The sequence below is a fragment of the Cryptomeria japonica genome, chromosome 11 (genome assembly GCF_030272615.1).
Source record: "Cryptomeria japonica chromosome 11, Sugi_1.0, whole genome shotgun sequence".
In the NCBI taxonomy this organism is placed as follows: Eukaryota; Viridiplantae; Streptophyta; class Pinopsida; order Cupressales; family Cupressaceae; genus Cryptomeria; species Cryptomeria japonica.
The window spans coordinates 542,165,048-542,309,226 of NC_081415.1; the positions used below are offsets into that span (position 1 = coordinate 542,165,048).

Consider the following 144,179-nt stretch of genomic DNA (forward strand, 5'->3'; position numbering starts at 1 on the left):
CAAAACAAATCCTATTAAAATAAAAATTAGATCAAAGAAAGATTTTTGTCACAAAGGAGCAGGACAATGGTCTGGTGTGGATCCAAGGATGGTAAATACTTAACAAAATTAGGTTATTAGATCCTAGAAGGAAAGGTGGAGGATCGCATAAGAATATATGATTTGCTTTGGCACAAACACTGTCTCCCCAAAGCAGGAGTGTTTGCATGGTTGGCTATCAAAGGGAGGATCCTAACAGGTGAAAGAAGGAAGCAATTGGGGTTTGTAGGGCCCACAAAATGTGTAATGTGTGGGGAAGCAAAAAAGCATCTTGACCATCTTTTATTACATTGTAAAGTAGCACAGAGATGTTGGTTAAGCGTAAAGGGAATGTTAAATTGGCTGGCCCTTTACAACAATCCCTTAAAGATATTTTTGAAAGTTGGCCAAGGCAAAATAGGAGGTCGACTCTTTCAAGCATATGGAACATTAGACCATCCCTAGTGATATGGGAGATTTGGAAGGAAAGAAACCAGAGGATTTTTCAAGATAAGAAAGAAGATGGGAGGATGCTTGTGACAATAATAAATTAGGAAATAGAAGAGGTTGTAGGGGCAACCACATCACATATGGAATCCATGAATGCCCCATTCACTCTGGAGGACAAGAGGATTCAAAAATTATGGCCAAATATCAAAATTAGACATGGGGCTTGGAATACTCAAAATCAGAATAATAAGGGGGACCCATCCATAGAGTGGTCTCCACCCCAGAGGGAATGGATCAAAGAAAACTTCAATGGAGCTTCTCAATATACTATGGGGTTGTCTGGTGTGGGTGTGGTGCTAAGAGACCACTGTGGCGCTATGGTGAAATTAGGGGCTCGGTGTATTAGGAAGGGGACTAATAATGAAGCAGAAGTGTATGAAGCTTTGCTTGCAATCTGATGTGCTTGGAACCATGGAGTTAGAAAACTACATTTGGAGGGAGATTCGTTGATCATAATCCAAGCTATCAAAAATGGCGAAATTAAAGCTTGGCATCTGCAGAACTACTTATCCTTGATATTAGAGGAATTGAATTCATTTGAAGATGTCGTGGTTAGTCATGTTAGGAGGGAGGATAATAAGGTGACAGATAAATTATCTAAGTGGGCATTATCTTTTAATCAAGTGGAAGAAATAAGATTTAAAGATTTTGATGGTGAGTTAACCTTGGATGAAATGTGAAAAATAATGATGACATAATATACATGTCTGTAACCCAAGAGGTCGAATTCTCATCATGTGGAAAGGCGGTGTGAAGGATGGGGAGTGGCAGCGGATATAATTAATGGAAAAGACGACATAATTAATGAAGGACTAGCAATGAGAAGTCGTGTTAGAGATGACATCCTCTTGAAGTGATTAATCATGTGAACACAATGAAAATGTGGTTGTGGGTCAGTACTTTAAGGATTTGGAAAGGGCGAGTATTTTTACGATTGGACCTTTTAGCTTGGAATGACAACTTTTTAGTTCTCCCATCTCTAATTGATGGTAGATGTACGAGATTTCTCAGGCCACCTCATGCCAAATCCTTGTTTTGGTAAGGAAAGGACATTCGAGTGTGTGAAGGATGTTGGTAACACGGACTTTAAATCTTCAAGGACGCTTTCACATGAGTTGGAAGATTATGAGGGCTGGCGGATAGGTTTCATACTCTTTGTTTTGGCTGGCATTAAAAACGACAATATTCTCTTGGCTTCAGATGAATTTGCTTTGGAAAGTCATTTTAGTTGTTATTTCTAGCTTGAGTGAAGGTGCACTAGTGGTGTTGTTCTAGTTCTAAATTCATGGAAGTGAATTTCACAATTAACACGAAGAAACAACAGGAGGGGTTTAAGGGGCCCGTTGGCAAGGAAAGAATACAAGGCTTGCTACGCTTCAAGGAGGATGAGGCGACCAATGCTGCCTTAGGGGTTTTGGGGCCTCTATTTCTGGATAACAAATTGTGTTGGAGAATCAATTTAGATGTAATATCCATGATTATCGCATGGGGTCTGGAGTTTGGGGAGGACATAGAGGTTGTGAAGTGGGCGGTCACCTCAATATTTGAAGAAGAGTTTCTAGATGGCTTGGATTCCATTTTGGAGTGGGGTTGTTCCAAGAGTAGGAATAGACTACTCAAAAGGTTTTGAGGATGCTCTGGATGCTAATGAATTTGACATTGTTTCCTTTGTTAGGTGGGTAGGAAAGGTGGATAAAGAGGCTTATGAGTTGGAAAGAGTGCAGGCTTGGAAGAGACTCGAGGACGTAATCCAGCGTCATAGGAGAGAAGACAATGATTTGACATGAGCCTAGACGAGGGAGATTTACAGAAGAAGTCAAACCAATAATAGGGATAGGCAATGGACTGGTGTAAGGAAGGCAGGTGGAGCTTGCTCTGGGAAGGAAGGCATGCAACACTTCCAGGTAGAAAAGTTGGTGAAGCCGAGCAATGGTTATCCTTTGTAATAAACATTGTTTCTTTTTAAGTCATAGTGTATATTATTGGCGTAGTTCCTTTTAGTAATGTAAAGGTTGTTAGTTATGTTAGTGTGAGGGTCTTAGTGCAGATGGCTAGTTTTTTGTGGCTATCCCTGCCTTAGGGGTTTTTTGTTTTGATGGTTGACAGTGTTATAGGTCTGTTTAGGTTTTGATGGCTAATTTTGAAGGTGAATGTTATTTTTCTTCTAAAGTTGGGTTGTTTTGAAGGCTTGGAAGCCCAGACATCGACTTTATGTAAACTCTTTTCTTATTATGTTGCAATAAAATACAAATTATTACCGACCAAATATATATATATATATATATATATATATATATATATATATATATATATATATATATATCAAATTTATAAAATTTTATAAATAATTTAAAGAGAAAATATTGAATAATTTAATTTTTGATAAAAAATAATTAAATACATTTATTTTGTTTCTTATTTTATAATATATTTTACTATAAAGTAATTTTTTATGCGTAATAATATATTAAAATCAAAATAAAAAAATATTTTACCTTTTTAAAAGGTTTCATTTTAATTTTAAATTTACAAATCTTGGTTTTACTTGTAACTTTTAATATATAAATTAAAATTTTAGCTTTAACAATTTTAATATAATTTATTTTTATATACAATATTTTATTTGAAGTGCAATTTTAATTTGTTTCAGAATTTAATTATATATTTATGTTTTATTTCATTAAAAACATATATTTTTTAATATTAAGTTACATTTCAATTAATGTTAATATTGTTTGTAATACATAAAAAGATAGAGTTAGAAACAAAGAAAAGAGAGGAGAGAAGGGAGACATAGACAAATAAGATATAGAGAAGCAAAAAGAGAGAAAATCAAAAAAGGAATAGGGGGAGAGAGAGGGGGGAGGGGAACAAATGAGACAAAGTAGGAGAAAGAGAGTAGAAATATGTAAAGAAATAGAGAGAAAAAAAAGATTGGGATAAAGAAAGAGAAATAGAGAGGGAGACAAAGAAATGCAGAAAGAAATTTAGATATAATTCATAAATGAAACCTACAAATCACATTAAATGACTCTTAAAATATAAGTTATAGTTCTTAAAGGTCATTGTTTATTCATATAGAAATTTATTTCCTAAACATGCTTCCTCCACATGTTACTTTATCTTCATTCGTTAAAATAAAAGCTCTCCCTTTTTTTATCCATATCTAGCCCTCTCTCTCCTTGTCTTCTAGTGGAGCCTAATTGTATACCTGATTTAAAGGTTTTTTTTTTTATGTTTGGAAGGATGCATATTTGATTTCATATTGTCACTTCTCCAATGATACTTTTGTTGCACAAACTACATCATTTGCTAAATGACCTATCACTTTATCTCACATACCAAAAAAAAAGTTTTAGACCAATAGAACAAAAGAAACCTTATTGACCTTTTAAACCTTTTCGGCGTACCCATTGCACACATCAAGGTGCAATTTCTAGTATAACTTTATGTTAAGGTATATATTAAAAAAAAGCCCCTTAGTTATTATTAGTTCCTATGAACACTTTAGTGGAGGGGGCTAGCACCAAATGGTAATTAAATTGATTTTTAATACCAATCACAACTCAATTTTATTTCAAGATTTTTTTCCATTTGTTATGTGCATCAATTAAAGTTGCATATTTTTTTGCCAAAAATATTAGTAAGATTTTTTTGGTGCTCTATGATTGGGATACCAAATGGTTCGCAAATGTTCACTATTATGAATGCAAGAGAACGTGGGACTTCAAAGGGCAGGGTTGGTCAAAGATTGCACGAAGCCTTATGCACAATTGTTATAGAGGCCTTGTTTTGCCAACAAAAAGAATCATGGCATTTATGCTCTATGGGAGATGAGCCCTCAAATAACTTCCTACCATGACTCTAAACAAATACAATACATGATCTTTCAACGTTTCATTTTTTTTACTATTGTCTATATGTTTTAAACAAAACATAACGTTGCCTTTGCATGTTAAACAAAGCCCTTTAATGGACTTTCAATTGAGAATCTTGGGGTTGTTCTACACCATGTGTTGCACCTTTTTTTTATCTTTTTAATTTCTTCAATTCTAAACCTGTGTAATCCAAATATGCACCTATCTTTGTTTTGAAGCATATTTGGGGTAAGTCATTACAAGAAGATGACGACATCCAAAATAATTGCAAGGTGTGAAAACTCCTTCCAACTTATTACTAAGTTTGAACTCTCAAAAAATAATTTATTCATTTTTATTTATTATTAAATCATTTTTGTTGTTCCAAAAAAGCAATGCCTCTTAACCTTACATTGATTTTGTTGAAGTTAAGATTGAGCTCTGATATCATATTGAATTTTGCAATACAAGCCTACAAGATCAAACAACAAACTAGAACACCTTCCACGAGTGAGAATACCAAGAAAGATATGACATAATCCTCAAAATAAAAGATTACAATGCATAATGATGTGTTTATATAGAGAGCACAAGGATGTCACTATCTATTATTAGAAGAACTAAAAGAGCTAGCATGAAGAGCTAGAAAAAGCAAACTACAAGCTAGAAAAGCTAACTAGAAGCAACTCTAAGTGAACTTAAGACAAACAACATAACACCTAGTTAAAATGCTCTAACACCCCCCCAAAGTGAAACTTAGGGAAGAGTAAAATTCTCTAAATGCGTGAATGCAAGAATGGGTCATGACAACAAAAAGCTTGATGAGGTACCCATGAACAAAAAAAGAGGTCTCTCAAAACTGAAGTAAAGGAGAAAAACCTAGTGGGAGAAAATTCCTCTCGAAAAGAGAGAACATGAATGAAGGACTAAAAGCCTCCAAATTAATGTGTGAAAAAAGAGTAGGAATGTGAAGAACATCCTCGAAGCATAAAGAAGATGCAAACAACTATCAAACAAAGATAATACTATAGTACTTAAATGAAGAACCTCCTCCTAAACCAAGATGTTGATCGAGATCAATTAGACAAGAATCTCCCAATGATACTACTAAAAAAATGAACAAATGGAAAACAAAGGCAAACAGTTGGTAGTCGAAGATATAGATGGCACATGAATCTGCATGAGACACCCCAATGAAACTACTCAACCATGCAAGAGCAATTTGCTAGTAAAAAACACAAGTACCAATAGTTTGAAGAACGTTGATTAATTGAGGATAAGTTGCATCCACAATGTTAGAATCGAAGAGTGTCTATACCGTAATAGCTTCATCTCATCGAAATACAACTATTGCATATAGTTAGTACATAGGATCAAGTATTCAATACATAGCTCACTTCAAAATGAAACCAAGGAAGAATTAGCACCAACAATAGAACAGCGTCCCCCCCCCAAAAAAAAAAAATGTTGACAAGCGAGAGGAATAACGTGTCCACTAAAACTGTGTGTCACCATGAAGTGCATGAAGGAGAATAAACATTTGGATATGCACAAGAAAGTATATGCATGCAATGCACACATGCATGGGACAAGAATCTAGGATTCAATTTTATCATTAATGGATACTCATCGAACGAAGGTGTGATGGCAAAACAAAGGCACTACACAACCCCCCATGACACTTTATAAGATAGTGCATGTATAAAATAAGACACAACAAAATGTGCAAAATCCCCAAAAACCATACTTAAGAATGGTACTTTATCTCAATGCATTGACAAACAAAGTGATGAATCAATGATGAACAGTTAGTACCAAACTGATACTAAGAGGGGGGGGTGAATCAGTACAGACAAAAACACTTTTCCTTAAACCGGTTTGACTGAAAACATTGCACTTGACTGGCAAGCAATAACACCAATCTAAACCAGATTACTGCCGGTTAAACATAGTAAGAATGTGAAAGACATAAACTGGTAACTCTTAACTTTCCACACAATCTAACATCTTATTTCCACTTCACCCATATGCATACACTAGTAATACATCAACAGAAATGTAAAGACTTACTGGTTCAACATGCTTTACTGCTTGACAAAAAATAACAAAGCATCACACATAACACACATATTTTTCCACGTGGAAACCCAATTGGGAAAAACCACGGTGTGGATGAATACCCACAAGCTGTTCTTTGAACCCTTTTGAAGTCCACTCTGTTAGGAGCCTAGTTCAGTTAAAGACTTTACAATAGGTTCTGTTAGGAACTAATCCTGCTAGGGATCACCCGGTTAAGGGATGGCTAAAATACCCGGTTAAGGGTTAAACCCTGTTAAAGGTTACCTTGTTAGAGGATTTTAAGAACTCAAAGATTTTGAGTCACCCTGTTAAAGGATTTACAACAAGCCGGTTAAAGCTACCCTGTTAAGGGATTTTCCAACTGTTGAAGTGGTTAGAGGTCAACAGGTATTACAATGATCTGGTAACAACACTTCAATGCTAATGCAGATCCGCTTTAGTTCCTTCCTTATGCAATCACACTCTGAAGGTATCTATTCTCTTCTCTGGTTTGGCAAGAATCATGTATCTCTGCACTTAGATACACACACAACATTTGCCAACAACCTCAAGATGAAAAACAACATCGACCTTATAGGAAACAAATAGGTCGGTAGCATAAACCCTAAACCCTAAACATTTAGGTTAAGCAATTCAGTCGATTCAATCCTAACCGTTGAACATATTGCATTGATTACAACAGTCTTGAATAGATCTCAAGACATTCTCCAACGTTCGTTATTCACCGCTTCTTGGAGGTTGATAACCCATCACGCGTTCTCCACCGTTTACAGAGACTTCGTACATTCCCGAGGTAGATAGGATCAATCTCCTTCATGCAAGATCCTTCATGCGCACAAGGCTGACGTGGCAACACAATCTATTCTTCATTACAATGCTAACTCATCACACGATGTCGTCGGTTGAATCACACTGGCTTGGAACACTTCAACTGCAAAACCCTGAAGCTAAGACTACCAACCCGTAGTCATACCATATGAAACCTTGATACACAACATTCCATATACTGGTTCACATTCCAACATACCGGTTCACTTGGATAGACATACCACTTCACTTTTTCACATATACCGGTTCACAATATCATAGCGGTTCTCTTGCAAGTTGCTTACTTCAATATACTGGTTCACTCTTCAGCATATTGACATCAATGACAACATACAATATCATCATGTCATCATACTCTGCACATATTCCAACACAAAGAAGTGCATGAAAAGGATGCTCAAAATGCCCAAATATGGAAAAGTGTTTGAAACATGTGTAGAACAACCCAAGGGAAGCCATTTAATGCAAACAAAAAGTTTTTAGAAGCCAAAATAACCAAGTAATCAGTCACGAAGTGAAAACAAAAAAGACTAAATGAAATGTTTCTGAAGAAAAATATAGTAAAATAGACCTAACACTTGGATAGAGGACTCTTAGAACTTTCTAATCCTATTTGGTTTTTGAAAAATAGTTTGAATGTGCAAGATATGGCCTCATAAGCACTAAATTGAAGGCTAATTTTGGAGGCCCAGTATAAAAACAGTGCAAATTTTGATAAACCCACCTACAAATTTAGATCAGCGTCAAAACCATCTTTCCAACGATCTATGGTTTGCATGATTTTGACTCTGTATGACCAAGTTATTGCCAAAAAACCAATTCCTCATCAATATGGGATTGAAGACTTGAAAGGGTTTCCAAAAATATAAAATTCCCAACAATAGAAAATTTCCAAAAATAGAAACAATCTATAAACAAAAACTTTCTGAAAATAGGGATTTTCTAAAAAATAGAAAGTTTTAAAAATAAAATCTTTCCAAAAATAGAAACATTCTAAAAATAGAAAGCTTTCAAAAAACAAACACTTTTTAAAATTAGAAACCATAGATTGAAAGGTGACTCTTAGAAATGAACTTGAGAAATGCAAAGATGATCTCGAGCTAAGATTGAAATGTAAGAGCAGTACAAATGCCTTAAATGACATGCTTGACAGGTAAACGAAGAATAAAGATAATCAAGGTCTAGGATATGAACAAGGAGAGACCTCTAAAAAAAAAAAATCTATGAAGAAGAAGATTGATTTGAAATCTATTGCTAATAGTAAAAAGACAGTCCCCGATGCTTCAAAAGAAGAGAATGCTGCCCCAAAAGAGAAGACCAAGCACAAAGATGATGGTTTCACATGAGTCAAAGATACGAGAAGGAGACATAGAAGACCTCCTATTGCTAGAAGATCAACATGAAATGACCCTCAATGCAACAACTGATATGTTTCTCACTTTCCAAGCTACTGTTATATGTATAATGCTTATGGTCACAAATTTTCAAATTGTAAACGCATCTACAATAGACGAGTCGCATACTTCATAATAAAAAATCCTTTTGCCCCTTTGAGAAATATGGAAATAGTTTGTTATAATTGCAACAAGCTAGGATATAGGAGTGCTGAGTGCAAAAGTAGAACAAATCAGTTAAGTAAATGGTTCCTCACTCCATAATTTAATGAGAGCACAATATGCTACAAGTGGAAATTTTTTGGCCACAATGCTAAACATTTTAGAACTAATGTTACCAAACAAGAAAATAAAGTAGATGTTGCTTCTTTGAATAAATTTGAGTCAAATGTTGCAACTGAGAAGAAGAAACTGATCAAACAAATTTAGAAAGAAAAAGAATGAAGAGAAGGAAGAGTCAAACCTGCTAGTACAAACAACACTTCATGACAAAAGGAAAAATCTTTAGGTAATTCATAGTGACTGTTCCAATCATATGACTGGAGACAAAGATAAGTTTACTAAACTTGAAGATTGGAATGGAGGTTTAGTTAGGTTTGGTGACAACTCCTCCATCGAGATAAAAGGTGAAGGAACCTTAAGCATAGATGGAAAATTTCTGGCACATGATTTATACTATGTGGAAGGGCTAAAACACAATTTTCTTAGTGTTAGTTAGATGTGTGAAAATGGGTACAAATTCACATTTGATTCTAAAGGTTGTGAAACTAGGAGAGAAAAAAAAGGAAGGCTTGTGGCTGAAGGTAAAAGAATTGATTGAAATGTGTATGATCTAAAAGAGTGTCATGTGTCACAATGCATGATGGGATAGTTTGATGAGAGCCGGTTATGGCACAAAAGATTAGACCATATAAATTTTGACAATCTTGTCAAAATGAGCTCAAAGGGATGTGTGAAACACATACCCAAGATTACTAAACTAGCAAACACTATTTGTGATGAATGTAAAAAAGGCAAGCAAACTAGGGTAAGCTTCGAGACAAAAGAATACTCAACCACAAGACCGTTGGAACTAGTGTATTCAAACCTACGTGGTCTTACTAGAACAAGAGAATTAAATAGTGAAAAGTATTTCATGTTGTTTATAGATGATTCCTTGAGGATGACTTGGGTAACTTTCCTATGAGACAAGTCACAAGCATTTGAAAGGATTATTTTTTTAAGAAAAATGGTTGAAAAAGAAAGTGGATACAAAGTAAAATGCTTAAGATTAGATTGTGGAGGTGAATTAATTTCAAATGAATTTGAGGAATATTGTGAACAACATGGAATCAAAAGATAATATTCTACTGCTAGAACACCTCAACATAACGATGTTGTGGAGAGAAAGAACAAAACAACCAAAGAAATGGCAAGAACACTACTAAATAGATCAAATTTGCCAATGTCTACTGGAAAGAGGTTGTCCATACAGTAGTCTATACTCTTAACAAGGCTTAGCTAAGAGTGAACTGCAAAAGGACACCATATGAGTTATGGTATGTAAGAAATCCTCTATCAAATACTTTAAAGTTTTTGGAAGTAAATATTTTAATAGAAGAAATGAGGATGAACTAAGAAGTTTTGATGCAAGGTGTGATGAAGGCATATTCTTGGGTTACTCAACTCACAACAAGGAATACAAATGCTTTAACAAATGCATCCAAAAGGTTGTTGAAAGTGTAAATGTAAGAGTTGATGAAGACTTGGAAAAAGAAAAGTAGAATGTTGAAAATTAGTTTGAGGAACCTTGTTATGAAGATGAAGAATAATCTGAAAATGAAGAAGTCACTAACAAGCCCCCAAACAGATATGTGCAGAAGAATCACACTGAAGATTAGATCATAGGCAACGAGAATGAAGGTGTACAAACAAGGAGAAGACATGCAAGAAACAATGAACAAGTCAATTTCTGTCTCTTGATTGAAATGGAACCAAAGAATTACAATGGAGTGAAAATGGCAAGGTAATAAGAAACAAGGCTAGGCTTGTATGCAAAGGATACTCATAGGTAGAGAGCATAAACTTTGAAGAAACATTTGCGCCTTTTTCCAGACTTGAGGCTATTGGGATGTTTTTTAGCTTTTTTTGCTTATAAGGGTTATAAAGTTTTTTCAAATGGATATAAAATTTGTGTTCCTAAAAGACAACATTGAAGAAGAAGTTTATATTAAGCAACCTAAAGGATTTTAGACATTTAAGAAAAGAGATTTTGTGTGCAAATTTAGGAAAGCACTTTGTGTTTTAAAACAAGCACCTAGAGCATGGTACTCCAGACTAGACAAGTATTTACATTACCAAGGCTTAAAGAAGGGATGCGCTGACAACAACTTATACATCAAAGTTGAAGGTAATCTCACAATTATGCTTTTTGTTTATGTAGATGACATTATCTTTGTTGGGAACAAAGATAGCTTGTGTAAAGACTTTGTTGATCAAATGCAATCATAATTTGAAATGTCCATGTTAGGAGAGTTGTCCTGCTTTCTTGGTTTGTAAATATCCTAGTTGAACAAAGGCACATTCATTTCACAAACCAATTATGCAAAGGACATGTTAAAGAAGTTTTAGATGGATGATTGTAAGCCTACTAGTGCTCCCATGGTGACCAGATGCGAGTTGAGAAAAATTGATGAGTCACCTAATGTTGATTGATGCAAGTATTTTGTATCTAACTGCCTCTATGCCGGACATCGTGCAATCTGTGTGCATGGTAGCCAATTTTCAATGAGATCCAAAGTAAGCTAACGTAAACACAAATAGAAGAATATTCAAATACTTGTAGGGCACTTTGGACCATGGTTTATGGTACCCAAAGAACAATGAATTTACATTGCAAGCCTACATAGATGCAGATTGGATAGGTTATATTGATGATAGTAAGAGAACCATTGGTGGAGCTTTCTTTCTTGGTGGTAGACTAGTTTCATGGCATAACAATAAGCAGGAATCTATATCTTTATCTACTATTGAGGTTGAGTACAAAGCAATTGTTTCGTGATGCACACATGTTCTATGGATGAAACAAACACTCAAGGATATTCAAGTAGAATACTTAGACCTCATTTCCATTATGTGTGGCAATTCTGGTACAATTAATATCTCAAAGAGCCTTGCAATGCACTCAAGAACAAAATATATAGCTACCAAGTATCATTTCTCGAGAGAAAAAAAGTAGTTGAAAAGGAAGTTAAGGTGGAATATGTGAGCGTAGGTGAACAAGTAGCATCTACATTTTCACAAAGCCACTGCCCAAGGACACTTTTGAATACTTGAGACTGAGGTTGGGTGTTGTCCCTCCCTCTTTAAACACTTAAATACAAAAAGAGGTCTACAATTTAGGGGGAGTTCATTGCTTTAATCTTGCATCCCTGAACTAGATTGCACTCGAAGGGAGATGTAGCATAAAGATCATGGTTCTAAGGGGGAGATTGTTGCTTAGTACGGTTAGCAGAGAGAGTGTAAAGGCAAAATGTGGGTAAGGAACAAGGGGAGATGATTTAGATAGTGTTTTGTAGCTTGCAATGGTTGTATATCATTTAGTTTAAGCTTAGGTGCAAATTTGCCTACCATAGGATTCTAGGTTCCACAGGGGAGAAAGGAAGTTTGAATTTGTAGGAACATCATTTTCCATTGTTGCTAAAGGGGGAGAAGATGAGCATAGCTGGCATCAATGCCTGAGGGGGAGATTGTTGGCATTAGATTGTCATTGATGTCAACGTTGAGCAAATCGAGTGTCACAGAGATGAGAAGGCATTGAGCAGACAGGTCCAAATAGTTCAAAAAAAGAAGAATCGTAGAAAGAGGATGTAAGCAATTGGGTTGGTAGAACAACCAGATTGAGTGCTTAAATGGACAAACCTATGTGTGTAATGACTTTAACTATATATCCTACATTGACAGTATGGTGGCAGTATCGAGTTTTTATATTGGTAAGTGATTATAGTTTATGTGAGCAATATCTCACATGCTTTTGCCATTTGACTTGGATCACGTGTTGTGGTGACATTACATGTTTGGTGCAAGATTGCGACGGTTAAGTCAAACCCCCAAGGAAGGTTGTGAAGTTGTGATGGAACCGTGGGAGTTAACATGAAATGTTTAGACACAAGTTCACAATAGTTAAGATGGACTGTTAGAGATGACTGAGATGTTGTGATGAAACTGTGAATGGTCATAAGAGATGCTATGTCACAACCTTGTGACTTGGAGGAACATTGAAAGATTAACTTGTGATGATGTGACCGACCGCCAGTCACTTATATCGCACCATCACATGGAGAGGTGATTTCATCGGGTCAGGATCGCGATGTTGCAACCAACTGCCACATGTTGTGTTAAGGCCCATGAAGCTAGAATAAATGAGTAAAGCGCAACCTTGCAGGGTTTAGTGAGGTAAGCAAGCCATGATGTTGCAACCCAACACCACGTGTCTAGGAAAAAGCACTTGAGGTTTCCACGATAGTTAGATAGGACTATTGACCATGATGGACCTGCAGACATGTCATGCACGAAGTAAGGTTATTTGTCGATGAGAATTCTTTTTGCCTGTTTGACCAGCTAAAGAAAAGAGAGGTAATACCAACAAAGAGAAACTGCAATAATGGCCATTGGGAACTCGATTAAATATGATCGCTAAAGATTTAAATTTGAAGAAGGAAACTAAAGAAGGTAAATGCATTTAACATTGACGACTATAGAACAAATGGAAGATCATTTGTGTAGCTCAAGAAGTTTTGAAATCTTCAATCAGTGAGTAATCAAAGACAATGCACATGTGAAGTTGCTAGAGATAGTAATCTGTAAATAGAGAATGATATTTAAAGATGGAAAGGGTGCATTTAAAGTTGGCAACAAACAGTCTGTAAGGTAGATGGAAGATATAATCTTTTTGTGCTTAATAAAAGTAAATTAAGATGTATGATAGGAGATTTCTTGAGAATAAAGGAGAAAACCAACAATTTGCAAGGTAGGTGTAAAAGAGATCAAATCTTTTGTATATCTCGAGAAGAGCAACTAATCTAGATATGGCAAGAGATTCAAGTGCCAAAGGAAGAGGCTATCTAAACATGATTTGGCAATTTATTATGGTGTAGTTCTATTGAGAAAAGAGTAGAGGACAAAGAATTAAGATTGCACGGAACGTTGGAAGCATTTCTGAAAGAAAATGTAGAACAATGAGTGAATGTGTGCATAACAAAAAAATAGTATAGAAAGCCTAAACAAAAAGAAGGAGAGAAGATGCTGAGAATAATATCAGATTACAAAGAGGAAGAGTTGTAGACATAAAGAGTAACCGAGACAAAAATGCAAAAGAATACAGAGAGTTACAAAATATCATTTGTAACTAGGTACTTCAATTGTAATTGAAATTCATTGTATTTCATCTGAGTTGGTGCTCAAATCAAAGGTTGGTGCTCATTTGGGTTGGTGCCCATAAATCTTAAGGGTTGGTGCTCCTTTGGATTTGTGCCCATAAAATTTGTAACCAAAGTATTTCCATTGTGAGGTTGTATAAGAGCAGTTTACTTTAGAAACATTTCTCACCAAGGTTTTTCCCCACTGCAGGTTTTCCTTGTATATTTGGTGTTATATGTTTGTATGTTTTCCTTGTTCTTGTGTTTTGATCTCTTTGTGTTTTAGTTATCAATGTTTGATTGATTAGAAAGTAAAATTTTAATTTCCACTGAGTCACCCCTCCTCTCAGTGGTCTATTTGTGTTCCTTCAAATTACTACCTAAACCGCCACCAAGTAAACAACAAACAAACATGAAACATCAGTTTAGGCAATTTATTTTATGGTATAGAGACCAAAAAAGCATTATTAGTATTTTCTTTTTTAGTAGTACTGAAAAATTAGCTTAGGCAATAGTAGCGAAATCATGTTTGAGGATGTATGGATTCCAAACTAGGGCAAATAATTATGTATGCGGAGACATAGTCCATATGGACTATGTTCAAAAATCACTTGTGTATGTACTCATTCACGTGTGGATAATTAATATTTTATATAAGAATACTATCATAACTAGGGCAAGAAAGTTTTGCATGTGGATAATTATGATTTCACAAAAGAATGTCCTCAACAAAACAAAATTGTTTGACCTAAACATGATATCAGTTAACATAAAATATAAATGACTATCAAAATTCGCAAAGAACTCGAAAAAGGTATAGATAAATATCGTTAATGATTATTTGAGGATTAATCATTTATGAAAGGACATGTTTTTGAAGTACATCTAAATTTTCATCGCTTAGATTTGAAGGCATATGCTATATTGCGCTTCAATCTTTTGGATTGTTTTCTCTGATTGTTGACACTTGACCACAATCCTAAAACATTACTAGCACAATATTGAAAGTATTTTTTCCATATATATGGAGGTAAGTCTTGATGCTTGAAAAATGAAACTAAACTTTGAAATATTTTGTTGTTGATTCATTTCTCTTCGTTTCTCTCTTGGTTAATAAGCATTTCCAATGACATAATACCAAAAGAATAAAAGATCTAGATGGTAAAGACGAGAATATATTAACAAGCATTATATTGTGTCAGATTAATAAGCATTTACATTAGCATTGCACCAAAAATACTAAGACCCATATTGTACAGATTATAACATAAACCAAATTAACCAAATAAACCATAAAACAGATGTGCAACAAATAATCAAAATAAATTTAAAAAAAATTAGAACCACAGTCCTGAGAAAATGGCAAAAAATTAAAGGTTCTATTAGCAGTTATAAACACAAAACTCATGACCCAAAACTGTTGAACATTGAATAAATGAACTAAACCTCCCAATTTCAACTGTTGTCCACCTAAAACTGGAGATCACATCATCTCCCATCAATGCGCTTCCAAGAATTAGATCTAGACAAGAAACCTTATAAAAGCATAATAAAACACACACATAAAAATTCCCCAACTCAATTATTCAGGATGTTGGGTCTCACTATAGGGACTCAACAAAATATAAATTTGAATAATAGATACATGGTATTGTCAGAATACGACTATGCAATAGTTTTTAATTCCAACATTTCTAGTCTTTTGAAGCTACTTTGAAGCCCCTCCTCAGACAACTATCAGATCAAAAGTATCATTATATTTAACATTATATAATTTATATTCATTGTCAAGATCACATGCAATAGTTAACATAAAATTAATAGTACTTACAAAGATCTCAATCAACGAAAATGATCTTGTACTAGAGTTATTTATTTAGGAGCTCTAATATGCATTTGTATAGACCATTGCTTGTTTCACTGAAGATCCCTAACAACTCTTCAAAACAAAAAGAAAAGAAAATCTTGCTATGGTTAAAAATTACTCTAATATTTTTTGAAAAAAAAAGGAATTTTTTGAAAATAAAAATATCATTCTTACAAAGTTGAAGACAATAAAAGTAAAACCAAAAAATAAAACTAGGGTTTTCTACCATATAACCATAACACAAATTCTAACACAATTAAAATATAAGAAAATATATATAGGATTTGCCGCTACTCACCTTCCTACTACAAAGGAAACATAAGTTCTAGTGATCTGCTCACATCGCTTGCCTGAGAGAAGATGTATCGGGCACAATAATATAGCAAGAGAATTTGTAGCAAGTGTCACAACTATGCACCAAAGTGACTTAAATAGTTGCAAGCACGACTACAATAATGCACTAAAAGCAGTTTACATAATTGAATGGAAAATTTGAGGTAGAGAATTAGACAAATCTTCTAATTGGACAACAAAGTTCTTATTTGTTTGTCCTTTAGAAATGGATGATTTATTCACATTATTTGTATAGTAGTAAAAAAAAAGAAGATTACAAACATCTTTCTTTATATTAAATTTGTTTACTCAAATTTAATTGAATTAGATAAGAAGAGTTATCCTCCCATGTGCATAGTATTAATTTCTCATGCCACCTTTGAAAAGTAGAGATATTATAATACATCTCATCTTTTTCGTTTGGATTTTCCCTTTGGACTAGTATTTCAAATAAAATATTATACTTTATTCAATGCACATCTGAAAATGTTTGATATCAATGCCATCAAATCAACGACTTTAATTTGTTAATAAATGTAATAAACCATTTATGTTGCATCAATGTAAATCTTCCATGCTACTTATCACTAGAATAATGTAGAGATATTATAAGATTTTATGTACTTGGCTTTTCCACTGAACGAGTTCTATTTGAGAATAGTAAAACAATTGTCCAAATACTAACATAATCATTGACATTGATATGATAGGTAATCCTGATAAAATTAGGTTATTGGAAGAATGCATAACATCTATATAAGTCATTTTTATAGGATGAGTAAATATTATCAGATTATTAAAATTTAATATGAAATTAAATTATTCAAATACTATATATTATGAATTTATTAAAATTTAATATGAAATTAAATGATTCAAATACTATATTAAATATTAATGTTAATTTATATATGTAAAAATGACTTTCAACAAAAAAAATATTTCACAATAAAGTAATTTTTTTTCATGAAATAACAAAATATCATATTATTAAAATTCTTCATTGTAAAGGTACATTGTTGAAATAAAATTTAAACTTATTAAAAGAGCTATTAAAATTAGAGTTAAGGAAACAATTATTTACTAAAAAGAAGTAGATTGTTTATTATGGAGTGCATCCAAATCTGGGAAATATAAGGTTAATTTGGGTTATGAAATTCTTAGAAGCAGAGCACAGAATGTGGAATGGCCTTCGACCTTATGTTGGCACAAAATGGTACTGCCCAAGGCAGGGGCATTCCTTTGGACAACATTGCATGGTCGAATTCTAACAGGTGAAAGGCTGAAACTTATTAGAATTGCAAGGCCAAATGTATGTTTACTATGCAAGGAAAATGAAGAGACTGTGGAGCATCTCTTGTTCTGGTGTTCATACACAAAAAAAGTTTGGGATTGGTTATTGAATAATTTGCAGTATGAATCGGTAAGAAGCCAATCACTAAAAGGTTTCTTATTGGCTTGGCCTGCCTGTTATAAGAAATCAAAATGGAGCATCTTGTGGGTGGTTAGTTCGGCCATGCTTGTATGGCATATTTGGAAGGAGAGAAATCGAAGAGTCTTCAATGAGGAAGCCTTATCTTTAGATCTACTAATTCCTAAAATCAAAACTACCATCGGAGAAGTCATTAACGTCAAAGTAGTGGGAAGGAAGTATTGTGCTTATTCTTCCTGGGACAAAGAAATGGAAAGGCTATGGAATTTGACGAAGATAAGTAGTTATAAGTTTGCCGATAAGAAGCAGAACAGAGCAAGTACAGTTTGGATTCCTCCTATAGCGGGAAGCTTGAAGGTTAATTTTGACGGGGCCAGCTGCGACAATCTTGGCAAATCGGGTTATGGCACCATTATTAGGGATGAATTTGGCAATTTTGTCGGAGCAAACTTCGGTCCCTTAGGAATCACTTCAAACAATATGGCATAAATTACAGGGCTATTAGTTGGATTGGAATGGAGCGTTGCCCGAGGATTTCGCTCCTTAGAAATAGAAGGTGATTCCCAAATTGTTTTGAATGGGATAATCAATCAGAAGTTTGAGAATTGGAAATTGGAGGTGAGCCGTCCCAAGATCCAGAGATTATGTGATAGCCTAGACAAATATTCTCTTAAACACATATATCGAGAGGGTAACTCGGCAGTGGGTTGGCTGGCAAACTGTGGTATTGATTGTAAAGTACCTACACAGATGTCTCATATGGAGGAATTGCCGTACGGTCTAATTTTAGTCCTTGCTAAAGACAAAGCCGGGATTCCTAGAACCAGAATCAGATAATAGAGATCTTGTCTAGAAATACTGTGTGCATAGAGGTTAGGCGATAAAGTTTCATAGACATGATTGCACATAGTCTTTGAGGCTTGCCATGTTCTAGATTTGTCAGTGATCGATAAATATTCTCGAGAATCTATAGATTGTTGAAGATTTCTTTGCTAGGGGATTGGTTAACTTGACCATTATCCTTCGGTTGCAAGGGTAAAACTTTAGCAAAGTACAAAATGGAGGCGGTGGCAGGACAGTGAAAGGGATAGATAGGATGGTTTTGACGGTGATGACTGAGTATATGGAAGTCCCCTCACAGACAGAGTGCCGTCAATTGGATTGCATCAAGCCTCATTGGAAGGGGAGCATTGACTGAGACCAGTATATAGTGAATGATCCAGGATCTCATATGCAGTTCACAGTTCTCTGAAACATGGCAGATTACTTAGGCATCATATGCAAATGCAACAAGATCGTTGGGTTGGAGGAATTGCTCGAAGAACAGGTGGAGAGGTTGTTCAAAAAGGCCAATGAGCAGGAGAAAGAAACAGTGGTAGACATTCTGGGTCCCGATTATTGGACTGGGGGACATGTTCACGATAGTCGTTTAATGGAGGATCTATTTCAGCCAATTATTCAGGTGCTGGGTCACCCCATTTCAGCCAATGACATCTTGCGTAGGACAGTGGATGAAGATATTTATCTAGAAGTCATGAGAGCATTGGATGGTATTGTTTCTAGCCCAGTAGATGGATGCATGTTGGGGTATTTTGGTTTGCAGGTAGAAGGGAAGAAGAAGAAGATGCAGAAGGCCTGGTCCATGTTCAAGGTAGGCATTGTCAAGGAGAATAACATGGAAAGGTTTGAAGCTTTCCTGCAGGAAAATGCTAACTTATTTCCTGATGGAGTAGGGGATAGGTTAGTGGCTATGGGCAATGGGATCAAGTATTTCTGTAATTGATCCATGGGGGAGGTATATAAAGAATTTCATCTTCCTAGCTCTTTGTAAGGTTCTTTTTGAAGGCAATATAATGGGTACTGCCCCCTTGGCAGAACTTGCTTAAAAATAAAATAAAATTAGAGTTAAAAAAATTTAATATTATTAAAATATGAATACAGATTTTCAAATTAGAGTTAAAGGAAGATTAATATTATTTTATTAAATATAAAATATGAATATTTTTTTTTGGAATTCAAACTAAAGTTACATTATGGTTATAAAGTTAAATTGATCAAATAAAATTTAAATTTATTAAAGAAGTTATGAAAATTGAATTTAAGTAAAATTATATAATTGTTGTTTTATTTAAACTTTATTACTTAGTAGAACTATTTAATTGTTCTTTTATTTAAACTTTATTACTTATTGACCTCTTAGAGCATGTAGACATATTATAACATTTTGACTTTTTTCCATTGGATTGCTATTTCAAATAGAATAGTTTATAGTATGAAAATTATTTCCTACTTTTTACTGTTGCATAACAATAGCGTGAAAAATAGGACAAGAGAATTTTAGGCTAACATCATTGAAATATGACTATGCATCACTATAGGCCAATAGAAATGCAAATAAATAGCTTTTATAAAAATTTAAAAATAAAAAATGAAAACTTTAGAAAGAAAACTCAATAAAATTAAATTCTGCATGTATATTGATCAATATTGTTAGTTCCAGGTAGGATATTTATGCATTCACCTGGGCCATTTTTTTAGTTGACCAATCAGATTTAAGAATTTTAAACAAGTCTATAGTTCATATTTATTTTATATTTTATGTAAAATTTTTGGTTGGGCCCGCATGAATGGCATGATTATTGTTATATTACTTGGAAGGCCGCGACTATCCTGGCTCCAAAACGGACCTTTCGTACAACATGATAGCAATGTGTTAGTCAATCGCAGCCATTTATTGCAAAATCGACGCGCGACTAACACGCGTGTTAGTCAATCCGTACTGCCAGAATAAACGCGTCCTTTGGAAAGGGCAAATTAACAGAACAAAAATAATTAATTACTTTGCTACTTTGCAGCTTCCCACATAATTATGCATCTAAGAACACTTATAAAATATTGAAAATGTACAAATTCTTAATCATTATACTACTGCCTCGGTGGAGCTTTCTTTTCCGTATTCAATATATCATTACGGTTTCAAACAATTTTATTTCCCCTCTATTTGCTAGGCGGTAATGGTAGTGAACACCATCCTTAGTAATTAATTAAATACATTAAACAATAATTAAAATGTTTTTATCTTTTTTTATATATATTTTAAAAAATTGCCAGTTTTTTCAGTATTTTATTTTAAGATTTTAATAATTGTTGATTATAAATTATTAACATTTAATATTGTAAAGTCCAAGGGGTTGAGCTTAACTTGTTAAAACACTAGGTTCTCACTGTGGAGACCCAAGTTCAATTCCCAATAGGGACATCTAAAATGGAATTCTAAGCTGTGACTCTTGGCCTTCCATAAAAATGGGGAAGGTCTAGGGTCAATCTAATCAAACATAATAATAATAATAATAATAATAATAATAATAATAATAATAATAATAATAATAATAATAATAATTCAAAATATTGCAGCCTATTACCTACCAAAAAAATAAAAATTAATATTGTAAAGATTAATTATTGTTTTTTTAATTTAATGTTTTTAAATAAGTATTTATAAATTATAAAGTGTATTTAATAAAATTATTTTAATTTTCTAAGAATTAATTTTAATTGTTTTAAAGACTTCAAAGCAATGAATAATTATTAAAAAATAATTGTAATTAATAATAAATTATTAATTAAAATCAAATACAAATAATAGATTTTATTATTTAAATTTGATTATTAATTATTTTAAAAAAATAAGCAGAGTTTGTAATTTTGATATTTTTTGTTTTGATGGTATGATTTATGATTTCATAAAAAAATTATCATTTTGGTAAATACTATAAAGTTGTAAAATAAATCTAAAATTATCAATTACTAATAAACATGGTGGTCATTGAAATTAATGTATCACACATGTTTTCAAATTGACTACAACATAACAAACACAAACAAATTAAGAGATTGTTATAATGTAACTTTTCTAACTAGAATGCATTCCATTAAATCATAGCTTCTTGAGGAATTGTGTCAAATAATTCAATGTTTTCTTTATCTCCCACATTTTGCATAGATTTCAAAAGGGGTATATGCAAACATAACATTTGAGAAAATCATCTTCATATTATATTATGCTTTGATGGGCGTACACACCTTGTTCCAAATCTCCAACAATAGAAAATAAGGACATTGATGAAGGTTGTGGATTTTTTTCTTTACATCTATCAAATATGTTTGCTTGAAAGTTTCTAAAAACTTTTTTAGGAAATCCACCATGTATATCTTACACTTATTATAGCCTATGATTTCACATTCATTTGGCTTTGCATCTACCAATAGTATTTGCTTCAATTGTCCTATAATATTTTTAATATATATCCATTTTGTGGATATCTTACAGTCCTTGTAGTCCACATGAGGTGAAATCCTGTGTTAGAGATACTATTACAATATATTTCATATCATTGTTCTCTTTTGCTAGCATAAATTGTGGGCATGACACATTTATTCACATATTTCTTATGTAATAATTTATCTTTTTTTAGTCTCTTGAATCTATTTTATCTATTTATCTCCCTCTTCCTCTCCCCTCCCTCTTTCTCTCTACTTTCATCTACTCCAACTTAGAAGTAATAAAATTTTGGGTGACGGCAAGAACTAATTTCACGGAAGGCGATCCTTATATGAAGTGAACGGGCTGACTTTTGTAATGGATGGTCAATATTGCCTGAGTACCTGTGCAAGACCATTGCAGCTATTTGGACCAGGCCTGGAATTTGACAGGCAAAATGGCCGTTTTTTCACTTTTGAACCGTATTTGACAGCTTAAAAAATTAGTGGAACGTATGTATTGACATGCTATTTTTTTTCTAAAACCGTATAGATGACACTTCAAATTATAAATAAACCATAAAAAAATATAATAGATAATATATATATTAGTTTAGAATGTTTATTATAAAAATACAAATTTATTTAGAATATTTTGAAATGGAAGGATTTAGAATATGGAAGGATGTAGTTGTTTCTAATTTTATAATATTTTAATATGATTTTTTAGAATAGTTCTATTTTTTCATATGAATTTAGAAACTTGTCATAATTGAAATGATAGAATATAATTGATTAAATATTTTAATATGAATTTTTACAATATATTCTATTTTTTTATATATGAATTTAGAAATTTAGTCAATTTAATTTTTAAATATATTTAATAAGATTTTTATAGAAACTTGTCATAATATATATAAATTTAAAATTTATATGTTTATTATTACTAAATTAGTAAGTATTAGTTGATTATCATTTAATGTTAATATATAATATAATATATATATTAGCGTATTAATTTAGAAACTTATTTAGTAAATTCAAGAATTTTGCATATATTACTAATTTATCATTATTTTCTCATTATTAAGATAATGATTTTCATTTCTTCCCAACAAAGATGTGCATTGACTTTCATTGCTTCAATCTTCTACTTTTATATTTTTTGACAGTTAATATTTTTCTTAAAACGTCAAATGAAAGGCATTGAAATGACTAAACCGTCATCAAAAATTCATATGACAGGTAGAGGTGACCGTCAAATTCCAGGCCTGGTTTGGACCATCGGATGACTTTATCGCTCCACGTATTGCGATTTGATGGGTAATACGGCCGACTGGCGTATTCCTTTCCTGCACCCGACGGTACACTGCAAACAATGGTGATTTTCCATAACCTGATGTTGACTACAGTAACCCCTGTTTCTTTGCAGGATTTCTTGAACATGTATTTTCAAAAGCAGTACAAACCCATCCGTTTGGCGTACAATCTGGTGCTTGCAATGCTATGGCGTCATCCAGAGAACGTAGAGCTGGATTCTGTCAAAGTTGTTCACTATTGTGTAGTTGTAAGCCTTTGTTCATGCCATAGGGGTTTTTTAAAATTTTCCTCTGTATAATTAATTTAAATTGAAAATTGGTGGATGTGTACAGGGTTCAAAACCGTGGAGGTTCACTGGTGAGGAGGAAAACGTGGAGAGGGAAGATATAAAGAGAAGGCAACCAACGCATTGCCTGCTCCACCCACAGCTTGACCAGAGTCTAGACAAGTAGATTTATAGAATATATATAATATAAGGTATTTTATTGTATGCTCAAAATTGTGCATAGCTCTGGTAAGGCCGTGGAGCTTTTGTTGCCCTGATGAAATTCTTTTTTTTTTAATTTTCAACCAAAACAAATTTGATTTGTGTATAGATTGATTTGTAAAAGGGGGTATTATTGCTTCTTAATTTTGTATTGGATCTGATGGCATACCATTATAATAATAATTTTTTATTATATTTGTTTAATTAATATTTTGTTTAAATTATTATGAATTATTGAATGGAGAAATATCTTTAAAAATATTTATAATTAATTTTTAAATTTTTTTAATTATATAATTTTACTTATAATTTTAAAAATAATCTTTTATTTTACTTATTTAAGATTGATTTATCATTTTTAAAAATAAATTTATATGATAAAAACTAAATACAAATTATGATGTATTAAAATACTTTAACTTAGTGAACATATCTCACTAAGTAATAGTTCATATGAATCCATCTCTCATAATCCATAAAATTTCATAAATTAATACTCTTAAAAATGTCTTTTACTTATCCAATTACAATTTAACAAAAATCTAACAAAAATATCTAAAATCATTTTAATAGTAAACTAAAAAATAAAATTGAATCACTCTGTAAATAATTCAATGATTAAGATTAATAATCTAGATATTATTAATCACAACCAAATGAACTCTGATATCACTCTATAAATAATTCAATGCTTTGGATTTATGTCTCCTTTACCCCAAGATTTTTTATGTTGTTTAGAATTGCTTATTCATTGTCTAATTCTATTTAGAACAAATGCAGTTTCTGGATTCAACCATGTTCAATATTTTGCATCAATGTTTTGGATCACACTTTGTGATCCTCTAGCTCTCTTCATCTTGATGATGGATCATAGAGTGTGATTCGAAACATTGATACAAAAATATTGCACACGGTTAAATCCAATAAACTGCACATTCATGCTATAAAATGGATTGTAATAATCTCTTTAACATTAATTCTATTTAACTTTCTTGCTTTGTTAAAAAAACCAATAAATAATATCAAACTAAATTTGCCATCACGAAAACAAAGCAGTTTATGCAGACACCAAAAGAGACGCTAACATGACAATTTTCTTCATTTCCTGATTAATTTAAAAATTACAATACAATTTTGTTTTGATTTTAAAATTAATCATTAAATAAGAAAAACTATCTTGTCAGGGTCCTTTTTGATGCCCACATGGACAATTCCCACGAAAAATGACCAATCACCTATACATTAAAAGTGGAAGTGGAAACAACATATAGGTACTTTCTAGTGAACCTAGATTTTATAATGCCGAAGTTGTCTCCTATATCAAATGGGCTGCCTCATTTTTCAACATCTAGGGTTGGTATCATCTCTAAGCCCGTGCAAGATGATTGAAAGTATTAGAGCCCTCCATTTTACCATCAACATATTTGGATTGCTAGCTGCCTGTTAAAATTTGTGTAAACCTTATTGGCTGGTTGCTTCAGTAAATAGTATCCCATGCCATACTTGTCAGTGGTTATTATGATGAGTTGACTGACTTTAAAATGCTCTGCACATTCATATGCTTCTAAGGCACCATTATTGATGATGCTATAAGCGACTCTATTTTCAGTGCAGTAAATTTGTTTAGTGCATCAACGATTCAGAGCTATTCTAAGTTTCCTAGAATAAATCTACGACATTAAGCACACCAACTTTCTTAACCTCAGTCAACTCCTTTTTTAAGGCAATTAGATGACCTAATTGCACAAAGGAGAAATTTATTTTAGCCTACAACATGCAACTTCTCAAAATTGTAAGGTGCAGATTCACTCTAGAGAGCTTGGAATGCATGTACACTGTACGATACAATATTTAGACATGATTAAAAAATGAAATTAGAGCAATTAGAACTCTCAGATTTTTTGCACAAAAGGTCCACATGGCAAAGCTACGCGTCATTACTTGTGTACTTGTTTATTTTTTTATTGGCGCAGACTATGCAATAACAAAATCTTTTATGACGCATAAATCTAAAAGTTCTCGGAATAGAAAGGTGATCTGTTGGTTGCCATGAAAGATCAACTGTGAATATGTACCAAAGTCTTACAAATTATATCATTCTTGTCGAATTTCATTTGTGTTGAAAAAAATATAGTTGTGAAGTAATAAAATTTTAGAGTTTTTAGTAATATACTTTTGGTGATTTTATAGATGGATTAAAATGTTATAATAAAATAGAATTAATGTAAATAATAATAAAATTGAGTAGATAAATATTAGAAAATTAAATGAGAAAATATTTGGATATACATTTATAGAAGTTAAATTTATTTTTAAAATAGTATAATGATTATATTTATTATTATATCTACTATATTATATTTTCTATTACAAATTATACCATATAAATATAATACAATCTATAATTAATATATAACACCAATTAAACTATATATAAACAATGGTACTTATTCTTATATAATATTACATATATAAGTTATACCATTATTATATTTTATAATTTATAATAATACTATTAATTACAATACAAATTAATTTATATATAATATAATCATACTTATATTACATATATAAATATTAAAATACAAATATAAAATTATTATAATTGATATTTAATGAATTTTTATATAGTACAATTAAATTGCATTTAATATAGTTATATTTAAAATTATGTATAATATTTGATATAATATGAATTGTATCATTATTATATATTGTATTTAATATGATGTAACTTATTAAATGTATTTTTAAATTAATATTATATAGTATATCACATTGCATATTATTAAATCTCTCTCTCTCTCTCCCCCTTCATCTCCTCTCACTCTTCTCTCTCTCCCCCTTCATCTCCTTTCACTCTTGCCCCCTTCATCTCTATCTTCTCATCTCACCCTCTCCCTTTATCTATATCTCATTATTTTTCTTTCTCTTCTATTCACTCCATCTCTCCCTCCACCTCTCCTACCATCTCAAAGCTACATATATATGCCTCTTTGTATATATCACTTTTTATATCTTCATTCAACCCTCTCATTCATTTCCTATTTCAATCTCTATTTTCTCAAATAAATTATACTATGCCAATTTATAGTATTCATCTATTTTCCCTCCTCTTTTTTTTTTCAACATTGTTATATTCAATTTACCCATTGCACATCAAGGTGCAATGGCTAGTAAATAAAAACTTAAAAAGATATTAGCCTTACATGCATACCAACACATTTTCAATATGAAAAAACATCCATGAACAAATTTCACCATTACAATTCTATGCAAGGGAAAGTAAATTGAAACCTATATCTTGCGGAAGCTTTCTTTGAAGGAAGGTTTCTAACCGTGAGGAGTTTCTTGACTTCATAGAAGGAAAATGGAGGACATAGAAGATGTAGTACCTGGAGGTGCTCCGCCAGGCCTTCGTTTGCCCACCATGACCACAGCTGTTGGATTAAAGCCTAGAAGAAAACCCAAGCCTAAACAAACTGCCGCTAATAATGACTACTCCAGCGTACCTGGTACACAGGTATCTTATATTTCTTCTCTGCTCCTTTTGCATGTTACACTTGGCTAATTTATCAAATCTATTTCGATGTTAACGTTTGAACTTATTTTATTTATGAATGCAGACCATATACATCAAAACGTTTGGCTGCTCTCATAACCAGGCAAGCAAATTCTTACTTCTCAATGCACAGGTCTAGGTTTAGGGTTTTATTTTCCACAATAGAGAATTATAGAAGATTGTGTTTTATGCGTCGGTTCTGGATCTGTTTGGGACTTTTTCAGTTGAGTAAATCTTCAGCTTAGTTGCTACCGAGGATTATCTCTTATATTCAAGCGGAACAAAAACGAATACAAATCCTATATTTATTGGATAATCTTACCTGCTACTGCTGTTGGCATTTGCCGTACCCAGCAACTGGATATAACATTTTACCAAGTTCATATTATCATGTCTCCTGGGATTTTACGAAGTTCATACCATCAAATACCTCCAAATCTGCCACATTTCACCTTATTTCTGCAGCAAACAATTTTATTATTATTTCTTCAAGCAATTTCACCGATTTTTAGTAAAATTGTTCTCCTGGCAACAATTACTTTTGAATTTTTCTGATCTGATTGCATCAAACCCTTGATGCTTATTGTTGGAAATTAACCTGTAATGAACTGGTTTTCCATCCAACTCACAAATTTCCAGGGAGTTTTCATTCCCAGAAGTCTGAAAGGCCGCTGAAATTCATCCTCAAAGCTCAATTCTACAATTGCTGATGAAAAAATGAATCAATGAATAATGAATGCACAAATTAGTCCCCCTCATGTTACTTAATTGCTTCCCAACGCTAATCGAACTTTTAGGGCTTTCTTCTTTATTTTAATGAAATTATTTTGCAACTTATATCTCCCTTAAGTGGTTTGATCAACTTGAGGGTCTAATTCATCATTAATAAAAACCCACCTTTTAAAACAACCTTATAACACCTAGGGAGGTGTGCCATCGGGTCTCTCATTAATATTTTATTTTTAACTTTATAACATATGATTACAAAGTTAGTTTATTATGGCTTTAATTATTTTATAAATAGCCACCATAATATAAAATTACCCGTGTTTAGCCACATGGATAGCTTTCTATTTTTAGTAAAAAGGTGACTTAGCCATAAATAACATTATTTGCTCAAGGATGAAGATAACTAACTACCAAACTATAGCGTGTAAGACTTTCCCTGCCTGGAGTAACATCTCCTATCCATTGGATTTGCCTACGGAGATGGATAATAGGCGAATCTCAACACCTGAGTGATCAACTGGGAAAGAGGGTAATTACATTCTAGAACTTAACCAAAGATGTAGCATGAACGCAAGCTTGGTTCCATGCCTCTCGCTAGAGGTGCCGAATCTCCCTAGAGTAAGGACATTGAAAGAAGAGATGAGAGGCACATTCTTCACTCTAATTATAAAGAGCATAAGCAAAGGACAAACTCTCTTAAATTCTCCTAGGTAAGGCATGTATTTTGGATCACCAACCATAAAAAGAAATTACACTTGGGCCAAGAAAATTTATTCCACACCTACTTCAACCAAGGAACACCCACCCTTCCAAACAATTGTCTATCCATTTCAAAGTAACCCGAGGCAACAAAGGATTTGCTCTTTGGGTCAGGGCCCCAAGCTAGAGTATCTCTCCCTTGAATAGAGTTACACATTCTACCTACTAGAATATTAGCTATGTCTTGACGAGCTTCCTTAGTATCACCCTATGGTCACTCTTGAGGATCCTTTCAGCGAATCCCCTCCACCTAACCCAAATACTAAATAGTTTTGTAGTCTTCTACTTTACTCCAACCGGCTTCTAGCAAACTGTTACAGAGAGGTTGTAAGTGAGGATGGATTGATATGATAGGGGGATAACCATCCCAAGAGTAATACCAAAAAAGAGCAGTAGTGCCCTTATTACAAATCCAAAAAAGACCTCCTTTGATAAGCTTAGCCCCTCTTTTGAGGGTGTTCCAAAGCACAAAATCCTTCCCCAAAAGGCTATACCGGGGCACATCAAAGTTGTTAACACCTTGGAGGTACTTGACTGTAAGAATTCTTGCCTAGTCCTGATCCTGACATGTACACCATTGCCAATATAATTTGGCAGCTAAAACTTGACCATTCAAACTTGCCGATTGGTGCCCATTAATATTAATACATATTATATTTTAGTTTATATATTTCAATCATATTTTGTTTTTTGATCGGTAATAGTTATATTTTATTAATTTAAACTAAAAAGTACATCTGCATCAAACTTTCCAAAAAGAAACCACTCCCCCAAACCACCCCCAAACACCATCCACTCTTGCTGTCTAAAACCATGGTTTCCCAAAATGCATACTGCTCAAAACCCTACCCTGCCCCCACATCATTAGAAACAAAAATTCAAAATACATCATGCCAATCAAAGCTGGCCGAAGAGTTTATCGTTTAACAGAAAACAGAAATTTAAGTCTATCAACTAAAAAACTTTCTAAACAAAAAGATGCGTCCAGAGGTACCTTGATCCAGAGAAATCCTCATCTTCTTGCCAAGGTATGTGAATCTCCAGTTGTTCTTTCTGCACCTTCAGCCGCTAACCCTCGCGAAATTGGTCCTTCTGTCTCGCCACTACTCCCACCCACCGCACCACCCACTGCACCCTGCCTTGCCATTTCCGCCGATAGTTTTCTCGTAATCGGCCTCCTGCATCTCATCTCCCCACCCTCCTGCCGAATTACATCTTCGATGTCCATTATCTGGACGAAGATCATCAACACTTCCCATCCTCGCTTCGCGTCATCCCTAAAACGAACTCGAGCTTCCTCATTGCGGCGAAGGAATTGAATTCGAGAGTGCCTCGCCCGCAACTCCACATTATCCTCTGTGATGCCTTTAGAGAGATTGAAACCCCAACCTGGCACAGCCCATTCCAGCGAGGACTCCATGTTTAACAAATGCTTCTGTGGAATGATCTTCTTCAAAACTTTTCTCACATCCACACAGGTTTAGCCCAACTCCAGTCCCCAAGCCATGATAAGAGAGTAAATATCTGCTCTGCATTTGATCTGTGGCCAATAACCGCCACCTCTTCAGCCAAGACCACCTGAATTGCCTTAAAAAACAATGGGCCTTTTGCAAGAAACATCTTCACAAGCTTCTTCAAGGGGACGAGTCCCCGAAAAATTGGCATTAGCTTGGAGAACTATAGAGTAAAATTTGCTTCCATTTTGGTACTCGTTGGAGAATTTGCAGAGAAATTCCGATGAAATCTGTCTAAAATTATCTTCACCAACTTACATACTATTCTCATTAAATGCGCGAGAATACCTAAATTAGAATTCAAGGCAGCACACTTCACCACCGCCGCTATTTCAGAAAGCACTCCACAATAAATGCTCATTTACATTTCAATCATATCAATACATATTATATTTTAGTTTATATATTTCAATCATATTAATATATTTTTTATTATTTATGAAAAAAATCATATATATACATGTATTTGTATGGACGAAACAAAAATGAACTCAACCCCAATTTTTTTTTGTCCAAACCCACGGACTGAACCCTCGAACCCAAACTTGAGCCTAAGTTAGTAAGCTTGTTAATATACCAGCGTAAATAAATAATACACCAACATTGGGGGAGCATTTAGATTAGTTGTAATAACCCCCTCAAGAATTTTTAACAAAAATTTGCAATTTTCACATTCTGTGCTATGCAGGCATTTTATCTAACACTTTTCATATGATCAAATATGGAATGTTTCTGAGGGCAAACACTAAGAGTTGCTGTTACTAACATTTAAGATCATAATCCCAGCACAAAATCAGTCCATTGTTCATAGAACTCATATGGACATTTTGTCAAACAGTTTGCAGCTAAGTAGTTGAATCGCAGAACTTTTCGGGTAATTCTGGGTATGAAACTGTACCAGAATTGGATTCTGAAACAAATCTCCTGTGGTTGAGTCCAGTGTTCTTTATTTTTAGATGCCGAAATGTTTCCAAAATTTTTAGTGTTTCTTGTTTGACCTTTTTGATATTCTTAGGACCTACAGTGTTGATTAGTGAACTCAGAACTTACCTAATATGAGATTCTAGTTTGATCTTTTCGATATTAAAAACTGAATTTAAATTAGTATGTTATGTCTCAAAATTTGAAATTTCTAATGGTTTTGTTTAATATATATATATATATATATAATTTTTGTATGAATATACCAAAAATGTACCCAGCCCCCTAAAATTTTTTCTATCATATTGGCATTTTGTACCCATGTACCTGTTCCTGTTCCTGTTCCGGTACCTGATTCAGCAACTTAGGTTTGCAGCTAATGTCAATTCAGCATATTATCACAAATAGTCATTATAAAATTAAATTTCTCAATATTAGATGCTGGAATCCACCTTTCTTCACAATTTTTTTGATTTCATGTGCATATCAATTTTCAATTGACAAATATTATAATATATAATTTTCTGTTGTGAACAGCTACACCCAGAAGTTTATTACAGAACTGATACTATTAACAAAATAAAAAATAATATTTAATTCAAAGTGCTGATCTCTGCTGTAGAGTCCAATCAGCATTCCCTTAATCTGACTCAGTAACCTCATAATATTTTCCTCTTCCAATATTTGTACGGCTTTCCCAAGCATTGCACGGCAAACCCAAAAAGTGGTGCGATAGGGTTAAAGGAAGAGTGGTAGCCTTGTTAAGAGCTGCGACTCCTCGCTGATTGTGTTGACCTTTGTACACTCTTCTATAGGCTGCGCTAAAAGATATAGAGGCTTATATGCATAGCCTTCACCATTTTAAAAGTGTATGGCTCCTTTCGGGGCTTGGAATAGGTACGGCTGGGTTAGCCTAGCATAGAAGTTAAAATATTTGATTTTATTTTCTTAATCATTTTTCCCACATTGCACAATTTTTTTTGATTCTTCTCCATTCACACTCTGCACATTAAAATTATTATATTGCTGGCAAATCTTCAATATTTTGTACCTGTGTGGGGGAAAGAAGTGACACTAAGCAAACATGCCCTAATCTCACTTTCATTCACACACTTGTGGAATACGAAAGAGCCTAGAGGTATCACACAATTGGCTACTTCTTTTTGTGGAAGAGAGAGCCACGGGCTACTTGTTAGGATTTCTATTCCTTTGTTGCAAATGATAGATAAAGTGATGCAAGTTCAACTACTAGCCCTAGAGTGCAAGTATGAACTAGTAACAAGATTGCAAGATTGAGATTAAGTGATGAAAAGCTGTAAACACAAGGATAAAAGGAGAATGCAGATGTGTACCTGGGGTTAAAATCTGAGTGGAAATGTTCGGGACGGGGGCACATGTGCCACTGACCTGATTCTGCACCTGAAACTGCTCCTTTTGGCAACCTGAAAGCTGTCGAAAAGTGCTGAAAACTGTTGTCTGACAGAGGGACTAGGGCGCCCAGCGCCCTTGTCCTGTCAGGACCAGGGCGCCCCACGCCCCTGTCCTAGGTTTCTGCTCTGCAATTTGTTGTGTTGTCCCGTCTCAGTCTGCTTCCGTCGGATCTGCAATTTGCGACGTCGTCCGAATCCCGAAGTCTGCACTTATATCTGAAAGGGTATGGTGGGCGGCTATATAGGGTTTTGCCTTAGTCAAACCCCCGCTTTGGTGATTTCCACCTCCACAAATAGCCAAGTTGTATTGTAAAAGTAGTGTGTGTGTAGACCTTGTGTGTGTGCAAGATCCTAAAATGCAAGTAAGCAAACTAGAGCAACCTAGAAAGTAAACCCTAATTGCTTGTAAATGATAATGTAAATGCTCCAAAATCAAGATGCAAAGTGATCTAAAGCATGAATATAATGAGGCTTATGCAAAGACATGAAAACAACATGAAATCATACCCAACTCCAAAGGGGGGTACAAGCCAATCTTTAGTCGGTAATCCCCTATTGCTCTTCAATGTCTTCAAAGCCCTAAATGGATGAATGAAATTGATGAATGCTTGATGGATGGATGTTGAATGTTGTTGAAGTCCTCAAAGATCTACGCTTTCGCTGCATAGAAGGCCCTTGAAACCAAAATTCCGATCCTTTCAAATGAAGAAAGAGAGCTCTTATATATGAAACCCTAGGTCTTAATTTCAACTTTTGGCCGACCTAGAGATTGAATCTCTTGCCAATTTCTTGGGGTTAAGCTTTATTTTATGATTGGATCGCGCTCCTAAAATTTCGGGAAAAATGTCCGGGACCGTGTGCACTCCGGGTGCCATGGTCCCGACAACTTTTCACCAAATTTTCAGGGCCGTCAGATATGATGATTTTAGAGAGAATCTTGAAGTTACAGGTGATTTCGAGATGTTTTGACCCCCGAAATCAAGCCCCCAAGTTCAAAATAGGATCTAATTAGGGTTTTAGATTAAATGATGTATTGGAAGAATAAAATGAAAGGGGCACACTTTAATGAAAGTGCCCAACTTTATGATGTAGATGATGATGAAATAGAACCTTAGACCTAATTAAATTAATTAATTAAGTGCTAAAGGGGAAATGCAATGCAAAATGCAAAATGCGCCAAGGCGGGTGCTAAACTAGGTGTGAAATTGTACCACTTTACCAAGTGCGTACAATTTACGACGCTACAGTACCTGCAAATATTCAAGATCTGGAAAGATGATTTCTTTCTAACATTTTTTTGCACAATCTCCTTCAAATCTGCACTCCTATGAACTTTGGATGAATATGCCAAGGATTCACTGGGTGGATTTTAGTCCACTAAACCAATATTCGTTTTAGGGTTTTTGTCCTAACTTGAATAGCTGAACCATAGCTTAGATTCTGTTGACGTGTATTTTGTAGACAACCAAACACAGAATAAAATACCTAAAGGTATCTTATCCTCTCTTGAGTAAAGCCTCTGAATGCTGAAGATATCACGAAAAGGATCAATCAGGGTGACTTCAAGGTTCTTTGCTGTAGGATCTCTACGTGTGGATAAGCTCTCTGTGGTATGATGTGATTTTGCTGGAATCACAAGGGGACTTACACTTGATGACTGAACGTCTGATTTGCTTTGAATATTGCTGGAACACAGGTTTTTACTAGCTTTGATTTGAAAAAAGGAAAAAAGATGAGGGTGAGGAAAGAATCTAATCCTAATACTAAGGAATGTAGGAGCAATGAATGATCTTTGATGAAATTCTAACTAAGTCTTGTTTTGACATCACAGGACCATCTCCACAAGGTTAGTGCGATCTTCGAAGGAAAGCTTTATGATGTTCAAATCATCACTGCAGGCATAGACACCATCAGGCTGATGCATATCAATGAAGAAGCGACAATTGAACTTAAGCTTAAGCTGAATGATTCCAGTTGACTACTCAAGGCAAGTCTGCAATCAACAAACTGCTAGTAGTATGGATATACGAATTTCACCATCAATCAAGCACATTTCTTCCACTCATCTAATAACATGAAATCAAATATGAGAAGTATAAAGACCATGCAAATTGTCGAATCGACCCATAAATTTCACCATTTCTTCAATGAAGTTTTACAAGTCTTAGAACAACATCTTGGCAACAATCTTTGCCTTCTCTCTCTACCCTACTCTAATTGCTATTCTATCAACTGACTAATCACCTTCTAACTATTCTCTATTTACTAACTCCTTTCTAACTATATTAGCCTTTACAAATGAAGAGCCGAGGCTTATATAGTGCCCATAATACAATTCAACGGCTAAGATCAATTTGAGATCAATGGCCAAGATTCAATAATGAAAACCCTAATTAGGGTTTGTTACAACCATTACATAACATTTAATGGTTGACCAATGAAATAATTGTATTAATCGGACACATGTCTTCTCTGGAAAAATCGACCAATAGATAGCTGGGGTAGGTACATCGAAGTTTGTGCCCCCTCCCATGAGTTAGGTACATTGAATTTGGACATGCTGTGGTGGACCACACTGATTGGAGAAGTGATGACTAGGATGCCAACTCGTCTGACACTTGGTTGATGCCAATTTGATGTTGCTGGTAAGCTAGCTTTAATTAACTCTTCTGAAACTATTTGCTTCTTCAACGAACCCTTGCTCTGACCTTATTTTGTCTTTGATGTGCAGGATGATTATGTACCTCGCCTTGGAATGCTAGATTGGAAGAAGTTATTCCTGATGATGCTTGACCGAAGAAGGCCATCCTTGTTGATGCTAGACTGGAGGAGGTCTCCCTTGTCCTTGCTTGATCTTCTTTGGTGAGAGCCGGGCAACTAGTAGATGCTTCTGCCTTTGGAGTCGCCATCTTGACACCTACACAACATTTCACAATTAGTATTATATCTTGAAGCGTAGAAATATAGAGTAGAAAGGAAGCTTTAAGGTTTTAATTAGGAAACTTCATGATAAATCTTGAGTTATCATTTCCTAATTAACTATGCCCAAACTTAGAATTTTCAAAATAAAAGTTCAAAATTCAAATCTTGAACAATGGTGTCAAGATGATTTCACCATACCTCCTCTTGAGTATTAAACTCTAAGAAATGATGCAAAAATAGATGAATTTCGCTAGGCAAAATGTAGATCAAAGTTCTCCCTTGGATAAAATGCGCCTCCTTTAGCCTTCAAAAGAATCAACTCCACTTCCTTCTAGTCTTCAACACTTGAAATAAATTCGCTCCAAGGAAACCAGATTTCGCACCTCCAATTAGCTCTCCAAATTCGATCTTAAGGCAATGATTGAATGATTTGAATTGTGGAAAAACACCTCCAATATATAGAGCGCTCACCCCTTTGCTCCCTCTAGGCCGACTTGGCAAAAAAGAGGTTAAAAATAAATAAATTTCCAAAAAAGGGGGGCCGACTTGGCAAAATAAGTGAAAATAAGGCTTTGTGCGCTCCATATTTAATTTTAATTTAATAAAAATTAATTTTAAATGCCTTCACAATAAAAGTTCGATTTTTTTTAGGCTTAAAATCAATTTATTAAATGCCAAAATTTAATGTCAATTTAATCTTAATCTTCCACATGCCTTCAAATTAGCAATTTTAAGGATTTTAAGGAATATCAACGCTCAATAATGTAAAAATGAAGGATATCACCAATTTCGCCCTGGACCTTCAGTGAAGGTCAGGAGCGATTTTTCAATCTTGCTCTTAATCCTTCATCTTTTGGATTCCAAATTGTTTCCAAGACATAAAATATCATCTCTTCTTCTTATCCACACAAGATTTGGTCTCAATTCCTCAAACAAAGGAGAGGATCCTAAAAAATCGCTATGGGCCCTCTCTGAGGGTCAGGAGCGACTTTTTCATTTTAAGCTTGATTATCCACCATTTTTCATTGAAACTTCATTCATCACTTGGCAATGATCTTCCTTCATCCATCTCATCCAAACTCGCTTTGTTGTTGCAAGGTAAAATGAGGATTTTCAACAATATCGCTATGGGCCCTCCTCTCTAAGGGTCCGGAGTGATTTTTCGTTGTGGGCCTTCACTGAGGGTCCTGAGCGACTTTTCATTTTTTGACCAAAATCATCAAGTTTCAAAGGCAAAATAATATTCATCACGCTCTTGGAGGTCTTTTCTCCTTGTCCAAACCTTGCCTTAGCACCATTTTGAAGAAAATATGCATTTTTTGAAAATCTCGCTATGGGCCTTCAGTGAGGGTCCGTAGCGATTTTTTGGTTCTAGGCAAATTCCTTCATCTTTTAATCTTCAAATCACCTCCAGGACATAACACATCACGTCCTCCTCCTGTCCAAGGAAGTTTTTGTCTCAATTCTTCAAACAAAGGAGAGAAAACTGGAAAATCACTATGGGCCCTCTCTGAGGGTCCGTAGCGATTTTCGTAATTGCCTTCAAAATTTTGATTCTCAACAATTTCTTTTCACTTCAAGGCTTTTCAAACATCGTTTCTAACCCATGCCTAACCTTAACTTTCCTCAAACTTGGATGAAAATTTCCCATTTTAGGTTTCTCGCTGCGGGCCCTCCCTGAGGGTCCGTAGCGATTTTTGCAATTTAGGCTGATTTCTTCTTGTGTTGATCCTCCAAATTATATTCAACGGATAGAACATGCTTTCCTTCATCCCTTCCAATCATAAAATCACTTTGATCTTGCAAGAATAATGCATATTTGAAAATTCTGTTGACGTGTATTTTGTACACAACCAAACACAAAATAAAATACCTAAAGGTATCTTATCCTCTCTTGAGTAAAGCCTCTGAATGCTGAAGATATCGCGAAAAGGATCAATCAGGGTGACTTCAAGGTTCTTTGCTATGAATAAAAATTCATGTCCAAGAAAGGTCCCAAAATGTGCACACAAAGAAAATCGTTGTGGGCCCTCTCTGAGGGTCAGGAGCGACTTTTCCTTTCCTGGGCAAAACTCCTTCAATTTATCATCTTTGATCAAGTCTAGATACCTCATTATGTTCATTCTATCCTTCATCATGCTCTTGACCTCTCAAATTGACCAAATAAGGCTAGCAATGACCCTTATAAGATTTCTCGCTGTGGGCCCTCTCTGAGGGTCAGGAGCGATTTTTCTGTTTTCAACAAGGTCCTTCATCATTTCTAGCCAAAACTTCTTCAGGTGGGTGGAGAAAGTCATTCATTTCCCTTTCATGCTCAAAACTTAGTCCTTTTCCATTGCAAAATGAAGGAAATCAAAATCTCGCAAGTATAAGTGACATTTCCTTCTATCTTTCTTCTTTCTTATACTTTAAGTTATATTCCATATATACTTTCAGGATGTTTGAGAGTGGTTTCAGACCTCCAAGAGTTATATTGCAAAATCTAGTTTTTGGAGGTTTTTCAGTTTCCAGACTTAGTCAAATTTCAGGATCAGGACTTTCAAACTTAGCCAAATTTCAGGATCAGGACTTTCAGACTTAGCCAAATTTTAGGACCAGGACATTCAGACTTCAGCACTTACCAACTTGACCTCACTCAAGTAGAACCTGCTATCCAGGTGATCCCCTTGGCGACACTCAAAATGCAAAGGCTAACCGACAAAACCCCAAAAAACCTAAAAACAAACCCTAGAAAGCAAAAAAGCAGGGGTCTCCATTTGCAATGGGGCGATGTGTGAAATGGTCACAACATCTAGCGCCACCTTGAATAAATGTTCCTGAAACATTTCAGAGATAAAGACTCAATTGACACCTAGAACCTCTGGAAAATTCAACCTAGCTCATCAAGAGATTAGAAAATGTACTCAAAGTGGAAGGAAAATCTTTGACCAGATCTAGACACTTAGTCTTTGATTACCCAGGTGTGTGCAAGTGTATTCATTCCTCTCAACAAGACAATTATAACCTTCAGGTTCCCCTGTGATCGGCTACGTAGTTTATTTGAACTTCAAAAGCATCCTGGATAGAGCCTCCTTGCCAGTCAGACGTCCATAGTCCCGACGAGGTTATCACCGCAAGCTCACGAACATTGCTCCATTGCCAGCCAGGCGTCTATAGCCTCGATGGAGTTATCCGTATATTCCCGTTAGCCAATTTTGATATTTCATTGCATTTCATTTTTTTTTTCCTTCATTTTTCTCTTTCATTTTCTCATTTTTTCTTTTTGATACTGCTTTTTCACTCCGTCATTTCCTTTGGCTCGTAAGCAGTGAAGCTTACTAGGGTTTGAGGATTGCGGTGGCGCTGAAGTCAAATTTTAGATTTTTCACCAATCACAGCTTTTCCTGAAAACCATAATGACTCGGAGTCTATTAATGTGTAAAGATATAGTAATCAACAGATGTCGGCATCAAGATACAAAAAATGATTCCCTTCCAAGTCAAATACAGGTCCTGATCAGATGATAAAGCTGGAGAGGAACAACCTCGGATTCCGAGCACTTCATGAATAGATATCTAAGAAATGAGTCTAACATAAGATCCAGGATGTAGCCAGTGTGTGAACAACAACACAGATGCCTTTCTCACAAGATGGAGGCTCCTACTCAAGACACCTAAACTAAAGCAAACCGACCGACAGACCGACCCAAAGCAAACTAAACTAAAGCACACACCAAAAATAAACTAGAAAGCAAACAACTAAACTACCTGAGCCACACTAGATCATGAGTCAAATGACTCAAGGCAAATTAAGAACAAGGCTCAAAAGATCGCTAACCTAAAGACACGAAAAGAAAACCTACTCTAAACCTATATACAAGACTCCTAGACTCGACACGACTCAAGGAAGCGAAATATGTACATGACCTTACATGGTTTCTCAGGTTGTGCAACAGGAGCATGGCAAACGTGATGGTTCTCAATCAGGCAAATTCATCTTTAAACACAGAAAAGCAAACTCTCACCATGCATCTCTCATACTCAATCAAGTTTTCACTCAAAATGATCAATTGAGGTAATTCGTTAGGACCATGATCAATCCAGATGCAAGTTGTTTTCCCAAAATCCCCATAATCAAAATCATAATAACTTTCAAGGCTAGGATTAAGGAAAGAGGCAACCTCGCACATTTCAGGCTCAGACGGAACTGTATTATCGGAAGCGAGGTCACCAACTGCTTCAGGAGGTCGCCATTGATGATGAACTATTCCACGAGCATCCACAACATGTTGATCTTGATTAGGAAGTTCCTCTTGAAACAAGCTCAACGCCCCTTTGAATAACTCAAGATTCTCTGTTTTCACTAAGATATCTTGCATAAACCAGGCATCTTCATGAAACTTTGTGAGCATATCCTCAAAAACCAAGCACTCCCTGATGGATTGAGCCTCAAACATTTCCTCTAGTCGATCAAATATAATCTTTGGTGATGTCTCATCTTCAAGCATGGTCTCAGGAGGTCGCAGTTGATGATGGATCATATCACTCACAATAACTTGCTTATCTTGAAAAATTTTTGGCAGTGATTCCATTTGTACTTCTTCTACAAGATCTTTCCATGCTTCCTCAAATAGCATAATGGTGATGAAATCTTCAAGCGACCCCTTGAATTGTTCTTCATGTCTGAGTTTACTTACGATAATTTGTAGCTTTGGATTGTCTGTTTTAAGAATGCCATTTGAGACTTCTTGCAACTCAATCTCAAGGATTTCCTTTTGTAGCATAAGTGAGAATTCCTCAAGGAATAAGTCATCTTCTCCTTTAATTGCTTGCTCAACTCTTGGATCTTCCTTTATCACTGCTTGAGTATTCTCAACTGATTCTTCAACTTTTGTTTCATGGTATTCCTTTTCAGGTGCAACGCATGGCGAGCTATCTATACGTTGTTCCTCAGGTGCATCTGTATTGTCAAGGTACAACTAATCCTTCTCACAATCAGATGCTGGAACAATGTCCTTTTCATAGGTTCTCCTGAATTCGGCTGCGAGATGTGCACCCAAGATTTGTTCATAATACACTCTTCCTCGGACAAAGTTGGCATTCCAAACTGGTTCCTGACTTGATTGATAGCCATTTCACATACTGAGCAAGTAAATTCTGAGTGAGGTGAGTTGTGAATTCTACACCACAATGGTAGCAATATGTTTTCAAAACGCATTTCGCCATTCAAAATGAGTTGACTCTCGATCATCCACATGAAGCTTAGAAGAGGATCCTTGCTCTCTGGGACACTGAAGCTGCCTTCTTCTGCCTCTGGCCTGGGGACATCCCAAAAAAAGATTTTTCCCTGCGCTGCCGATTCTATCCTTGATAAGTACTTCAAGCAATGCATTTCATCATGCTCCTTTGTCTCGTGAACTCGACACTGCCCTGGTCTTGCAAACTTGGACAATCTACATGGATAAAGTTGTGTATCTAATCTCCACCAAAGTTCAGGAAAATCAACTTGTTGCTCCTCGTGAAACTGTTGCCGCTCCATTGAGAAATCTTTTCCTTTTTTGATTTTTTGATTTTTTGATTTTTTTTGATTTTCTATTTTTCATTTTTTTTTGATTTTTTGTTTTTTTCTCTTTTTTTGGATTTTCTGGAATAAGAGAGATCTTGAGTATCTCAGATTCAACTTGAACGTTCAACTAGTTCTAGCTTGATTCCTTCTTTTGTAAGTCCAACTGACGATCCAACGGTCACCTTCCTTCTTTGTATCACTTCCGTCGGGTGTTTGAGAAAAGGCTTTCCACTGATCTTCCTTGGATTTCAAGAGTTCGTATTCGCTCCTTTCTTCTGCTTCAATTCTGTCGAGCGTGGAGGAGGGTAAAAAAAAGTCCTCGAGATTACTTCTGCAAACATAAATTGATAAAATTTCGAAGTCCAACTGTTCAGGCCCTCCTTCTAGCGCCAATTCTGTTGTGCGCGGGAGGAGGGACAAAAGTCCTGGGTAACTCCTTGCGAATTGATATGATCAGTTGTTTAAACACATGTCGCGGTCATGCCCTCCTTCTAGCGCCAATTCTATTGACGTGTATTTTGTACACAACCAAACACAGAATAAAATACCTAAAGGTATCTTATCCTCTCTTGAGTAAAGCCTCTGAATGCTGAAGATATCGCGAAAAGGATCAATCAGGGTGACTTCAAGGTTCTTTGCTATGAATAAAAATTCATGTCGAAGAAAGGTCCCAAAATGTGCACACAAAGAAAATCGCTGTGGGCCCTCTTTGAGGGTCAGGAGCGACTTTTCCTTTCCTGGGCAAAACTCCTTCAATTTATCATCTTTGATCAAGTCTAGATACCTCATTATGTTCATTCTATCCTTCATCATGCTCTTGACCTCTCAAATCGACCAAATAAGGCTAGCAATGACCCTTATAAGATTTCTCGCTGTGGGCCCTCTCTGAGGGTTAGGAGTGATTTTTCTGTTTTCAACAAGGGCCTTCATCATTTCTAGCCAAAACTTCTTCAGGTGGGTGGAGAAAGTCATTCATTTCCCTTTCATGCTCAAAACTTAGTCCTTTTCCATTGTAAAATGAAGGAAATCAAAATCTCGCTGTGGGCCCTCTCTGAGGGTTAGGAGGGATTTTTCATTTTTTGAACTCTTTGTCAGGATAATTTTATGGAATATAACATTTAAGTATAAGAAAGAAGAAAGTTATATTCCATATATACTTTCAGGATGTTTGAGAGTGGTTTCAGACCTTCAGGAGTTATATTGCAAAATCTAGTTTTTGGAGGTTTTTCAGTTTCCAGACTTAGTCAAATTTCAGGATCAGGACTTTCAGACTTAGCCAAATTTCAGGATCAGGACTTTCAGACTTAGCCAAATTTCAGGACTGGGACATTCAGACTTCAGCACTTACCAACTTGACCTCACTCAAGTAGAACCTGCTATCCAGGTGATCCCCTTGGCGACACTCAAAATGCAAAGGCTAACCGACAAAACCCCAAAAAACCTAAAAACAAACCCTAGAAAGCAAAAAAGCAGGGGTCCGCATTTGCAATGGGGCGATGTGTGAAATGGTCACAACAATTCCCAAAGAGGATTTCATCAAAATGAATAACCAAGAATGAATTAAATGAGTTTCCACAACCTTCTTTTAAAATTCTCTATACCATAGCTTAGACTCCCAAAGAGAATTTCATCAAAATGAATAACCAAGAATGAATTAAATGAGTTTCCACAATCTTCTTTTAAAATTCTCTGTAGAACTATCTGGAATTTAAATTATAAAATCAATTTTTAAATATTAATCCTTTTAACTCTTTATAAGTGACTTCATAATATTTTACTTTTTGGCTCTAGGTAAAGTCACTTTATAAAAATAAAATATTCAACTTAAAAAAACAATTAATTAAATATAAGTTGCCCGAAAACATTAATTCAGACAACTTTATTTAATTAATTAAATTATTTCTTCTCTGAAAATCTGGACCGAAAATAGGGACTTTACATCAGTCCGCATTTGGGTTTTTATATTCCCTCAAAATATAAAAGAAACAATTTCACCACTCAAATTATTACAACAATCTTATCTGATCCATAAGTTGATGTTTCACATTACATAAACTGTAATATAATAAATTTTGTTGGTCTTCCCTGGGAGGATACGTATGTAATTGAACAGAATAAATGGGCATCCTAACTTTTATAGAAATATCTACTCATTTCAACATTCTCTGGATTGGGATTCAAAAGGAATGTAACTAGAAAGATTTTAAAATGACAAAGACATTTTAAGAAGTAGTGGTTAAAGATATTCTTGAATGGGAATTATTCAATGCTAAAATCAATGGTCTACTTACAGGTAGCAAAACGCAACCTGCTAAAGTATAAGTTAGTTGTAGTATTAACTGAAAGTGAAAATGCATGCTTTTGAACTTTTTACTTTATGTGGATTGTAGTATTAACTGAAAATGCATGCTTTTGAACTTTTTACTTTATGTGGAATCTGCTTATCATGTTTTTAATATTAGCTGACTTGTATATAAACTTCTTATGTGTTCCTTTCATTCCACTCTGGTTTTGTTCTAGATTTGTTTATGGTTGACATATGGCCCATACAATTTTCACAGGTGGAAATTCTACATGCATGCATTTAAGAAGTTGTAGAAATGCTTTTTCATTGTATGCAAGATTGGAAAGTCAATAGCTTGTTTTATATTTGAACAGAGTGACAGTGAATATATGGCTGGCCAACTCTCAGCATACGGTTATACAGTAAGCGATGATCCTGAGGATTCAGATCTATGGCTGATTAATACGTATGTATAGGTTCATATCTTTTAAGTTTTATGTTATTCACAATTAGATTCTTATACAACTGGATTTTACATTATACTGCTCTTTAGTTGGTTTTGCCAGTTAATACATATTTATGAAGGCCAAATTTTAAGCAATTAGTGAATTGGAATATTTCATGCTTACCTGAAAATACCAATATTGAGGACAAACATGGGAAATAGCTCAGGATCTGATATTGAGAGTATAATTTAACCCATAGCAGTCCAAATTTTTTATTAGAGAAGTATTTGGAAATGAAAGGCACTATTTATTATGAATATTTTCTGCAGAAATGACAGTTACAAGCAAATGCAGGGAAAATTACCAAGAAATAACCCCAAGAAGATTATGACTTTGTTGAAACCAAAAATTGGTGCACGCTAAACCTCTCCAAATTGTGGTAGAAGTTTGTGCAAATACCTAACTTGGGGTTGATCCCCCTTTCTCCTTGCTTATATAATTTTTTGGCTCCAGAATTGGAGTAAACTTAATTATTACAAAAGCCACTTTAATATTACTTAGTCTTTTTATTTACTAATGACTTCTAGACTTTCTAGAAACTCAAATATTGAATTCCTAAGACCACATTGGTACTTTTATTGAAATACCTTTTTATTACAATTTGTTATTAAATTTCAGTTTGTCAATAGAAAAACTAATCCGAAGACTAAAATACACAAAATACAAACACCATGATTCTGCTCATCTAGGAATTGCTTGTCACCAAGCAATGCAATGTTCGATGCTTTAGAAAATCCTCTTGTTCTCATGTGGCATCCTCTTTTGGCAAATCCTTCAATTTCATTAAGCACTTTTTGAGAGTTATGTGCATAAGCTCTCTCTCTGCTCTTCAGAATCTCCTTAGGGTTGAGCTCTAAATGTTTATCATTATCCATTGGTGGTAAGTTGGTCAAGGGTGCAATTTGTTTCCCTATTATCTACTTCAACCATGATACATATAATACACTATGCAATGAGCAATCCTTGGGCAGTGCTTAATCATACACCTTCTCTCCAATCCTCCTTAATCACTGTATGGACCATAAACTTTTGGCTTAAGTTTCTGCTTGCCCGTCATCTTCAATGTAGACTGTTTGTAACTCTGAAGGTTCAAGAAAATCATATCTCTCACCTTAAAAGGACCTCTCAACCATGTCCCCTTTTTCAATCTGGAGCTGGTAGTAACTTTCAATTTTTAGTTAGAAATGCATGTTGCATTTCGGGAATAAGGGGGCTGAGTCATATGTCCTCTATTTGAGCAGCGGCTGAGTATTTGTGTCGTCCTGGTAAGCACTGGCTGAGTATTTGTGTCTTCCTGTTAAGCAGTGGATGAATCTTCAAGTGCCTATCAATTAACATCACTGGTTAAGGGGTGGAGTGACTGATTAATTGCCCCCAATTTAGGATTGATTGCAATGATTGCGGATTGACAGTTTTGAGGGAGTGTAGCTCAGTTAGCTGGGAAATTAATTGTCAGTTAGTTGCTTCTGTTTGTGGACTGACTTCCCATGATTTAGGATTATTTGGAGCTAAGATTGAGCGTTTGTGACGTTGCTACAGCAGCTGATGCATTGGAGATGAAACCCTTCAGGAGTGAACCTATCATTTTGGGGATGGTTATGCTCAGGAGTAGAACAAAATTAGTATAGAGTTTGTAATCTGGAAGTACCTAGTAAGTTGTATTTAGCTGGTAGACTTCCCTTTCGATCTTTGTTGTTATTAGGAAATTATTAAAATTTATAACAAAGTGTAATTGTTGGAGTATTTTGTTTCTATAATCTGTTTCTTTGGTAGGGGTTACTACAATGGTATTAGACTTTAGAGTTGTGATCCTGCTAGCCTGTGAACTATGGAGAGAATTTGAATAGTCTTTGACAAAATGAGAGGGGACAGATCTTTTTTATACACTGATGGGAATTCAGAGGAGCCAAGATTGAATGATTGAGCTACTGGAACAAAAGTTGCAGCAATCCAAATCTGTCGGAGGAGTTAGACACACCCTTTTATGAAGTATCGAGGGAAATCATAAGACATGAAGGCTGTAGTAGGTTTTGAAAATTGCTTGGAGTTACTTGGGATGAGGTTTCATAGTGGAAGAGGCCAAAATGATAACATAAGAGAGTTAATGTAGAAGAAAATCACATTGCATGTTGAATGTAAAGATTCAATACTTGGAAGAGATACTCCAATGGTTGCTAACAATGCTCCAGAAACATTTGTTGAGATATCAAGCTTTGAAAAGACAGGACCAGTGCCATGTGAGAATGGTTTACAAGGGGTGATCCCACAACAGTATGCTCAACTTTATAGCCTAAGTGAGATGCTCAAAATTAGCGTTTTTTAACATTTTTCAATTAGTGTTAATTATAGAGAACAAACGGTCAAGAATTTAAGGATGATACTGTGCTGTTCCTGATAGGGTGGGTTGGTTAGCTATTCAAACGACGGTGTTTGTAAACACCTCTATCATTCGCCAATTGTTTTGAATAAAAAATAATAAACTGTTAAATAAAATAATAAATAATAAGTGAATTATTAAATAAATGAGTATTATCACATAATTTTCTTATCGATTGTGCATGGGCCAACGCCTTTTACCCTCGGGCTGACCTGAGGATTCGTGGTGTACTTTATATGGCTCAATCTCTCAAAGGAAACCCTGGAAGAATTTTGACTACAAAAGTTTTCAATGAATGTTGCTGTCTTCTGAGACAAAAACCTTAGGAGGCATCATCTGGGTAGGATGTTACCCATGCCCAGATATTTTCTCATCTCACTACATTGAATCTTTCCACTAGCTGAGCCGAGTAATATTGCAAGCTGGACTTCGTTTGAGGTTGGAGGAGATTACAAGGAACTGAGTGGTTTATGGTCACTGTGGACAAGGACTGGGAGCATGCATCTGGAGTGAGACTCACAATATCACCTCCTCTTTCTGTGGTATACAAGCACCTCCTTTGTTTTGTGTCTAATGACACCAGAAAAGCAAGAAAGGCATTATGAGCTAAGGTGGAGTTGAACCAAGCAAGCACGCTAGAACTGGATGAATTCAATCTCTGAGATTAATCGATGCTGGACAGATAAAGGAAGACACGTGGATAGCATAGTCGGGTTTGGAACATTGGTGTGTATACAGGCATCATTGAAGATTTGTGTTCTTTATTGCACAAAGTAACAAAAATCAGAATAGCATGATATCTAATGTGCTGGTTCCCTTATGACCAGTTTATGTGATTCTATGCAAGGGACCGAGTTTCTTTTCCTATGTTGAATAGATGCATGAATCATTACATGGTTATTTAGAATGGTTTAGATTATCTGATGTCCATTGTTATTGATCTGTGTTGGATATTTTATTTTGTGCATACAGTTGTTGGAAATTTGGTGTGGGTCATTTCAGATCAAACTAACATGTTGTGGCTTTTTCTATGTTGTAAAAAACTAATGAGTTGTGGCATTTTCTATGTAGATCCTTTATCTTCATATCAGTTTTTAGTGAGTGATATTATTTCGTATTGCATAACTTTCATTGCGAATAAAATTGTCATATTTTTTTGAATTAGGCCATTAACTTCAATATCTAGTACACAAATATTTTTGGGTAATTTTTATTAAGTATTTTATTTTTTAATTAAATTTCAAATTTGTACTAACTAAAATTTCAGACCTATATGATTTTAGTCATGGACTTAAATTCCCTATAAATTTAAAAAATAAAAATATAAAAAACAAACATAATACGTTTTATACTTTTTGGAAGCTAATGGTAATGACATATTATAATTTTAATAAGCTAATAATAAGGGCTGTGTACTTACAAAATGCCATTTGTAAATGACTTCATTTGATCCCAAAAAAGTTGAAGAAAAAATGTCTTTTTGATAGCATTTTGATAGGTGCAGAGAAGACCCTATTAAGAGGTTGATTTAAGCCTTGGGGAGTTTGATCTAATGAATTTTGATCTAACTTCTTTCAATCAAACTCCCTTAGATGGAATCCTTTAGGTATAAATCATTAATTTAAAAAAAAATTCTTTTAGGCAAAATCAGGATGTCCCAAAAACGGAACACGCTATGGTGGGGTGGGATCAATCAAGCTAGCTATGTTGGTGGGTACAAATCTATGAAGGATGTTTTAGTTGATTCTTGTTCCATAAATAATCATCTTGAGAATCCATGAAACTACATAGTTGAACCCTGATAGCAATATCATAGTTTGACTTGTTGTGGAAAATACCTCCTACTTATCAATTGATGAGCTAAAGGGGGCTCTATAATGAATAGTTCATAAGGCACAACGCTTGCTGAAGGTTTTGCAAATGGGGTTGCAAGCTAAGTGGGTTTAACCTTGGAGGGAACTTTGTGGTTAAGCGCTCTTGAGTTGGAGTAGTACTGGGATGGGTGACCTCCCAGGAAGTTTCAATCAAAGTTCCCAGACTCTGACTCGGCAAGGCCAACTCGACTCGTGACTCGGCTATGACTCGACAACGACTCGGCAATGACTCGGCAAAATAAAAAAACCCTTGAAATTAAGAGATTTTTAACAATTTTAAACTTGTTTCATGCACCCATTATTGAATAAAGCCCAATTATAATGTGTGCTAGCTTGTTATGCCATGAAAGGCATGCTGGTAGAGTATCTACTTGTTTGGGGCTTCTGTTTAGTATTTTCTCTGGCCAAATTGAAATTTTGGGAGCACCAACATGAGACATCATGAACATCTTCACTTGGAAACTGTAAGGAGTGCTAGTTTATGGTAGCATTAAATAGCATGCTTGTTGAACTTAGGTTTTACCTTGGGACTATAGTTGACCTTGGTCTTTCTTGGACCTCTTAGTTTTTAGGCTATATATATGTTGGATGGAAGGGGGAATTGTGAGGCCATAAGGGTTTGAAATTATGCTCCTCAGAGACATGTCCCTTGCCAAAAATAACCTTGTGCCCCATGGGGGGATTTTTTGGGATGTGGGGATAGGTAGGAAATGTCTCCAACTCACCCTCTTTTTTCAAAATTTTAAGAAACATCCCTGTTGTGAGGTACTCACACATCGTCCCATTGCAAATGAAGACCCCCACTTTTTGCTTTCTAGGGTTAGCTCTTTCAGTTTTGTTGTTGGTCATTTTAGTGTCTTAGCCTTTGCATTGAAGGGATTGAGTTTCTCAAAGGTCATCAATTCAAGTGGATCTCCTCAAGGTGGAGTGAAGGAGTTTAGGTCAGTTGAGTGATTAGGGGTTATTTAGATCATTCCTAGGGTTTTTGTGTACTATCTGGTCACGCTTCAAGTTGCTAAATCAAACCTTGGTTGAATGCATAGTGTCCTCCTAGGTCTCGTCCCTTACATCAAGGTCAGAGTGGACTCGCCTTAAAAGTTTGGAATGTCATCCTGATCCTGAAATTGCCTGAAATTTGACTAAGTTTGGAAATTTGAAGGATCCTCCAAAAACTAGATTTTGCATTATAACTCATGGAGGTTTGAAACCATTCTCAAACATCCTGACAATATATATGGAATATAACTTAAAGTATAAGAAAGAGAAAAGACATAAGGAAATGTCACTTATACTTAAATGTTATATTCCATAAATGAATCCTGAGGGAGAGAAAAACTTGTCAAACAAGTCAAAACATTGACCTATCGTGGCCGAGTCTTGGAGCTTGGACTCGGCGAGTTTTGCCATAACTCGCTTGACTCGCGAGTCAGGCGAGTTATGGTCAAAACTCGCCGAGTCCGAGTCCCAAGTTAGCAAAACTCGCCGAGCTTGGCTCGACTCGCCAACTCGGCGAACTCGCCTGACTCGTGGCGAGTTTGGGAACTTTCAATGCTTCACCCCTATGAGCATCACCTAGATGCAATGGGTGCTAAGTGGACCATTCATTCTCATGAGAGATGGGTTCTTGTGAACCACTACTCATGAAACATGGGTCAATGAGTTTGACTCAAAAACTACATCGTTGAACCCTGATAGCAATATCATAGTTTGACTTGCTGTGGAAAATACCTCCTACTTATCAATCTAGATATTGCTATAATTCTTTCTTAAATCGAAGGTAAAACACTTTGATTGCCTGTTGCATAACCCTTCAAATTAAAGGATGATTTTTTTGGAATAGTTGAACACCATGTCATTACAAGGTAGAAACACTCTACAAAAAATAGATACAATAGAACCCCAACACGCTCTCCTGAAAAAAGGCAAGTGCTAGTTGACAAAGATTTAGAGCTCAGAATAGCTAGGTACTCGATCTCAAGCAAGCCACAAAAAATCAGACTTCTCATTTGTAGTTTATGGGTCAACAACTGCAACAATGAAAAGGTCTTCAACAACTAGGTATGATTCAACAACATGAACGTAGACCACATAGAGGTTTGCCGATGATCAGTTTTATCTTACGATCTTGGTTTGAGCATTTTCTTCATCTGTATCCTAAGGATTTTGATAAAATTAAACTAGCAATGTAGACAGGATTGACCAGAAGTCAGGTTTTCTAATTGGTCTGTAAATGCATGTTTATGTCTTTGGAAGTCCATGGTAGTAGAAACAATTGTAGCAACTCATAAGGAAGAGTTTGTTGGCAGTGGGGAATTTGCTTCTCTAAATGGATGGGCAACTACACATGATTAAGATTTGAAAACTAATACTTCAACTCCACTAGATGAATTGTGCTTGAGTATCTTGGTAAAGATGTTCAATTCATCAAGTCATTGGAAGAAACCCTTGATGCATCAAAGAACAAAATATGTTGAGCTAAAGATGAGGAATCAGTAGTAGGCATAATATAGAGTGTTGTAGGATGCTGCTTGGGATTCAATTGACATCTTAGATCATCCAACTTTGTTTGCTTCAGGGCAAACAAATTTTGGAAGGAGGATTTTTTCTGTATTTCTTTTCAATCCACAACTATTTAGCGAATGGATTGTCAGCATAGAATTAGCTTGTAGGTACTTTCAGTTTTTAATTAGAAAAGCATGTTGTATTTTAGGAATAAGGCAGCTGATTCTTGTGTCCTCCAGTTGAGCAACAACTGAGTATTTGTGTCTTCCAATTAATCAATGGTTGAATATTCAGTGCCTATCAATTAACACCACTAATTAAGGGGTGGATTAACCAGTTAATTGCCACCAATTCAGGAGTGATTGCCTATGATTATGGATTGGTAGTTTTGAGGGAGTGTTTTTCAGTTAGCTGCCTACATTCGAGGAAGTTAATTGTCAATTAGTTGTCACTGTTTGTGGTAGACCTCCCATGATTTATGATCAATGGGAGTTGTGTCTACAAATCAAAGCAAAATGAAGAAGAGAAGGCACTTTTGGAAAATTTACAAATGTTGAACTCTCATTTTGGTATTTGTGGCATTGCTATAGGAGTTGTGCACATTAGAGATACTACCCTTCAGGTGTGAGCCTATCATCTTGTGGACGGAAACTGTTAGGAGTAGAACATATCATTTACCATGGAGTTTGTAAGTTTGAAGTACTAAGTAAGTTGTATTAGATTGGTAACTTCCCTTTGAATGTATGTTGTTAGTAGAAATCTATAAAAATAAATAAGTATAATTGCTGTTGGATGTATTTCGTGTCTTTTATTTGTGCATTTAGTGGGGTCACTACATGTCAGTTCGTATTTATTTTCTACCTCACTTGTCCTTCTTTGATATGATCTCTAATTACCTTTTTTAATATTGGGTTGCGAAGTACTAAGTAGGTTTTATCAGATTGGTAGACTTCCCTTTGAATGTATGTTGCTAGTAGAAAACTATAAAAAAAAAATGTATGTTGTATGTAACTTCTATCTCACTTGCCCTTCCTTGATATGATCTCTAATGACCTTTATTATTTTGTGTTGCTGCTTGAATGACCCTCCATTGCAGGTGCTCTCAGCTCTAGGTAACATAAGATCAAATGCTAAAGAAGTGTCATATTCATACAGCACATAGAAAGTTGTCATCTGTATAGTTGTGTGGAAGGTAGTATTATAGCAATACTCCGCAAAAACAACCATTTGACCCATGGTTGGTATTGATTGGTGGCATGCATCTCAAATATCCCTCGACCAACTTATTTGCTATCTTGGTCTACCCATATGTCTAAGGGTGATAGCTTGTAATTGACATCAATTCTATAACCACTAGCTATCTGATACACTAACTGTGAATAAGGGGAACCGTGAAGTCTAAAGACCTCTTGAAAATACACATTTACCACCTATTAACTATACACTTGGCACTTGACAGCCATTCAAAACATGTGTGCTTACTTTGTTAGTCAATCTTACCACTACCAAAATACCTTCCTTTCCTCTAGCAGAAGGCAACCCAGTAATGAAATCCATGGATATTGATGACTGCTTCCTTTAGGAGTAGGGGGAGGTGGTAACAAACCTGTTTAGATATGGTTGTTTAAACAAAAAAACCTACACCATGTAAGTCAACCCACTCATCCATCTCCATGATTCCATCCTACAAATGTGATGTAAAAGGATATTTGCTGCACTCAGCTGTAGTCTTCGCATCAAATCTATTACCATCCCATAAATAACATGACAAATATGCACCCACGATATTGCGTTGGCTGCTGAAATCACTCCTACACCATATGTACTCAATCTTGAAATTGTAAGAATGAATCTCTCTCACCCACTTGTTGGTCAAATCCTTCTATGTTTTGAAGTAATTGAAACCATAGAAGCAATAGTCTGGAATAAATCGCGATCAGTCTTGATTAATTGCGAATTGCTGCTGGTCCTGATTTTGACCAATTTTTCCACAATTTCCTTGGGTTTAAATTGTGTTTTAATCGGAGGAAAATCACATAAATAATCGGATCCCTAAAAAGGGCTAGAAAACTATAAAATGACTGCAAAACGGTAAGAAAACGCTGCGAACATTCTATAAAGCATGCTGCACAATGTATTTACAGTATCCCTGGTCACCAAAGAGGAGAAATCGGCAGAAATCACAAGGGTTTTTTGAGGAAGCAATGCAATGCACAGTCGGAATTTGGAGGAAGAACGTGTGGCATTCTAGGAATCTAAAAAACATTTCATATTCGATATTCCATCGAAATTCTTAGTTTGTTTCAGAATTTTTATTTTGTTACAGAGATCCTTGTTGTGTTTCAGAAATTTATGGAAAATTTATCGAAATCCGTTCTTATGTTTTTAACAGAAATTTATCATTTGCATTTTTTTCTGAATGTATGAAATTTTTTATTTTTCTAAATGTTTGCAAAATTTTTATTCAATCATATAAAATTTATTTGACTGTAATTTTTAAATAATTTAGGAAATTTTAAATATGCATTTAATTTTTTAATCTAGATTATTAAAATATATTACTGCTTGTAATATACTACATTAATATATCTTAAAATATTTAAATAAATTTGCAAAAATATAAAATATAATTTATTTTATATTTTTGAAAATTTAATTATATTTTATATTTTTGAAAATTTATTTAATATTTTAAGATATATTAGAATAAATTTAATATTTTAAGATAAATTACTGTAATATACTGTAAATTTATTTTATCTTTTTGCAAATTTATTTAATATTTTAAGATATATTACTGTAATATATTGTTTATTATTGTAATATTTTTTTTGATCGGTAATGGGCCGAAGGCGAGAAGATGTACATACCCTACCCCCTATGGGATTTGAACTTGTGACCTCTCTCTCAAGAGCACAAGTTCTCCACCACTAGGCCAACTCAGGCTGTACGTTTATTATTGTAATATTTAATAATTAATATTACAGTAATTTTTTTAATATAAATGATTTAAATTAGATATTACATTAATATATCTTAAAATAAATAAATATATTTGCTTACAATATCTCTATGCTATGAAATGCCTTTAAATATATTAAAAAGTAGTTTTTGATTGTTTTTTTTGCTATATTTATGTTTTTTTTAAATCTGATTTTTCCCTGATTTTTTCCAATTTTTTCAAAAATCTTTTACTTTTGTTTTGCCGATTAATTCCCCAAATGATTAATGCTCTATGATTGAAACTATTGTAGTCAATTTCAACAACATACTTTCCCCACACTAAATACTTCCTGAATCAAGATGAAGCATGCATCACTGCCAACATCTTTGTATCATATATAAGTGAGAATGAGGTGGCACAAAGATATGGTTTTTATACAAGTTGCGAAACCAACCCACCTTGGACTATGTACCATGAATCCTACCCATACATCTCCAAGCTATCATCCAACAATTGCAATGCAAAAGGATATTCGGTGCATTCGACCGATAGTCTTTGCTTGCGATTTGTAACCTTCCTATATATAGGATGACATATAGATATGTGTGTTAATGTGTTAATTGTTGAATTACTCTTATCCCATATGCACTCAATCTCAAATTTGTAGAAATCTTGTTAACCCACTTATATTTTTTGTTGCTCAAATCCTTGTGTGTTGTAAAGTACTTAAAACTATTCTGATCATTTTGAAGTGCAAAGTTCCCATACACTAAATATTGCTTGAGATGAGATATGGTGTGCATCGCTGCCTATATATTTGGAGTGTAAATAGCAAATAATATCTGAACCTTATTCAAGTTTTGAGTCTCATAGGCAATAGGTCTACCCCTGTTGGATCAATATTGCTCAACTCCGCCCTCCTGAAGCATAATATTCCACTACAAAGGGAATGGAAAAATTTAGGTTAGAAAAAACTGGCCAATCACATATCACTTTCTTAAGCTTGTGAAAAGCCATTTGAGCTTCTCACCCCATTTGATAGCCCCTTTCTTGGTAAGCTTGCTTAGAGATATTGCTAACATCGAGAAACCTCGTACAAACTGTCTATTGTAATTGTATAGTCTCAAGAACCCTCAATTGTGTAAGTGTCTCTCATATTGAATTCCTGTACTACTTTGATCCTTTCCTAATCCACCTTCACAACCTCTAAACTGATTGTGTCCCAAATATAGTAGCTTGGTCACACCAAAATCACATTCAACCCCGTCACGTAGAGCTGGTGCTCTTATGAAATGCCCAATGTTATCTCAAGATGGTGAAGATGGTTGTCCCTTGATTGATTGTATATAAAAATTTAAAAATGTCATAAATCTTTTTATTGCTTTTTGTAAATTCTGGTGGGGAAGGGCATTTGCCTAGAGTTCCCCTGTCCTAAAGACAAGCTCGCCCTAAAAACAATAAGAATTTGGGGGAATGTGTTCTTGTGGAACATTGACAAAAATTGTAGATTTATATTATTTGAATCTAATCATGAATTTTATCAATTGACTGATTTATTCAATCTGACCATCTGGTGGCTTAGGCTTATGTACTCCACGTTGCGGTTGACGAATTAATGGATGTTGCTTAACATGTGGTGACGGTGGTCTACCTCTTCCAATCAGTATGGTATTTTACACAGGTTGTGGTAGTATTGCTGAAACCCTAGCAACCTCATGTGTGTCGTCAGATGACTGCTCTCTAATGCCCTATCATATTTGAGCTCCATCTAATGAAACAATCGTGGTCATTGCAGCATCCAAGCTCATAGGCTCAAAGCTTGTACAAATGCATGAAGGGGCTCCCTGAATTTGTAAGCAAACATATAAACTAACCTCTCATATGACAAATATTGTACCATAACTGATAGTTGTCTAAAATTGCCCATATGCATTTGGAGTGGACCTGTTTATCTCAACTAGGTGAGGTCAATGAAATACTATTGCTTGGGAATGACCTTGAATGTCTTTATCATCCGCTCCTGAACTGCCTGTATGTATGCACTGACTCATGTCCCTTAGTGCCACCAATCATATGCCACCTTAGCAAGATGAACTATTTCATAAGAAAGCTGCTCCTCTCTACTCATGGCAACAACTTGAAGTATCTCTCGAACTTATTTTAATCATATGGAACTTCATTAAACTCAGTTTCCTCTGTTGATGGGTCTTCTCTTGCCTCGCCACTGACAGTAATTGGTTAAAGACATCTCCCTCTTGAACATAACACTCGGTTCTTGACACTTATCCATCCACTGATGCATCACCTTAGTCACATCCTTCTCCTTAACACCTTGATATCTATCCTCCTGATGACCTTGAGGGTACCTACAAGCATGGTAGTTGTGATGTCTACTTAAGGATCTATGGTCCTCAAACTCTCTCCAATAGTCAGCTTCATGACATCTGTCATCTCTTGATTTCTGGGAGCCAGTTGTTGATCTCACATCACAGGCAGAATCCACTCATTCCTATCTGGAGTCATACTGAGTCATCGCTACTGATGCGGTGTCTCCTTGTCCCTGCATCCTACCCCTGTATCTGTGCCTCCAGTGCAGTGTGAATCCTGCAAGGGAATTGTCTTTGGTATTCGTGATCCCAACCTTTGGACCAAGTCCACCTTCATCTTGGCAAACTTAGTTTCCAAGGTGGCAGTCATGGTGATGGTCATGTTCTGCAGTGCCAGCAGAATCTGTATGGCTAGCCGTCCTTTGGGACAAGCAGGGGACGCCTAGGCTAGCTTTGGGGATGGCTAGCTGTCACTGGGACAGTCAGGGAACGCCTAGCCGTCCTTTGGGACAGGCAGGGGATGCCTAGGCTAGCTTTGGGGATGGCTAGCCGTCCTTTGGGGGGCCATCGCCAATGGCATGGCAGCATAAAGTCAATTTAAAAAAAAATCAAAAAAATTAAATCTGTCCTTATCCATTTTTAATTTTTCCTTTTGCCATATCCAATCTTACATATCATTGCCATATTCATAAATAGTCTGAGCAGGAAAGCATGAAATCTTAATGATCCTCAGCAGCAAGAAATCATAGTTAGTAACATTGTGCTGAAATGAAAATGTCTTGGAAGCACAGCATTGTAAACTTTGTGGTGCCATTCAAATTGAAAATGAATATCATTTTTGGTTAACTTTTCCTACCTTACAAATAACAGGAACAACTTTCTGAATTTACTTGATATTGCAATTGTACAAAAATTGTTCCCACGTTGAAGTCAAAACAGATCACTGGTTCTACTTTCAAATAATAAAAAATGGTAGTAATGCATTGTAAGTGAATTTTTGATATATAAGCGTGATAATCCTTCCCTATGTTAGGGACAGTAAAATTGAAAAATTGTTGTCATATTTTTTTATTAATTCAGGACTGATAAAATCTGTTGATTGATCCTTTAATATAATGTTCGGTGTGTTTGTCTGAATTAGAATGTTTTGCTTGAACTGTATACCTAGATTGATGATAGCTTCCTTATATTAATGTACCTGCTGATTGGTGGTACTTTACTGTTCTACTCATGTACCAAATCATGCTATATGGATCCATTTATCGCTTTTTGCAGCATCTGGGCACTGTCTTAATGTAATGCAATTTGAAATATCCAATCTCATTGAGTGCATTTGTCCATGAATGGATGATATTAAATTTTATTTCTTGATTTCCTATTAGGTTTTGTGAAATGGATTTATATTGGCAATAGAGTACAATCAAGATTTTGAGGGTTTTTGAATTGCTATCATATCACACTGTAGGTAAGTAAAGAAATGGGTGGTAACTCAAGAGTGTCTATAGACAGCACCCTTTCTTGCATGCAAGTTTTACTTATAAGGATCTTCACACCTATTCAGACTCCAGAGATTTATTTTCTTGTTCTCACCCATCAATATATATGTCATATCATGTAACTGCATTTAGCTTTGGTGCCTTTTAGTTTCTTGCTCTCACTCACCTCTATATTTGAAATATCCTTTAACCTCATCTATCTTTGGTGCCTTTCGATATTTTTTAAATTTTCCCAATTTTTTTAATAGCTGTCCCCTGCTGTCCTCCAAAAAAGAGCTCCTTCCTGCCCCCATCCCCGAAACACATCCTGCTGTCCTTGCTCTACCTTATCCCCAAAATAACATAGAAAATATATGCAACTTGCAGAGAACTGTAAAAAATATGGTCTGGACCCAGATTTTAGAATACATGACAGGAGCTAAAAATCAAAATTTTGAATACCCAGAAAGTATATTTTTCTGCCAACAAAATGATGTAGAAAATACACTGTTTTACTAACTGTTTCTGATGATTGACGTGGCCAAATTTTAGGGGAACTTGTGGTGGTGGTTTTTGTGCCCTTTCAAACTGATTCTGTACAACTGTGCTCTGAATCAGCAAGAAAATATTCTGGTCTGCAAATGTGGTATATGCAGATCTGATATATATTTTGGGTCAAATTGATTGGGATTTCTTTCAGCTGGAAATCTTTCATCAAACACAGTATAGAAACCCCAGATCTGCTATCCCAGAACTCTCACAAGTTGGCAGGAAATCAGCTCTGATACCACTGTAAAGCTCTTTAGTAAATAATGCAGAAAGAAAAGATGGAAGAATTTGACTGGAAATAGAAGACACAATTTTCTGCAGAAATGACAGCTACAAGCAAGTATGAGGACAAATGACTTGGAAATAAAACCAAGAAGATTACTGTCCTCTTGAAACCAGAGGTGGGTGCATGCCCAACCTCTCTAAATTGTGATAGAAGTTTGTACAAATGCCCAACCTGAGTTCTGCCTCCCCTCTCTTTTTGTTTATTTATAATATTTAATTTGTGGCTTCAATATTTAACGAGTCAACTTAATTATTACTCTAAAGTCACATTAATAATAATTAAGTGACATATTATTCACTAATGGTTCCTCGAGCATATAAAAACTCAAACTTTGACTTCCTAAGATCACATAGGTACTTTATTGTGCAGATGCCTCTTTATTAGTACTGAAAAAAAAAAAAAATTTCATTGACACAAATGTAAAATTACTAAAGGCTAAAATACACAAAACAAGAACATTGCTTTGATTTCATGAGAGTTTAATTTAAACCACAACAGTTAAGTTTTTTGTTAGAGAAATGTCTTTTTGGGAGTCTGTCAAAAATCTTATTATTTGGATAGCGTTTGATATACTCTTTTTCTTAAGTCTCTGTTTGATGAATCATTTAAAAAAGATGCTTTCTTTTTGGGTCTAATAATTAAAGAACCTTCTGCTTGTAGTACAGATGCACAGTGAAGTCACCCAGCCAATCTGCCATGGACACCTTGATTCATAAAGGTAAAGCTGCAAGGAAGCCACTGGTTGTAGCAGGCTGTGTTCCTCAAGGAAGTAGAAACTTGAAGGAGCTAGATGGTGTAAGTGTAATTGGAGTGCAACAAATTGATCACATAGTGGAGGTGGTTGAAGAGACATTGAAGGGCCATGAAGTCAGGCTTTTGAAAAGGAGTACACTGCCAGCTCTTAATCTTCCAAAAGTATGTCATGAGTGTAATTTTCGACACATACTATTCGAATATGTTCATTTGTATCTTTCATAGATGGAATTTGTTATTTGAAGCTAAGCATTTCTTAGGAGTGGTTTTTTTGTTGTTGATTAATGATGATATCCAAAATTATCCGAAATAATGACGAATAAACAGAACATGCTGTCCTTAACTTTCATAATACGATTCCCACATTGATAAGGTTTTCTATCAAATATTTTGCCAGGTAAGAAAGAATAAATTTGTAGAAATCCTTCCAATAAATGTGGGCTGTCTAGGTGCTTGCACTTACTGCAAGACTAAACATGCTCGTGGGCATCTTGGGAGTTATACTGTGGATACTCTTGTAAGTTTCAATCCTTATGATTATATATTAGTTTTTCTGGTGGTGAGCATTTTCTAATGCAGCTCCTAAGGATATTTATTTCATGAGATGGTTTTTAAATTTTTGAATATGATGATGCAAAGGAGATTGGTTGTTGAACTTTATGAAGTAACGAATGCAGGTTTTTGCTTTCTAATAAATTATTTACAGAACTGTTATACTAGATACCGTTCAGAAATTTCAAGGTTGTAAATGCAGGTTAACCGTGTCAAAACTGTTATTGCTGAAGGAGTTAAGGAGATATGGCTGAGCAGTGAAGACACAGGAGCTTATGGTTAGTTTCTTTTGCAACAACATCAATTTTAAAACACCAAAAAGGTCTTTGATTTTTGATATTTGTATGTGTTTGGGTTTTTAAATGTAGAAAGATATTAAGAGCTACTTGACATGAAGGATCCGGAATTGAACATTGGGAAGAGAACTTGAAGAATACATAATATTCTTGTTTGTGAAAGTTACAATTTTTAGAGTGACCATTCTCATACTTGAGTGAGAAATTGCAGACTTTCAACTATTTCATTAGTGTCAGGACCTATGCCAAGTCTAGCTTTTGTTTACAAATCTTATTTACATTATGTTAGTATAATTGGAGATTGCTTTTATAAAGTACAAAAGCGAATCTGTGTATCAATGCAGGCCGAGATATCAAAGTAAATTTGCCTATTCTCTTGAAAGCACTTGTGGCTGAGCTTCCTTCTGATAGGAGTACAATGCTTCGAATTGGCATGACAAATCCCCCTTATATTCTTGAGCACTTGGAAGAAATTGCTGATATACTGCAGCACCCATGTGTTTATTCTTTTCTTCATGTGCCAGTGCAGTCGGGAAGTGACACTGTTTTGAATGTAAGTATTGCTTCTACTAGCAGGAAACATTAATGGTTCTGAATGGGATGGATATGCTTAAGGGAAATTCATGCTTCTGAATGCATATGAGAATTTATCGATTATTGTTGAAGAACAAAACAACTTTATAGTTTGAATAAGTGATATATTTTATTTAAACTGATTGTCTGAGCTGAGTAATCATGTTTTGAATTCCAGGTCATGAAGCGTGAGTACACAGTTAGTGAATTCAAACATGTGGTTGACACATTGATGCGAATTGTGCCAGACATGCAGATAGCAACTGATGTTATATGTGGATTTCCAGGTTTAGTATATATTTTTATTTGCAGCCATTTTTAGATTATGTCTTTTAAATTGGCCTAATTTTATGAGATTTTGATTTTCCATTTAAATCATAAGCATTTGGATTTTGTTTAAACCAAAAAGCTAATTTTCTTGCTATTTCTTGCATTTTATTTGAGTAGAGATTGACAAAGCACATGCCTATTTATAGTGAAATTTAGATTGCGTGATATAAGAGAATATACATAAAGAAACTAATCTTTATCTCTCGAGATTAAGATCTATGCAGGGGATCTGTTAGGAGACCATATATCAGAATAAATATGCCATGAAAAAAACTAAATACAGATTAAAATAAAATGGACACTGTTATGTTGAATGGGTGAGCTCAAGTGGTAAAACATCGGGTATTTTATTTTGGAGTCCCAGGTTCAAATCCCCAGGAGACATGACTGAGTGTTGAAGCTGGGTAAAATACTGCATCCAACTTGCTGGGTGTACTGTACCCCAAAGGATGAGGCGAGGCGCAAGTCTTGGGTGAATTTGAGGGAAGAGAGACAACCTGGTCATGGCATCTAAGCCAAACCTTATTTTGTAAGGGGAGTTTGCCAAAAAAAATAGGACAGGTTAATGACTCTGAAAGTCAAATTGTTGTTCGAAGATTTTTAAAGATAACCCCAAGTGTCCAAGAAAGTGGCTTGTTAAGTAAATGATGTTATTAGCATTGTTATAGAGAGTTACTGAGTATCCACAAAAGATTAGCAATGGAGTTATGACATTGATATAGTCCAGGATGCTAAATGGTGGATTGCATGTGTATCCTAAGAAGTGCAATCCTGGTTTTTATTCAAGTATTGTAGTAATCTCAGTAGCAGAGAAAATAATGATGAATTAAGTTACAGGATGCCTCTTGGTAACGAGAAGTTCTTAATACTTTCTAACACAGCCCGTTTATTCAAATATGTTTGATCCTTAGAGCTAGTCAGTCATTTAGTTTTACAATAGATTGTTTCATATCAAATTACCTTTACATAGAGAAGAAAATGACACACAATATTTAGTACTCAGATTATAATATCAAATGAAAATGCTTATTGTGTATTATAAATGAAAATACATGCATCTTTCAGAATATAATTTTGAATTATGCAGTATAATAGCTCCAAAACTTTAAGCATGTCTCCAATGTTAAGGCAATGTCATCTGGCATTTGTTTTGATTTTCCAAATAATCTGTAGCTCATAAATATTTGAAGTTTGCCATGAGAAGTGTTTTCCAATATTATAGTAGTTATGTGATTGTGAAAACCACAGAAAGTTACAAACAGTAGTCATTATGGGATCATGAAAAGAACTCATAGAAATTGACAACCACCAAAGTTATAGTTTTGCAGGAATATTATAACTCGAGGGGCTATGATTTGGACTAACTGTTTCTATTTATATTAACAAATTTTCCCAACTACACTGCGATCGCTAGTTTTAATAATGCATGAAACTTCTTACTTTTTGGATTTATTCAGATCCTTCTGTCTGGGGTGTTTTTGGTGAAACCTATTGTCTCCAATGATATTTCATGTGGTTTGCTTAACATTTCAAGTTGTTTTTTTATCATGGTGTAAATATCTTGCATGTTGTGCTGGAAATTGACAATATTAGAGTTTTAGGATACAGAATATCCAACTCTTGGGAGGAGTCGCTTGTAGGCACATTATGCTTTGGAATGGGCTATTTTGATGGTCGAATGGTTATGAAATTTATAATACAATCATCTTTTGTATTTGATCAAGTGACTGGTTTATTACATATAACCTTCACTTTACTGCAGAGGACACGGTCAGATACTCGGATAGAAGTCCATTCCTTTTGTGTCTGGAGGATCAGTATCAACACCTTTGTGTGGCTATACATTGTTTAGTGAAATCATGAAATACATCTTCATTAGGAATACCGATGGTGCATGTAATCTTTCTTATCCTTTCATTTGCTCTTTGAATCCCATAAAATTGATGTTGGGAGTGGCCTCTCTTTTTTTAAAAGATGCTTGGATGTGAGATTGTAGGGTGTACAATGACCATACTACACTGCTAAAATTGCTTTTAAAAGGTTATAGACTTCTAGTTGACCTATTGTTTGATGCAGTTTGCTACACTTGTCAAGTCATCCTTAAACATGGTGCAAAAGTGTTGCATGTTATGTAAACATACTGCAAAATATAATCCAGCAAATAACAATTTTTGTCAAAATATTTAATATAAATGCACATTAAAATGTCTTAACTTTCCAAAGATAATAACAAAGTGCGTAAGTGAACTATGTAGCAATACACTTTAGCATGTCTCAACCATAGTTTGAAAACCTGGACTTTACAAACACTTGGTAGACCTAAACTCGACAAAACTTGACAACTCAAATAAATATTTAAATTTCTTAAAAACATAAATTTAAGCAAACTATAGTTACAAAATGTATCAAGTGAGATTTTAAAATGTTGGGAAGTATTTTTTTTGTAGATTTGAATTCCAAAAGAGTACAATATAGCATCATCATTCGAATACAACTATGGCTAGATGGTAAATATGATAAGTATTTTGTATTATGATGATTGTTATTGAAAAACATCATCGAAAATTGCATATCCATGCAAGTTACAACAATCAACAATTTCGTTTGCTCTACTTCAGTGAAAAATTGTGCCCTACTCCTTGCTATCAACTATGGTTCTACTTTTGTACAGGAGGCCTGCAACTCCACCTTAGAACTAGATGACAATGATTCCTCCTTTGTGTTAGGGTTTAGGCAGATTGGAGCAATAAACAATATTAAATATGATGCAGAATAAAAGGGGCAAAAATAACAAATCACAATAACACACAGATTTAATGTGGTTCGTCTAATGCGGGTTGCATCCACAAACAAACAATCATCCACTTTCATTTTATTATCTAGCGAAGAGCAAATTGCAATTTGATGTTTTTTCACATTGCACGACCACTTATCAAGCCCTTTTTGTCGGTTTACAAAGGTCGGTTTACATGCCAAAACAACAGCCGGCTCCTTTTTTAAATAATGGGCAATTTTTGTTTTGGGGGTGCTGCCCCCAATAGCCACCGTTGAAGGTGTTGCCCCCAAATCCATATTGTGGGCTCCTGTAATGTCCCCTTTCTGGATTTACCATAATTCAGCCCTGGGACATCAATTTTAAACTGAAATAAGAATTGTAATATACTAATTAACATAACTTAATATAAACTTAATATATTTCATTATAATGTTGAATTTAAAATTTAAAAATAATTTAGAGAGTAGAACTTATCTTGGTAGATTCCTTTAGTTTGTGCTGATCCTAAATATGGTAATATGTCTCCTCAAAATCTGATCATAAATGTGGCTATGACTTCTCAACCTTTTTGCTCTACATCATTGTGTCGTATATTCTTCCCTTACAAGTTGTGACACTATAATCAGTAATGAAGTATTGTGTCTTTTTCTAAATTTCACCGTCTTTTCCTAAATTTCACCATCTTATATAAACATAAACATAATCACATCTCTGACTAATCGTGGCTTTTTATTAGTTTGATAAACTGCATCTCTTTACTATTAGTAAGACTATTTCTGCTATATCTGATATTAGTTGTGCTAGGTGATCTGGATATTCAATCTGACACTGGCCTTCATCTGATTTAATATTGGAGAATATGCTGCGAATGTCTTTCCATCACCTGGAGTGATTTATTGTTATTTCTGATTTACACTTGAGTATAAGCAAGTATATATGTATGATGCTAACTTCTCCTAACAATGAATTCCTATTTTTCCATTCAATCCATAATATATATATCTTGTAACCTGAATGGCTGCATCTCTTGACTATAAGAGACATTTATTTCCCTAATCGTGACTCTTCACACAGATCGCATCTGATAATGATTATTGTATTCCCTTAATCATGATCGATATCATCATTTAGATGGAAATCGATGATACATACTTAACGATTATTAATTTAGTCTTGACTATATACTTATCATTATCGTAGCTGTGTTTAAACACTTCATTATTATAACGATTCAAGTTGAGGATTCGTTGTTTGCCCTTAATCTATAATACCTGCGTGGGTATTACGTTCTGGTTCAATTTGATCATATCCAATTCTTGGAAGCATTGTTATCACTGATTCTCCTTAATCATTATTTTGAGTCCTAATCGATCTTCATACTAGGTGTCGGTTTGCCTCCTTGTGTGTAATAGCTTAATTGCCATTCAATATAGAATCACTGTTCCCTTGGTAGACTCTTTCTTTATATACAATCTCTACATAGCTGATTGTATTGCCAAGTATGAAGATTATGTCTTAATATGATTAATGGCATTAATACTGTATTTGCCCTCACATAATATCAGAATCTCTTTAGAAATTATCGCAGACTATGGTCAAAGGAATTGGCCCCCTTAAAACAGTATTTGTGTAGCATATCTTTTGTATAATGGGTCGTTCATGAGCCTTAGGCATTACACCCCATCTTTCCTCTTTGCTACGTAGTTTCCCTTGTATGTTTTTGTTGCAAAGGCAGACAAATCTGACATGTGTCAGATTTGGTCTGTCACTGTGTTTCTTTAATAATTATTTAATAGTAATTAATATTGATTGCAAATTAATATTTTATTTAATAATTGGTTATTAGAAAGATAAATGGTATTTAATTGTTGTTTGTAACTAGGTAAAAATGGGTTCGGATTGCCTTAAGGCAACATCTGAACCCATATAGGACTGGGTCCTATCCTAAAGGGGTAACGTGCCCCCAAGTTGAGCTCAGCCCTATACCTCCACACCACCCTAAATACTCCACACCACAATAAATAAATTGGCGCCAAAAGAGGGAGGCCGGCTTGGATTTAATAAAGGCTAAGGACTCGTATAAATAAAGGTTAAATTGCAAATGCAAATACAATTCAGTTATCCATGAAATCAGCGAATTAGCTCTGCAAACAAGAGTTGCGAAATCACCAAAGAAGGTTGTGCGAATTTGTCCAAGGATTGGGCGAACTTATTCAAGAGGATATAGGGCATTTTGGTGCAGTCTTGAAGCATGCAAAAAGGGCAGATCTGATATATAAAGATCAGATTCAGAAAAACAAGCTAAGTATTGTATTTGTGCAATAAGAGTGAATACATTATCTGACCTGTGGGTCTTTAATGCTGGGTTTTTCCTCCTTGGAGGTTTTCCCAGGGTATTTGTGTTTGTCTCTTGGTTCCTTGTTTCATTCTTGAATTTACTTGATTATAGTTTACTAAATTACAAATCTGATTAATAAACTAGGGCATGATTAAATGTTACAAATCTGATTACTGATCTAGGGCACAAATTTAACATGGTATCAGAGCTAAGGTTATACTAACCCTCAGATTTCAGTAAGCTCTTACCTTCAGGTTGTTGTTTGTCTTTTATTAAGATAATGACAGGGGTGAAGTTAGAGGGCATCACCGGGTCCTCATCGAGGAGTCATTCTTTAATTCATTAAAGATTGTGGAGATTTGAGTGAAGAATCAAAGAAGGAATTAACTGATATTTCTCCTTTCAGATTTTCAAATCTCTGGAATGCAAAGTGTATACTGTGGAGTTATTACCTTATTCAGACCTTCAGAGTTGTTGATTTTCAGAATTGGTCTAAACCCTAGATTGGTATATATTTCATGATTCTTAACCCTTGATGTGATCCGATCCAATTTTAATAATGATTGAATCTTTGATGGTATGGTAGATTTATTTTGCTACTAGACATGCAACTACTATTTTGTATTGCTAACAAAATCAGTTGTATTCCCACCAATCTTCAAACCCTAGCTAATTGTGCTATGGCACATCAAGAGGAGATTGCGAATTATGGCCTTTTGAAGATAGACTGCAAAGATAGTTTCTTCTGGGGAAGCTTTCGGTTCCAGTGTCAGTGATATCTAAACATCAATAGGTGTATTTTTCTTAATTCTTTATTAACTTTGTGATGAGAGACTTTATGATAATTGAAGGTTAAGTATTCCTGTTGAATAACTTTGTCAATTTGTTTATATGGGGTTTCTTTGTCAAGTTGTAATAATAAGGGTTTCATTATCAATATTTGCTTGTTATGGGTTTGTGCTTACATAGTTTTGTAAAAACCCCTGTTGGGTTGTGTGAAAGGAAAATGATATTCTCTTTGAATTAACCCATGTTGGGCCAATCATGTTTTGAGGTTCCCTGTGTCAGGTGTTTATCCTTGTAGGTCTATAAGCAAGTTTGTGCCTGTGTTATCCCAAGTTACCATCTTTATATCATCCCTGTTGCATTCAAGCTCATGTCATTAAATGTTGTGACAAATGCAGTTTTATTATGTGTTAGTTATCTGTTAAAATAACTGCATGACAGGTTGCTTTCAGTTAATTGGTTATGATGATGCTCTTTCCTACATAGTAGAAGTTAGAATGTATTGTTGTAAATAGCATATGTAGGAAGAGTGAAAGATGATCAAGTCAGTGGTCTCCTTCTGTGATTAGCGTTGAGATCTCTTCAGGCTGAGGTAAGCATTTTACTCATTAACTTCTTCTACTTCCACCAAAGCTAAATATAATTAGGATCTTGTTCAGCAAAGTATGAAGATTCTGTTCTACTTGATATTTATCAATCATATGTATGTAGTCATACTATATCTTGTGATTGGGTTTCTAAGAAATCTCAATTTCAGTTGTTTAGTTTGAAAGATGATTTGGCTTATGTGTTTTGCTTGCTTGAATAAGTATATAAGGATCCTTTCAGGCATGGTTATTTGGATGGGAACTAGGTTGTATCTCAGCCTCTTGGGGTTAAAGATGAAGGTTTTCTGAAAATTCACCTTGCAGAAGGTGAAATTAAGAGAAAAGCAAGTAGCATCTTCAGTGTTATATTATTTCTGATTCCTTTATTGATTTTTATTTGATTAAGGATTAAGAGGGAGTCCTATCTTCAATAAAGACTTAGTATTTAAAGAATTGACAATCATTTGTTAAGTCTAGGGTTTTGTAAAGTTCTAACTTCCTTTCTTAAAGTATTTTGGTTTTTGATGTGATGATTTAACTCTATTCTCATTCTTTGGAATATAAGGAATAATTAGCGCAAGGATCTAAATTTATTGTCTTCTAGGATTAGAAATATGTCAAGTATCTAACCAAATTATTCCAAGTCAAGTATACTTTTGATATTTAGAATAATGGATTGTAAACCTTTATGAAAAATAACATAAAGATTGAGGATGTCTGTAGCAAAGTCTGATTTTGCAGATTCATCTGAAGACAAGCAACTGATTGGTGGATGCCTCAGCTAATTCATGATCAAGGTTGAAGCATGTTGTTGCTGCCAAGCATATCTTGTTGCATTTTGAAAATCTCAAATGATTGTGAGCAGAAGACTGTAATCACCTCAGAAGGCTAACTCAGATTCTGAAGTGTCTCAGATAAGGGAAGTCACTTCAATCTCTTGTTGTAACTTGGATACCCTATGATCTCTTAGGACTATAGCAAAACAGTCCTCAGTCACACTGAGTACTGCTGAAGCTGAATTCATTGGAGCATGAACTGTATCAAGGAAATTGTGTGGTTTTTCAAATTCTTGTTGAATGCTTTCTTATAATTATTTATTATCAAAGTCGTATAGAGATACCAGAAAATTCAGTGTCTTATGGCAGGATAATCTTGTGTTGCAAATGTTCTCACCAAGTCTTTTGAAGCTTGAGTACTTCAGAAGATAGACTTGGAGCTGTGAAGAACACCGCCTTGATTGAGAAGGAGTCTCAACCTCAATGATGCGTTGTGTTTCATCAACTACCCTCTGCGGCTAATGTAAGGTGGTAGTGTAATCTTCTCAAGGAGAAGAGTAATTGTTACCATCCTCTTCGGGCAATGTAAGATGGTAGAAAAGATGGATTTTCATCCTATGCTTGTGTGCTGGATGGAAAGTGTACTAGATAGAAGATTATGTTTATTCATTCTTTGCTTGTGTGCAAAATGGAGGACTATGGCTTATGTAACTTCATTCTATGCTTGTGAGCAAGATGAAAGATTATGATTTTTTGATGTTACATTTTTCTTTGGGAGAAGATTGAGGTAAAGGTAATGCATTCTTCTCTGGGAGAAGATTAAGGAGAATACTCGTGTGCAAATAAAGTTGGTGCTGCAATCTTCTCTGAGAGAAGATTGAAATGGAAGCTCTTTATCATTCTTAGTAGGCAATGAATGGTGTATATGCGTGATAGATATCATGAAAAGAGTCTATGATGAGCATATATATACTTGTGTTTGTATTCATGTCTTGCAGGTGTACATGATAAAGTTCAGGATTCATCCTCTACAAGCAAGGCAAGATGAATATTATAAAAGGATCCATGATGAGTTACCATTATGTGATTTGGTTACTTATCACTTATGGTTACTGGCTACTTGTTGTGATCCTCTCTAATGAGTGCTGGCTGAGTTCAGATTATAGATTGCACAATGAATGTATCAGGAAAAGTACTTCGGGTATCTGCTTCAACTTGGGCTCTGCAGTGATCTCTTGGGTATGTAGAAAGCAATCTTCCGTAGCATTGAACACTGCAGAAGCTGAGTACATTGCAGCATCTGTTGCAACCAGAGAAGTAGTGTGGCTTCGCAAACTCGTTGGATTATTTGGTCAAGCTAGTGGTCCTACCACCATTCATTGTGATAATCAAAGATGTATAAAGATGTCCGTAAATCCTGTGTTCCATGACCGGTCCAAACATGTGGAAACACTATCACTTCATTCGGGATATGGTGCAAAGAGGCACCATTCAACTAAAGTACATTAGCACGGATGAATAAGTTGCGGACATCCTTACCAAACCCTTATCCAGAGTGAAGTTCGAATACTTCAGAGATAGACTTGGTATTGTGGAAAACGGAACTCTGATTGAGAGGGACCTCGAATCTCAGTGACTCTATCTGCAGCACTTTGATCATTCTTTGCTTGTGTGCAAGAATGAATTGTGTCCAATCTATGCTTGTGTGCTAGATGGAAAATTGTAATTATGTAAAGACCCATTTGTGTATTACACTTTCTATGCTTGTGTGCTAGAACCATCCTATGCTTGTGTGCTAGGTGGAAGATGTAATTCTATGCTTGTGTGCTAGATGGAACTCTAAAGGTTCAGATTATGTATTCTCTTCTTCCCTAGTTAAGAGGGAGTGTTGTTTGTAACTAGGTAAAAATGGGTTCGGATTGCCTTGAGGCAACATCCGAACCCATATAGGACTGGGTCCTATCCTAAAGGGGTAACGTGCCCCCAAGTTGAGCCCAGCCCTATACCTCCACGCCACCCTAAATACTCCACGCCACAATAAATAAATTGGCGCCAAAAGAGGGAGGCCGACTTGGATTTAATAAAGGCTAAGGACTCATATAAATAAAGGTTAAATTGCAAATGCAAATACAATTCAGTTATCCATGAAATCAGCGAATTAGCTCTGCAAACAAGAGGTGCGAAATCACCAAAGAAGGTTGTGCGAATTTGTCCAAGGATTGGGCGAACTTATTCAAGAGGATATAGGGCATTTTGGTGCAGTCTTGAAGCATGCAAAAAGGGCAGATTTGATATATAAAGATCAGATTCAGAAAAGCAAGCTAAGTATTGTATTTGTGCAATAAGAGTGAATACATAATCTGACCTGTGGGTCTTTAATGCTGGGTTTTTCCTCCTTGGAGGTTTTCCCAGGTTATTTGTGTTTGTCTCTTGGTTCCTTGTTTCATTCTTGAATTTACTTGATCATAGTTTACTAAATTACAAATCTGATTAATAAACCAGTACATGATTAAATGTTACAAATCTGATTACTGATCTAGGGCACGAATTTAACATTAATAATTTATTATTATAGAGATAAATGGTATTTAATAATTTATTATTATAAAGATAAATGGTTATTAATTAATAATATAGCTGATAGAAATAAATGGATGATTAATCAGTACTAACTACATGTATTGATATTTAATTTAATTTAATTTTTATGTTTATTCTTTTGTATTTTAATTTTATTATTATTATTTATTATTAAATTATATTTCAAAGTGGAGACATCACAGTCTCCCCTCCTTGGAGATGCTTGCCCTCAAGCATCTTAAATTTATCATGAATGTCCTTGACTTGAACCCTTAGTGAAGATTTGTAGGGATAACCTGTAGTTACATTATGAACCACATATGCAAAGATAAACATATATATATATGTTCCTTTGTAAGAATTAAACAACTACATCATCAATAATATAAGCATGTTAGACTTTGGGAGGAAGAGAGGGGATGGGTTTGCTAAGAGCCATTTTCCCATCAAGGCCTCATTTCCTTAAGCACTTGCCATCTTGTGAAGTTGGGGGGAGAATGTCAATACTTTGTTGCATCTCAGGCCCACAACATAGGATCTGTGAAGCTGGGGGGAGAACGTCAACTCTTTGTCGCATCTCAGGCCCACAACACAAGATCTGTGAAGCTGGGGGGAGAATGTCAACTCTTTGTCGTATCTCAGGCTCACAATACAAGATCTGTGAAGTTGGGGGGAAAATGTCAACTCTTTGTTGCATCTCAGGCCCACAACACAAGATCTGTGAAGCTGGGGGGAGAATGTCAACCTTTGTTGCATCTCAAGCCCACAACGCAAGATTTGTGAAGCTGGGGGGAGAATGCCAACATTTTGTTGCATCTCAAGCCCACAACACAAGATGGGTTTCATACTATAAATCTTTGTGCATTTCCTTTTGCCATTTTATGAAATTGGGGGGAGAATGTAGCCAGGTTAAATGACTCTATACGAGCCCCTCGGAACCTCTTAGCTCACTCTCAAGCCCACTCCACAATATGGATTTCATGTGTGCATCTGATTACAACAGAAATCTTGCTTTTCTTTGTCTCCTCCACCTGTGCTAGTTTCAATTTTGGGGCTTGCAAAGAAGCATGGTGTTATGAATTATCGCTAAATTGGAATTGATCCCTCTGCTCTGGTTTCCCTTTTTTTTCAGCAATTATAAAATTCCCATGAGTGCATGTTGGATTCGTGACTCTTGCAAAGTGTGTCTTCTTTGTTTTTGAAGGGATTTAAGTATATTTTTCATTTGCTGAGTTGCTGAATCCTAGTCAAAATTGTGTATACTGTGTTTTTGTGAGTCATGAGTTATTGAAATATTGTCTCTAGCTTCCTAAAGAATGTACAAAGGCACATCGGAAAATCTTTACCTCCCAGAGACAGGAAGAAAGTGTATAGAAGAATGGTAATGGCATGACAAAGACAATTTAATAAGAATGGTAAGTAGTATCCAAGGCTTCAGGCTCCAGTAAGTTTGGTTGACTTGTGATGAAGAAGAATGTTCCCACGCCCTCAAAATGCTAAGAGCCCCATAATCTAGAGTAAAAGGAAAACATGAAGTTTTAATCCAAGAATTGAAGAAGTACTTTGGTATGAGAAAGGTTTTGTGGGGTTTAGTAGATTTCCAAAGTCACAAATGGTGGAAACTACATGTATATTTTCCAAAGGTTTGAAAGCTTTGCATTTGAGGGACACAGTGATTTATTCCAAAGAATAACACAAAATTCCAGATGGCTTTAAAATGGGATGATGTCAGAATACTCAAGAAAGCTTCACCAAATGTCCAAACAAGCTCCTTAATGAAGCAGATATGACCATTTTTTCAGAAGTAAAACCTCTGGAGATCAAATGAAGTGCGTGCCTAAATTCATGCGATGTGTTCTGTATTGGATTCTTTATGAATGCCACAAAGTTTAAAAGTAGCTGTATATGTGGCATCTCTTATGTTCTCTGATTTAAATTTATAGTTTACAATTTCATTTTTAATTGAGATGCATGACAAAAGGAGTTTCACAGAAGTTATTAAAATTGTTGAAGAAGTATATAGTGATATGTATTTTAGGGGATCTTGACAAGTTTAGAATTCTCACATTAAGTGGTGGCTAAATGTCAATTACAATTATTGGGAGTTGTTGAAGTATACAACAATATGTATTTTAGGTGGTCTTCACGAGTTCTAATAGAATATTAAAATAACGGTAATTTTAGTATTAATGCTCAATAGTGTATATTCTATTTTAGTCAGATCGTCTTCGATCTTCTTGGCAGTTTTCTTATTAAAAACTTGCTATTCTTGTAAATATCCTTGTATTATTTATGAGCGTCTTGCTCATTCTGATATTGAATCAATTCTTTGAAATCCATTGCGTGTCTCGCATTGTTTTTAAGTTCAACAATGTCAAATTGAGTTTTCTGGTTAAATCTTTAATAGAAAATGTGATCAGTTGCAAATGAAGCTGCAAAATTTTATTCAGATAATATTGTCCTTTTTCTTCATTCAAAACGTCTCATATTTATAGGATTTTTCATATCCTATTATTTAGGAAACAATATTTCCAAATAGACCGAGTTGTTTTAACAACTCAACTTACGACCACTAATAAAACAACCTATTAAACAAATTATATGACTAATAATAATATTAAGTTGTTTCTCAACAACTTAATATTAATATCACACATTAATCAACACCCCCCTAAATATTTTATGCTTAATTATTTATGCATTGTATGATGCATTATTACCACCTATGTGAACACTAATTCCCAACACTCCCCCTTAGTGTGAACATGGGGTGAGAGTACATTGATGACCACACAGTAGCTCACCAAACACTATAAAGATAAGAGTAGGGACACACACATCTACTCATGTCAAGCAATAGTGGAACTAGCCTCACTACGCTTAGTGCTTTCATCCAAGGATAGGGACAGACACATCTATTCATGGATCCAAGGATAGGGACGGACATGTCTATCCAAGGTCTTACATCAGTTTTGGATAGGGACAAACACATCTTACCCAAACAAGGTCATGAACAGGGACATACACTTCTGCTCACAACAATTATGATTGGGGACAAACACATCCAATCATAATCACCAACTCTTGTGATTGGGAACAAACACATCCAGTCAGCTTGTGAATGGGGACAAACACATCCATTCACAAACAACCAACAATAGTGATTGGGGACAAACACATCCAACGACTTACATCATCTTGTGAATGGGGATAAACACATCCATCCACAACTTACAAAGCTTGAGAAGCAAGTCTTTGTTGTCGCGTATGCAACCACCATTTGAGATCATTGGCACTCTAATCACAGATGATATGAGACGGTTGCCGCTGCCACCGAGAAACCGATCTTGGCTTTAGTCATTTTGGCACAAGTTGTTTTGTCACTAATGCAGTTTCACGACCCCATCGCTAGTGACTGACGAGAGCTCGCTAGATGTCCTCCAGCCTCCGGTGCCTCCATCCTCTAGTTGATTTGCTACTTGATTAGCAAATTTGGCTTTTGTGGCTCATTTTGTTAGTTATGAGAAAAGAATCCTCCCCTTGGTGTGAACTTCTTAGGAGTGTTGGGTACCATCGATCATGCACTCCAATTGAGATAGTTTTCATTTTTTTTTTTTTGACAGTTTGAATTTTTGGCATACATTCTTTTGATGACATGATAATTCATGACTCATACATAGAAGAGGAAAAAATGGACCCTATTCTAAAAACGACACAACTTGACTTGATACACAATATCTCTATAAATACTAATAAGATATCTTGCAAAAAAATAAAAAATCACTAATTTAAATGACTCAATTCAATACTAATTGACTTAATTACAAAGACACAACTTGACACCTAAGCCTAATACAAAAAATTCTTAATATTCGGATCAATACAAGTATTTGATTAATGTCCCTATTACCAATTAATCATTGAACACTCTGTTCATCCAAATCATATAATACTGACTATACTGTTATCAATCCAAGTCAATAGACATAACAGTTAAAGAAGCCAAAGGTAGATTGATAACCTGAGACTTTGAAATACTCATAACTTTCATAATTGTTCTATTTTCCACAGTTCGGATGTGCTCTTAATAAATGGATTCACTTAAATGTCCTTTGACAAATACCTTGTAACTATCTGTCATTTGAGTTCATGGGAGACAAGTGTATATCGAACGGAAACTAAGCATGGGCAAATGGAGGTTGTGGCTCCCTCTGCATTGACTGAATATTTTCAACCAGAATTGGGCTTTGGTCTTGTGTTCTAGACGTTATGCTAAATTGCTCCAGTACCTATTAAGCAAATCAATTCAATATCTTGTCATCTCCGTGGTTGATGAGCTTCTCCATGTTTTAAGGCTCCAATGCCACCACTCCTCCAGGCTTCCGTTCTCAATCAGCTTGAACATGAATATCTACTATTTGCCACATAGGTTAAAACTCCTCCTGCGAAGTAAATCCACTCTAGGGCATCGATATCAATACGTTTGGAGGGGATTAAACAGGGATTCCTCCTTTGCCACAAGATCTCTTTACAATAACCTAACACATACATGATGGTCTTAATCCTTGGCATAATATTTTTCGGTATGATGAGATTATTCAACATTGATAAGACACGTCTTATCAACAATGACTCAACCTTTAGCACACCGATCTCCTCTAACCTGTGCTTCCTTTTTCTTTGCGATAATCCCAATGATAGGCACAAAGAATATTGAAATCTACTTCTCCATGACAGTTGCCTGCTCTGATACTATAATAGAAAACGTGATCAGTTGCAAATGAAGCTGCAAAAATTTATTCAGATAATATTGCCCTTTTTCTTCATTCAAAACATCTCATATTTATAGGATTTGTCATATCCTATTATTTAGGAAACAATATTCCCAAATAGACCGAGTTGTTTTAACAATTCAACTTATGACCACTAATAAAACAACCTATTAAACAAACTATATGACTAATAATAATATTAAGCTGTTTCTCAACAACTTAATATTAATATCACACATTAATCAACACCCCCTAAATATTTTATTCTTAATTATTTATGCATTGTATGATGCAATATTACCACCTATGTGAACACTAATTCCCAACAATCTTATGCTAGAAGAAAGCAAAGAATCTTTTTTCATGTTTTATCACTTATGTGAAGTGCACCATGCGACACTCTGGGAGAGAGGCCCTTGCAAGACTTGCAAGACACAGCATGAGGGAATTTTTTATAGGAAAAGTACAATGTTTCAAAAACATTGTTATTGCATATAAACGAGGTTATTGTGCTTGCCATCCATTGCATCCTTACAAAGCTGATATATAATGTAGTCAAAATATAAGTCCTACAGGAGCAGAGAACTCAGGTTGGATGAGCATCAAAAATTGCATGCAATTTAGAGGGTTCATGACAGCAAAACTCCTAAAACAGTGTTGCCTTGACCTTGTTATATGAAGTTGAGAAGTCTTATTCCTGTAGCTTGTGTATTTGTCTATAGTGGACTCTATACTATTTGTTAATTGTAGTATCTCGAGTGAGGAGATGCTTAATATTGAGGTGTTTAGTCTTAATAAACAGTTTGTTCCTCGATATTGGAATAGACAGTGGGTGATTATTTTATATTCCCCCTTTTGATGTTGCTGAGTGTTAAGGGCTTTTATTTGTCTTTTCATCATTTTATGGTATAACTTTATCCATGTAATGGATAATGTCCAAGGTCCAGGATAGGAAGATCTGGGCCTCTGAGCTTAGTCTTACAGGTCAGGTTCAAAAATATCTGCAGCTTTGTCAATGAAGTGTAGAGCATTTGCTGGCTTGATTTGCAGCAACTCTTCATAATTCATTTTGTTCTTGTTTACAAGCACTTAATCAATAGGGTGTAACTACTAACTTCCTATACATCTTTGCTTTTAAGAATTGATTTGGCTTGCCTTCTTTCCTTATTGTCTTGTCTTGTACACCTTTTTTTCTTGTCTTGTGTGTCTTGTTGTCTTGTTTTGACATTCTTTTGGACTAATTAAAGTTTACTCAATTTGGCAATATGATTGGACAACACATGTGAAGGAAGACAATTATAGTCATTCATAGAGTTTTTGTACGAGTTATGAATATTTTGTTATACAATCTGTTTAAGTAACAAAACCAAAAGTGTGCTTCTAAGTGAAGACTTGTGTAAATGCATTGCTTATATTATATGATGTTAAACTTAAGTTCCATCTTAAAAGTTTTAGATTTTTGCGCATGCTTATTTGGTTTACTCTCCAGGTGAAACAAATGAAGATTTTGAGGCAACTATTGAACTAATTAAAGAATATAAGTTCCCACATGTTCACATTTCACAGTTCTATCCAAGACCAGGTATGATTATTCTTTATGTGCTATTTGGAAGCAGCATTTGGATGGTTGACTATTAAGCTATGCATTTTTTTTCTCAAATATTGCTTACGCAATTAAGTGACAAATTTTAATCATTGGTAAGCTCATATTAGCAAAATTTCTTCTTGGGATTGATTTGATGAATCAGAAGATAAAGATTATTTCAATTAATTAGGAAACTTAATAATGCTGAAAATCTCTTAAAAAGAGACAAAAATTGTTTACAATTCCATGCCAAATAAATTGCGTAGAGACAATAAGTGAAACAAAATAAGAATTGAAGGCATGAAATATGGTTGTTCATTAATTTTGAGATTGCTAATTACAACGCATAGTACATAGTCATTCTTTGTTTTAAGTCTGAACTTCAATTCTAGAAATCAATTATAAATTATAAAACACAAAGTAACAAAATGGAGAGGGAGCCTATAAAGTTACATCATAGTAGGTGTTACAGTTAGTGATGTTGATACTCCAATGTCCAGGTTTGTGTCAATTGATTGCGTTCACTTTCTTCAAATACCTTATCTAAGATGGCATTGTTCTCATCATCAAATAGTGCTTCCTCGTCTTATGTGATCCATTATGAATCTAGATCAATTTATTCTAGCCCTATTGGCTGATTGTCCTCAACCTCCCATAGATAATCAAATTGAAGGCATAAGTTCATGAGCATATGCAATAACAAATAAATATGCACTTTGTGTAACAAATTCAAATTGATTGCAAATTTACAAGCTGTAACAATAATTAAAAGTAGAATAGCAAGTTTTTGTTATCTCAAATTGTCTTGAGATAAAGGTAGAGATTTTGGTGAGCAAACACAAATCATTCATTTGTGTCAAAGGGTTTCCTTAAGAATGCTCATATGTACAAGAAGTACATGGTTGGCTTAATAGGTCCATCAACATCCATTGCAGGTTTTGGCCTCATTGCAAAAAAATTCCCACCATTGCGCTAGCAAATTCAAACTTAATCAATGAAAGAGTATCTATGATCTATTTAATATGTAATATATTTCAAACTTCAAACTTTCAAAGAGAGCAAAAAAAGCTGGTTGCAAATACTTGATGAGAATGTGTTTGGATTCAACTATGTAAGTTTTTTTGCATAAATGTTTTGGATGACACTCAATGATCTGTCATTACGATGAGGAAAGCATGATTACAAATACTTGATGATAGTGCTTTTTGATTCGGCTATGGAAGTCTTTTTGTATCAATGTTTTGGATTGCATTCATGATCCATCATCATTGCATAGTTCTATGAAACCTTATGCTCAGTTTTAGGCTTGAGCAGTTAATTTTCCATGCTGGGTGATAGTACCTTTTTAGCCTCTTCCATCATAGGCACTCTAAATTACAATTTCAAATGTTTAAGACAAAAATGGAAGACGTATTGTGATTTGAGCAATTTTTGGGCATTGCGACAAATTTAGAGACTATCGACTCCAAGAAGAAACATTTTTTCAAGTATAGCAATGGAAGCTTGAGAGCTTCTTCTAATAGTAATTGAAGACAAGCTTCACCATGTCATGATCTACTTTTGGTATGCTATTGATCATGTTGTCCTCCTGTACCAACATATGTCCACATATTGTTCTTTCCTAGTTTCACAAGCATTTATGAGCTTTCTTCGAATGCCCTTTGGGATGATTCATCATTCAAATTGCCTTGTTCTCACAGCTCTTGCCTACTGAATTGCAAGTGTCATGAAGTGTAGATCTGTCCCTCTGAGTCGTAGTTTTATCTTAGTCTATAATATTCCTATTGTTTGATGAATCTCCATAGACATTATTGCCGATTCTTTGAACAGAAGAAACTTGAGTTGTTGTATTCAGGATTATATGAACTCCTTAATGCCTCAATTTCTAAAGTCTTTTTGGCATGTCCAAAAGAGACTCTACAGTATTCATGCCTTAATCAGTGGTAAATAAAACTCTACAGTAATCTTTTTGGCATGCCTTAATCCATAGTAAATAAAACTTCAACACCTTTCAAATTAATTCTTTTGAAAAACTTATTTAAAGCTTATAAACTTAATTCTGAAATGAAAGCACCAAACTGAAATCTAAGAGATACGCCACACAAAGAAACCAATGCACAAGAGATTATGTGGAAACCCAAGATGGGAAAACCATGGTGAGAAATGCTGCTAGTATCTACTGTCCTAATCCAGCATCACAGTTAAGAAGTTTACAAACTTTTAGGGCACCAACCCAAGGAATCACCAAATCCCCTCTGAGAGCACCAACTTCCTACACAAATCTTAACATAACAAACTGAGCACCAACTCAGCAGTTTAAACTTTAAAGCGCCAATGCCAATTAAAACTTGTTGATCATCACATTGAATACATCAAAAATTTCAAAGATTCAAATAAACATTTGAACTCTGAGAGTATGAATAAGATCTTTCATCAGATTGAGAAAAGAACTGTACAAAATAGAAGGACCAATCTGAAAACTTGTACTGAATACAGATCAAGATTAGTTTGCTAGCCAATATATCCCTGTGTATTCTGAAGTATGCTGCATAAAACTGAGAAGCAAATCTGAAAATAATGTTTGAATATATTGAAGCACACAATCAGATTAAATGATCAGCAAATAAAGCCTCACTAGATTCTGTTCAAAGATTCAATGTTAAAAAAAGTTTAAGACTGCGACAATGTTGTCATGAAGAAATCAATAACTAATAAGTAATTTCAAAACCTGATTACCTGAAACATGCCACACATTTTTTCTTATCAACAACTCTTCATTCGGTACTTCAAGGAAGGAATCAACATATCAATCTTTGATCCTTCTCTTTTTCTCACTTGCTTAGAATATTCATCGATTTGCACAGACCATTAGAAGTTTTTCACAAGCTCTTCAAAGAACCCTCAGATTGAACCCTCGTCAACAACAAACAACCCGATACAGGCACACAAAATATTCTTCAAAGCTCTTAACATTTTTTCAACTCTCGAACACAAGAAATATATAGACATTAGCACCGGATAAGAAGACAGTTACAACTGTCATCAGTTAGAAAACAGTTTTACCCGAACCATAACTATTTCAAACTATCAAAACTGTCATTTCTTATATGCATTGAATATGGAAAATTAATGCTATTCGAACTAGGAAGAGAAGAAAATATTTTTCTTCACACATAACTGATAACTGATAACCACTTCAGGTATAACCGAACACAAGGAGTCTTAACATAATTTTAATCTGAAGTTAACACTTAGTAATAACAAACTTCCAACTTCTAATTATTGCTTAACTGCTTTCTCTATCGTGTCTTTTCATTCTTCATAATGAAGACTTCTTATATATGGATTTAAAAAAAAAAAAACTTTTAAGAAAACATCGGAAGTCTGTAAATGATCAATGACATCAATTGATTTAAACAAAAGGAAATCAAACCTAGTCATTCTCCGTGGCCACCTGCTGTACGTGGTATCATCTCCTGCCAACCTGTATGTAGTATCATTTCCTGCCAACCACCATTCTGAAGATCAACAGTGATCTATCAATCTGAACCCATGCTAACTGTGTGTGAAACATAGATTATACGATCTGAAGTAATCATAGAAACATAATCTTATCCTAAGTCACAGGGTACGGCGATTTTCATGGATGAGGTTCGAATTTAATCGAATTTCAAACTTCTATAAAAAAAATCGAATTTAATCGAATTTCCTCTATAAAGCACTGCTATCCGCCTCTAAACACAACTCAGCTGGTCGTGGGTATTCTTTGTATATGCTCTGTATCTATTGGGTCATGGGTGTCTGCAAATGCTGGGTCACCCTCAGATTTTCTCCAACAAGGGTCGCTATTTTGATAATTTATTAGAAGTATAAATATATTTAAAAATAAACAAAATTATAGAAGGCGAATTTTATCTGAATTTTTTTTCGAATTTTTCCCTTGTCAAATTTTATCCGAATTTCATGGCTGTCGAATTCGAACCTTGTGACTTAGATCTTATCAATCAGGGAATAGTGATTAAAACTACAAGGTGATTTGATATCAATGACAAACTTATTCAACAATGTCTAACACACAGTCCATTCATAGGCCTAGGTTCCTGTTGATGTGTATTTTGTACATGACCAAACACAGAATAAAATACCTAAAGGTACCTTATCCTCTCTTGATTAAAGTCTCCGAATGCTGAAGATGTCGCGAAAAGGATCAATCGGGATGACTTCAAGGTTCTTTGTTGTAGGATCTCTACGTGTGGATAAGCACCAGTGGTCGTTGTATATGCTGTTTCTTCAAGAGGCCTTACGTACTTTCAGAGAAAGCTTGCCCACGTTTTCTTTCCAAATGCAGGAATAGGATTTTCCTAACACTAACGGATTTTCAAAAAATGTCAAAAGATAAGGGTTAAGAAGGAATATTTGAACTAATCCTAAGAATGACTCAATGAAGACTAGACTTGATAAGATTCTACCAATTTCAGTTTCGCCAAGAAATTACAACTCTACTGGAATTGATGCAATCTTCTAAGGGGATTCAATAGTTTTTCAAATCATCAAGGATATAGATACTATCATAAAGATACATATCAATACTTCCAAGAACGATTGAATTCTTAATCAATCTCAAGGTTTCCAGTTGATCACACAAGGCGTCCTTACGATCAGTAAGAAGCTAGTGGTTTGGAATATGAATCTTATCAAAGATCAAGCACAACACTTCGTCTTTCAAACTTAAAATTTAAATGCTATTTCAACTGAGAGTGATTCAAGAAGATAAGCAATCATGAAGATAGCCACAAGTATTGCAATAAAACACCATAACTTCAATATTTTATTGATCTCATAGCCAAATGGACAACAATTGTTCAAAATTCTTTCTTCACTACTCAATCTTGCTACAACAATAACTTTCTAACTTTCTTCTCTCTAAGCTCTCTCTCTTTTTTCTAACTTCTCTCTAACTCTTCTAACTCTTTAAAATGAAATGAGTGAGGGTATATATAGCATCCTCAAATACAATGAATGGCCCGAATCAAAAGAAGATCAACGGCTGAGATTTTGACACCTAAACCCTAATTAGGGTTTGTTACAAAAACGTCCCCATTTAGATAAACATCACTAATCCATAGCCAATAAAGAATTGGCACAAATACCGAGGAGACATAGACCGATAGGAATTAAGTTGCCACATCATCCTATAACAACTTTTCATCTAGAATTTTGTTCCCTTTCCTATGCTCTTTCTTAGCATATTCAATGAATCTGGACACAATTCCCTCAATCTTAGCAATGGGAATCTCAAGAAGATTCTTCATTCGTTCTTCCAAGTGAAGGACTTGATCAAAAGTAGTGAGAAGAGTTGTTTCCCATCCAGGTTCAAGTTCTTTGGTCTTCTCAATCAGGAACATATTAGTGTACATTTGATCTCGTTGCATATCTGTGATGATGTTCTCCTCTTTGCAAAAGATAACCTTGATTCTATCCTCCAACTCTTGGATGTCCACATCTGTCTCGATCTCGATCCGCCTGTCAAGAATGGTACACAACACCTCAAACACCTTGTCTTGAATTGGATGAATGATACCTTCAACCCGGCTGCATCTAGTGTTGACGTCTTCAAAAAGGACCTCCTTCATCTGGAGTTGAGCTGACCATTGTAGGAGGTTATGGGTTCCTCCATCCATTATCTTTTCTTGTGCCAGAATCCGTCTTGGTGTTTCTCTTATCACTTGTAAAACTGGAATGATAACATCTCTAGTGTGAGTGAATGCAGCTACAGTTATCATTAGATTATGGATAATCTCAAGGACCTGGATAGCTCGATGAACTGTCTTCATCATTCTTGTTGCAAATTCAACGACTACCGTGTGGGATTTATCAATCCAAGAACTCATAAGTTGAACCAAGCTCTTCACCCTTTCTGCCTCACTTACTGATTCAAGAGGGAGTGCTTGTAAAGGAGATACTGCTGGATCCTGATGTCTCAAGGGCTGATTAAAACGACTAAAATAGTTCCTCCAAGCATTGACCTCCCTTTCAGGCTTCTTATTCTTTTCCATTTCTTCTTTAAGTTTGTCTTTAAGTGCTTCAAATGATTCAGTTGCTTCTTCCATCGCTTGCTCAGAGGTAAGTGGACCAAGCTCAAATGTTTCTAAGTCATACTCTTCTGCAAGAATCTCATCCTCATATTTGTCCACCACTGGTGTAGCTACCTGCACTTTCTTGGATCCTGCCTCATCTCTAATTACCTTAGACATCTTTGTGGCCGCCTTCTTCTCCATTACCTCATGAGAATTTCCTATAAGGCTTTCCAAGTCAAACACATCTTCTTCCTCTTCAACCACAACTACCCTTGTCAGTCTCTCTTTCAGCCAATCAGGAATGGCAGATCTTGTTTCCCTCACTTGTATTTCTTTAGGTAGTGGCCCATCTTCCCAAAAAGGAGATGTTGCTTCATCATCATTCTTTTCTTCGTGTTGCTCATTAGCATCAACTTGGCGAGATTGACTTGATGAATGCTGAGGTGTCTGTCCTTTCTCTTGTTTATCATTCTGTACCATGGATTCCATAGACTCATCAACTTCATATACTATCTGCCTCTGATCTTCCCCTTGACTCACCTCCTTTTCATGCCTAGAAGATGTGCTTGGTGGGTGATCAGGATTTGTTTTCTACTTCTTCTTGGAAGGTTCTTTCTTCTCAGGTCCTTCTTTCCTCTTTGAGCCTTTGGAATGAGAAGTATTCTCACTCACACTTGCTTCTCCTTCTTCTAGTCTTGCCTCCAAAGTGAATGTCATTTATACATTCTGCTCCTTCAACTTTTGATGCTGTACATCCACCCATCTGCGAGTGCAGGATAGAACGGGAGCCATCAAAGCTCTCAAGTCTAAAACCTTGGGCTCATTCCAATCTATCTTCACTTCTTTGTCTTCTTTCTCATAGGATGACTGGAGGTATCTGCCATTATCCTGGGCTTGATTGGCTACCCTATAAACTTTGCATTTCCTGATGAGATCTAAGGGTAGCCTGGAATGCATCTTTCTTTTGACCTCTAAATCGCTTGGGACATTCATCCAGAAGTCCTCCACCTAAAACTCATGCTTGTACTTCTTGCCGACTGTCTCCTCCATATAACCATGAGGATCAAAATTCTCTCTCGAGGCAAAGGATGTGACTGAGTATAGAGATAATTCCTTTTCTGCATCTTCCGCGGCTTGAGTATTAGGACACATTTCAACTGAATTCCCTAGTATGATGGGCACGGGAATTCCATTTCCATGCTTGTGTCTGGATGCCTTCGCATAAGCTGCCAACTGTCTAGTCACCTCAATTAGTACTATCCTGTCTGTTGGATATCTTGGCAACATGTAGGGAGGTGAAGGACACCCATGAATTCTGATGTATGTGAATTTTTGAAACTGAATGAACCATGCACCATGCTTCTTCACAAGCTCTTGTGCATCCAGAGACAGTCGATTGTGAATCCCACCTTGCAATATCCTGGTGATGTTCATTGTGAAGGTGTCATTGACTAACTTGTAGTCACTTCTAGGTGGATGATGTAGATGAACGTAAGAATCACAAACTCTTATTTCTCCAGGTCCTCTTCGAATCACTCCTCTGTGAGGTAGCCCTGCATACTCGAAACTCCTGATCAAGACATATATAACATATGAGCTCATGTGGAATGATTTGGTGGGTCTTAGCCTTCTCAACTGTACGTCCAGACAATTGCTAATGATTCTGGCCCAATGAAGCATTCCTTTTCCTTGGACTATCACTTGTATGAAGAAGAACATCCACTTTTCGAAGAAGGCGGCTTGAGAAGCACTTGTAACTCGATTGAGCAAAGTTATCAAGTCTCTGTATTCCTCCTGGAAGTCAATCCTATGTGGTGTATTGGGAATCTTGTTCAGGCGAGGCCGACTTTTGAGCAACCAATTCTTATTGATGAAGTTCAAACAAGACTTAGGATCATCTTCATAGATCAACCTTGCTCCTTCCATGCTTTTGTAGATCATGTCTTTATGGTCCGGAAGATGAAGAGCTTCGCTTATAGCTTCCTTTGAAAGGTAGGCTAAGATGTTCCCGTCTTTGGTTACAATCGTCCTTGACTGTGAGTCATAGTGGCGGGCACACTCGATCATCAGCTCATGACACTTGACTGCGGGAGGGAAACCTGCAGCCTTGATGATGCCACTCTCAATTATCCTTCTTGCAACAGGTGATGGCTTGCCAATATAGGGGACCTCTCGAAACTTCTTCACATTGAAGTTTCCTAAGTTGGTGTCTCCGACATTATTCCACTTGGACACGATCCTGGTCTCCAATTCGTCGCTCCTCTGATCTTCCTTGATGAGAGCCTACCGACTAGTAGATCCTCCGGCTTTGGGGGTCGTCATTTGATGCCTACACAAAAATTTAAAATTAGTCTTTAAGCATCATACCTTAAAGCATAGCATTTAAGACCTTCCAAGGGAATAATTCAAAACATTAATTTGAAAAGGACATGATTCCCCAAATTAATTATGAATGAAAATTGGATTTTCAAGACTTAGACTTAAAAAAAATGCTATGAAAATCAAAACAAGTCTTGAATAAGAACTTCAAACAATTTGATTCTTCATACCTTCCTCTTGAATGCTTAACTATGAACCTTGGAAAATAGAAGAAAGAAGATCAGATTTGGTTGGACAAAAATTGAATTTCTGGCCTTCTTTTGGATGAACTACACCTCAATTAGCCTTCAAAAGAACTTCACCTTCACTAGCCTCCAACACTTACCAAATTCTGGAAATTTAGCCTCCAACTTGGTAAGAAATTCGCCTCCAATCTGCTAGATTTCGCTCCTCCAATCTGCCTCTCAAAATCGCATTTAGAACAATGAATGAATGATTTGCATTTTGAAACAAAGCATCTCCCTTAAATAGGGCATTCACCCTAATCCTCATAAGGCCGACCTAGTTTTTTTTAGCAATAAAACAAATAAAATTCCCTTTAGGAAGAGGCCGACTTGCTTGTAAAAGCAAGTAAATGCATTTTGAGCGCTCATCTATATTTTTTTAAATTTTAAAATTGATTCCAAAGCTCAAAGGTGGATTTTTCAATTATTTCAAGGCCTAGAAATTAATTAATTAAATTGCAAATGCCTTAATCCATGTGAACTTGATTTAGACTCCCCAAATGTCTTGAATTTGGCTAATTTAGTGAAAATTGAGGAACATCAAGGTTTGATCAAGGCTTAATGAAGGCTCTTTGCATCTTAGGCACTGAAATATCCAAAGTGATGAAGGCCTAAATTATTTCAAGACTTGTTTGAATTCTCATCTAGGCTAGTTTGCTTCATGAATCAAAATCTTCACAGCCTAGGTTTGCCATCACAATTTTGCATTTTGCCTTCAACTTAGCCTAAACAAGGTGAATAATAGGTGTTTTCAAGAATTTCGCCCTAGACCCTTTCGAAGGGTCAGGAGCGATTTTTCGAATTAGGTCCTGAATACCTTGTTTTCGACTCCAAAATCTCCCGGAAGGCGAGCTTATGTTTGTTTTGACCTAATCAAAGTCTTGCATTTCAAACTTTTATCATTTCACATGAGGAAATTAGGTGAAAATGTAAATTTCGCCCTGGACCCTTTGGAAGGGTTAGGAGCGATTTTTGCTTATTAGGTCAAAATTCACCTTAATTTGATCGTTGACCCCCTCCAAGGCAATCTCCAGGGTTCATTTATCTCCATTACTGGGTTAGCTCATCAAAACTTTGAAGGAAATTTTGTATTTTTGGGAATTTCGCCCTGGACCCTCTGGAAGGGTCAGGAGTGAAATTCTCTCCTGAGCTCAAAATTCTCATTTTTGAAGGTCCAAAACTTCTTCAAGGCCTTCCAAATAGGTTCTTTCATTGTAGTCTAGGCTTAGTCTCACTCAAATTTGGGAGAAAAAGGTGATTTTAGGGTTTTTCGCCCTGGACTCTCTGGAAGGGTTAGGAGTGATTTTTTCTTGTTTAGGCTTACTCCTTCATCATTTTGTCTTGAATCCACCCCTCAAGGCTAGGCAATGGTCTTCTTCATTCACTTCATCCAAGCTTGGTTTGTTCCTGCAAGGCAAAATAGGGGATTTTGAGATTTTCGCCCTGGACCCTTTGGAAGGGTCAAGAGCGAAAATCATGTCTCTGACCTAGAATCATCATTTTTTGGAACAAACATCCACTCAAAGGTGGTCTCAAGGGCAATTTCTAGCTTGGTTTAGCCTTGTCTTAGCACAAACTTGAAAGGAATGCACTGGTTTTGGATTTTTCCCTCTGGACCCTTTGGAAGGGTCAGGAGTGATTTTTAGGTTTTAGGGCAATTCCTTCATCCTTTCATCTTCAAATCATTTCCAAGGCATGGAACATCACGCCTCACTCCCATCCAAGTCATGAATAGCAAAATCTTGTCTTAAATTTGCAAGAAAAAGGGAGAATTTGGAAATTTCGCTCTGGACCCTTTGGAAGGGTTAGGAGCGAATTTCCCTCTTGGCTTCAAAATTTTCATTCTTAGCAATCCAATTCCACTTCAAGTCAATTCAAAAGTCCTCTCAAACCCATGTCTAAGCTTTGTCTAGTCCAATCTTTGGAAGAAAAGATAGGTTTTAGGATTTTCGCCCTGGACCCTCTGGAAGGGTCAGGAGCGAAAATCATTGTCTAGGCTTAATTGCTTCCTCTTGACCATCTCAATCATCTTCAAAAGGCAAAACACACTTCTTCACACCCATTCAAGGCATAAAATCTAAAAAGTTGCCTTGACCTTGCAAGAAAATAGGTGTTTTTAGGAATTTCGCTTTGGACCCTTTGGAAGGGTCAGGAGCGAAATTCACCATTTGGCTCAATTCCTTCACTTTTTGATGATTTCTTGCAACCTCAATTCACTCCCAGGGGTAATTCTTTCTATGCTCGACCTTATCCCATACTTGGCTTAACAAAATTTGATAGCAAAAGGTGGTTTTAAGGAAATTCACTCTAGACCCTCTGGAAGGGTCAGGAGTGAAAATTACAATCTTGACCAAAAATCTTCATTTCTTCACCTTAAAACTTCTTTGCCAAGTGGGATTTCATGTTTCATCATGCTAGGAATAAAGTCTCATGTCCAAGAAAGGCTCAAAAATAGGTTTACAAGGAATTTCGCTCTGGACCCTTTGGAAGGGTCAGGAGCGAAATTTCCTTTCCTGGCCAGAATCCTTCGTTTTCATCACTTCTAAACATGTCTAAGGGCTTCAATATGCTCTTTCTTCCTTTTATCATGCCTTTAACACTTCAACTCGACCAAACTGAGCAAGAAATGTCTCCTATAGAGATTTTCGCCCTGGACCCTCTGGAAGGGTCAGGAGCGAAAATTAGGTTTTAGGCTTATTCCATCATCCTTTCAAGTTGAATTCACCTCTCAAAGAAAAAAAACACTGTTCCTCTCTCATCCATGCCTTAAAAACCAAAACTTGACTTGACTTTGCAAGAAAATAGATGATTGAGGAATTTTTGCCTTGGACCCTCTGGAAGGGTCAGGGGCGAAAATTCTCTTTTTGGGCAAAATCCTTCATATTTTCAATTTGAAACTTCTTCAGGAGGCAAAAACAAGCTATTCTTCTTCCATTCATGTCAAAAAACTTGACCTTCTTCATTGCAAAATAAGAGCCTTTTGGGAATTTCGCCCTTTGGAAGGGTCAGGAGCGAAATTTCCCTTCTTGTCCAAAAATCTTTCATTCTGCAAGCTTCCAAATCTTCAAAGGTACCAAATGATGTCCAATCTTCATTCCAAGAGACCCTGCACATGAGAACTTAGCCAAAGTTAGGAAGAAATAAGCTCTAGCAAGATTTTCGCTGTGGACCCTCAGGAGCGAAATCTCCATTCCAGGCCAAATTGCTCAGTTTTCAAGTTTTAAACCACCTCATAAGGCAAAGTTAGGTCTTTTCTAAGCTAGGAACAAAATTGCGAGTTTATCCAAGGCAAGAAATAATGTTTAGGATGAAATTCGCCCTGGACCTTCTGGAAGGGTCAGGAGAGAAATTCCTCTTTCAGGTATCATCTTGCTCTTCAAATTCAATCAAATCCTTCTCCAGGCAAGAACACATCAATTCACCTCCAAATGTGCCCTAGAAAGCATCACTTAGTCAAAAATGAGGAGAAAAAGAGGTTCACAATGATTTTCACCTTGGACCCTCTGGAAGGGTCAGGAGCGACTTTGACATTTCCAGGCTATATGTTACCTTGATTCGCTTCATCTTCCATTAAACTTAGTCAAACCACCTCCTTTTCTTCACTAGCTTTGCTCAACTGACTTAGACAGGGAAACAAACAGGACCCTGACAAGAAAAACTCTATTTCAATCTAGACTTGACCTGAGACCTATTCTCCCTGTTCCTTGATATAACCAACTTGACTCTCTTGAAAGGCATGCTTCATTCTTGCAATCTTGAGGCTTCAGGCAGACGACTAACAACCTCCTAAACCAGACTAGACTTAGCTTGAAAGAAACCCTAAAACGAGCTTCCAAGGTTTAGCCCTAATCTAGCCAGCCCAGGCAGACCACTCACTCACTCAAAACCCTAAAAGCAAAGAGAAAAAACAAGCAAAGAGAAAGCAAAACCTAAGGCAAAAAGAGGGGGTCCCCATTCTAATGGGGCGATGTGTGAAATGGTCACAACAGTTTCCTATGTAATTCACTTCACAATATTGTAAACTGGCTTGTTCTCTGAGTTATTTCTCCTCTTTCCTATATTCTCTTTGGATGACATTAGGAGAGCTATTCAAAAAATATGTACTAGAAAAGCAATAAACAGTGAGGAGCTTCAAGCTTTAACACTGTCAAACATATTGTTTATTTGTTTGCCTTGTACATGATGGAGTTGTTCAATGAGCTATTTGCTTGAGGTCTCATCCTATCGGTCATAATACATCATCCATACCATTTATACATTGGGGGATAGTTCACACCTGAATACCTAGAAGACTTATGATTCGAAATGCATTTGCAAAACTTTATGCCATGGTCTTGTACATGAAAATTTGTGAGCATTTGTAGCATGGTAATATTGGAGAAATTGGCAAAGGCAGTTTTCAGAAGAGATTTCTAGATTATTGACCACATTCTTGCTCCTTTTGACTATCATAGGGAAGGCTACTCAACGATCTTCTTGAGTCTTTTCTTTGTGTTTCAGAGACTCTTGAAAGACCTTTTACCATGTTTCAAGATATTTGTGCTTCCAAAACACACCTGATATTGGTATTTCAGATTCATTTTTTCCTTCTGTTATGAGGGTATAGAAGATGGTTGTTAGCCAATTTGAGACTTGCCATGGTCTCTAACTTTGTGAAAAGTGCCATTGGAGACAATAGGGTGCCCTCCCTCACTAATTATTTTTTGTATTTACTATGATAGGCTTGAAGACTTTCTTCAACAACATAGTCATGTTGATGATGTTTGTGTGTTACATTTGTGTTCAGACCATGATACACCTTTTTGTTGATTATCTTTCTTTTTTCACTGTCTTGGCATCAGTTTACTGGGAAAAACTAATCTTACAGTGTTCAATACCTCTAGGGGTTCTCTTTCCATGTTTCAACTCCCCTATGCAAGAGCACACTGGAGATCAAGTACAACTAATTTTTATTAACCTATCTTTTTGACTAAAGCCTGTCTCCTAGCTTCATCTTAGCAAAGGATATATCTCATATCTTGTCCTGGAGTGCCAACTTTTAGATACATTTCTCAGGTTATTTCTTTTAACGTACAATTCTTGGACATGGTCATTACAGCCCTAATTATCAATAAATTGAAGTTTTATGGCTCTAGTTTGATACTAATGTTTGTCCTTCTAGTGAGGGTATTTGGATCATCATACTTCATTATGCAATCTGGTACAAATAGACTGCTCCTTTGTGCCTTGTCCAATCCACATTTTTTGATCTAGTCCCTTTGTCTTCAGATGAATTTAAGTTTAGTTTCTATATTCATAGGCTTAGATCCTGGGTGATTTAGCCTTAGATTGTTAGAGATGTCCAAACTTGGTTTTTTGTTCTTTAGAGGGGGTCTCCTTGGCATCCAACTTTGATCCTCATCAATTTCTTGTTCCATAGAGGTGCCTTTTCTTCACATGGATATTTGTGCTTGGGTCATGTGATTTAGGTTTATCACTTTGAGATTATCCCTTTTATTTATGTTTACATTATCTACATTTTTACATACATTTCAGAACTCAGGGTTTTTGATTCTCTATTACTTGTAGCAGAATGTAGTTTTGTGTCCTATTCACTTATTGTGGTCATTATGCAAATACAAGATTAGTATAATCTTTCTTTCTTTCTTTTTATTATCTTGGGGACAAGGATTGTTAATGCATGGTAGCTACGGTAAGATAAATGATTGAATGAGAGATAAATGAAGTCTCTCATTCAATCATTTATCCTATCGATTAAACTATTAAGAAAACTTCAAGCTATTTTATTTGATAATCATTCCTCATTTATATCAATATCGATAATCATATTATAGCATGGCACAAAGGTGGTCAACGATAGTTATCAGGTTAACCATCTATCCCAATCTATATCGGATGTGTTCCCAGCAAATGAAATAATGATTATCGAGTTGCTATCGGGTGGCATAGTATGCACCATTTAATGTATACAACCTTTAGTTAGTGATCGGTGTCGGTTAACATAGACACCGATTACTATTGGTTAATATGCCATGCCAAACACCATCGTTAATACCGATTGGCATATACATAATGTTACGTGAACCCCAATTAATATCAGGCTGGTAAATAATTAAAACACCGGTTGATAACATATATCAAGGGGTGCGATCAAGTAGTGTCTTGATCTGTCATGTCCATAAGACATGACCGGTCAAGGCACTGCTTGATTCTCCCCTCATATATATATATATATCATTTGGTGTTTGTGAAGAGGATATTGAAATCGACAAATACTCCTCTTACCTGCCAAACAAAGAAGATAGTCATAATTATAATAGAGATAGATAATACATAGATATAAAGAATAAAATTAGAATACATCTTGCATATTGAATTGTAAATTGAACAACATTTACAAGGATGACATTGCTGAAGCTTCAAAACATTTCTGGAATGGCAAGCCAGCAGGGGATGTCCCGTATTAATTTTCTTTTTTGTTTCCAATAAAAATTTCTAATTTTCCAAAGTAAAAACCTTTCTTCGTATTTGCTTTTAAATAAAATTCTTGAAGTGATCAAAGAATATTACTAATTTTCTAGTGTCTTTTTCAAATAATTGATGATTTGTTTAGCTTAATAATTTTAATGAAGGCAACCATATTTAATACACTATTAGTAGGGCCTGGCCTGCCAAATTATAGTTATAGTGGTTGAGTCCTATCGATAGGTTAGGCCCCTATCTGTAGTGGGGATCTACTCCAAATGCACTTAGTTAATGGACTTGGCACTGTATAGTCGAAAATTGCATACCCCCTTTGCAAGTTCACCTAAAATCTTGTGTCCACTTTAGTGTCCATTCTCCTAGCATCTAAGTAGGCTTATTTCAGCCCTTGCATCGGCCTTTACCCTGTCAGGATGCTCAAGCCACCTTTTCAACAACTATCCTTCAACTTTTGTTTTGCATAAGTTGCATGTTTCTCTTGTCACTAGTCGTTTTTGAGCATGATTCATCTAGGCACTAGCGCGCTGCGTGGACATTTGCGTGCTGTGCATTTGTCCCGCGATGTCTTAATGTTCAAATGCCGGTTCTGTGCATTTCGACACTTGTCACCTATCTTGGTTGGTGGAAACGGCTCAAAATCTTCTAAACGGTTCAACAGCCCTCTTTTTTTCCTCCTCAGCTCTCTTTTAAATCCATCCTTTCAATCCATACAATTGCTCTTGGTTCTCTCAAGAAATATCTCTCATTCTTTGGGGCTTTCCTTTCTCTCTCTCTCTCTTGCTTGCTACAATATCTCTAATTTGCTACAGCACTCTCAAGATCTCACAATGATCTTCGTAGCTATCTTGACTTTTTCAAGCCTATCTAGTAATATCTTTTTTTAGTTATCTTGTCTTTGAGCATCTTGGGGATTCATCACGTCCCTTATCTGTCAAATCATTATCTTTCTATTTACATATTTATCTATCTATCTTGTTGTTGTGGAGGTGGAAACACAAAAACAGGGACTTGATTGAGGAAAGTCTCCAAATAGCCCCAAACATTTTTCTTCTTTTGTATGTGTGCATGTTTCTTGAAGGCATTCAACCGCATGAAGGTTTGCTGTATTTATTGATTTTGTTCCTCTCATTCAATCCCTTAAATCTTGTTCTTTATTTTATTCTTTTATTTCTATATTTGCTATTAAATTTCTAACTCCTAGGTTTCACAGGTTCTCTGAAACATAGGGTTGGGTTTTCTCTGTTTTCTAAGTTTTCTGTTAGCGGTCCGTACGAGACTATAGTGCACCACGTAGACGTTTGTGCGCTGTGTTGGCATCCTTGACCAGACGATTAGATTCAGACCAAAGACTCTCTATCGTTTGCTCTTTCCATTACTCTAATCAGATATCTTCACCAGTTTCACTAGTTGGAGATATCTGAATGTATGTTGTGAAATTGGCTCTCAAGGGAACATAGTTCTTCCCTTTGCAGGGTTACTTTTGCACCATTATAGGTGCAAAGAAAACCACCCTAGAATAGAAAGCCTACTCACCGTTGAACCAATCGAGTCATGCCAGTGATGATTTCATGTACTAAATATTGCTGGTACCATCCATAGGTCCTTACTCTTCTATAGGGGTCTCTTCATCTATAAGAGTATTGTAATGAGAAAAGAAGAATGGTGATCAAAAAATCATAAATCTACCCAATACTAGCATTACATCATTTTTAGGAACTTGAAGCATTACAAAAAATGATTAATGCAATTTACCCTGTTAAACTATGCTCCAAATTTAAATTCAATGTACTACATTTTACATTAGCTCACACAATTAATTAAACCCCTTTAACCCATACTAAACCAAATTGCATAATCCAATTCTAAAAAAAATGTTAAATTATTCTGAAACACGAAAGGAAATTGACATGCATTTCATGAATAAACAATGCACAAGGAAAGCATGCAACTTCACATATTTCAAACGGTAGGGATCCTAAATCACAATTTTTTGGATAACTGGCAAACTAGATATTCACAATTGAATAGGATGTGTTAACAATGGAACATATCCCAAGAGTCATGGGGTCACTTACTTGATTACACAGACTAGGCCAAAGGAGATGGTCAAGTGAAACCATGTCCTTCAACTCCTTATCCTCCTAAGTCAAACACATGTACATACATCCTGCACACGCTTAAGGCCAATCATCAAATCTAACAACAAAGATCATAGCCAAAGCAACATATAATGACCAATGAGGATGTCTAATTTGGTAAGGCATATAACCATCCTGAATTTACATCATATAATAATCAAATCAATACAAACATTATTCCAATCATAGAACATTAGGACAAGGCAAGTGTTAACACATGGGTGCGTACCACTATAGGCAAATAGACTTGATAGAAGTCTTCCTTTTGATGATGCCGAGGTAAATTAGGGTTTATGAAGGCCCTTGGGAAGATGTATAGCATTGAGAATGGAACTAGATTTGGGGGCAATAGATTCAATTGTCAATCTTTGGGGTACATTCAGCAAATCAGAGGCTAAGGTGGATAGGATCACTCTTGCACAAAAAGATCCTATGGGATGGTAAAAATGACATTGGAAGTATACATTAGAGCTAAGGCAACCAGCCATCATAGGTTGGTAGTTCTTCTATTGTAGAGAGGAATTGGTTCATTTATAGCTTCATCCACTTGATCAAGATGAATAGGATTACCTTTATATGAGCAGAAAAAACTAGTTGCAGTTCACACTTAATAGTGCCTTGAGAATTCGGGATTGGTACTGCTAACTATTGATAAACTCTAGCTGCATGTTGGGATGTTGATCTTAAAGATGTTAGATAAATTAAAGAGTAGTAGCTGAGATTGGTTGGAGTTCCATTGGATAACTCCATTGGATGAGCCATAGCTTGATAAACAACATGACCCATGTTTAGAGAGATCTTTGGCATTGATAACACAAATGAGGCATAATTGTAGTTGATACTGTATGTTTTTCTGTATTGTTAGGTTCATCAAAAGCTTTGAATTTGAGCAATTGTGTCTTAATTATTTATTGTTGTTACATTGTCATTGGCAAAGAGTCAAAATTTCAGTTTTAATTTTTAGTGGTGCTATACTGTTACCATTGATCAACCATGTTATTATAAAATTTGATACGCTATTTGAATTTATTAACTTAAATTTTGATGTTAAGTATAACTGAACTTGAAATTTTTTGAATGTGCATACATCAAAACACACACACACACACATGCGCACACACAGAGATGCAGACTCGCACATACATACTGAAAAAAAAATTAGATTGCTAAATGCATTAGATTTCTTGATGAGGATGTTTTTCTTAGAAGCAATTGAAATATCTTTTTTAACACTAAACATATTTGATGATGTTTAGAAGCAATTGAAATATCTTGTTTTAACATTAAACATATTTGATGTCGTAGTTTTCATTATCAATAATCTTGTGCCCTATGATATTACTGATGTTTTAATATTCTCATTTTTAGGAACACCTGCTGCTAGAATGAAAAAGGTCAATAGTTCTGAGGTAAAGAGGCGAAGCCGTGAGTTAACAACTATTTTTGAGTCGTTTATGCCATATACTGGCATGGAAGGTCGAATAGAGAGAATATGGATAACAGATACTGCTGCTGATGGTATCCATTTGGTATGTACAATGTTTAATTTATAAGCATGCATTATTTCAACACAAATGGTAGTGTTGGAGTGCAGCAGGCATATAAAATCTGCTCTTGGTTTTCTGTTGGCAGTTGATATTTAGCAGTTTTTTCAAATTGGTTATTTTTAAATTTTTTTTGTATAAAGCTGTTTCTTAAATGTGTCTCAACTGATGTCAAACACTGGTATTGGTACTGGGAAAATGACTTACAAGATGGTGCTTCAAGATACATTTTTTCAATAATTGTCTTATTCTGAGAACATATTTCTTCATTCTTTATATAGTGTGATTAATGTTTATTGATACAATTGAAATGGTCCACAACATATATAATCATTTAATAGGAAAGTTAAAACTCCTAATGTGATTTTCAGTGAACAATGCCTTAGTTTGAAATTTATAACTCATGTCTTGCTACAATTTGTTTTTTCAGTCTGATACTGCTGGTGTCAACGGAGTCAAGTACATCCTCGCTTCATTGGCTTTAGACATGCCTGGCAAATGTTTATAGTTCTCTTTTCTCATGATAACATTCATCTTTATCTATAACTCTCCAATTTCTTTCTAGCCGTTTCATGGACAGACTGAATCCATCCTTACCATTTTTCTAATTGTGACTGGCCTCTTGGAGTTTCTTAACAATTCAATACTTTTCTCTGCCACTCCTTTTCGGAATTTGTTTTACATTGTCACTTTACTGAAATGGTTAATTTGCATGCAACGAGTGTGTCTTGATTCAATTTGTTATCTTGCATGTGGGATAACATTCCATTGTTCAAGGTTGGTGTTGCCTAATGATTTGCGACTGGCTTCACATATTGCACAAAATCATAGGGCATTGCGCCTCAATACTTCTACCCTTTCAAATAACACCTGTATCTGCTTCCTAAGTCATTACCGCATCCTTTACTCCTGGTTCATACTCTTGCATTTCCTCTACCTACTTCCATGGGCAGTAATTCTCCCCAGTAAAATCCTATCCAAGATACAGTAGTTGAGGGCCTCATTTCTAGCAGTCACCATCAGCTTGTGCTGGACATTGGCTTCTATAGAAGCTCTTATCCTTTTCACATCAATGATTTATCGTTCTTTGTGAATACCTTGATCTGCACCTACCTTTGTCAAAGTTTGCTAAGGGTGAAATGACATTATCATTAATATCTTAGAGTGGTAATATCCATTACTGCATGGTATGTGTATAGAAGCTCTTATCCTTTTCACATCAATGATTTATCGTTCTTTGTGAATACCTTGATCTACACCTACCTTTGTCAAAGTTTGCTAAGGGTGAAATGACATTATCATTAATATCTTAGAGTGGTAATATCCATTACTGCATGCTATGTGTGGGAAGCTGTTCGCTGCTGCTATATATTTAGCAGTTTGTCAAATTCATTGCTTCAACTCTATTTTTGTGGAAACTAATTGAAGACTCTCATTTTTAAACTTTGCACCTGAGGTTGTAGGATACACCACCCCATCCCTTGGTATGCATACTGGCATACCTAGTATGAATACAAGTATTTGTACAACATGGATATGGCTTGGATATTGTGCCTACCCGCACTAAAAAGAAAAGTGCTGTATCTAGGTGAAATGTTAAAAAAAACATTTTTATGTGTTTTCCTTGCTCTCTCTATTGTGTGTTTTCATTTGACATTATCCCCACTGTCCCTTTGCTTGCTTGCATTTTTATGTTTTTTAACATGGTTGTTTTTACAATGTTCAGTGTGTTTGATAAAAGCATTCACTAAAGTGGCACAAATTCCATGTTAAAATATTGAATGGGACGATGTACAAACACTCCAAGCTCTAAGGAATGCTCTCCAAGCTCTTTTGACTGAATCTACAACTTTCCATTTGCAAATCATATTTGCAAATTCAATATTCTCGCAATTGAGTCCGCATCTTTCATGTTTGGAAATATTGTGTATTTCATAGATCTTGGAGTGCATGTACACTGTCTCATTTAATATTTTGACATGGAATTTGTGCAACTTTAGGCAAATTCTATCATAAAATTGGAGGGGGCATTGCTTTTTTTAAAAAAATGTTTAAATTTTTATTATTTTTAGCAGTTTTTCACTTTATTTAATTACTAGTAATTTAAAATTAGTATTAAAAGTTAACTATTATTTTTATTGATTTCATTTTTATAACAATAAATTTTTATTAATATTTGAATTTTAATAAATTTTAAATTAGTTTATTTTATTTTTAATATATAGTTAAATGTGGATGAATTTAATTACTTGTTTTGTTAGAAACTAGAATACTAAATATAAATTATTAGAGTTAATTCAGCGTATAATCGTAAAGTTAATTTATAGTTGCTTGTCTTATTATAATTTTAATTATTGTAAGATAATTAATTATGGCATCATCACTATTGATGAAGGGAGTAACATGTGACATTGATGTATCCTTAAATGAATTGGCACTTTTCAATCTAACATAGCAATTGAATCCTTTGGTGCATCTTCATTTGGTTGTGAGAGTGTAGTTGGTGGTTGTACTCAATCCAACTATCTTGCCTCTCTGGAGAATCTTGATGATGCTGAACTCCAAGATCATTGGAATATTGATGACATTTTTGACAATATGTGATTCTATGTATTTGTTCTATTGTTAATGTATTGGTTTTTAACTTTTTATTGATGGAACTCTATCTAAATATAAACATTTTGGAATATAATAACAATTATGTGTCTATGTTGCTCGTAAAGTACTTATAAAGTCAGTCAGACATATTTGTGTCTATATCGCTTTTATGGTATTCATAAAATGTTTGTCTAAAATATTTTAGAAGCAATATAGATACACAATTTCTATTATATTTAGATACAATTTTTTAATCAAAACAAATACATTGATGGTAGAACAAATATATAGAATCACATATCAAAAAATGCCTTCACCATTTTCATTATATTGGAGTTCCACATTATCAAGATTCTTTGGAGAGATGGGATGGTTGGATTGAGTACAACCACTAATTGCACCCTTAGAACCATATGAAGATTTATGTATCCATACTAGGGAGTTGTGAGAAATTGCTATATCTGTAGTCATACTTGTATCTGTGTCTATGCAACGGGCAACCTTTGATTTTATGTTTATTATTATCTTTTTTTATTCCTTATTTTATTTTTGCTGTAAACCTTATTCTATTTTTTACCCTTTTAGGTACTTGTTCTAATTTTGTTTTTAGCTAAATCAATCAAATGGCAATAGTATTTGCAATCGACTGCAATGGCAAACCTTGCCAATCTTTTGCCAAAAATGGGAATTGTAGTTAAAATTGAGACTTGGTCACTTCTCACATGTGCCAGTAGTTTGGTTGTGTTGATATAATATTTTACATTTCACCTCTTTTATTTAAGTTTATGTGGGAAAATAAATTTTATTCTTGGTTGCTAATAAATAATGTGCATTCTTGAGTTAATTTTTTTCTTGATTGCTAAAAAAGTGTGCATTCTTGATTCAAGACAATCAACTACCACTATTGGTTCTAGTTCTCACACTGTACCTCTCTCATGCTGAGTTAGAACCTTTCTTAGTTTAGTTAATTAGACTCTTCTCAAATATTTGTCACCATAACTCATGCAGCCAAGAGGCTATATATATGTCATGTGTAATGTCCCCTACGAGGACTTAATCTAATCTGCCCTAAAATTCTTCAATTAGGGTTTGAATAATGCTTGGAAATGGAAATTGTTATCTCAGTATCCTGATGTAGGACCTGCAACCAGGTTAGTATCACAAGATAAATAAACATATAAACCAATATTGTACAAATAGAATTCAGATTTACTATTGTAACATCGAAGATGTATATGTGGAATTCCCTCTGAAACTCTATCCAGCCGTCTCATCATCATTATGGAGCACCAGTTGGGAGACCATGCAAGGCGCCTCAAGTCATTCCACCCAGCCCAAGAGCATGGGATGACAACCTTCATCAGGCCTCCCAGCCCCACTTGGGGTGTCTCTACCAGCATGGCTTCCCAGCTACTTGCAATCCTTAGTATGTATTATGTCTCTCCTCCTAAAGGGAATTATCATACGTGTCACATCATATACAGACAGAAACAAAGATATTGACATTTACATACATATCAGCAAGGTAGAAGATTATATCTAACATTTGTAAGATTAATAATTATCAGTGCTAATTATGAGGCCATATAATACATATATACACATATCATTCCCCAGAATTGGGTACACATGTAGGTTGCTGGCTTATTGTGTGTGCAACCTGAAATGATAATCTTTTACTGCTCGATGCTCAGTACTATGAAATCCCCTGCTCTTTTCTCCTTTCCTGGATTGCTTGTTGGATTCTTATACCCTCCTATCGAATGGTGAGAGGTTATGACTGTTCTCAAGGTGGTGACTGCTGGAGAAGAGGAGTTTCCTTTCAAGACTAAACTGCTCCTTCACATTGTTGTTAATTTGCTTTAAGTAATCCTTAATGTTTCTATAAGAGATCGCTGCCCAAAGAGGATCGAACCATTATTGTTAATATCAACTCTTATTCTGATCGCCTGTCTTGAAGGGTTAGTAATACAAATGTAATTCCTATCCTCCTTAATCCCGTTACTATCCTAATGGCTTGTATTTGGATCACCGCCTTATTCCATTTGACCCTGTGCCTCTATCAGTGCTAATTATGAGGCCATATAATACATATATACACATATCATTCCCCAGAATTGGGTACACATGTAGGTTGCTGGCTTATTGTGTGTGCAACCTGAAATGATAATCTTTGTCTGCTCGATGCTCAGTACTATGAAATCCCCTGCTCTTTTCTCCTTTCCTGGATTGCTTGTTGGATTCTTATACCCTCCTATCAAATGGTGAGAGGTTATGACTGTTCTCAAGGTGGTGACTGCTGGAGAAGAGGAGTTTCCTTTCAAGACTAAACTGCTCCTTCACATTGTTGTTAATTTGCTTTAAGTAATCCTTAATGTTTCTATAAGAGATCGCTGCCCAAAGAGGATCGAACCATTATTGTTAATATCAACTCTTATTCTGATCGCCTGTCTTGAAGGGTTAGTAATACAAATGTAATTCCTATCCTCCTTAATCCCGTTGCTATCCTAATGGCTTGTATTTGGATCACCGCCTTATTCCATTTGACCCTGTGCCTCTTTATCTCATGTGGCCTCTGGGAATACATCCTGGTACTGATTTTGTTTATTTCAGAAACTTCTGATTAGGAGGAAGACTTTAATATATAGTAATCGGTTTGTCTGTAGTAATCAGTTTAGGAAGACAGAAAATGGCGAAGTCTTTTTAGTAAGGCCGTTTTCCAATTACTGATGCATAGCAATGTGTTTGTATAAGGTGCAATGGAGATATATCCTAGCGAGGGCATGCCATCCTGCATTTTCTTTTGGATTGAAAGAAATGAGAAAAAATCAACTTTTGTTCATGTGCAATTGTTAATTTATGCTATCGTGTATAGAAAGAGCTAGTAGTAATTAGTTTGATTCCCAACATCCTAGGTAGAGAGATTTAAGGCCTTTTTTGAGTAAAGCCGTTTTCCTACTGATGCATAGCAATGTGTTTGTATAAGGTGTAATGGAGATATATCCTAGCGAGGGCATGCCATCCTGCATTTTCTTTTGGATTGAAAGAAATGAGAAAAAATCAACTTTTGTTCATGTGCATTGTTAATTTATGCTATCATGTATAGAAAGAGCTAGTAGTAATTAGTTTGATTCCCAACATCCTAGGTAGAGAGATTTAAGGCCTTTTTTGAGTAAAGCCATTTTCCTACTGATGCATAGCAATGTGTTTGTATAAGGTGCAATGGAGATATATCCTAGCGAGGGCATGCCATCCTGCATTTTCTTTTGGATTGAAAGAAATGAGAAAAAATCAACTTTTGTTCATGTGCAATTGTTAATTTATGCTATCGTGTATAGAAAGAGCTAGTAGTAATTAGTTTGATTCCCAACATCCTAGGTAGAGAGATTTAAGGCTTTTTCTAGTAAAGCCGTTTTCCAATTACTGATGCATATAGCAATGTGTTTGTATAAGGTGTAATGGAGATATATCCTAGCGAGGGCATGCCATCCTGCATTTTCTTTTGGATTGAAAGAAATGAGAAAAAATCAACTTTTGTTCATGTGCAATTGTTAATTTATGCAATTGTGTATAGAAAGAGCTAGTAGTAATTAGTTTGATTCCCAACATCCTAGGTAGAGAGATTTAAGGCCTTTTTTTGAAGGCATTCTAAAATTTTACATCATGTTAGAGCTAATTGATGTACTAGGCTAAGGCATCTCTTCTAATTTTGGTGGTTTTTTTGAGATTAAGGGTTCCATTCTTTGGTGGATATTTTGCATGTTAATTTTTTCAAGAAGCTTTGGGGCAAATCTAAGCTTGTCATTGTATCCGAATGATCTAATAAAATTGGTTTAGCCATTTGTTTTGTTCAAATTGAATAATCAAAGGCTAAGCTATCAAGGCTAGAAGGATGTGGGTTATCTCATATTTTTGGAGGCGCTTATTTTGAATGCATGCCGAAGCAAACTTGAGCTTGCTAATGTGTCCAGAGAAGTGACAAACATAAGAATCATTGCTTGTTAGATCATCTTTTCGCAAGTCCATAACATATCATGAGACCCAAACCTTTCTAGAAAAAAATGTTGCAAGACTTGTTGCCCAAGTAGCTTTGTTACTTTGATGTTGTTAGCATTGACTATTGTTGCCTCCTATTCTAATTCTAGGAATATTCTTTTACAACAAGCAATCATTTACATCATTGCTACATAAACAAGTCCATGCCATCTTCCACGTCAGTGGCACTCAACATCATATTTGTGCCATGCCATGTTAGTGCCATTGTAATGCATCGTATGCACCATGTCATGGTGATGCCATCATTGACTTAGTTCCTCCTTGCCAACAAGGAATTGCATTTTAATTTGACACTTGAACATTGGCAAGATTTATCTCACTTATATAGAGTTGGATCGAGGTCAATTTTCTTTTACTTTGGTATTGTTTGACGTCGATGCAATGGTAGTATCGTAGTAGTATCACTGTTTTGAAATTGTGATAGTATTTGAAAATTGTAGTCTTTTTAGATATCTGCTGATTTCTTCTTGTTTTGTGAACTTTTTAGGGGTTTGTTCTTGCAGATATTGAGTACTTTTTGAGTGTCATGTTTTGAAGTATGTGCTTTTTCATGTTCATCATGTTGGTTGTAATGCCCCCTTTTGGGATGATCCTAAATCTTGCCCAAAAATCACAAGTTCATTAAAATAAGAAATATAGAATATTTAAAATAGAAACTAACCAATTAGCAATTTCCTTTCCAACATAAACTCTGGTACTAACCTTGCAATAATAATAGTCAACATTTGAAATGTAATTCACAAGACCAATTATTTCTATAAGGGTTAGGGATCCAACAATATATAAGTGCATATGTATTAATAATCATCTTAATCTATTTATATAAAGCATGTAATAGCTATTTGAACCTTAGAAAATAAAGCATCTTTAGCTCCATATCCCATAATCAACCATAATAGGGGTTGGAGAAGAAGCACGATAAGGCACCCAGAACGTTTGTCACAACTAAGCCCAAGGGCACTGTAAGGTTCCCTACCCAGTATCCTGAAATGAATGCAAAGAGTCGGTAAACTGAAAGAAAACAATTACCCTTTAATCTAATAATTTTGATAATATACATAAAGATCCAAATTATTAAGAATCCTATGGCTTCACATATTAAATAATTATGATTTAATTAACAGTTGTGCGGTTCCAGTTTAATGTTATAGGTTTTGTAATCATGATAGGGTTGCCCATCCAGACCCTGCTATGCCCACCGGTCTTACTAGCATAGTGTGGGTCTTACGTCCCTAACCATACTCAGTTTGGGGTTCCAAGTCTTGACCCGATTGCCCATCCAGACCAGGCTGTGCCCATCGGGTCATACAACATGGTGTGGGTCTTATCCTTTCGATCATACTCTGTCCCCCTATCAGTTCATTATAGCTGATCAGATGTTAATTAATATTACAATATTTATATTGTCATTCATTGATTATCTATCGTTATAATGTGTTTACATTATCGTTATGGAATTTTACGATTATTATACCAGGGAGATAGAATATGAATCCATTAGATTTACATACTGTGTTGTAATGTGTTTCATTTCGCTAAGATCACATATACCAAATAATTGATATTAGATGTGCCGCGAATTTTCTGTAGGTTTATTAGCAGATTTCCAGACATGGGAAAAACAGTCTGTATTTATCTCGTATTATAACTGTTTAATAATGACTGATATGGTTGGTTAATCTCCATATATTGTTAGTCCACTAAATTACCCAGATACCATTACTTTTATGCAAAATGCAAATCTATAAATGTTATTTACTGTATTTATTATCGTACATCGTCTATACATCTATTGGCAGTAATATCCATTAATTCATCTGTTTATGATTACAGTCTAACTGTTTATCGTATCATTCGATACTGACTCTATACCTTATATTGATTATATTTTATATTCCCAAATGCTTGTTATAGGCTTATGGTAGAGGAACTTACCTGGCGCGATTCCTTAATTCTTTAATTCTCGTCTGGAAGCTTTTTTCTCTCCAATCCTTCTCCCCCTCATGTAGGAGCCCAACGAAGCCTTATAAAGCATATCGTGCAACCATGGCCGGATGAGTCACGACCCTTTGGAGGGACGCAACATTTTTATCTTAATCCCTGATGACTTCAAGAGACACGATTCAAGAAAAGAGCCGTGATTCTTATAAGAATATCGCACGGTATAACTTATGGGTTATAAGTAAGAAAATATTTAATATCAATCGTTAACATTTACAATAGAATATCATTTTGATTATTTATTTTTACACTAATAATCAATAATAATTCACATAAATCAGAGATTAAATAAATATTGTTGTTTTTTAACACAACAAATGCGTTTAATATTCAGTGTCAGAAATTAAATAAAGATTTGTAGTATAAAAATATATTCATGTTTAGTACATTTAATTCTGGGACATGACAGGCACGGAGCATCCGACCAAGAGAACTCGACCCCTTGGCTCCAAGTGGTAGGAGCTCTTATCCATCCAACATGAGGTGGGCTACTTAGAAGGGGAACCTGTATTTGCTCTCCCATTTGTGGCTCCATAATAAGGCACCTAGAATGTTCACCACAACTAAGCCCAAGGTCGTGGAGCATCCGACCAAGTCAACTTGACCCCTTGGCCTCAAGTGGTGGGAACTCTTGTCCATCCAACATGAGGTGGGCTACTTAGAAGGGGAACCTGTATCTGCTCTCCCTATTGAGGTTCCTCTCTAATCCTTTCATGATGATTTATAGGAGACTCAATTGAATAAATAAATAATTATATAGATTAACTACTTTCACTATAACTATAACAAAATATTGAAAGATTATGTATCAAATATCATCATTATATTGCATACCACAAAATGATTAGGACACAGGACTGCTATATTTTGAATGCTGACGTCTATATCAAAAGCGATCTCCTTTGATCAGTGCAGATTATATATAATGATTTCTGATCCTGATCGATATCCTTGATTCCCTTCCTTCAAATGGAGTTCTTCTCTATATATCCTTAAATTGGTAATAGAGGGTTATGTCCCTTCCTACAGTCACAGCCTCCCTAAGAGTGGTGTGCCTTCAAACTATTTTTAACCCAACTTAACAAATCGTTTTTGAAATCATATGTAATTGCTTCCTTAATGAAATTGCACCTCAACCACAGTTAATACCATAACAAATCACTGTTGTAATTATATAAAATCACTGCCTTAATGAATTCGTTCCTCAGCCATTAATAAAATATGTATATGTGCCTTATCTTACTGTATAGAGACTGCTGTGTATGCACCAACTTAGCTAAAATTTGATGGGATAAAATCGTCACTTTCTTTTTTGCTGTTGTCTTGGTCTGATCTGAATTACAGAAAATTGTGTGATCTTAGAAATAAGACAATTTTCTGTGTGTGGGTGTTCCTTTATTTAGTTAAGGATGGTGCGAGTATTGGTGTGATGACGGGGGCATGACACTGGTGGTCATGGTTTGTTCTTAACTTCTTATTTTGCCTCAACAATGTAGTTTCAAGTTCTTGTTCTATTATTCTTTTCTTTTGCATAACATTGTAACCAAGAAATTTCCACAACTGATTTACAAACTAAAATATCCAAGATCTGTGTCATTATGCATGTATAAGTGATTGATTTGGGAATGCATTGATCTTTAAAGTGACTTTTTATGTGTGGTGCACAAGTGGGAAATTGGGACAAGGCCATTTTGAGTCCCTTTCCTTTTGTCATAGTACAAAGCACACCTCAATATTGTTTTTAGTGGGTGTTGACATTTGCATGTGAAATGTTGTAGTTCTTTCTTGCAATAATACTAGATGGAACAATTTTTTGCTCTAGTAAATGTATATGGATACCTTTTAAGTCAACAAGGACTTTATTCATATATTTTGGGACAAGTTCCACAATAAACCAGTTTAGACAAGTGTACTAAGTAGCTCAATTCTGTGACATTGTTTATGGTCACCTTTGTTTGTCACGTTCTATGGCCTTTCATATTGAGGGCATTGTGTGCATTTCTTGATGATTCCATTGATGATATAGTTTTATTAGATGATACTAATGATTTCGATGTTGACAACACAACACGTGAAGATTTGCATACTTCTTTATCAGATCTTTCCTTTATTAGAAAGCCACCTTTCTATGATTCTTGTTTGTGCAACAATGGTTGCCGATTTGTTGATTCTCAATTTGATAATTGTCCTTAGGATATGCCTTTTATGAACAAGTTAACAACACAATACTCCATCTCCAGTATTCAGCATATTGCAATATGTGTGCCTTGTTGGTGAACATTTGAACCATCTGCAAACGATGATGCAATGCCTGAAGACTCTGAACCAGATAGTGGAATATTTTCAATTAACCAGAGTCATTAGTAATTTGAACAGTGATACAGCATTATCAACTTCTTCATTTTGGGCGGAAATATGCAAATGCAAATCTTTATTTATGCTCCCAATTTCCTTTCTATCCAAATCAGCACTTCCTATCTCCATTCCTTGCTTAGCATCCCCTGGTCCACAATTGATTGCGATTTTGGTGCCTGTCATTGATAATTTTGGTGACACCATTTGTTGTATTCTTTCCCTGATCCTTCAGCCCAACCAATCCACAGCTGCAACATTGAAGCGAATATCCACGTTTTCACAGAGACAGCACTTGCAGGATTCGTTCCATGAGCGGATACAGGAAAAATGCAGAATTCCCATGACCTTCTCTTGATTGATGATAAACATGGATGAGCGTTAGTCTAGCATATTTTCTAGAAGCATTGGCATTTGATTGCAAAGACAGTCAAAACCAGTCATGTCACATGGAAGCTTAGCCAGATGATTAAACATTTCTTGTTAGCTAGTTGCTTGATCATTACCACAACAATTGTACTTAATTCATTGTGTGCATGACCCCAAATGGAATATGTTGAGGCACAAAGGAAGGTCCTTTGCTTGCAATCTATCCAGGTAATGAAGCCCCTCATGCTCTGTATGGTACGTGTTGAAGATTGGGTATGTTAAAGAAGTACTAGCCCAGATGGAATTGCACATTCCACCTTCCTTGCAAGGGATTGTACTGTGAAATTTACAGATCCTTCAACTTTATAGAAAGTTTAGTGTTAGAATATTACACAAATAAGCTTATGTCGATTGATTTATGATGTCTTGCATGGTGAGTGGACATTAAAACTAAATTAAATAACAATAATATAATTCACCATGCATAGAGTTTGATTCAAATTTATGTCAATATAAGCAGTAACAGAAAACTGTAACAGACTAAAATAAAATTTATATTTTTCATAGAAAACATCATAATGTAGCTTTGCCTGATATTTGAGTTTCTGCACCTTCAGTGTTTCCTTTCGTGCTTATGAGTCATAGGTTTTTCACTCATATGTTAATTAAGGTGTTTTCAATTCAAACAAGAATTCTAATAATTGAGGTAATCTGCTCCATGTAGTTTTGTCTGCATCTCTTCATGATTTCGTTTTTTTTTCTTTTTCTTCTCTTTCATAAAAATATCTAATCAATAATTTGAAAACAATAACAATTTGCACGTGCAACTTACTTTCAAAAACATTTCAGTTTTGATATGCCCAATTTTTTGGTAAAAAGATAAAACTTTTTCATGTGAATAATCTCATTATTCTAAAATATCTTATCAAGCTGTTTTTGTTACAATAATGAGATTAAATATAATATTAAGCTCCAAAATACTAGAGAATAAATATTTAACCAATAGTTGAGTTTTCGAATGCAATTAAAGATATTGTTTTATTAACATGGATTTTTTTGTTCCTTTTCCAGGTTGGTCATACCAAATCATATGTACAAGTACTTGTTATGGCTCCTGACAGTATGCTTGGAACTTCTGTTGATGTGAAAATTGCATCAGTTGGTAGGTGGTCTGTTTTTGGAAATATAGTCGGGAAGCCATATCAAATTCTGACACCATGTATTTCAAATTCAAATCTAGCTACAAAAAAAACCATTGTTTCAGAGGGTAGAAATGCAGAAGTTATGTCCTGTACAGAGTCGGAGTCTTGTACATGCTCCATGGAAAAGGATTGCAAAACAATACAAACTTCTGTCGATTGTTTGGTTGCCGAGCCCGTTGTTAATGGAAAATGTGAAGATTGCATGTGCAGTATACCAGTTTCAGCTGAAAACATGCATAATATGATGGACAAAGAAGTGAAAGTCAGTAAAACCTGTGAGTCATTTTATGCTGCAAATGATGGTGAGACAACTGTGAAGCTTTCAGTTGATACAAACTTTATAAAGAAGTCACTGTCATCTATGCTATTAAGGAAGAGAAAGGAGTACCAAAATAACAATCAAAATAATGTTTTTCCAGAAATTGCACAAAAGAAACAACAGTGCAACATCTTCAGTAGATTTTCTATTTTGGACTGGATACTACTGTTTGGAATCATTCTGAGCTTTAGTGTGATTGTGGTTAGCGTATTTAAATTAGTGGTTTAAGAATTTGACCACTTACAGACATTTTTACCATTTTAGTGTCATTTTAATTTTCACTGCTAATGTCCAGGAGAGGACTCATACAGTGAACATTAATTTTGGTGCCTGTATGGGCATGCTGAGCTTTGTAAGTTGTTTGATTCAATTAATATTGGAGGGGCTAAGTTCCTCAAATTATACAGGATTATGAATAATGTTGTCTTGAGGTTATTTACTGTGCTTTTTAAATGTTTAAGGATCTGGGAATTATGGGTTATTGGAGAATGCATGCAGATACTGTTGGTAGTGTTCTTTGTTTCTACCATATGTTGTGGTCTCTTGTGTATCATTTTTATTGACCACGCTTCTTCAAGAATCTAAGCAAAGGTGCTATTTGAACTGTCATCACTTATGCACTTGCTGTAGTTTACTTCCTAAGCATTTTGATTGCAATACGATAGATTGGCTGGTTTAGATGATCAGTGTTCCATGGGGGCACCCTGGATCTCTCAGGGACTTGGAGGGATGTCCTTTCCCCGTGCCCCGTTTTCTCAGAGCTTTGAGGAATTCACTGAGATGTCTGCTTGAAAAGGGGATATCCCCCCGTTTTGGGCGACTACCCAATGTTCTCTTGATATCCCAGAGACTTTAGGGCATCTCCCACATCAAATGCATACTTCCTAAATTTTTTTTTGAAGACCATTCTAAAATAAATAAAATTCTAAAATAGTACCAAAATTCTTATAAAATCTATGGTCATTTTTGCTTTATATTCACCAAAAGAGCAGAGGAAAAGAAAGAAAGTGGGACAGTAAAAGAGAGGAAGAGGAGTTGATCTGTAAACTAGGGTGGATATTCTGCACATGTAGTTGTCTACTTACAGTTTCTCTGTTAACTTTCCAACTCGCATAAAGTACACTGTAATCTATTTCAATGGATAATTATTACAGCTAAAAGACTATTCAATCAAGTTATTAAGCAGGAAAGGAACTCCTGACAGTGATTATGTAAAAGTCACAAACAAGAGACTGCAACACAAAAGTTTGCCTTTGAGAAACCTTTCAATGGGTGAAAACTCCAGCAAGTGTGAGCTTTGCTCCTCATTAACTATCATAGTAATGTTATATAGGTGTTGCCGTGTTAAAATGCCTCTAGGGCTTCTGCAGAATTTAGTGATGGCAAATTGCCATCTATTATCACTTGCAACTATCTCTGCATCTTCAAAAACCCAGTTCTGACAATTTCTTCTACTAAGATGAACGTGAAAGGGAAGATCCAATAAGAGTTAACACATATAACCCCTTAACAGTCTTCATATGCCTTCCTTTAGCTTACACCTTACCCAGCAAGAACAATCTTTGCTCCTCATAACACTATCACACCCATGTCATATAGGTGTTACTGTGCTACAATGTCTCTAAGGCTTTTACGAAAGTCAACAGTGGTGAATTGCAAGCTCCTAACACCTGCAACTATCTCTACGTCACATCCCTTGTATTATGCCCATATACATGCTGGACATTGTGTGGACAAAACAATTAAAAATAAATTAAAAGGTCTTTCAGAAAAGAGAACAGGATGGAGAGGGGAGTTTGGTGCGGGTATGGGTGCCATGGCAGAGCGAATTAAATGGATGTGAAAGAAGTTTGGTGGGAGGAGAGGGGTTGTCTGCATATCATAGATGAATGATAAAAGAAGCCCATGATAGCATAAGAATAAATGAAGCCCAAGGATGGAGAGGGGAGTATGGTGCAGTAATGGGCGCTGTGGCAGGGGGGATTAAATGAATGTGAAGGAAGTTTGGTGGGAGAAGAGGGGTCGCCTGCATATCATAGATGAATGATAAAAGAAACCCATGATAGCATAAGCATAAATGAAGCCTAGGGCATTATATAAAACGACACCAGCAGCAGGCTCTTGATCTTCAGAACTTGATTGTAAGCAGAGTATGGACAGGAGGTTCAGTTTTTGTGTTTGTTTTGGTGCCATGGTTGTAAAATGTGCTCCCTTGAAGAAAGAGGATGAGCCACCCTAACTTGAAAAACTTGATCAGAGATGAGAGGCTGCACATGGCAAAGGATGAGGGAGAGAAATTTATCTACATCAGAAACGTCTTCAGCATCATTCCTGGAGCTGATTACACTCCACTTCCCTAAAATAGAGTTCAATTTTGAATTATCCACTCCCACAGCTAAGACAATTAATCTATGTGGATTCATGCTTATGTGCACACATCTATTTTTCCTTGAGGTTTTTTTTAACTGTTCATGTGACTTTGCCTGACTTCATTTTCCCTTGAGACATTTTGTCAGTCAATTCACATGCTTTGTGACACTGTTTTATTTTGTACATCTAGGCAATTTTGCTGCTGGAAGTGTTGTGTTAAGTTGTGTCTTTCTCCATACAGTTAGTATAAACCTGTATGCAAAAATGTGAAAGTTTCAACAAGGTGAGTGATCTGTTTGACGAAATGCCGAAACTTTTATTTGAATATGATACAGTCCCCTGCCTACCTGTGCTCAAATTGGAGCTTAGGAAAAGGGCAAGGATCCCATTAAAGAAAAATGATGAGGATTTGTATTAAGTTGTGGTATTGGCAAAGTTACCATGTAGCATCATGGCCTTCACAATATTATGCACAAACTCCTTGTGGAATGATTTCAAAATGCGACTTTTTCTCATTGTAACTTATATTGTATGCATACACTGAAGTTGATTTCAAAATGCGACTTTTTCTCATTGTAACTTATATTGTATGCATACACTGAAGTTCCTTATAGCTTGATAACATAACAGCTCACATGAGGGTGAAAATAGGACAACACTAACTTATTGAGATCTATTCAGTTCGTGTTCATTGATCATTGATAAAAGCTCATGTACCTTGCTGTATATGGTTGTTTATACTAATGGGATTCATATACACGGTTATACTATTGTAGTGATTGATAAAAATCCTTTTACATGACTGCTGATTACAATTAGTGATCGTATGAGGTTGAAAACTTGAAAGTAGCGGTAACTAGAGTATAACATGTACATGTATTATAACTGAAACTGGGGACCTAGTATTGGGCCTTGTACGATGGTATATACCATCCCTTACATTTAGGGGATATTTTGGTTGTTTTCAACTTTGCAATGTTTTCCTTAGGAAGCGACTTTTAGGATTTAGATGTTATTCAATCCCACAAATGTGTATATAACAGGAGGGCCTAGGTTCCATGTCTGTGAAGAAGAATATGTATGTAACTGAGATAATTGGATCTAGAAAGAGGACCCCTAAATAATATGTTTGCAAACTACCACATCGCCTATATTAATGATGTGTTAGTATGATCTCCATGTGGATGAATTACTTTTTCACTATAATTTAGGTGAGTCAATTCCTTTAGAATGATAACAATTATATTAAGATAGAGGAGCATAATACTTTGATATTATTGATACCTTAAAGTCTCGTGACAATACATATAGTTGGAGTATCATCATTTTTAGTTGATAATTGCATTTCACCATGTCTGACCAAGTCAATGTTCAATATTCTGTTAAGGGGATAATAACATCCATATTTGGTTGATATGAGTGGATGTGGAATAACCATGGACATCTTGAGTTTTTTCTGGCGGTGGTAAAACTGATATGATATGCTAGGCTAGATGGTATTGGGCTATATCAAATGGCTGCACACCTTGTAAGTTGATTGATATATATTAGTTTGGATCTGGTATGCTGTTCGAAGTTTCTCTACGTTTTATGGCTAATGGTTTAGGTTATTGTTAATTATTTACAACATGATTGAGCCAACACTAGTTTACCTAGTTGTATGAACAACATTTCTATAAATTCCATTGGAGGTATTATGATGAGATTTGCCTACAATTTCAATTATTGTATACCATTACTAATCTTCATGGTTAAAGATTAATTCAAAAGGTAATTGTGGTATTATGTAGCTCTCTTCTAGTGGGATTATGAAATGGTCATGCTATGATTGTTTCTTGTTAGGTTATCATGCTAGCATATGCATTAAGGGATTTCCATGCTGAAATATAAGTGCAGAGATCTAAATTAAGATAAGATTTTGGCGGCATTTAAGTTCCTTAGTGCATGTTTGCTAGATCGTGAACTACATTGGCTTTTTCACATCTACTACTAGGCACTATTAACTAATGGGAATTGTTGAAAGGAACCTTGTTGGAGAGTGCAATAATAATCAATAAAACTTCTGATTTCCATGCTGAAATATAAGTGCAGAGATCTAAATTAAGATAAGATTTTGGCGGCATTTAAGTTCCTTAGTGCATGTTTGCTAGATCGTGAACTACATTGGCTTTTTCACATCTACTACTAGGCACTATTAACTAATGGGAATTGTTGAAAGGAACCTTGTTGGAGAGTGCAATAATAATCAATAAAACTTCTGATTTCCATGCTGAAATATAAGTGCAGAGATCTAAATTAAGATAAGATTTTGGCGGCCTTTAAGTTCCTTAGTGCATGTTTGCTAGATCATGAACTACATTGGCTTTTTCACATCTACTACTAGGCACTATTAACTAATGGGAATTGTTGAAAGGAACCTTGTTGGAGAGTGCAATAATAATCAATAAAACTTCTGATTTCCATGCTGAAATATAAGTGCAGAGATCTAAATTAAGATAAGATTTTGGCGGCCTTTAAGTTCCTTAGTGCATATTTGCTAGATCGTGAACTACATTGGCTTTTTCACATCTACTACTAGGCACTATTAACTAATGGGAATTGTTGAAAGGAACCTTGTTGGAGAGTGCAATAATAATCAATAAAACTTCTGATTTATGACTTCGTTTGAGAATGGAAGCTGGTAAATGATGGTTTGCTACACTAATGGGCTTTACTTCTTCCTATGGTTTTCTGTCTAATATTTTTGTGTTTCATTTCTACAAGGAAAGTTTCTTGAGTGGTTATGAAACTTTGGGGATAGGAACCTTTGTGTATATTCCTTGAGAAATTATTGTGAGAACTACATAAGACTTTGATCTTGTTTGGAAGTAGTTATTTGGTAGTTCTTGGGAAAGGATGTCTCTAGATCCAAGTTAGGAGGGGAGGGCTTTGGGAATAGCTTTAAGGTTTGGAGTTGTTCCTAAACATGATCATCCCTCCTTCAATGGGATTCATCTAAAAGTTGGAATTTGTATTAAAAGGTTGTGAATTTACCTTTTAATTAATATGCCCCTATATAAGTCAAAGCTAATAAAAAGTTGGTCCATTATCATCGAGCTTTATATACTTCAAGGCTTTGTAGTGTTTGGCTTTTCAAAACTACTCCAATCTAGGATGGAATTTTAAAGTATCCATCATCATTATCTATCCTCATGTAAATATATGAGAATGCCTCTAGACTTGTCTAAGTGAAATAATTAGAGTATGGTGTATTGAACACTATGTCATGGTGTCTAAGCCAAACTTATCATGGGAAACTTGCTAGCTTCACATTTAATGATGATGATGAATTTAGCCATTATGATTTGATGGATGAGAAACCTTTAAAAGGAACACTTGATCTATCTAGTCTATATATGTGCTCAGATTTATGTTGAGATTGTGATAGAGTTCAATATGATCTCCTCACCTAAAAGGGTGCCAGTAAAGTACTATTGAATACGGTAAGGGTGTTTTTCCTTAATATATGTACAATGGATAAATGTATGCTAAGCTTTATCATTGCTAATACACAAAATATTGTGTACTCAGAAGTATAATATTGTCAAATATTACATTTGTGGATTTAATTTATATGTAATCAATAATGTATTTTCAAATAATAATTAAATGGAGTGAATGGCCTTGAGTTTACTTTAACTAGGACCATTGTATAGTTTAATGGATCCCTTTGGGGTAGTGTAACTGTATTAACTAGCTTATGGTATAAAACCTTCAAATAGTATGTTTAAGATCAAAGTTCTAGTACTTCTAAATTAAAATTGATATAAAATCTGATTTCTTGGCATCATGAGTAAGGCATATATGAAAAGGATAATTGTTAATCCAATTTATTGTGGGCATATCGGTAAGGGATAATTGTTCTCTTAGCATAGCTTGTCCCACTCAATCTAAGGTGTTCACCAAAATTGTAAACCTGATGACCCACATATAGATAAGCTTAATGTTGCTTCAACACGATAGGTGCTAGGAAGTGTTCTTCACCTAAATAAGTATTAAACCATATCAGAAGGATTAGCTAATTTTTACTAGTAACATTTGGTACGAGCTAGTTGATTTTATAGGGTGAGTAGATTTTCACTAGTAGCATGCATGTGATAGATGTCAAGAGCTACTTGTTTCAAGAGTTCAATATTAGCATTGATGTATTAAAAAAAATGTGTTCTTCTTTAATGCCCCAAGCTTACACACCTAGGACAAAACTGACTAACTTGTTTTTAAACAACTAAGATGCAACATGTCACATTGCATAATAGGTGTCACGTGAAACATAATGACACAAAGAAAACAACACAAACAATTTCACCATTGCTACAAGCAAGGTGGTACCAACGAAAGACTTACAAATCACATGACAAAGCTATTATGATGAACTTATGAGAGGGGAAAATGGCACCCAAATAATGACTGGGTAATAATCCATGATTGTGTTATTTCACAACACACTTGGATAGGATGAGGGAATAATCAACCTTGAATCCACACCAAACACACTTAGGAACTTTTACAACACTCACAAAAACCCTCTCATGTGGTAAAACGACTAGGAGCGAACACTTCTCGATTAGATGATCAACCATTGGTCTTCTTAAGAGGGAGTAAGACTAGGTCATATTTACCTCCAATACACTAAAAAACAATCTTAAACAACACATAGATATAAGGAAACACATTCAAAAGAGGTTGCCTTACTAGGAAGTACAAACACTCCACCAACTAGAATGATGATGGGTTGCCCCTATGTAATAGCACACTTCTCAAACAAAGGTGTCATAGAGATTGAGGCATGACATTTTTTGATAAAATGAAAACATGGCAAGACACTCAAGTCCAAGTGGTAAAACTTTCTGTATAAATTTTTTTCTTGAGAAAGGATTGGAAGACCTAGTTAGATGACTAAAAATTGAAACATGACATTATAGGAAACTAGTGCAAGTGCTCAAGTATCCAGGTTTGATGTTGGAGTCCTAGGCTAGTGGTGGAGTCCTTTGTGTTAGAGTCCCTATTAGATATTGTAGCCTTGTTTTTCCCTTGGGTCTTGGCTAGTGAGCAAACCCAAGCTAGGGTTTCGTCCATAGGGTATGATAAACACTTAGGAACTACTAGGATAGGATCACAAATAAAAATCAAAATGAAAAAAAAATGAATGGGGGACCAAGAAGGTTTTAGACACTTGATCTCACCTCCTGCTAGCCCACAAAGGAGATCACTCCCAAGGGTTGGTGAGATCACAAGAGGCTTCAAAATGAGGCCAACAAAACTAGGTGTGAAGAGGAAAATGGTTTGACACATTCTTCTCCTACTAGGACCCCTCAAAGAACCTTGAAGAACCCCTCAAAGAACCTTGAAGAACCCCTCAATAAGAGAATTCTCAACAACTCTCTCTCCCAAACATGGGAGAAACTAACACATGACCACACAAGGTCCAAAGCCAAAATTGAAAGTTTTCTAGCATATTTGGTTTATTTTAAACCCAAATCCAAATGTTCTCTAAGGTCATTTTAGACAACATTGCAATTTATTGAAAAATCATACTAAATGACATGTGTGTTTAACTTGAATGTCAAAGCATGCAACCTAAGCATGGTGCCTATACAACCCATCCACTTAAGGAGGTATAAGTAACATATTACAATTACAAAATATAACTCAAATGTCCTTCAAATTAAATTTTACAATATTGCAATAATGAAATAAATGAAAAGAAAGATATTTACAAACTAGATCATGATCTTAGAGCTCTTCCCAAGATCCTTGAACCCAAACAATTGTTTCCATGCCACTCAACCTTGTGGAAATCTTCGGTCTTCTCTTGTCATGTAGAGTATACTCACAACAAACACATTAGGAGAAGACTCACACACACCATATGTAGAGCATACATGCATACATACAAATCAAAATTGCACAATGAACATCACAAGATGGATCAAATACAAATCATCATTGGGCACAAACACTAATGGTATGCAATAATGCACTCACATTGGACAAAATCACCAATGGAGAAAACAAGAAATCAATGTTGGGCACAATCATAAGTGGAGCCAATAAGAAATCATCATTGGGGATAATCACCAATCACATGAAGAAAGACACTCATATTGTGCACAATCATCAATGGAAAAAACAAGACACACTCATAGCCACACACACAAATCACAAGGATGAAGGTTAGAGAGGAGGTGAAGAGTATCATCACAAAGTTGAAATAGATGGCACAATGGAGTCAGATATGATCAAATCACTCCACAAAGAAATCTACCTACAACTCCTAGTACTTCCCGATCTAGCATGACATCTATTCTCATATTGAGCCTATACTAGCACTCCTATTATGGCATATGAATCCTTGTCTTGGTTAATTTTATTTCCCCACTATCAATAATTATCATTTATTAAGAAAAATCCAATACAATATATCCTTGGAACAAACTCCAATACAATATATCCTTGGGCTCCTTTGTTCCCTAGCAAATGTTTGGAGCCACTCCACTATGAATCTAGTACCTTCATCCAAGGTTCATCATTACTCATCACAATTGAGCATGTTACAAAAAAAGGCACGAAAACATGACATAAAAAATTGGCTTACAAAATTTTAAACAGGATCAAACACGATCCTTATGGAAATCCATGGGTGGGTCATCTTTTACCCCATTCCAAAATATTTAGAAAGATATTTTAAATTTAATTTTTCTCAAATAAATTCACATGCAAAAACCAACAATTTACATGCAAACTCCATAAATGGAGCTTCAAATGTTCACAAATTTCAAAACTAATCGTTTTCAAATTTGAAAATAACTCTTTTGCATTAAATATGAACAACTTATTCTTGTAATTAAATTTAAATCTCGAGGAGTTTTAATTTTTTTGACACTATGAAGACACAAAATTTCATTTTTTTAAATATTCAAAAGTAATTTCAAATTGAGTATAATATCAAAACTACATTTGACATTTAAAAAAAAATTAGTTGTAAATCTACTATAATTCTTCAAATTGGATTCTACAAGGGAAGTCCTCTGCTCCATTAAGGGTGAGCATGACATCCAAAAAAAAGAGAGACCAATAAATGGAAAGGGAGAGAAGATTACCTCAAAATTAGATGCACATCAAACACATGAGAACTTGCAAATTTATTCATTTGGGGAAGGGAAGATTACACACCCTCAATCATGATCCATTTCTTATCCCAAGCCATACCCATTCAAATCCACTCAATTTTAGCCCATTTCAAATTTTCCCATGGAGGGTTTTGGAGAGCGAATTTTCCAAAAGAAGAATAATCAAATAAAAGACTTCTCTTTTTCTTTTAACCCCATTTTCCTATTTTCCAAATTTTCATTTCCTTTATTTTCTTTATTTATTTTTCTCATTCTTTTCCAAAAATTCTTTTGAGAAAAATTGAATATACTACATTAGTCCATTTCCAATATAATTGACCATATGATTAAATTGAATATACACATTCCCAACCCAAATCATTAGAAATTAGACATTTACTAGTAACTTAAAACATATATGGAACCTATAATTGCCTTAGATTTCTTGTGCTACCCATGACACCTATTGCACTTGATAAAAGTACGACTAGGGAGTATAATAGGGAGGTCTAATGTAAAATTTTTGAATTAATCACTGTTAGTTAATAACTCAAGACCTATGTAGCCGGGTGGATAAATAACCTTACATTTGTAACCACTCAATGCACATGTCTAGCATACTTAATCAATAAATAATAGTGGAAACATAACACAATTAGCCAATGCATTACAACATCATATAATGTAAATTAGTGCATCTACATGGCATAAAATCATGATGACATCTTTTGAAACATGAAATATAATATGTCAATGAACTAAATCATAATGATAAATAATGCTTTTAAACATCACACATGGATCTCAATTATTACCATAGTAACAAAATACATCAAGTCCTTTCAAGGAACTTGTCATAATCCCATACGTGCATCTCAATGCAAACAACACCAACATTCAACATGCTAAGGAACTTCATCTCAAAACATACGAGCAATACAAAGAAACCAAGTGAAGAAAAAATAAAGGCCATAATGAAAATGGTGAAGTTGAAAACTTATCAACACCCAAAGCAATAATCATAGACATGACATATGCATCCCTTAATACATAGCGAATAATGATGATTTCCAAACATATCAAGGTGCAAATGAGAAGGGCATTACATTCTCCCCCACTAGAATTAGACTTACTCCTAGAAGCTTGCACAAGCCAAAGATAGGGTACACTTAGTAGTTGATCTTTAAAGTGCAATAGATCACACAAAATCCAATATTTAGACTCTCACCAAGTCTAGGCCCCTACACAACACATACACACATCTTGAAAGGTGCACAAGGTAAGTAAACACCAACCACTAGGTATGTAACCACCTCAAAGATCACCATATTCCTTTCACTAGTTAGCAATTCAAGCGAGGGTAAGGACCAACTCCAAGGTGCAAGTAACACCAAGCAACACACACCTACTACATGACTAACACAATTGCTAGGAAAATCCATCTGGCTACAAACTTAGACAAGAAAAGGCACATAAGCCTACAAAACTTACCTCACCACGAGGCTAATGAACAATAGGCTACACTTCCCATGATCTATTCTAATACCAAATCCTTAATCCTCAACGCTACAACTCAAAAGATAGGGCAAAAGCTAACCACAAGACTAGAGATAACACTACTTTAGCATCGTGCTCACCAAGTGAACATCTCACTTCTAGACATGGTCTCACTCCATGACATCCTCCCTCAAGTACCATTCAAGAAGAGTGAGGATTTAATTAACACACACCAACTTCTTAACACATGATTAGGAACATCTTAGGGGTTATTAGAGGTAAAAAAATAAATAACAACCTTTCAAAAGAATAAGAAATCTCAAAATATAAGGTGTAACGCCCCCACAACTCATGGGAAAACACCCAAGGAGGAAACTAAACACATAACATAGGAGAAATATGCGATGCTATGACATAGCTTAACTATGATCCAAGGGTTAAAGAACTCAACAAGATTGTGAAGCCACAATTAAAAAGGAAACAAATAACCTCTATGGGGCTCAACATCAAGTATTCCTTCAATAGAATAAACATTATAGTCAATTCTTCATACAATAACTATATCCCTTCCATCACTAAGCTAGGAACACCTATAAACTACTAATAAGAAATTATTGTAAACACCAAGATAACCTCAATTGGAAACTTAACAAGGGATGAAAATATAAATATAATAAATAAATATAAACAATATGTACCGAAGACCTTACTAACACACTACCGTGTAACGTTACACATAAGTGCAATTATGGAAACAACATCCAAATGATAGAGTGTCTGCCATCATGCTAATAAATAACATGGATTTTGATGTCTACAACACTTAACAAACACTCTGCTAATGTTGAAGAACTAAGAAACATGGTCACAAGATCACAACAAACCAGAGAAAGGAAAGCGAGAAGAAACATGGTTGGTGGGATCTACTAGCAAAGTGAGCTAGGCATGGTAAAAGCATAGAAACCAACACAAATCATTCCCAAGATAAACAAATAGAGTTAACATAATAACTCTTATGCATAGATTTAAACACACATCACTCAAATCCAAACACATAAAATTCCAACCAGTTCACATGCTATTCCTAGCCACAAGATATATGTGCACAAAACATTTTACCACTTTCCAAACACCACAAAAAACACTCATTATTATTCATAGAGAGCAAATAATTTCAAATTTAACACAACCCTAATTATCACAAACAACAATCACTAGTCTATTCTTTGCACATACTCCCTTATACATTCTATCAGGGGCTCATAACCTCTTGTTGCACTAATGTGCCCCCATTGGTAAGACCACATTTGGGAGGAGATAAATCAATGTCCATCAACACTTTTTCTCTAAGAGAATCATCAACACTGTTTATGATATCATCCTCTTCTTCTAAGATAGTTTCATGGGAGAGGCACATTTTAGGAGAAATATTATTCTTCAAATCTTCATCCTTGGAACATTGGAGAGTTTTGAAGGAATTGTTAATGACTCTTCTTTGCACTAAAATGTCCTCATGGATAGGAGGACCTTTAAGAGATGGGTAAATTGAGACAAGGGAGGCTACCCCATTACCACACCTATGAAATAAACATATTATGACAACAATCTTCCTTTTTTGAATACAAAATAGAAAACGATGTTCAATTTTTATGATGTTTTTACCAATTATGCAAGCACTCTAAATTTTGATTTAAAAAATGAGATCTATAAGTGAAAAGTGTTCCCAAATCAAATTAAAAATAATTAATCCAAATTAAGCAATCCACAAGTTCAATTTTGAATTTAAAAGTTAGGGTTTTAGTGAAATGAACCTCTAGATTTTTAAAATTTGCAAGGAAATCAAACTTGTAAATGAAAAATTGAATTTAAATTGCATAAACACTCAGATATGAGAACATAAATTAGAATTAAAGGCGTCTCACGTCAGGTTCACCAAAATGTGATGGAGTAATTTAGAACTAGGGTCACACCAAGTAGGTTAAGACCACCAATTAGCCAAATTAACCAAAACATTAAAAAGAGGATGAACCTTCAATAGATCCAACCTCAATTCTATTAGGAAGAGGGTTGAATGTTGATTGAGGTCCTATTTCCCCTTTTGTTTGAATTGAAATTGTGTAATTTTGAATTAGGTTTGGAAATGACAAATACAAAATCTATTAGAATGAAATGATTAAAAACACAATGTTGCAAAAATAAAACAAAGCCACAAGATAGGATCTAAGCTACAGAAGAGGACTAGATTCCACACCTGAAAACATGGGAAATATTGTCGGGACCAAGAGGCAAAGCCTTGGTCCCGAGGGGTCTTTGGAAGATCTGCAAAATGAAGTTCACTTTGTCTCAGTCTCCTCTATCCTTTGCAGCCCTATATGGGTCCCGAATCTGCAACTTACACACCAAAATAAGGGAAATTGTGTTGTGGGTATAGGGCTTTGCCTTAATTTGTAGTGCCCCTCTCTTTTGACTTGCCAGACCTTATATTTTTTTGGGCTTTCTGTGTGTGGCTTCGACCCTTTTTGGGGTTGTTCGATTTTGGATTTGGTTGTGATGCTTGTTTATACTTCCTAGATTTCTATGTGACTATGATATTTCATGTTATGTGGATGGTCAGAATAGTGATGTTTTATGATGTATCTTCACTTGGTGTGTGTGTTAGTTGATTATAGATGTTTATCTGCCTTGATCTTACATTGTTATTATCTCTGATGTTGTTATGTGGTTGTGATTGATAATTATAAGTCCATGCCTTCAATAGAATAATATGATGTAGTTTATGATGTGATTAGTAGATGCTATTCATGTACGATATTATATTATTGGATTAGTTTATTTATGAGCTTCTCTACATTTATCGATGTCTACTGACTTGATGTACACAAATTCCATGTTTGATGTGCTTGGGTAAAAGGGAAAAGTGTCACACAACACTTTACAGGCAAGCTACGTCGCTTCCATTTCCTATTCACGATATGATATATATATATATATATATATATATATATATATATATATATATATATATATATATATATATATATATATATATATATATATATATATATATGTTCAACAATTTGTTTATGCAGCTGCAAGTACCGAGCATCGACTCCACCCGAATCTTCAGGTCTGAGCATAATCTCCAACCCAATGGTAAAGTGGACAAAGGAGATATTAGTCAGACCTCTGTCAGGCACCCTAGTTCCTTGATCATTAGGTCTTGTCAGTCATCACCCTCTAATAGTTTACTATGTTTTGAGATTGTCGTAATTTGTTATTCCTGCTCATTGTATAATTATTCTTGTGGAGTGATTAGTATTTTATCTCTCTTCATACTTGGGATGTGGTTGTTTAATTAGTTAATAAATTGTGAATGTGATACTTAAAAGATTTAAAATATTTAAATGAATTAATTATTTCGAAATGAAAATTTATAAGGGAATTAAAAAAATTCATTATTGTTGTCTCATTTGATCTATTATAAACATTTAATTAAATATTCCTTTAATAATCTTATTATCACTTATTGTTTTAAAAAAAATAGGAAATAAAATAAAATAATTTTATTACCACTTATTGTTTTAAAAATTAAATCTAAAATTAAAATAATTTTTAATTATTTTAATTAATAATTTGCATGTGCATGTGGGGGTTACAAAATAATCTAATGGAGGAATATTGCATGTTGGGAGTTGCTTTTTGAAAAAAAAATGTATTTTATTTTGGTGGCTTGTTTTTTGAAAGGCAAGAAGTTTTGCCGTGAAGGATGGCTCTGTAAATTTTGGCTTCTCTCGGGTTTTCTGGTTTGGGGGTTTTTAGAGGAAGAATTTGGGGATATTTCTGGCTCTTGGAAAACAAATTTTTGGGAAGGGTTTTTGAGGAATTTCTTGTAAAATCTGGTTTGGAGCTCTTTGTTTGATATTCTGCATATACTGCTTCTTCACTATTTTCTTCCCGGAAAGCGAAAAAGGTATGAAATCTAGTTATTTCTCTTGCATGTTAAAAGAAATTTGGGTTAGATCTTAGGAATGTGGGTTTAAAAATTAGGATTATCTATATTTCATGTTTTGGAATTTGTTATCCGAATGACTTAATGGATGTTGTGGTTATTGATCTCTATAAGTTCTAAAAATGCTCTTAATTTATTTCTTTCATTTAAAAACCATAGTTAGATTTGATTCATCAATAAAATCTAGGATAACTGGATTCACGTTTTCAAGAAAACTATTTTATCTTTGTTTATAAATTATTATGTAACTCTTCCTTAATATATATAAATATATATTCTTTGCAATTGACACACATTTGGTAAGGGTATGACATTTTGGGTTGTCATTGATGGCAACTCATCTTCAGGTGATTGCAACTCATTTCTAGGTGTAAATATTCCTTATCAAGATTCATTGATTTATCACTTTGCTTTGTTTGGGTTAATCGACATTCACTAGACTCAACCAGTATTCACTTTGCTTCACAACCGGTTAAGTCGACATGATGGAAAGAAAGAAGGATATTTAAGGAGATCCTTTCAGCGATGGATTATATAAGTTTTGTAATACGATTTTGGTTGTGAATCTTTCAGAGATCAATGATATAATTTTTGCTCAGCGATTGGAAGCGCTTGTGTGCATTTTCACGTGCATAGGGTAAACTGGTAGCAGAACAGAGCATCAACAAAATTGGTACACAATGAGGGTTAACAGAGCCTGAACCGGAACTTATCAAGCATGGTTAGATGCATATTATGAGTTCATTCTTGTTTCTAATCATCTTGTAATATTGTGTAAGTTAGTGAGACATCTATTTGAGCAATGAGCTCTAGGCAGTTGGCCTGATAGCATGTGGAATCCCCTCAATGTAACAATTGTATACCTTGATCAAGTATATAGATATTGTGGGTATCAAACCGCGTTATCAAACCGCGTATAAATATCAGTGTTATGATATTGCTTCTTTATGTGTTATTTGGTTTATGCACTTTAACTTTATTTACTGTAAATCGATTCAAAAGGAATAAGTTCAAATCTAACATTATTGGTAAAACACTGATTCACCCCCCCCCCCCTCTTAGTGTTCTTGGATTCCAACAATTGGTATCAGAGCTAGTTCCTCAGAAGAAGTTTAACCACTTGAGGAGGATCCGGAATTTGGAATCAATGGAAAGCGATCTGCAACATCAACTTTAACTTTCTCTTGTGGATCTTGATAATGAGCAGATGGAGAACAATAAATTAAAGAATGAACTAAATCAAGCCAGGGAACACATCATTTCATTGCAAGGAAAGATTTCAGTTGTTAAAGCTAAGAGGAAGGAACTTTGTGATCAATTGTAAAATCAAAGCATCGATGAGGAAGATGTTATGGAGGATCAATGTCAAAAACTCTCTTTGGAGAACACTATCTTGAAAAATGAGATGCAAGCCCTAACCATGAGAATGTGCAAGGAGATTGAGGAGATAAAGAAAAATGATGAAAACCTAGTTCAAGCATTGAAGGAAAGATATGATGAATGGAACAGTCTGACACATGAGAATGATATGCTGAAACTTGAGTTGACCCAGTCCCGAAAAAATGAACAGGAACTTGCGAGACAAATTATAATCATGAGAGATGACTTGGTCATTGCAAATGAGTAGAAGGACAAATTCCAAGCTAGCTCTACAACACTTGATGAACTACTGAAGAATCAGAGAGATGCTAATGATAGGAGAGGTCTTGGTTATGAAGAAGGAGAAAGATCTGGTACTGCACAACAAGATCAATCATCTAGACATAAACACAATCATGCCAACAATCAGAACCAAAAATCACTGGTAAGACAACCTAATGCTCATAAATTCAATGGTACATGCTTTGTTTGCAATAAATATTGTCATATAGCTAGTTAATGCAGAAATAGGAATAATTTGAATAATGCATCAGTCACCGGTCTTGGAAATGTAAGATGTCATGCATGTAGTAGATTTGGACACATGGATAACCAATGCAGATCAAAAGGAAATCAAGTAAATCAGGGGTTTAACAAAGAAATTCAGAAAAACAATATTGTTTGTTATGCATGCAACAAGATTGGACATATTGCTACATACTGCAGAAGTAAGAACCCACTAGTAACCAGTGGGAATATAGATGAGAAGGGAAAGGCAAGGGTGGAAGACACCAGAAAACAACATGAGAAAAGATGGATACAGAGATTTGATACACAAGCGATAGATCACTCGGTAGAATCATCAGGTCCTGCACCGACAACAGGAACAACCAGTAACTAAGGTACTCTGCCTTAGGGGTAGGCAAATAATTGAAGATCGTGCAAATACCCTAGATTGGATCTATAGTTAGAGAATTCTGATTGCGGATGGATACTCTGGAAATTTCAAGTATTTAACGGAACCTACTCGCAGATTATGTGATGCAGTAAAACTTTCCGGTAGCATTTATGATAGTGAAAAATTAGGGCTAACGATGATAAAGGGTAAAGTAAAGTTATTTTCTTCACACAGTGATCAAGCATTTAGAAGAGCGATTTCCAGAGTGATTTAGAGTCTAAGGCAATTTGTGCGATCACTTTCTCTCTAAAAGAAATCTCATCTCCCGACAGTATCTTAAGGTATTTTTCGTTTGTAGAAACCCTAGTTTTAGTATCCGCATATCATGGTTTCTTCATCCATTGCCGATACTCCTCTGGTGGTAGAAATCAAGAACTGCCCCAATCCTGTATTCAAGAAGCACCCCTTCAAATCACTTATGGATGAACCATTGGGAGCATTCTCGAGCGTGTGCCATGGTCTTGTTCACACCGAAGACATTAGGGAATATATCTACTGTGACATCGAGGAGCTCGGAGGATATGAATTATCCTACATTTTCATCGAGAATCTGATCACGGACAACCAACTGAAACCAAAATTTGCCCACTTGCAAAGGAAGGGTTTCACCCAATTCATGGATTTTCCCACATTCGATGAGGCAAAATGGGTTTGATACATTCTTAGCCACATTCATGGAGAATTTATCTGGTTGGACCGGCCATACAAAATCAAGAAGGAAGTAATCCAGAACATCACTTGCCTGCAAAAAATTTATGTCTCTCAGATTTTGGTATATAGCAGATTTCAGAACTATTTTTAGAAATCCATTTTTATCTAAGTTATAATATGATCGTATAAATAAATGTATATTATAATCTTGAGCTCTACATTCATTCTTATTGTTATTGATTCAGTCATGATTGTGAATAGGTATAAATGTATTTAGCTATTGTTAAGGATTGATAATTGAAAATTTAGTTTAATGTGTAAATGAGAAATCAAATGAATTTTAATGTTTTGAATTTTCGAACATTGGAAACTTAATGGTAATTTGAATTAATGGAGTTATAGGTGTTATCTTGAACTCCTTGGTTTATAGTATAAATGTACTTGTTGTGTGTGGTTTTATGAGTCCATGGTATTGGTTTGTTTTTTCCTTCTTAGTTGGATACTCGGTTGTGATGTTTTAATTGTATTTACCTTCTAGAGGCTTGGACAGAGTTAGAATTTCTTTGTGTAAGTTTTCGCTTTGTCCTTGAATGTTATAAGATTGGCGTCTTGCTAGACTACCTTGTTAGTCGAGTCTTCAATGTTGGTCATTAATGTACTGTCTCTCTTGATATTTTGATTCAGTGGATTTCTGCGTGCTAGATGACCATTCCTAGCCTATTGAAGTTGTTTCTCTCTTTTGGGGATTTTTTCTAGCATGTGAACTAAGTCGTGCTATGGTTGGAATCATGTCTCTTTGTGTTCTGTATATCATGGCCTTGTGTTTATTTTGTTTCCTAGGTGCAAGTAGGGGAGTGGATTTTATTGGGGGTCGGGACCCAAAGTGGTCACCAGGATAACCCAATGGAAGTTTTGTAGTCAAGTGATAACCTAATTAATGAACTTGGGTGGGTAGTTAGTTCACTTTAACTTCGATAATTCTATGATGCATCCTTGCCTGCAAACGCTCGTATAGGTATGAGGGTAAGTGGAGAAGGGCCTAGAATGGCTTCCACCAATCTTGTCTCCTTGAAAGGTTGGTGAGGTCCACTAGTGAATGTATGGGGGCTTGGGGTCGGGAGAGGTCACCAAGGTAACCCAGGATGGGGGTTGAAACCTAGGGAAGATCTACCATGGTAATCCATTGCATCCTAGTGATGACACTCTTCCCCTTGCTACCTAGTGGTAACCCACATCTCTATCCTTCCGTGTTTTTTTGAGTTTTCCAGAAGTGGTTGGTTTCTCATGATTGTTGCTTTTCTGTGGTTTTCTTGGGGCTTCTAGAGTTTGGATGTTATTCTTATATGATATCTGTGGTGATCTCTTGTGAGCCTTTTGTACAAATAGACTAATTTTTCTTTGTGAGATATGTCACGTGAGTCATGTTGGTACCCTTGTTTGTCTTTCTTTCACCTAGTGTGTCTGGCTAGTACCTCCTAGCATAGGGGGTGGACCTTTTGGTGCCACATGGTTGGGTGGAGTGATTTTTGCACCCATTGGGTTTGGCTCCTTTAGCTTCATGTTTGTGTTGGCTCGGACAAGTTTTGAAGCCTATTATTTTGTACCAAATTCATGTATTCTTCCCTTCATGGGACTCTTGGAAATTTGTATATTGAGGATCCATCATTATATATTTGAAATTCTTATGTAAAATTCTCAAGTAATTTAATGAGAATATTGTACTCATGTAATGATTTATATTGTAATTTGTAAAATAGTTCCTTATTTATTATTTGAGAAGATGTATAACCTCATGTTGTATCGTTATGGGGGCTTGAGGACATATGCTAGTTGATTGTTAAATATATCTTGTTAAATATATCTTTTAGTATTTGTATATGTTATGTTAAATAAAATAAAATAAAAATACTTGCATTTTCATGTTCACGGATGTTATGTCCTTTGGGCCTCATGGCAGGGCGTGACATAATAAAAACCCTTGTTTTGGTGATTTCTACCTCCATAAATAATCGATGATGTATTAAAAATGTGTGTGCAAGAATCTTGTGTGTATGCAAGATTATGAACAAACAAGAAAGTAAATCTAGAGATCTACCCTATGCTTTGGAGAGTAAACCCTAAATGATTGCAAATGTAAATGTTGTAATGGTGAAAAAGTGGTGAATGAATGAAATCAAGAGGAAATCTTTCCTTCCCTCCAAGGAGAGATCAAAGTTTCATTGCGGATTTCCCTTCAAACACTTTATCCCCATTAAATTTAAAAGAGGGAGGGGGGGAGATTCACTAGATCCAATCTCTTAGGAAAGAGATTGAATACTAAATGAATTGATAATGGTATGAGAAATGACAAGATAACCCTCTTTTAGAATGGAAAATGATTGCATTGTGTGTTGTAAGACTAAGTGTAAAAGTAGCAAAGAACCGATTATAACTCAAGATAGAAGCATGAGATGAAGTTGTGCACCTGGATCTGGCTATAATATGCCAAGACAAAGCTACCCTGTGGATTTGAGGAAAAGTCATCAGGACCATATTCAAAGTGTACATGGTCCTCTGAAAAATCTGTGAAACGAAAAAGGTTTTTTCGCCTCTGTAAATGGAGTCCAAATCTACAAGAACAGTTGCACACCTGCAACCTACACACAGAAAATTTTGGAACTAACCAAATGATGAAAGAAAGTACTTGCAAGTAAATGTAAATGAAAGACTGAAATGTAAATCACCTCAAGGGAGGATGCAATAGGAATGTAGATAGAGTTGGTTATGTGGAATAGAATAATGAAAGAGATCTTCCTTTCAATGGTTGAATCCTTGACTTGAATGCAACTCCTAGCCTTGAAGGGAGACTTGAGATGCTCAATTCTTGAAAGGGATACTTGAATGATTGAATGCTCTTGAATGCTCGATTGCTTAAACTTATGACCAATTTTTCACCTTATTGAACTTCACTTATGCAAATGAGAGGGTAAATGCAACTTATATATTCGTTAATTAGGGTTAATTGACTGATTTTTTATCATAGGCCGACATGAGGAGAGTTTTCCCACTCAAGTCACAAAGACCAATGCAAAGTTTGAATGATGGGGCCCTGAAATAGGGCAGGGATAGGGGCGCCATGCCCCTGTCCTACCCTTATCTCAGGACAAAAAGAATGTTCGGGCAGTGCAGGGGGAAAAACAAGTGTAGTTCAAGGGAATTGAGGAAGTCTCGGGTTGTTGATTAGGCTAGGAGATTAAATTCGTCAACGTGAAGACCCTAATATGGTCGACAATTGCGAGGGTCACAATTTTATGACACTACAAATGTAAATACTTCAAATAAAAAATACAATAATGGATCTAAGGCATGAATGTAAATATGAAAATGAGTGTTATGAAACTCATACAAAGACATGAAAATAACATGAAACCATACCAAACCCTAAGGGAGAGGTACAAGCCAATCAAAAGTCGATGATCTCTTATCATTCTTCAATGTTTTCAAAGTTCCTAATTGATGTTGAAGATAATTGATGAAAACTTGATAAATACTTGATGAATGCTTGATTTGTTGATTGTAGACTCCACACACTAGTACATTCGGGGCTAATTTCTGACGACCGATTGTCAGAATTGCAACTACTTTTCGTTGGACTGCTGACAAAAGTAGCCGTTGAAAACTCGTTGTCAAACTTTTCGACGATGCCTCTGACAGTCGGAAGTCTGATGACCCCATGGACTCTGGTGATGGCGGGAATGATCGCTCTTTTGGTCAAAAAAGTTGTCGGACATACAACATCCTTGTCGGATGTTTGTTTAGATTGTGTCGAAATATCGACGGAAGTCTGAAACTTTTCTTCAATGGGAATGTTGTTTGTCCGACGGTTTTGTCGTCGGTCCATTAATATGCATCGACGACCGTCCGACAAGGAGGTTTTGTCGGACATACAACATCCTCGTCGGATGTTTGTGTAGTTTGAGTCAGAATTTTGATGGATTCCAGAAACTTTGCACCGACGAGAACGCTGTTGGTTCGATGATTCCATCATCGGTGGAAAGTTTAGTCTTCGTCGTAATTCCGACAAAAAAATATTTTAAAAAATAAAATTATTATTATCTAGACGTAAAGAACACCTCATTGATATGCACATCGAATGATATTCTATCCCCATCAACTACCAATAGGGGGCATAGGTTTGAAGCTAATATGAGGTGCATTGGTTTCAAGCTAATATGATCAGATGCACCATGGTTGAGATGGTCCAACTCCTAAGAGGATTGTATGAACCACTAAGTACTGGCAAACCTATTAAAAATGGTGCTAATAGGGAATTAGCTAACCCAAATACAAGAGCCTTTAAAGCCAATCAGGGAGATGAAATGACTTTATCTACCTTATCTAAGTTAGTTGTTCTTGGGAGCTACAAAAACTTATCTACTATATATATACATGAAATGAATTTATCTACTATATATACACATATTTCTTATAAGTATATCCCAAATTGATAATCTCATATAAAGTGTCATCCTATGTCAATACATGACATATACCTATTGAATGACATGTATATATCTCATACTAAGTAGTCACTCGTTATTATATATTCAACATATATTCAAAGATGATAATCATGCATTCCGGACTACATGAATACCCTCTTTAATAAAATAAATCAGATGTACAAGGTTATTGGGTTGATCGAGTCCAATAGAAAAGTACAATAGGTAAATATAGTACTAAAAATAATGTTACTAGCATCTTAAAAGAAAACATAAATGCATTATGACCACCCACAAAACACAATATAAAATAGTTTCAACATTTCTTTTGTTTAAGTAACTAGGGTATTTGAATTTAAATTTTGGTATAAAAAAATAAAATTTTAAAGGTCATCTCTCCCCCTCTATAGTTCAACATGCCCACATGTTTACTCCTAAAAATTTTCAACTCATTTAGATATCTTATTTTCTAGTTATGAAATTGATCTTGGGACCTATGTGTTATGGGCCCATAATATACTTAAGTGAAGTTAGCATAAACCATATCAATTATGTTCAATTACATCAATCTCCACTTGGAGTGTTTAATATACATATCATCAATGATTACAATGCTTATTTCAATATACATTTGAATTGCAACTTGCAAGAATAAATGAAAGAGAAAGAACATGTGTTGAGGGAGGTGGAAGTGCTCTCCGAGGTGATCATGAATTGAGTCCATCGGTCCCCAACGGTGGTTTGGAATGCCACCCGACCACGTGGAACCCTTTGGTCACCCCATCGTGCTTGTGGAGATAGTTCCAAATAGTCAATCAAAGTATACAAGGGGGATGATAGGCTCACACATGCCATACACGATGCATACATGACACAAGTAATGGAACAATACAATGTGACATCAATATAGAAAGATGATACCAAGTCACGAATCCACATAGGGTCACTATAAAACTACACAAGGCATTAGATTCTAGAGTGCAGTGGAGGAAGTGTCATCATATGCACTCATGGGGATGCACCATATGGAACCAAGCATTCTCTCATATGGACAAGAAGGACGATCATGCAAGCCTTGTGGTACATGAGAATGCATGTCTCTTCCGACAAGTCCCAACGCTCCATGTGTGGGTATGCCTTTCATCGTATGTGCTCATGGGGATGCACCATATGGAACCAAGCATTCTCTCATATGGACGAGAAGGACGATCGTGCAAGCCTTGTGCTACACGAGAATGCATGTCTCTTCCGACAAATCCCAACGCTCCATGTGTGGGTATGCCTTTCATCATATGTGCTCATGGGGATGCACCATATGGAACCAAGCAATCTCTCATATGGATGAGAAGGACGATCGTGCAAGCCTTGTGCTACACGAGAATGCATGCCTCTTCCGACAAGTCCCAATGCTCCATGTGCGGGTATGCCTTTCATCGTATGTGCTCATGGGGATGCACCATATGGAACCAAGCATTCTCTCATATAGATGAGAACAATGATCACACAATCCCTGTGCTACATGAGGGGGAATTTCTCTTCGCACAAGTCCCAATGCTCCATGTGCGGGCTTGCCTTTAATTGTATGCGCTCATGGGGACGCACCATATGGAACCAAGCATTTATTTCATGTGAACGAGAACAATGATCACATAATCCTTATGTGAGTGGGCATGCCTTCCCAAAACACCCTTGGTGTTGTGATAGCCCTCAAGGCATGCTCAAGGAACCAATTTTCTTGGTCCATTGTTATGTTATCACTTGATTAAAAAACTCCCCAAACACGAATGCCAAGCATACCACTTTCAAACGAGGGACACGAGTGGGAGCCACTCCCTAGTCTCACCCTAGGACTAAGCTCATGCCATATCTAAATGCAAGACATCTCAAATACATCAAATTATCTCAATCGCAAAATGCCATTTTCATACATAAACAAGACATACTCAATTGGGCACAACACCAAGAGAACATATCCCAATTGATCCCTTATCAAAATTCACATATATGTTATCATGATTCCATAATAGAATATCATCTCAAAATCATCAAATACCACTTTTCAATAATTCCCAAGTTTGGACCAAAAACTAGTCATGAGGCTAATTACCATTGTTGAATGAATGAATGAAAGATTTTAATGACGTCCACGAGACTAAATAGTCTATGGGACCAAGACAAACACCCTTAACTGATGGACTCAACTCAATAATACAATACTATACTTTTGATTCTAATCAACTCAACTCAACAATAAAATGAAAATGCAAGATTATCCTTTTGATTCTAATCAACTCAACAATACAATACTCCCTTGATTTGTCATTTCAACATCCCAAATAGAATTGAACAGGATAACCTCATATATACTCGTAATTTCCAAATTTGGTTCATACAAATCATATAATCATCCAAATGGAGAGATTTAAATTGGAAGAATACTTTAATTCACTCAACAATTCATTTGCAACAAACTAAAATCAATTCAATTGAAAAACAAAGGAGGAATTTGAGTTCCTACCTCAAACTTGACCAAATCTTCAAATTGACAATGTAATTGAACATAATTGAGATGAAACATGAGTTTCTTAAGTGAAGTTACCCATAAACTATGTACAATTGTTTGAATTCTTTTAGCATAAGCCACAATGAATCTACACCTATAGTCCAAAGTAATCTAGCGAGGCATGCTATCTAAAATCCAAAATCATGAGTATTGGATCCAAGAGTATAGCACAAAAATTTGATTATAGCAATCTGTTATACATAATATATTAAAGCAATTTGCAACCATATCTATTTAAGAACGATTCAACATATAAACTCTTATCTTTCTTTTTTTTGGTAAGCATTATCAACTATAATGAATATATAATACTATAAAGAAGTCTTTATTGTTCATTATATAAAAGGGGATATGTATAACATGGTATCCTTATATATATTTAATTGCAATAGATAAGATTTAAAAAATATGTTTTATGTTTATATGTATTTATTCAAATAATTGATCTTTTGTCATTTAAATATAAGGATATATACCACTTTATTACTATTGAAAATTACTCACCGAGAATTAAAACAAAATAAATCTAGGATATGGAACAAAATTTTCTTAAGGTTTGACAATGGGTGTATCCCTCAAATTAATCACAAAATTAACTATATAGATCAATATCTTACTTGAAATCACATAGAGAAAGCTTATTGATTGACTATGAACATGTTACCTTAGGATGAGCTTAGATATGAATTTGGAGCTATCAAAGCAATGTTAACAACATGTATTAGACATCTGGGATAGCAACATAGAGAAAGTGGAATTTAAGATAGGTGAGAGTGAAGTTCCTTGGATGGAATGTTGGAAGAGATGTGTGGGACCCCTGCACACCCCATAGAAGCATTTAGAACCCATAAAAAAGTGCCATAGACCAAATATTAATAACTGTCCTAAGGGTACTGATTGTGACAATCACAAGTTTACCAGTGATACTGCCTACTCAAACAAGTTGTGTTTGGAAACCCCACTAGGTGTGTATATGTAATGGTAATGAAATGCCCTAAGAGTAGCCCTTACACCAGTATGCACAAACCTTGGTGTCACAACGGTGTTGGTGTGGCCTTGGGCCAATGGTGGTTGACTGTTACGATTAGGACAATGATCTCAAACACAATTTACGGTGTTTATAACTCTAATGTCCTAATCTACTTGTATATATTTTCACAAAACAATTAACAACCCAACCATAGCTATTGATAAGATTTCCCCATAAAATGCATGCAAAATGTATCATGATTGATAGGATAACTGACTTGCATTTAGTAAGAGACCTCAATGAGTGGAGTTTCACGTTGAAAAGAGTACTTGCAATAAAGATATTGAAATCAACGAGACATTATGCATTCAAGAATCCACAAGCAAGATCTAATATTTATGAATGAAATTGCAAATCAATCTAAATTACATGTTTGATATCTTACTTATATCATGGCAACATAAAATGTAAATATGCACTCAACATACCTCTTTGCTTGTTTATTTGAAAATGTTGCTAGGAATTAATAGGTGAATGAAATTGATCTACACATGAATCACTTGTACTTTCCTGATACTTTCATCCCTTGGTCAAGTCCGGGTACCCCCTAACACTTGAATATTGTTTCCACCAATCACACTAAATGACAATAGTTAGTACAAAATAGTGACCATAGCCAAGGAAGCCCAAATTTACTCATACTCAACATAATAAGAAATAACTAAATCATCTGGACCATTATTCATAACATAACCTCTTTTTCACATCATGGAAGGCCAAAATTACAAGGAAGGCCAAAAGTACAAGGATCACGCTTCTTCGAAGGAGCCATTGTTCAGAGCCACCAAACTATCAACAAGAGTAGAAGCTATTAGGCTCATACAATTTTAGGACATATAAAGAGTTGAATCAGAAGCAAGATCATGAAGCATACAATAGAGAGGTATTCATGGAATAGACACATAAAAACATCTCATTCATGAAGTAACAAAATGCTAAAGAAAATGACAAGTAATAAAAAAACTCACAAGGATGAGGCATATTCATAACTTTTGCAGTCCCACCATGGATATCAACACTAGAAGCAACTCATATTGTTAGTGTACATACAAGAAAATATGGGAGTTCATTATACCAACAACTTGTGGTGGTGTTGTTCATGTTGGCTCTGTTGGACCCTGCAATCAACATTCAATATACATTATTCAATAAGATTAATTGTGTAACATAATGAAATATTTTAAAGTGTGTTATCTTCTTGAGCTTCACTTGGTTTTGAGAATAGTTTAGTATTCTCTACTTAACAGGGCCAACGGTGTGAAGGTGGAAGCTCATTTGGCCCCTCCCCCTAACATCACTCTAAATTCCCCGTTAACATCTTATAACATTCATTCATTCATTCTTTCTACCATTAATAAAATATAACATTCATTCATTAATATCACATAATGTTCATTAACACATAACATTGATTAACAATAATTAACATGCAACATTCATCAATATTAATTAACACATATCATCCATAACCATTAATTAGCACATAATTACATTCACTAACACATAAAAATTAGTCATTATCAACTAAGGTAGATTACAATCATTTCTTTTTTCTTTTTTCTTTGAAGCTATGAAAAGACTAAGTGGAACATCGATTTCTTCATCATTTCCCCCCTCTGCAGTTGTTTCGCCCTCTACTCGTGATCTTGATGTATGCCTAGTCCTATACTGAGGATGACTATATTTAAATGATAAAATACCTGAAACAATCATTGCCAACATTATGTGCTCCCTCTTTATTGACATTCATGGAGTAATGTTATTGTTGATAACAAAAAAAGGCCACACTGAGTAAACAGATCTCAACTCTCCAAATGGATTGACACCATCCGCTGCCAATGAAAGCCTGAGATTATGAGGTTCTTCTTTAAAGTGTGGCCACTTTTCCTCTATGTCCATAAATGTTGAACCATCCGCATGCATTCAAACAACGTCATCTCGACTTCTATTGCATGCATGGTAATCCATAAATTGTGCCAAGCTAGTGCACTTGAATAATCATTGCATACATCGAATACTGGGAATATAGCGAAGAACCTTGCGAGGAACCCTTTTTGTTATTTGATCAGTTTGATATACTGATATGACATTTAGGGCATTTAGTTCAAAATTCATGTTGTTTGTGATATATAATATGATCATTGGGACAAGCATCTATTGCTTGATACTCCATTCTAATATCTTTCATAATGGTAGATAATTCTCAGTATGAGCGAGGTAGAATATTTGATGGTGGTAACAAAAACTCACCTATCAATCTACAACAAAAAAATATAATTTGTTAATATAAAGAATATTAATGGTACAACATGATTCACCATTTATTTTGACATATATGACATACCTTAACATACATGAGATTATTATGTTGGATAAACCATTCATAACCTTCAAGTTCACCAACAATAATACAACGGAGAGAAGAGTTGTTTGTGAGCCTTCGTAAAGGGCCTCAGATGCCTTCTCAAGTAGAGGGACATCATGAACAACATCAAGGTCATCTTCATCATCATGATCAGTTGCGCGAGTACTAAATGTGTCATGGATCAATGTATTTGTACCATCATCTTCAATTGTGTTTTGTGGCTCATGATCATCATCTTCCATGGGATCATTATCTTCAACTTTGATATTCACACCTCCATGTTCTTCCACTTCGAAAACCATATTCTCCGGGTTGTGTTGATCCATATCATGTGGCCCGAGGTGCTCGACCTATATAAAATTGATAAACATAAATAAACCATGATCACGATCTCATCATCAAGTGATTTATTATGTATATAAATTGTTTAAATGATATAATAAAAAACTTACCAATGGATGATAATCATGTCCACCTTCAATGTGACCATGCAACCGACAATGTTTCTTAGTTGTTTTGATTAGAAGTCTTCTAGCCTTTAACCCCTTACAATTTTTGTAGGGACAATAACATTTTCCATCACCTTTTCTTTTCAAGTTAGACCACAATCTAGCAATTGTCTCCTTATTTTGTTGTTCACTGATATTGTCTGACATGGTCTTTCCTCACAGGCAAGAAAATCGGGCTATAGAACTAGTCATATAGAAGTTGAAATGTTAGTTATGAAATCACGTTTCAGTATAATATACCAAATTAAATTAGTTGAACATAAAAATTATCATCATTGAACTAAAACCATTTAACTCTTCTTTTTCATCTCAAAACATATCTAATGGCTTTGTGGTATGCAATCCTTGTATCATATCTTAAGTTGACTAATGTCTAATTGGGGTAATCCATGAGTGTATAATGTGAGTTCATTATCAATGTTGTGAAGTCATCGAGAGTATGGTGATAGTCATTCCTTATAGGATCCTCTCAATACTGTCCAAATTAGTCTAAAAGGAAATCAACTATCCATTCCCATGCTCATGCATACTTACATGACTAATGTTGCCCTTGTGTATCCTAAACATTGGAGAGACCTTATCTGACTTGCCTAATCAATGTGGTTGCTGTCCTAATATGAAATATTGAGTTCTACCCTTGCCTCTTCATCAAACTTATTACATCACATTTCTTCAAAAAACACACTAATATGAATTGAGCCAACACCATGAGGATAGGGTCAAGTATCATGGCAACTAATCATAATACGTGAACACGAGGTTCACATATAAGTGTTGGCTCTCAACAATGCCACACTTGCAAAATTGTCAGTCTCAAGACTTCTCCTATTGGGTCAACACTCATTGATGGCCACAAGGCCAAATCAATGTATCTAGGCTTCAAACTCCTTACTCTAGGCTTGGAGGACCCTACACAAGGTCTATGAACACTCACTTGGTATTACAATATAAAGAGACTTCCTATAGAACTTTGTTTGCAACACACACATCATTGGTAATAATTGTTATGATGGATGGTCTATTAGGACGGTAAATAAAATTCTTATTCTTTTTACACCCTTTGAAACTACAATAAGGTATTTGACTTGACAGGGTCTCCACACATCACTTTCACTGGTTTTCTCAGTCTGATACATAGGGATATCATACCTTTCATGGCATCATCACACACGCCTTCCAATATGTATTCCTTTCATATTTTAGGTGCCTACACACTATGTTGTTGTTAAGTATTGATGTAGTCTTAAGACATATCATGACTCCATTACATGTCCACACTTGGGTTTACAAACACAACTCTGTCAAAACAAAAACAATATCACTAGTAAAACTATGATTGTGACAATCAATACCCTTAGGACAGTCATAGAAATTTAATCTATTTCATTTGGTTTTGATCCACAAACCCTTCTGAAGGTTGCATAGGGTCACCTCACCCCTCTCTCTATCATCAACCACTTCAAAATACCAATGGCTTGGTCTTCCCACCAAATTCTTCACTCTTACTGCCTTTTACTGTCTGATACATAGAGATATCAAGTTGTCCTCATGCCCAAACATGTACCAAATCTAATTTGGAGCCCTGCACACAACATAATATGATACATAGCATGAAAAAAGGCCTTCCCACACATTTGGGTGAATTTATATGCATGGGAAACCAAACTATACATTATTTACTCCTCTCGGTAAACACTAGGCAGTGTTTTGATATTTTTTGGAAAAAACTACGATATCTTCTTTAAAACACTATGAAATTCAATGCCACAAAAAGATAAAATGAAGTTAACTCTATAAAATACAATCTTGTATTTATTTTTAATCGATGCTTTCCTACATTATTTGATCTGCCATCTTGTTAGAAATCTCATCTCTATTATGCTTTGATGGATGTCGCATCCTGTTACAAACCTCACATTTTGGCACTGGCAGAAAGGATTTTAGCAAAGGTTGTGGATTATGGCTTTTAAATCTACCAATTATCATTCCATCTTGTGCATATGGATTTTACATGTAGACGAAATAAATTTGATAAATAGGGCATATGGTGGATGATAAGTGAAGGATGTAAGTACTAAAGGTGTGGCACTAGTGGCTTTGGTACATGAAGGTGACTAGAGGTTGTGGAAGGAGAAATGGTGGAAGTTGGATCTATGGTAGTGGGAGAAGATGTTATTTACGCATGAAAAATGTTAAGCTAATACTCATAAAATAGCTAGGAATCCAACTTAAGGCATTCTATTTGTTAATAAATTTCTCTACCATTGAGCTACTTCCCCCTTTCTTACCATTCCATTGTTGGCTTGAGTGTTGATTATTTTCAACACCCATTATAAGATACATTATAGGTTCTTGAGGCTCCTAACCTAACCTAGCTTTGATAACATTTTGAGCTACTACTCATGGACTAGTTAGGTTACCAAGATATGACCTTCTATTTGTTGTTAGAATGCGATCTATGACTAAGTATTAGAGGATCTTACTAACTTGGGTATCATGCTTTTATGTGTCTCTGACATGACTCCTAGAAACTATATAAGGATCTTACTAGTCCTATATCTATGCAAACATTTTAGTCATCTTGTGACAGTCAAAGAGGGCAATAGTAATAAGTCTTCATGATGGAAGTCCATTAAAGGTGGTAGTCAACATAGTGAAAAAGCCTAATCATGTTTAGAGCAATAGGCAACCCTAAGAACAAGAAAAAATAGTCATGTGATAATGCATAGGACAACCTTAATGCCCAAGTTTAGAGATCATATACAAGATGAATAATGATAGTCTACCAGCAGGGATAAAGACAGGGGTAAGTTCAGTGTCAGGTACGTATAAGCATGAATTTCTTGAGTTAGCATTAGAGTATATATCAACTAGTATGATATACATATTTAAATTCAGATTTGTGCATCATTGAATATAAATCAAGATGCTCTTAATCAAGTCAATGACAGTTAATATCATATTAAGTTAAGAAGGTAAATTGTATCTATTTATTCAAACAACATTAAAATAACATAATGTTTTTGCCAGACATTATATATATATATATATATATATATATATATGCACATAATCTCAAGAATACATAATACAATTAGATTCAGGTTATGCAAATTATGGTAATACTGCAAATTCTTATAAGGAATAACAAACTGATTATAATGAAATGACAATAAGTGGTTAATGCTGATACAAAGTAACACTAACAGGAAACTTTGATGAAAATCTAATACACATCACTGTTGAACTTACCCCTACCTCATATAACCCTATGTTGGCTAGGCCCCACCATAATTAGAAGATCCTAATTACTACTATCCTAAACCTTGCATTGACTGTCACAATTTGACAGTGAGTTGATTTAGTCCATTAGCGAGATTGGAAAAGAGTTTGGTATTGATTTTGGTGTTGGTGCAAGGTTTAAGGAGGTACACTACGACGTGAAATGACTCTTCTTTTACCTCATGTGAATATGCTCCTCTTGAAGCACTATGACATGGATGACCCTTCCTTCCATTTCCTACACCCTATTTTCTAACCCACACCTCATAACCTTTACCTCACTTCCTATCATTATTACCTTCCATCTACCTTTCATATCCCCTCTCTTAACCTCCTTCACTTTCCTATATCCTATCCTAAACCTTAACCTCATACTGTTAGGTCCCGGAGACAACTGAGAGGGGGGAGGGGTGAATCAGTTGTCTAATAAATTTAAACCAAAAACAACTTAACCAAGCTTAATGCTTAATACCGGTGAACAAAAACTTATGCTGGTAGATAGTTTATCAGTTAATTGCAGTACCGGTAAAGATTAATGTGTGAAATAGAAAGACAATAACATCCACAACACATAACACTAGTATTTGTATGTGGAAACCCTGTAAGGGGAAAAACCATGGTGGGAAACCTTACCCACAATCAGATGGTACTACTGTAGATAGTATGTGTATACAAATGGGGCTTGCACATGCAGAAAGGCCAAGTGCCTAGAGCTCACTTCTTAAACACAAATAGGAGTCACATTGACTACAATTGGATGGTTAAATCCAATAATGATGTACTACTCAAAATAACATCTTCATATGCTGGATTCAGTACCGGTTCAGTTCTGATATACCTTCATAAAACCTTCCTTCAACCTTCAAATGATGTCTGCGTGTATAGCTCTGCTTATTCTCGCATATACTAAATTATAATCCTTCTCACATTCGCATTCCAATCTTACAAATAAGATCTTACATTTATACCATAACCTAAGACCAATTTTAGTAGGTTAGCTCTAAAAGATATTACAATAAAACATTTTACAAGTAAATTAATGACCGATGCAATATCCGATTCAACATGTTGGCTTAATGCATTTACAATAATAATAAATCATCTCCATAGCATGTTGTGCTAATCTGGAATAGATAAGCTCATCGATGCTTATCCTGGACCTATTTGTCGGTAACAAAAAAAAAATGCAAACACGAATATACCAATGAACAAATCTTCAAGACAGAGTGTCCAAATGATGTCTTTGACATAACCAAGTGTTTTCCATGTCATTCCAAGTGCTGGTGAACAATATATTCTGTCGGTGTACCAGATACCAGTGACTGTGCATAAGTCACTTGCTTGCCGGTGAACATTGCCAATTTTCCAAGTGCCATAGTTAATAGGTGTTGACATCAATGAAAAAACCATATCAACATATCCAAAATACCAACACATACACATTTACTTTTACTTCACCTAGCTAGCCCCATTCCATCATCACATCCTTTTATCTCCCCCCATTCACTTTCCTACCTTCCAAACCCCTAACATATGCTAACTTACTCTTTCACTATAACATCCTTCATCACTTACCTCCCTATCTTATCCTAACCCACACCTCATAACCTTATACCTCTCAGCTTCCATTTTATACCACCTTCCTATCACGGTATGCTTATCCTCCCTTCCAAAACACGGACAAAACATTGCACTCGATCACTACACAGTGGTTTGACGGTCCTGCAGTAGGGAGTTTCTATCACAACCATATATACCAGCATCCATACCCAAGGTAAGCTCCTTAGATAGAGCCTACGTTCAGGCCAATTCCAGTGGATGTCAGATACAAGAGTGGGACAATCTGTGTTCTTCCCTATTTGATCACACAGGTTTAGGTCATCCGGCTCCTTAATTAGGGTCTGCCCTAAGAGGTTATACCTATAAAGAGGATAATTGATCATTTCATTTGATCAACCATCCAAATCAATCTTATTTATCTCTTTTTCTACTAGACTGAATATGAGCTAGGGAAAAAAAATTATGAGTAGGAAAATTCATTATGTTGGCATATGTGCAAGAGTATGATGACATGATGATATTGTATGTTGTCATTGATGTCAATATGCTGAGAAGTGAACATGTATATTGAAGTTAAGCAACTGGCAAAGAGAACAGGTATGGTGGTGTAAACCGGTATATGTGCAATAAGTGAAGCGGTATGCTTGTCCAAGTGAACCGGTATGATGTTGTGAACCAGAACCGATATGTCAGAACGAGAACCAGTACATGGAATGTGGTAGGACTATCGGTTGGTAGTCTTAGCTTCAGGGTTTCCAGTTGAAGTATTCCAAGCCCAATGACATTGTGTTATGAGTTAGCATTGTAATAGAGATTAGATCGTGTTGCCATGTCAGTCTCATGCATGTGAAGGATCTTGAATGAAGGAGATTGATCCTATTTACCTCGGGAATGTGCGAAGTCTTTGCAAACAGTGGAGAATGCGTGATGGGTTATCACCTCCATGAAGCGGTGAAGAACGAACGATGGAGAATGTCTTGAGATCTGTTCAAGACCATTGTATTCAAACGCAAAGTGCTCAATGGTCAGGATTGAACTGATCAATTGCTTAACCTAAGTGTTCAGGGTTTAGGGTTTATGTTGTCGACCTATCTGTGTTCTATAAGGTCGATGTTGTGTTTCATGTTAAAGTTATTGGCAAATGTTGTGTGTGTATCTAAGTGCAGAGATACTTGATTCTTGCTAGACCAGATAAGAGGATTGATACCTGCCTAGTGTGTGTGCAGAAGGAAGGAACTAAAGTGGATCTGCATTGGCATTGAGTGCTATTACCAAATCATTGTAATACCTGTTGATCTTTAACTACTTCAACAATTGGAAAATCCCTTAACTGGGTAGCTCTAACCATTTTGCTGTAAATCCTTTAACAGGGTGACTCAAAGCCATTGAGTTCATAAAATCCTTTGACAAGGTAACCTCTAACATGGTTTAACCCTTAACCGAGTATTCTAGCCATCCCTTAATTGGGTGATCCCTAACAGGATTGGATCCTAACAGAACCTGTTGTAACAGTCTTTAACCGGACTAGGATCCTAACAAAGTGGACTTCTAAAAAGTTCAAAAATAGCTTGTGGGTATTCATCCCCACCATGGTTTTTCCCAGTTGGGTTTCCACGTGAAAAATATGTGTGTCATATGTGATGTCTTTTTCATGTGATGCTT

The 144,179-nt window shown here is 35.3% G+C and overlaps 3 protein-coding genes across 5 annotated transcripts; all 3 read left to right on the forward strand.

Moving 5' to 3' along the window:
* The first annotated feature begins 17,495 nt into the window (after positions 1-17,495).
* LOC131860311 (uncharacterized) lies at positions 17,496-18,203 on the forward strand. The gene has a single exon (XM_059214707.1). It carries the CDS (start codon positions 17,496-17,498, stop codon positions 18,201-18,203), a length of 708 nt encoding a protein of 235 aa, XP_059070690.1.
* A 4,948-nt stretch (positions 18,204-23,151) lies between these two features.
* LOC131041700 (galactinol synthase 1-like) lies at positions 23,152-23,906 on the forward strand. Its single transcript, XM_057974879.2, has 2 exons — positions 23,152-23,544; positions 23,630-23,906. Exons 1-2 carry the CDS (start codon positions 23,356-23,358, stop codon positions 23,747-23,749), a joined length of 309 nt encoding a protein of 102 aa, XP_057830862.1. The 5' UTR covers positions 23,152-23,355; the 3' UTR covers positions 23,750-23,906.
* Positions 23,907-27,025: 3,119 nt separating this feature from the next.
* Positions 27,026-109,216, forward strand: LOC131041701 (uncharacterized). Of its 3 annotated transcripts, XM_057974880.2 has the most exons (11): positions 27,026-27,307; positions 27,411-27,449; positions 43,824-43,915; positions 58,955-59,204; positions 59,440-59,559; positions 59,797-59,872; positions 60,235-60,443; positions 60,642-60,750; positions 76,898-76,990; positions 95,663-95,823; positions 108,286-109,216. In XM_057974880.2, exons 1-11 carry the CDS (start codon positions 27,155-27,157, stop codon positions 108,961-108,963), a joined length of 1,980 nt encoding a protein of 659 aa, XP_057830863.1. In that variant the 5' UTR covers positions 27,026-27,154; the 3' UTR covers positions 108,964-109,216. The 3 variants fall into 3 exon arrangements, with proteins under 3 accessions (XP_057830863.1, XP_057830865.1, XP_057830864.1); XM_057974882.2 differs by lacking the exons at positions 27,026-27,307; positions 27,411-27,449 and having other exon boundaries at positions 43,821-43,915; positions 58,950-59,204; XM_057974881.1 differs by lacking the exons at positions 27,026-27,307; positions 27,411-27,449; positions 43,824-43,915 and adding an exon at positions 55,469-55,504 and having other exon boundaries at positions 58,950-59,204.
* Positions 109,217-144,179: the final 34,963 nt, after the last annotated feature.

Excerpts from the sequence above, each read along its gene's own strand:
- LOC131860311 (XM_059214707.1), top strand. The coding sequence starts at position 17,496 with ATGGTACTGCCCAAGGCAGGGGCATTCCTTTGGACAACATTGCATGGT.
- LOC131041701 (XM_057974880.2), top strand. The coding sequence starts at position 27,155 with ATGGAGGACATAGAAGATGTAGTACCTGGAGGTGCTCCGCCAGGCCTT. Across the intron at positions 27,308-27,410 it reads CCAGCGTACCTGGTACACAG|ACCATATACATCAAAACGTT; the intron begins GTATCTTATATT and ends TTATGAATGCAG. Across the intron at positions 59,205-59,439 it reads CAGCTCTTAATCTTCCAAAA|GTAAGAAAGAATAAATTTGT; the intron begins GTATGTCATGAG and ends ATATTTTGCCAG.
- LOC131041700 (XM_057974879.2), top strand. The coding sequence starts at position 23,356 with ATGGTGATTTTCCATAACCTGATGTTGACTACAGTAACCCCTGTTTCT. Across the intron at positions 23,545-23,629 it reads TTGTTCACTATTGTGTAGTT|GGTTCAAAACCGTGGAGGTT; the intron begins GTAAGCCTTTGT and ends GGATGTGTACAG.